The sequence below is a fragment of the Symphalangus syndactylus genome, chromosome 12 (genome assembly GCF_028878055.3).
Source record: "Symphalangus syndactylus isolate Jambi chromosome 12, NHGRI_mSymSyn1-v2.1_pri, whole genome shotgun sequence".
In the NCBI taxonomy this organism is placed as follows: domain Eukaryota; kingdom Metazoa; phylum Chordata; class Mammalia; order Primates; family Hylobatidae; genus Symphalangus; species Symphalangus syndactylus.
In genome coordinates, this window is record NC_072441.2 from 56203848 (window position 1) to 56348026 (window position 144179).

Sequence of the window (144179 nt, forward strand, 5' to 3'; positions counted from 1 at the left end):
GTGCTCTCTCAATACCAGGAGGAGAAGAATAACTCTAATCATCAAAAACAAGGAATCAACATCACAATGAGTTTGCATAAAACCATCAGGTTGGTACAAAAGTAATTGTGGGTTTTGCCATTAAAAAATAATGGCCATGATTAAAAGTAATGGTGAAAACTGCAATTACTTTTGCATCAACCTAAGATAAACCAGCCCTTATCTTCCATTAGATCACTCATATGTTTCCTAATCACTTCCTCAAAATTTACTGCACCTTCTTTCCTTTGTTAAAAAGGTAGATAAAAGGTAGATAACCACCTTGGTGTAACCACTTCTTTGAGTTTTACTTCTTTTCTGTGAACTCCCATGCATGCAAATATTAATAAAAATTGTGTGGCTTTTCTTCTATTAACCTGTCTTTTGTCAGTTTAGTTCCCTGGAAGCCTAGGAGGGGAAAGGAAGAGTTTTTCTTCTTTAGCAAATTAAAGATGGACCTACTTCAAACTGATATAGAAAGATGAGGTACAAGTACTGAAGAAGCCTCAGCAAAAATAAATATGTTAATTAATTAATTAATTAATTTTTTTTTAGAGATAGGGTCTCACTCTGTTGCCCAGGCTGGAGTGCAGTGGCATGATTATAGCTCACTGCAGCCTTAAACTCCTGGGCTTGAGCAATCCTCCTGCCTCTGCCTCTTGAATACCTGGCACACACCACCATGCCTGGCTAATTTTTAGTATTGACAAGGTCTCGTTGTGTCACCCAGGTTAGTCTCAAACTTCTGACCTCAAGCAATCCTCCCACTTCAGTCTCTCAAAGGGAGCCACTGAACTCAGCCTGAATATGTTAAGTTTCATGAAACAGAAATGTCTCAGAAGATTTTCTGAGGTAAATCTCCATAATCAGTGCCTTCTGTGTGATCCTGCAAAAATCACAGGGTTGTTCTAAGTCTCAAGTTTCTCTTGGTAAAATTAGTTTAATAATAGCATACTGGTACACTCAGAGAATTATCCTGAAAATATATATGAAAGCACTTGACAAGTAAAATATAAAGAATATGAGGCTAAGAATAAGAATTTGGGGATCTAGACCTATCTCCTCAACTAACTGGAATTAGTCTTTTTTTTATTTTTTTGTTTTTAACTTTTTATTGTGGAAATATTCAAATATATACAAATGCAAAGAGAATAGTATAAAGAACTCCCATATACTCATCAATCAGCACCAAAAATTGTATTTTAGGGTACTTTTCCCTCCTACACTTTATTACAAAAATTTCAAGCATAGAAAAGTTGAAAGATTGTCCAGTAGAAACCTATATACTATACACACCTCCTATATTCTCCCATTAATGTTTACTCTGTCTGACTTAATCTGTATCTGACCATCCATTTGTCCCTCTCTCCATCCATCGATTTGCTTTGTATTAATATATCCATTTCAAAGTAAATTGCAGACAGAAGTACACTTCCCCTTAAGTACTCCTGCATGCATATGAATGACTAGAGTTCAATATTTGTTTACAGTTCTCTTTGTGTTTTTGAGGTGAAATTTATATACAATGAAATGCACAAATTTAAAATATATGTTCTATGAATTCTGCCAAATGTATAGGTTTGCATGACTCCCAGCCATTGTTCTAACATCTTTAAAATATTTTTAATTGGTTGGAGACCTTCAAAACAAATTCTTTTCATGGATTTATTGTATTTTAGAGTTGGAGTTTTTTGGTAAGGTTTTCTCTTTTTCAATTTGTATCTCTGAAGGGCAGAAATACCAATTATATATTATAGGCTACCCATCTATACACATCCTCAGCCTTCTTAGTCTTTTGAATGAAAGCTAATTTTTTTTTTTTTTTTTTTTTGAGTTGCAGTTTCACTCTGTCACCCAGGCTGGAATGCAGTGGCGTGATCTCTGCTCACTGCAACCTCTGCCTCCTGGGTTCAAGCGATTCTGTCATCTCTGCCTCCCAAGTATCTGAGATTACAGGCACGAGCCACGATGCCCAGATAATTTTTGTATTTTTTGGTAGAGATGGGGTTTGAGCATGTTGGCCAGGCTGGTCTCGAACCCCTGACCTCAAGTGATTCACCCTCCTTGGCCTCCCAAAGTATTGGGATTACAGGCATGAACCACTGTACCTGGCCATCTTTTTGGTTGATGGTGTTCACTATAATAGCCTAAGCTAGATTACTTTAAATTAATAAATAATTTAAAAAATTGGGGGTTTTAAGAAATTTTCGAAATTATATGTTATTATTTTTCATCATTAAAGATAATGGCAAAGATTTAAATTCAATCTATAAACTTTAATATCCATATATTACTAAAATCTAGCTACATCAAAGAATACTGAATATTTTGTGATGTTAAATTTACATTACATAAGCTGTTTTGAAATTGGTTTCTACTATATCTGCATCTGGTTCTCAATGCCTACTAAAATCAAGTTTCTTTTTATATATTATTGATGTCCCTTATAGGCCACTAAGTTTTTGGGAGTTGTAACATGATTCTGAGGAGGTGTAGATTGAAGTTAGGGAGTACTGACCATGTGAGAATAGAACAACAACCTCCTCTTTGAGGATGACTTTTTTTTTTTTTTCACGAGCTATCATTCAGAATATTTTTTGTCAAGATAAAAAATCATTATTAAAATGGCATTTTATTCTATGTTATGCACTGTGCTAGATACATGACATATATTTTGATTGACTATAAAAACTCAGGTGTGTTATCTCCTTAAAATGTGTGTTGGGAGGATTGTATAGTATTAAAAATAGAGACGGAAATACTGAGAACACAGTTCAGTGAACTATAATGAAAGGATGGGGCAGAAAATCAACACTGATTTCTAGAAGAAAAAATTCCCAATTATGCTTCAGTGGAAGAAATAGTTGTCAGGAATAATATGATGCCCCTAATTACAAAAGGTCATTAAGAAGGGAGATTACATCAATATCTGTTTACATTAAAAAGTGTTGGTATAATACAAAAACAATCCCAAGTTTAGATGATAAGTGATAATTCATCACTGTGTTTAGGAATCATAAGAGTGAGGCTTCTGATAATGCTCTACTGAATTATATTTTGTTCACAATTGAGTTAAATATTTTAAACTCAATTTATAAATCAAATTCACTTATCGAATATTTTTTATTCAGATAATGAGTTAACTCGTTGAGGATAAAAATGTCAAACCTAAATTGGTTATTCTAATAATTTCATTGATATTTTACCATGTATTACCATGTATTCATAGCTTTCTGTTTATTATAACATTGAAAATAAGATAAATGAATCAAACGATAAGCAATAACTCCAGGGTAAAAGAAATGTGTTATTCTTATACTCTTCTCTCAGTAAAAAGGTGGTTTTTGCAAACTTCTCCCAGGAAATAGGTCACTAAAATGCTTAAATTTTCTTTCTCCTTTCTTCTTTCCTAGTTCACATAATATTTTTGAACCAAAATAAAAGGAAACATTCTCAAAAAATTAACAAATTGAATTACCGTATGATCTGGCAATCTTACTTCTGGGTATGTAAAATAATTGAAATTAGTATCTCAAGGAGATAGTAGCACTCCCATGTACATTGCAACACTATTAACCATAGCCAAAATGTGGAAACAACCTAAATGTTCATTGACAGGTAAATGAATAAAGAAAATATATCATGCAATGGAATATTATCTGAGCTTATTTTTATTCTCTGTTCTCTTCCATGATTTTCCATCTGCTGTGTTTCCTCTCCACTGGAGAGGACTTGATAAATCAGCAGCATGTATTCATTTCTTTACTTCGATTGAAAGATTTTAAAATCTTGAAACTTGAGTGTGGAAGAGACTCACATTATCCAGTACAATTTCCAGGAGCATTTTCAAATCCCCTCTTTCAATATATATGATAATTTGTCATCCAACCATCAGTTATACTCTATTTACATGGTACTTTAATTTTCAATATTTTTTGTTCTTTCAAGATTAATTTTTAAAGCAGTTTTAGATTTAAAGTAAAATTGAGCAAAAGGTACAACTATTTCACTATTGTGAAATGTAAAGAACTGGTCTTTTAAGATTTTTTCAGATTTAGCATTTCAGCAGACCAAGAGATACCACTTGGACTTGTGACTGCCCTCCCCTAGGAAGTAACTCAGTTGTGTGAAGACAGTTCTGATACCCCTGTGATTTCATCCCTGACCCAACCAACCTGCATTTCTCATTCCCTAGCCCGTTGCCCACCAAATCACTCTTAAAAAACCTAGCCTTCAAATTCTTGGAGAGGAGGATTTGATAACCATCTCCTGTTCTCCTTGCTTACCTGACCCTGTATACTCTCCCTGCTGCAACACCTGCTATTCTCAGTGTATAGGATTTTTTCAGGGTAGCAGGCAAGAGGAGCCTGGTTGAACAATTACACATCTTGGGTAAATACCTAGGAGCACAATGTTTTGTCATATAGTAACTGTATATCTAACTTTTTAGAAAATTACCAAAATGTCTTCAAAGTAGTTGTACCATGTTATATTCCCACCAGAAATCTATGGTAGGCTTAGTTGCTTCACATCCTCCTCTGAATCTGGTGTTGACAGTTTACTATTCCAATAGATGTGGAATATAGCTTATTGTGTTTTTAATTTCCATTTCCCTAGCAACAAATACTGCTGAGTACATTTTTCTCTGCTTACTTACCACCAGCATATATTCTTTGATAAAATGTCTGTTTAAATTTTTTGTCTATTTATTAAACTGGTGTTTTAATTTAAAAAATTTTGATTTTTAAGTTGTCTTTATATATTCTAGATATAAATTAACACAAAATATGTTTTTTTTGCCAATATTTTACCCCAGTCTGTTGCATGTATTTTCATTCTTTTAACCAATTTTTTGATGACAGGATTTTTTTTAATATTCAGAAAATTTGATTTAACTTTTATAATGAACAATGTTTTTAGTGTAATAAATGTAGGAATCCTTTCCTAACCTAAGGTCATAAGGATTTTCTTCTATGTTTTCTGCTAGAAATTTTCAAGTTCTCTGTTTTACATGGAGATCTACGGCACATCTTTTTTTTTTTTTTTTTGAGATGGAGTCTTGCTCTGTCACCCAGGTTGGAGTGCAGTGGCACGATCTTGGCTCACTGCAACCTCCACCTCCTAAGTTTAAGCAATTCTCCTGTCTCAGCCTCCCGAGTAACTGGGACTACAGGCACCCGCCACCATGCTCAGCTAATTTTTGTATTTTTACCAGAGATGGGGTTTCAACATATTGGTCAGGCTGCTCTCTAACTCCCAACCTCAGGCCCGCCTTGGCCTACCAAAGTGCTGGGATTACAGGCGTGAGCCACTGTGCCCCGTTTATGGCATAGTTTAAGTGAATTTTTGTATATAGTGCAAGTTATGGATTAAGGTTCATTTCTGAAAGCACTTGTAGGGAAGGGGAAAACTTTTTCTCTACCCTCTTAGATTCTGTAGCTGAGTCCTATTAATTAAACTGATAAAACATAGATTAACAGGAGAAAAAGCATACAAATTTTATTTGACTTAATATTTTTACATGCATGGGGTGTTCATAGAAAAGAAGTGAAAACCCAAAAGGGGGATAAATTGGTGATCAATGAAAAGAGCTATCAAAGGAAGAGCAGTTGTATATGAAGACAGGACTAGACAAAGAAAAGGGCCTTGGCTCCTCAGGTTAGTAAACTGTAAAGATGACTAGGAAACATATGATACATAACGGTTGTTTAACAAGATTGCTGCTTTCCTGTTAATGAAGAGGGTAACACATTTACAAATGGAAATTCAACTCAACTTTACCAAGAGAAAATTATTCCACATTTTTAGGAAAAAAGAAGAAGGGCAGTGAGTTCTTCCTATGTCTACTGCTTCTCAATTGCCTTTGGCTCAAAATAATCCTTAAGCCAAAGTGGCATATTTTAGGGTAGGCATTTTCCAATCTTCTTCACATCTTTAAACACAATCTTGAAACTGTTTTTCTTTAGTGCTGAATGTATGAGTCTATTATTTTTTTAAATATGGGATTTATGAATTTTTTAATAAGGTTATATATAATATACACAAATAAAAATGTACATTCTAGGCAATTACAAATACACATAACAAAAAATCAAAACATAAGATAAAAATAATCCATTATTTGATTAGAGAATAACCATTGTGAGTATTTTGTTTTGTCCTCTCATGAAATTTTTTTTTAGAGTACTAAGTCATATACTAATTCTTTATAAATATTATGGTCTGCATCCCATACAGTGTTTTAACCTGCCTTTTCACCCAACAATATATTATGAATGTATTTCAATAACTAATGTTCTTACTACCGTCATTATTAATTATTTACAAAATGTCTAGCAAAAGTATTCACTCTTTTATGATTCCATATCATATGGAATATACTTATTTTTCTTACTTAATTTCATTTTATCCAGTAATATAATTATTTATTTACATATTTGATTCTAAGATTATATCTAAGCTCTTTGAAAACAAGGTGCAAATTTTCAACTTTATATCTCACAGTGCTCAGCTGAAAAAATTATCAATTGTGACTTAAACTCAAAGGGTGGAATTAAAGATTATCTTCTTTTAACCCTGTGCTAAAGTCTCACTAGAGCCTTATTCTTAAAGAATAAAGATCACAAGGAAGTTTGTTATTAAAACACCAAAGAAAAGTGGATTTTTGTCCTGCATTCCAAATTAGACTTTCTTAATCTAGTCCAATGTTTATAGAAAACTGAACTAACCTCAGAAAATTTAAATAATTTATCCAGGCTATTTGAATGGTTATTAATCTAACATTAATTAGAATTAATGAAGAATAGCAATAATTGTGTGCAAATTCTTTTCTTAATGTACACATTTTTTCTAGTGAAGGTTTACACACACACACACAGACACACACACAAACACACAATCTAAAAACTCAAAATGCTTAATCACTAATCAGTGTTATCCTTAAAATTTTATAATTAAAAGGTTAGCCTATTGATTAAGAGATTCTATGCTGTAGAAATATTTGTTGTTTTTGTTTCCTTGTTTCTTTTTTTTCCTCAAATGTTTCATGTTGATAAAGAATGTCTCTGGATAGAAGCAAATAATATCAAATCTTGCCATTTTTATTTTAAGTTTGATAATATTTTCTGAACTGCTTATTCCATGGAACTGTTTGTTTAATGTACAAATTGTGTGTGTATACTTATATTTCTTAGTTAATTTTATTTTACTCAGTAATATAATTATTTATTCACAAATTTGATTCTTAGATTAAATTGTAAGCTCTTTGAAAACAAAGACTATACTTTTAGTTTGTGGTGGAATAAGCAGTTTAGATAATTTTAAATAATTGGCTGAAAAACATACTTAATGATTAAATATTACATGCAAATATCTAATTATGTCTCTATGCTCCTCTGAAAGGAAATATGTCTTCCTGTGCTTGCATGAGTTCTCGAATTACTCCGGAATCCTATTGATGCAAAAGGATTTGTCTGGCATCTCTTGTGACTAAGATTACATCAGGTTATCTGTGGCACAAAGGACTGGATCCTGCAAAAATTCCTTTATGTCTTATCATTTTAAAGCACTTTGGTCTGTGCAGAAATATATATTATGTAACAATGATTTCATTAAAGGTAGAATATAAATATAAACTGTAAAATTCAATGTTTCCAGAGACTTTGAACTAGGTTACCTGAATACTTAAATTTTGAATTACTTAAAATTATCTTTTTATTTCAGTTACATGAGTATAATAGAGAAATATAGCACTTGTGGTTAATCATGTTATTATGAAAGTCCTCAGAAATTATCTAGGTCAATACTCTTTAACCACCAGGGGAGTCATAAATTTCTTTGAGTATCTGAAGAAATGATGAAACCTAATATTTATATTAAGTAACCATAAAATTTTTTTTATTATACGCCAACAAGCTAGTTACTTAGGTAAAGGCTTGATCTCTGCACCTCAAATTCCTCACCAATAAAATGAGATAATTGAATTAAATAAAATTTAGTGTCCTATTCTTTTGAATAATTCATGCTTATAAATAATATAGTTCATACATTGATAAAATATCAGAAAATCTAAAATTGTAATACCAATGAAGCAAATTTACAAAAAATAATGTGTAAGAACTAGAAAATAAATACATTCCCAATTTACAACTGTCAAATCACTATATTGACCTTTGAAAAACAGTTAAAAAGAAAACCTTCATATTCAAGGAATTTCAAATCTAATAAGCAAAGCATTGCACAAACATATAAAAATTAATATAAAGGTGCAAGAATTAAAGATATTTAAGAACAATTACACAACTAACAACAAGCATTCCTTACCTGATAAGGAACTAAAATTTTGTTGGTGCTATGGTTTGGGATAATGACAGTTTTACCATGGGTTAAAAACAAAGATGAATGTTTACGGGAATGCTAGGTGGTACGAAAAACATAAATAGAAATAATATTTTATGAAAAGTTAAGCATTTGAAGATGGATGTTGTCAGAAGTGATCTTAAAGGCTCCACCTCGCATTATAATTCAGTTTTCCTATCCCTCTCAGGTCCCGTAGCTGCTTTTAAGGTAGAGGAAAATTTGAAAATTGCTTGGAATTCAGAGCCTCACTTCAATGCAATTCCACCTCCAAATGTTCTAGGACTTAGAACTAAGGACTAAGTCTAGACTTAGACATGTTTAGGTTCCAATACAGGTATTGTTCTTTGGAAGGAGTCCTAACGATCATTTTTTTTTAGTTTTTCCAAAGTTGTAATATTAGAAGTAGGAATTATATTTTTTGGTTGATTTACTTTTAACATGTGTGGAAGTGGGATAATTTTTTATTGATTTAATTTTCTTGATTAATTTGTGAGTTCAAATACCAAATGGCAAATTTTATTATATTCTTATGGCTAGGCCTTTAATATTAAAATGCTGAAATTTATCTGAGCCTGTGCCCCTGGAAAACAACTATGGTTGAGAAACCTTGTGACATGGTTTGGCTGTGTCCCCACCCAAATCTCATCTTGAATTGTCACTCCCATAATCCCCGTGTATCATGGGAGGGACCTGGTGGTACATAATTGAATCATGGGGGTGGTTTCCCCCATGCTATTCTCGTGATAGTGAATAAGTTCTCTTGAGGTCTGATGGTTTTATCAGGGGCTTCCCATTTTGCTTGACTCACATTCTTCTCCTTCCTGTTGCCATGTGAAGAAGGACATGTTTGCTTCCCCTTCTGCCATAATTGTAAGTTTCCTGAGGCCTCCCCACTCCTGTGAAACTGTGAGTCAATTAAACCTTTCCTTTATAAGGTATTTCTTCATAGCAGCATGAGAATGGACTAATGCACCTTGCCACCATTTCGTGTCCCAAGAAATAAGTTATTGCAAAGAACCAAGTTTCTCTATTTGATTTAGATAATACTTGCAAATGACTGGCTTATTTACCTATAAAAAAAGCCATACACAGACACTTGATATTCTTGTTCTGTGTCATATATTATTGGCTGAATTCTTTGTTCATCCTGATAAATCTGGACAAAATGTCCTCTAACTGTAACTAGCCCAAGTTTCATGCAAATTTCTCTCCTTCCTCCACACTGAACTTTAGCCTCTTTGGTTGTTGTTTTTGTTTTTAATTGCATATATTTAAGGTGTACAATATGACATTTTGATATACATATACATAAAAGAATCCAAGTAGCTTAAATAATCTTGAGAAAGGAAAAATTGGAGGCATCACGCTTCCTGACTTCAAATTATATTACAAAGCTACATTAATCAAAACAATACCAAATTAGGATAAAAATAGACACACAGACAAGTGGAACAAGATACAGAGCCCAGAAATACATCCAAGTATATATTGTCAACTAATATTCAACAGAGCCACTAACAACACACAACAGAGTAAAGATAGTCTCTTCAGTAAATGGTGTTGGAAAAACTGAATGTCCACATTAAAGAATGAAATTTGCCCACTCTTAATTTTAAGGAGGCATCGGGAGCTTCAGCAGCCTTTGGAGTGTAGGAAAAAACCCCATTTTTTGCTGGCCATCCTATTACACCATCTCCTCCTCCTATTCCCCTAAACCATGTTTTTCCAGCGTTACTTTCTTTACCTTTTCTGTCTACCCCTCGAGATATTTACAAATCTTGCTATCCGATCATTCTCCCCATTACAATAGTTTATCTTTATTGTAATCATCTTTTGGTATAAATTTCTCCTGACCTAAATCCAGACTCATTTAAAAAAAATACATATAATGTTTTCTGTCCATTTTACTAGATTTTCTAAATCAAATGAATTTTATGTTTAACAGGTAAAGATATTCATTATGGCTTTTACATTTTGAAGAAGAAACACCATAATAATATTTTGGTGTCATGAACAAGGCGACTTAATCTGAACTTAGAAGCAAGGGTAGGATTGAGGTGACCAAAATAGATTTAATGTTAACTCAGCTTGACTGAACTTTAAATAGGTTCCTTTCTGACTCTACACCCTGACCTCCCTTTTCATAGAGCATTTTCTTTAGAAAACTTGATTTATAAATTCTGTTTCTGCCCCTTTGAACTAATATAAATTTATTTTAAGTCCTTTGCCCATATTAAAACCCAGGAATGTCTTCCTCAAGGACCCAGAGGCCATCTCTTATACATTTCTTCCCTCTTATGGGACATACCAGTATGTTATTGAATAGCTCAGTTTCAGATATGTGATTTTTTTTTTTGATGGAGTCTCATACTTTCGCCCAGGCTGGAGTGCGGTAGCACAATCTTGGCTCACTGCAAGCTCCACCTCCCGGGTTCACGCTGTTCTCCTGCCTCAGCCTCCTTAGTAGCTGGGACCACAGACGCCCACCATCAGGCCCAGCTAAATTTTTGTATTTTTAGTAGAGACAAGGGTGAATTTTTAAGACTTTATGTCTGCTTTGTTGTGAAATAAAATGTGCTCCACTAACCATCTTCAATACCAAATAAGGCTACTTTCGAATTATTCTCAACTGTTACATCACAAAGAGTTATAACAAAAAGCAGGCCTAGATTATCTATTTCAGTGATACAATGACCCTTTTGCCCCAAACTTATATTCCTACCATTTATTTTATAAGTGCTCTCAGATTCAGTGCATTCAAATACATTTATATTTTCCCTGACAATACAGGTGACCCCAAATGACTCTATCTGTATTTCTGAGAGGGTTTTTCAATCTTCACTAGATTTTATATTATCTTCAGGGAGACTTTTTATTGATATGTGCAGGTACAGTAATACAAATGGGATTGCTCTTTTCTAAACCTTTGAAACATGTAGCCAACAAATATACATAATAGCAAAATTGCAGGCATGGCTGCATCTTACAGAAACACACATTTTTTCAAATAAATTACACTGCTATATATGGTTGTTCTTATGGGTTATAGTCCCCTTGAATGATCATCGTTTCTACATTGAAATATTTGCTCTGAGCTTATATTTGTTGAAGAATGAATTTCTGCAGTTACTTTTGTCTCTTTAAGAAGTAGTAGAGTCGTCCAGAGAAATAGAAATGTAGAGTTACATCTATTAGAAATCAGTGTGATATAATTGAAAGAACATCATGGGTTGTACAATTCTAGGTACAAAATTCAACTCTGACAATAGCTATGTGACTTTCAGCAAATCAGCCTGATGTTCAGGTTCTTTATCTTTAAAATAGCTTTTATTTTATTTGAGTTACTGAGGAATATCTCAGAGTTTCTACAAGAGATAAGTGATATGGCCTTTAGAGAACTAACTACAGAGTCTGCCCCCAAAGAACCTCTTTTCTTCTCCCTCCATATTTCTTTAAAAGAAACTTTTAACTCTGATGCTAAAGAATCCTGATTTGCAAACAGAATTAGACTGGTGTTTTCTCAATGACTGGCTCTGAGGATATCTTTAATAAAAGACTGAACTTAAGGGCCTAAGCTAGCTACAGCCTGTGGTTCAGAATGCTCTGTTGTATTATGTAAGTTAAAATAGCCAAATAGCTGCCGGAACAAGTTAATAATGAAATTTCAGTAGTTAAAGAAAATAGAAATTTATTCATCACCCTGGGAAAGTCAATGGAAGCTCTGCTCTGTGCAGCCATCCATGACTCAGGCTAATGGAGTGTCTCATCATATTCAATCTGTGGCTTCTAAGCTCACACAAGTGATCAATATCCAGCCAGTAGATGGGAAAGATAAAGTGTGTGAATGACAGAGTTAAAGGTTTATTCAGCCTGGAAGTGTTCATCATAACATATGCCATACACCTCTGCCCCACTCAGAAGCAAAGGTGGATGGGAAATATAGTCACATCATGGAAGCCATTGCCAACGAACAACTTTACTCCATGGAAAAGGAACATAAATCACTGATAGAGCACTACATACTTATTACCCACCTAAAAGTATTGAAAATTGTTGCAGAAAACCTTCGTGTACCCTATTATGTAGGAGTGACTGAATAGTATCTTTGATTGAAACTCATCCTAGTCTAAGAGAACAGTGAGGAGCATTATATTGGTCAAAGAGGAATAATTATTATTAAAGGAAAGAGTGATTTTGAGTCTAGCTTGTTACAAACTATTTGTTAAATTTTACCTCCATCATTCAAACCCGAAAAAATTAAAACCCATGGATGGGTTCATTGAAGAGAGAGCCGTAATTGCAGCAGTAAATGAATAAATCAAATACACAGATGTATAAATACATGCAATATCATGAAATACTCATGTGAGTCCAAGAGCACCAAACAAACCTACTTTGTAAAACAAAATTGCCAATTAAATGGATGTTTGCTAATCTAATTTATAAGTAGGTACCTTTGTGCCTTTCATAATTTTGATTTATTTAATAAGAAACTAAATAGCTTAAGTAACTGAATTGCCTAAGGCAAATGGCTATTTGTAGGTATGCTTATAATATACTGTACTTATATTTACAATTTTTATTGTTTATATTTTGTCTTTAGCAAACAGCAATTCCTTGATCTCAACAAGAGAGCTAGAAGCCATATGTCAACTATTGGTCCTTCTAAAATCCTAGCTCTGATCTCTGACTTGATCTTAAACACATATATCCATCTCTTTGCTGGGCATCTTCATTAGACGTTTTACTGGTATCCCAAACTCAACATATGCTATTTCCAGCACAGTGAAACTACAAACTGTGCCATGCTGCACTCCACACAGTCTCTCAACCCTCAATCCCAATAATCCATTCATCTTCTATAAGGTCTCAGGAAACTGTGGAAGGATAGAATATGCACCTTAAAGTCTGCCACTTTGGCATAAGAATTATTTTGAGCTAAAGGGAGCTGATGAACAGCAGACTCAAGAAGGGTGCTCTGACTACCCCCTTTCTTGCTGAAAGCGAGAAATAAAACTCCTCTTTGAAAGATGCCCTCCCTCTGCCAAGAGGAAAATAATACTACCACCAGAATGGGAAAGTCAAGGCTGAGAGAAATCTGTACAAGCAAATATTGTTAAAATAACCTTTATCTTCCTTTAGCCTTCCCATATATTTTAGGTACTTTTACAATTATTAATCTTTGTTCATCCTAGTACATAAGCACATAGGCCAAAGTGCTTTTTAGATCTTCTTTTTTCCTGTGAAGGCTCTCATTTACATGTAAATATTAAAATTGTGTGTTTTTTCCTGTTAGTTTGTTTTATGTTGATTTAATTCTCAAGCCCAGCCAGAGACCCTAAGAGGCTAGAAGAAAAGTTTTGCCTTTCCAACACTGTTTCTTCCTCTTTACTCATACTGTTGTTATCCCATATCAAAATATTATTATCTTTAAAATTAACTAATATGTATGGTGTTTTTTTCTGCTTTCCACTCTCGCCCTCTCTAAATCAGTGTTCATTGTTGTCCAAATCGTGTCAAAGATATCTGAACCAATTGGATTAATGCAACTGTATTAATCTGATTATGCCATATTCTGCTGTTTTTGTTAAACCTGTTCATTGATCTTCATTGTTTGTAGTATGAAGTTCAACCTTTCTAGCAAGCCAAACAATGATTTACATTTTCAAGCCTCTGTTTATCTTTTCAAACTTATCTTTAGGTAATTAGTAGTATGAACAATTATAATAGTTATCATCTACCAAAATCACATTTTCCTCAGTCCGTATTTCCAGCAGTGAACGATCTTTTATGGGAGAAAATTTTATAGTGTAATTATTAATATCAGTAAAATTGAGAAGATGATATTTATTCAAGAAAGTGTATCACATAGGCAATCATAGTCTAAGAGAATGGTTCAATGAAATAATAGACACTAGTGAAAATTATGGATATAATTTGATTTCATTTATATTTTGAACAGTGGATGGGAAAAAATAAGAGAAAAATATTATAATTAAGCAAATTTGATGTACAAAAGAGTGTGTATCAATGAATAGCACCGAAAATGGCAAACTCTGAAATTCAGGAATTAATAACTGTGTGCCTTCACTAATTTAAATGATGCCCCTATTTCCAATAGAAACATAAGCAGTGGTCTTCCTGCATTTGTAGGAAAAAAAGTGGCCTTAATTTCTAATGAACTTTCTCCCTGAAATGACCTCATTGCTACATCTACATGCAAGCAAGTGAAGCCAGGTGTTACCAAATTGACTTTTAATAGATATGCAATGATCTGAGCTTCACCAGTCATTGGCCATATGCATCTATATTTGTGATGCTGAACTTCCATGTGTGTATCTTTAATTTTAAAGATGACATTTACAAAAAAAAATTTGGCAAGATTGCTGGACAAACCTAGTAAAATAATATTTGTCAAAACTTTGAAATGTTTTACAGCATGGTAGACGTTAGTATCATCAGTATGATGAAGTCATTATTCCTATCACAAAAGTATTTAATTGCCTCTTAAAATAGAGAAATACAATATGTTATGTTGTGACATTATGGAAAAACTTAATGTTACCGCCAGTCTTTTCTCACTGTGACATGTCAGCCATTTGCCATAGTAGACATTGTAGTATAAAAAGTAGAGTCAAGTTATTTCTTTGAGTGCACTAGCATAGTGAGTTTTCCAAAATATTTCCAGATAGCCTTTGCCAACCATGGATAATATCTTTTAAGAGAAAAAGCAGTAAAACAAATATAGAGATAACAGATTACAGACATAATTTTAATGGAGAAATAAAAAGTAGAACATCTTGGCTACCTATAACAATTGGCAGATTGTTATTGCTTGACTTGGAAATTATTGAATCAATTTACAACTCAGGCTGTATTTCCAAGGACAGTAGAAATCTGTAGGGATTTTTAAAAAATCTGCAGTAAATTATGCTTATTCTACGAAAATTTAATTGGAGGTTTTTGTCTAAAATCTATTGGAGTTTTGCCAGTTTGTCATTAGGTTTTATCCCGATTTAAAAGCCATCCTAAAATGTAATGCTACCATCCACTGTAAGATACAGAGTAGCACTCTAAATCTAGAAAATTAAGGCAAATAACAAAGATTTCAAGAATATTTTTCAGATTTTAACAACTTTGTAAATTTTTTTAAATAGTTAACAAACTGGTATTTAGAACACTATTCATTAGTTCATTTTTTATTACAACCCACTCTCGAGATTCATCCTACTCCAAACAAAATATCATTATACATTGCTGATACATGTCTCATCTATATATTGTGTTTTGCATGTAACTCTTTGTATGATTGCCATTACAGGATGAACTTGAGATGGTGTGCAATACATCCCAGGTACAAGGCCATCTATTTCTTATATAAGAAAACAGGAAATTTTTCTAAGTTTATTGCAAGAATCATGAATCTCCAGCATGGAATATCACAATACTTCAGGATGGGCCCAAGAATCTGCAGTTCAGATAGTTTCCTCTGAACTTTTCTGCATCCCCATGGAGATTTAATCTTTCTTTATTCCATATTTCCCCTGCCCTTTATGTATGCAATGTCAACTGTACTGCCCTTATATAAATATGGCTTTTCTAGTGGACTATGAGATATTTGAGGGAAAAAGCCATTTTATTAATATAGGACAATTTGAAGAATAGCCAACACAGAGTATGATACAAAGAATGCTTGGTGAAAGGTAGAATTAACTTACACAAATATAAATGTTCAAAGAATGACTAGAAATTTGAGGGTAACAGTACCAAAATATTGCAGAAATTGTAATGAGAATAGTATATTTATGATATTGTAGGCAAAACCCACTATATTCTATTAGAAAATCTATGTTGGGAAAATAGTGGAAAATATGCTTGGAATGATAAGCAGTGTTAGATAAGATTGGGAAGAGCTTTGAATGCAAATTTGAAGAATTTTAACTTCAACCTATGCAGAAAGAAACTATTAATATTTATTGAAGGGAAAATAATAGCTGGAAAATAATATTACAAAAAAATCCAATATGGCAAAATACATATAGCATGGTAGTGTGGGTTTAATTGGATAGTAAAGAAAACTGTTAGAAGCCATTGTCATACCCAGGAATAAAGGGATGACAGAATAGTAATATTATCAACTCTGGTGTTGTTTATTCCATATGTACAGTTATATTTAGAGATAAAGTATGTCTGTAAACTTTACATGTACAAAATATATTTTGAAGAGGTAAATCAGTTGCAGAAACAATTTAAAATTGTTTTTAAATTAATCATCTTTTCTGTTTGAAAACTTACTTTAATATAATAGCATTTAGATCATGGCTACAAAATTTTATTCTAATATATTTTCAAAACTTTTGGGGCCAAAAGTATATATATCATAAGAGCACATGAAATAAAATACTATCAACTTTTAAAGAATGAAAAGAAGAAAAATTCTGGTTAATTTGCAAACTTAAAAAGCAATACATGAAGGTTCTTGAAGGACTGGAAATATTAAACAGTAACATTAGGATTATTTTCACTATTTGCCTTATATACAATAATTATGAAAACATGAAAAAAACTTGTTAAAGTATGTTATTTAAGGAGAGAAAAAGGTAATAATCACTCATAGATTTGGGAAGTTGACAGTAAAGTAAAAAATAAAGTTTTCATTTACTTTTTTAAAGTTGATGGATTTGAATATCATGCAATTTTTTATTTTAGAAAGAATAAGAATACTTTCAGAGTGGATAGAGGGGCTGTCTGCTTTGTTCATATCCCAAGAGTTATAAAGTGCATAGATAAATGTGTGAAAGAAGTTACAGTTCACGAAGAGACTAAAGATGTAAATTAAAAATAGGTAGGTAAGTTCTATGACACCCCTCCACTCTAGAGGAGATGAGAACAGATAGTTGCAGAAGCAAATGCATGAGTTTTAATAAGGGAAATAAACTTTTCTTTCTTTTATATGAAAGGAATTGAGGCTTTTTTTTTTTTTTTTTGACAGAGTTTCCCTCTTGTTGTCCAGGCTGCAGTGCAACGGCGCAATCTCAGCTCACTGCAACCTCCACCTCCTGGGTTCAAGCGATTCTCCTGCCTCACTTCCGGAGTAGCTGGGATTACAGGCGCCTGCTACCATGCCCAGCTAATTTTTGTATTTTCAGTAGGGACAGGGTTTCACCATGTTGCCCAGGCTGTTCTCGAACTCCTGACCTCAGGTGATCCACCAGCCTCAGGCTCCCAAAGTGCTAGGATTAGAGGTGTGAGCCACTGCATCCAGCCTAAGGCACTCTTAATAGCATTGGATGTGTTATACTGAAATAATTAAATAAGTAATTGTACTCATGCGTTGCTTAATGATGAGCGCTATATTCAGAGAAATACGTTTTTATGCAATTTTGTCACTGTGCAAATATCATGGATTGTACTTAACACTTAGATAGTGTACCCTACTACACACCTGGGCTGTATGGTATAACTGTTCCTAGGCTACAAACTTGTATAGCATGTTACTGTACTAAATAATGTAGGCAATTTCAACACAATGGCAAGTGTTTGTGTATCTAAACATATCTAAACATTAAAAAAGCTACAGCAAAAATATGTTACAAAAGATAAAAAATGGAACACCTGTATAGGTCACTTAACATAAATGGAGCTTGCAAGACTGAAAGTTGCTCTGGGTGAATCAACTTATTAGTCAAGTTATCCAGAGAGATGCAACCAATAGAATATATGCATATATAAAAGTGCATTTATTAGGGAGAATTGGCTCGTAAAATTACAAGTCAAATTCCTATGATAGGTCATCTGCAAGCTAGGGAAAGAGAAAAGACTGGAGTGGCTCAGTCTGAGTCCAAAAGCCTCAAAACCAAGGAAGTAAACGATGCAGCCCTCAGTCTGAAGCTGAAGGCCTGAGAGCCCTTGGGATGCTGCTGGTGCAAGTCCCAGAGCCCAAAGGCTGAAGAACCTGAAGTCTGATGTTCAAGGGCAGGAGAAACAGAAGCAAAGTGTCCAGCAAGAGAAGAGAGAGAACGAGTGGGAAGACTCAGTAAGCTGCTTCTCCCACTTCTGCCTGTTTTTTTTCTACCCGTGCTGGCAACTGATTGGATAGTGCCCACCAATCTAGGGGGTGAGTCTTCTTCCTGTCCCAGTCCGCTGAATCAAATGTCAGTCTCCTAGGGCAGCACCCTCATAGACAAACTCAGAAACAATGTTTCACCAGCCATCTAGGTATCCCTCAACCCAGTCAAGCTGACACCGAATATTAACCATCACAATCAGGAATTGAGTGGGGAATGAACGCGAAGGCTTGGGACATCACTTTACACTACTATAGACTTTATAAAAACTGTACACTTAGGCTACACTAAATTTATTAAAAAATTAAATAATTTTGCTACATCTTATAATGGCTACAATGTCACTAAACAATGGAAAGTTTTCAGTTCCGTTATAATATAGGACCACTGTCATTAATATATGGTGCCTGACTGTATATGACAACAAAATATGTGACAGACCAAGAGAAAAGATAAGAGTTACACAGAAGTACTTGTTTGAAAACATTTCAGACATGGAGAAAGTATCCTGATTTGAAATGTTGGGTGTGGAACAGATTCAAATGTGTTGTAATATTAACTGACTTAATTGGAAGGAATCTGGAATTGAGGTCAAAGAGTTAAGAGGCCAACAAATTAATGGTATGGCATCATAGATCAAATTACAGAAAATTATAATTCCTGTGGGCAACTATTCTTTTACCTTTTTAAGCTATTTTGGTAAATAGGATATTTTATCACAGCTAAAAATTACCTTAAATATTACTTGGCCATACATACAAATCAGATTGGCCTCTTATTTATAGACATTTTCAGAGGTCAGAGGGTACAAATTTCCTGCCAAGATGGGCATAACTCATGGTCTAGGGATATAGAATTCCCTGACTGAAGAAGGACAGAGACAACCTCCTAAGAATTTAAGTTTTTAATGGTAGAAGAGATACGCAGATTGAGTGGTATACAACACTAAAAAATCTGACAACATACTCGAGAGAGAAAGGCTTTGAATACCTGTTGATAAAGTCAGTTTTGTCATCCAGATTTGGTCTCTTCATTGGGATTTTTATCCCAACTGGAATAATTATTATTCATTGAACCAGAATATCCATAATTAATATTTAATAAATATTTATAGTAAAAATTTTATATTACCATTCCTTTTACCAAAGGAATTGAGATTATAATACTTAAATAATCAAATAGAAACTGAAGAAAAACATGCAAAGGTTTATGTAGAAGAAAACTAGCATTTATTACTACATTTTAACAATATCTGATTTTAAGGCTCTTCATTTTTTTGCACATTACTTAAAAAGATTCTGGAAGTTTATTTATCATCATTTAAAAATATTTTTATTGGTTTTAAAATGACAGATATCATTCATTGAAAGCAACGTGTATCCTTAGGTTGCACTGTATGATGGTTGCCTTTAAAATAATGTATTTCTTGAAAAGTATGTATATATGAGAAACGTAGATAGAGATGTACATGTACATGTATTTGTCAGTTTTTCTGTTTATCTGTCAAGAAATTCATGCCATAATGTTTCACTACAATAAGAAGAGTAGAAATAAAATCAATTTTTGGAGTTTTCAACATGGAAGTGGTTTCATTAGGTGAAAGCATACCATACTGAATGGGGGACTATTGACACACAGATTCCTGGTTAGCACAAAGACATTTATGAATGGTTGGAACAGAAATTCTTTCAGGTGAACACACTGAACTAAATTTTCAACTAGAAAAGTATTTACCTGTGCAGAAGCTCTTTAGTTTAACTAGATCTCACTTCTCAATTTTTGCTTTTGTTGCAATTGCTTTTGGCATCTTTGCCATGAAATTTTTACCAGTGCCTTTGTCCTAAATAGTATTACCTAGGTTGTCTTTGAGGGTTCTTATAGTTGTGAGTTTTACATTTAACTGTTTAATCCATCTTGAATTAATTTTTGGACATCGTGTAAGGAGGGGGTCCAGCTGTAACCTTCTGCATATGGCTAGCCAGTTATCCCACGTCATTTATTGAATAGGGAGTCCTTTCCCCATTGCTTTTTTTTTTTTTGGAAATTTTGTCAAAGACCAGATAATTGTAGATGTGTGATCTTATTTCTGCATTCTCTCTTCTGTCTGTTGGCCTACGTGTCTGTTTTTGTACCACTACCATGCTGTTTTGGTTACTTTAGCCCTGTAGTATAGTTTGAAGTTGGATAGTGTAATGCCTCCAGCTTTGTTCTGTTTGCTTAGGATTGCCTTGGCTATTTGGGCTCTTTTTTGGTTCTGCATGAATTTTAAAATAGGATTTTCTAGTTCTGTGAAGAATCAGTGGTAGTTTAATAGGAACAGCAGTAAATCTATACAATGCTTTGGGCATTATGGCCATTTTAATAATATTGAATCTTCCTATCCATGAGCTTGGAATGTGTTCTCATTTGTTTTGTACTTCTCCTTTATAAGTCATTTACCTCCCTAACTGTATTCCTAGATATTTTATTCTTTGTGAAGCAATTGTGAATTGTATTTCGTTCCTGATTTGACTCGGAGCTTGCTTGTTCTTGGTGTATAGTAATGTCAGCTAGCGGTGTTTGCACGTTGATTTCGTATCCTGAGACTGCTTAAGTTGTTTATCAGCTTAAGAAGCTTTTGGACTGAGACTATGGGGTTTTCTATATACAAGATCATGTCATCTGCAAACAGGGATATTTTGACTTTCTGTCTTCCTAGTTGGATGCCCTTTATTTGTTCAGAGTAAACAACCTGCAGAATGGGAGAAATTTTCTGCAAACTATGTATCAAACAAAGGTATAAGGTCCAGCATCTATAAAGAACTTACACAAAGTTACAGGAATAAAAGCAAACAACCTTGTTAAAAAGTGGGCAAAGGAGATGAAGAGAAACTTTTTAAAAAAGACATACATGAGGCCAACAATAATATGAAAAAAAGCTCAACAACGTCACTGATCATTAAAGAAACACAAGTCAAAACCACAATGACACACCATCTCACACCACTCACATTGGCTACTACTAAAATATCAAAAAATAACAGATGCTGGAGAGGCTGTAGAGTAAAGGGAACACTTCTTTTGGTGAGAATGTAAATCAGCTCAGCTATTGTGGAAGACAGTGTGGTGATTCCTCAAAGACCTAGAGACAGAAATACCATTTACACCAGCAGTCTCATTACTGGCTATATACTCAAAGGAATAGAAATCATTCTACTATAAAGACACATGCACACGTATGTTCACTGCAGTATTATTCACAATAATAAAGACATGGAATCAACCTAAATGCTCACCAATGATAGACTGTATAAAGAAAATGTGGTATATATACACTGTGGAATACTATGGATCCATGAAAAGAATGAGATCAAGTTCTTTGCAGGGACCTAGAGGGAGGTGGAGGTTATTATTCTTGACAAAGTAACACAGGAACAGAAAACCAAATACATGTTCTCACTTATAAGTGGGAGCTAAATGATGAGAACACATAGACACATAGAGGGGAACAATACACGCTGGGGCCTACTGGAGGGTCAAAGGTGGGAGAAGGGAGAAAATCCGGAAAAATAACTAATGGGCACTAAGCATAATACCTGGGTAATGAAATAATCTGTACAATAAATTCCTGTTATACAAGTTTACCTATGTAACAAACTGCACATGTATCCCTTAACTTAAAAGTTAAAAAAAGAAGAAAAGTATTGAGCCTGTGTCATGCAATCTGAAGAATACAAGTTATGAGTGAAAGATCTGCAACTGTAAGAGACTGAATTATCCAGGAGTCAGAATTTGGGGCATATAAAATAAGTACTAAATGAAACTCTGCAAGACATAGAGGAGTGGTTAAATGACAGGATAAAGAAAATAAAAGCCTCAAATCAGGAAGTCAAATAGATGAAGAAAAAGTTAGTTATTTAGAGATATGATGTAAGTTTTGGTCTTTGAGATAAGGGCCAAGAGCATCTCTATCCGAAGTACGGATTAGTGATTGAAACAATAGATTCTGAAGTGAGACATTCAGAGTTTGAATTCTGACTCCTGGGTGACTTAATTAACTTCTCTGTCATGCCTCAAGGGGTTGCTGAGAGAATTAAATAAAATAATTTGTGCATATTAAATATTTTTAAATATCTATTATTACTATTATTGTTAACTGCCTCATCTTGTTTTTAATAGGCAATCTCTTGGTGGAGCTCAGATAAAGAGTAAGACTTTTTAACTGTAACCTTTCTCAAAGTAACTGACTTCATAATATTTCTCCCTATTTCTTTTCACACAGTTTTCTTCCTGAAGAAATGGAAAGAGCACTGGACTAGAAAACTAAATGAAAGCTTGCCCTCTAAACTATCTGAATGACTAACCTTGAACTTGAAGGCTGTGATTCTTTGATTACATTTGAGACAGAAAAAATTGACCCAAGTCTCAGATTCTTATAGGTTAATCTCTTCTGGAAAGTTTCTCAAATAAATAAGACAGATAATTGCTTTTCAAAGATCTCTGCTATATTTTTCCTGTTAGTAACATTTAAACTACATATCGCTGGTGGCAGCTAAATGAGAAAAACACTGAAAATATATGGTATTAAGACAGTCATTGGTCTAAGAACCTCATTTATCTGAAACCACATTATCTGAAAATGTCTGCAAAAATGAATTATGCATTTATCTAAAAACAACAACAAAAAATACTTTTGTCACACTACGGCCTACAATTCTTAAGATAATCTTCCATAGTATTTTTTTCTGTGTGACTATGGAGATCAATAACATCAGAAAATAGAAGAGTTTGGCATGCAAATTAATTTTTAAAACTAATATGGATGAAATAATTATATGGGTATAATTATATGATATTGCATTCTTTCTATATGGAGTGACATTTGATGAAATGAGTGCTACAGTAATTAAATTTGTCAGCACTGTCAAAAACAAGAGTAAATAACTGAATTTGGCAGTGTTTGGCTGTATTTTTTTGGATAGCCACCTTTAAGCTTACTTTATTTTTTCCTTTTTCCTTTCTTCCTCTCTCCCCTTCCTCTCTCTCTCTCTTTCTTTTTGTTGATTTCCAACCACAAATCTCACTTGCAATTTCTACTTAAATTAGATCTAATGTACAATTACATTAATTGTCCAAGTTTACATGGATTGGATTGGAGTCTTTTGGAAATAATGTGTTATGCTCAAAAGAAGCTATAAAAATTTAAATTCCTGTGAAGAAAAATCAAATCAGGTTTTCTTTATTAACACCCTTCAATCTGCAGCATCTTGATAGCTGTCTATCTTTGTATCTCCATAGCATTGTTTCTACCTATCATTTTGGAATATATTGTAAAGCCTTCTAAAATGACCACAGATGCCACAAGTTATAAGATGATTATTTTACTTGGATCTATATGTTCTAAACACTAAGTATGTAATCTCATAATTTTTGCTTATTTAATGAAAATATAGTCAGCTAATGTATTTGTGAATTTCCAGTACAACTCAAAATTTGGGAAAAGCTATTTCAAACTGTTCAGTGAAATACATAATTAATAGCTCTTATTTATTGGCAAATTATATGAGTAAGAAATAGCAGAATAATGAGTACAAAAGCATACCTGATAAGCTAACCACAGCTACCCACCTCCCAGCTGGCACTGATTTTTATAGCACCTATTCCAGGGAAAATAAAATGAGATTTGGGTCAATAAGCTTCCTGCATTATTTGGAGGCATATATGATAAAGGGACACACGTGCCTTCTCTTTAAAATAGTTTTATTACAGAATATTTTCCAATGTGTGAGTTTTAGAAATGAAGTAATGAGATGCTAGTATGAGATGATAATTTTGCCTGCTGAAATAGAGATGGAAATTACTGTTAAGAGCAAGGAAAAGCAAGGGAATTGCTGCTTCTGAAGTTACCTTTTGCCTTATGTTTTTCTAGAAGCATAATTAATGTAAAGGTGAAGAAGAAAACAGATATGACTTAAAAAGCAATTGTCCTTGCTCTGAGCAAGCTTAACCTGTTCCATCTCAGTTCTTCCAATCTCCAGTCTTTCACCAGAAGAGATGCTACAATTTGAAATATTAGAGTTGCCACTGAGAAAGGATTCTATATAAAAAAGTCATTGATTAAATCCACAAATTGGCTGGGCATGGTGGCTCATGCCTGTAATTCCAGCACTTTGGGAGGCCAAGGTGGGTGGATCATATTAAGTCAGAAGTTTGAGACTAGCCTGGCTAACATGGTGAAACCCGTCTCTACTAAAAATACAAAAATTAGCCAGGTGTCGTGGTGCACATCTGTATTTCCAGCCACTTGGGAGGCTGAGGCACAAAAATCACTTGAACTCATGAGGCAGAGGTTGCAGGTAGCTGAGACTGTGCCACTGCACTCCAGCTTGGGGGAGAGTGACATCCTGTCTGAAAAAAAAAAAAAAAAATTCCACAAATCTACTTATATAGCCAAGGATCTCTCTCACACATGCCATTGGTAAGTCACGCCTCCTGAGGTTCACACTCATTCGGTCTTTCTCTTTTAAACAATTTTATCCCTTCCCTTGTGGGTTCAATAATACCCTCTGGAGCCAAATGTCCCTATTTCTCAGTGGTTTTTACATAAGAATCAATGAATTGAGATGGATTGATTCTCTAGTGCAATAGCATCATTGTTGTTCCTTTGCATCTATCAGGATCACCACAGAAAATAACAGACACAATAGAGGAAAAGTAGTCCTGTAGTAAAGCTAACCAAGATTTGCCATAATATAGCTTTAAAATACTAAAAGAGGCCAGGAGCAGTGGCTCACAATTGTAATCCCAGCACTTTGGTAGACCTAGGCATGAGGATGCTTGAGTCCAGGAGTTTGAGACCAGCCTGGGCAACACTGTGAAACCCCATCTCCCCCAAAAATGAAAAAAAATAGCTGGGCATAGTGGCACACACCTGTTGTCCCAGTGACTTGAGAGGCTGAGGTAGGAGGATTGCTCGAGCCTGGGAAATCGAGGCTGCAATGAGCTGTAATTGCACCACTTCACTTCAGCCTGGGTGACAAAGTGAGGCTATCACAAATAAATAAATAAATACTAAAAGATCCAGCTGATGCACAAGCAACTGAATTGTCTTCTGAAACAGAATTCTGCACTTTTTAAAAGGAAGCAATGACATTTAGATCATCAACAATGTAATATTTATAAGGTCCAGTATCCAATAAAAGTACTAGATATCCAAAGAAGTAAAATAATGTAAATCATAACTGCAAGAAAAAATCAGTCAATAAAAATTGACACAGAAATGATTATGATGAAATCAGTAGAAACTGCTTATGCTAGAGAATGTAAAAGTAAACATAGACAAAATGAGCTGAGTTAAAAATAGGATAAAAAGAATAAATGAAATTCCAAGAGCTGAAAAAGACCGCATCATAACAACAAACTGAAGATGAGTGAAAATGAAGACATAGCAATAGAAACAATATAAAATAGAGATAAAAATATCTTAAAACAACAAATACGCTCTAATTGACCTGTAAGACTATATCAAGTGCAGTAATATATATATATAATGGAACAGCAAAATAAGAGTATTGTAGAAATATTTGAGGAAATAATTATCAAATGTTTTCCAGTTTTTATCAAAATTATACATTCACAGTTCCAAGAAACAAACAAAAAAAAAAGAAAAAGAAAAGGAAAAGAAACTTTGAGCAAGAGAAACAAAATCAAAGCCCTAACAAGTATACCAAAATCAAATTATTCAAAACCAATAATAGGCAACATTTAAAGCAATAAGAATTTTTAAAGAGAAGAAATGTAAGGCATAATGTAATACAGATACAGACTTCTTGTTAAAAACAATACAAACAAGACAACAATAGAATGAAATTTTAAAATTGAGGAAAGAAAAAAATAATCAGCCTACAGTTCTATATATAGATAAAAAATTTTTTAAAAAAAGGAAAAACTTTTTTTTGGGAAAAGCAAAAGTTATGGGAATTTACCCCACTGCAAACTATAAAAAAATTAAAGCAATTTAAAAAAAACTGAAACAAAGAATAAATCAAATGGAAACATGAATTTACATTAAAAAAGGACAACAAATGATAAAAATGAAAAATATATATTATTCAAATTATTTAAACAATTGAATGTTTAAAACAAAAGTGATAATGAACTATTGTGAAGAATATAACACAAATAGTTGTAAAGTGTATGACGACAACAACAAGACAAAAGATGAGAGAAGGTAAGTGAATGTATACTTTTGTATATTTTTCACAGTATAGATAAAGTGCGATATCATTGTGTAAAAGTCAATTTTGATAGGCTAGACATAAATATTTTAAACCTAGGTTAAGTACACTCACACACACGCACACAAATAAGGTCTAACTAATAATTAAATATAGGACATGAAATGTAATTAGATTCAATTAAAAATATTCAATTTATCTGAATATAGAAGGTAGTAAATGGGAATAAAACAGGAGAAATAAAATATGGGAGAAAGGGAAATAAATAGCAATACTGTAGATACATCTAAAATACATTGATAGTAAATACACATGATTATTCCAAATAAAACACATATTTTCAGAATGAATAAAAGCATAAGACAAAACCAAATGCTTCCTATAAGAAATACCCTTTAAATAAAAAGACTCAGGTAGATGGAAAGTGAAAAGATGAAAAATATGTATTAGACAAATACTAATCATAAGCAAGCTGGAGTGGTAATTATGATAGCAGACAGAATAGATTTCAGAACAAAAAAGATTATCAGAAATAAAGATGGACTTTTTAATGAAAAAAATAACCTATGTATAAAGAAAACATAAAAATACTAAATGTTTATGTACCAACAAATTCAAAATACATGAAACAAAAAGTGATAGAACTCACAAATGACAGTTTGGTTTGAATTTCAACACTCTTCTCAGAAAATGAGATCATGGGTAGACAGAAAATCAGTATGATACAGAAGAATTGAACACTGCATTCAACAAACTTAACCTATTCGACATATATATAAGACTCTACTCCACAGTGACACTTCTATGTTATTTTCAAGTACATGTGGCACATTCACAAAGATGGGACATAAAACGACTCTCAATAAAGTTTAAAACATTAACATCATATAGAATATATGTTCTAACTGAAATGGAACTAAATTACAAATAAGCAAAATAAAACAATTGGAAAATCCACAAATATTTGAAAATTAGCAATACATTAATGGGACATTATCTCTATTCTCTCTAAATTGATTTAGACATTCAACACAAGCCCAATCAAAAGCTGATTGGAATTTTGTTTTTGGTAGAAATTGGAAAGTCAATTTTAAAATTTATTTGGAAATGGAAATGATCTAGAACAGCCAAAAACAATTTTAAATACTATTTAATAGTTAATTTTCAGCTACTTTAACTTGTACAGTGTGGTACTGGTGTAAGGGTAGACATATAAAGAAATGTACAGATCAATGAAATAAACTAGAGCATCAAAAAATAATGATGTGTGTTTCTGCATGTGTGTGTGTGTGTGTGTGTGTGTGTGGTTTTCACAGTGCCAAGGAAATTCAAATAAAATAATGATATTTTCTTTAAATGATGATGACAAAACTGGATATCCATATAAGAAAATGAACCTCAAAATGATCAACTTCACACCATATACGAAGATTATTTTGAAATGAATATTATACCTAAATAAAAAGTTCAAGCTATAGGCTTTCTAGAAGAAAATATAAAGGCAAATTATTGCCATATTGGTTTTATCAGGGATTTTTCAGATCAGAATTAAGCAAAATTCAAAATAAAAAATGAATGAGAATATCAACATTGAAAAATTTGTAATCCCCAAAGATAACATTAAAATGTGTAGACAATCACAGACTGGAAGAAAATATTTTCCAATTTAATATTTTCATTTTCATTTTCTATTTGACAAATACTTAGTATCCAAAATATGCAAAGACCTTATAATTTAATAATAAGAGAAACTGACCATTAAAAGTTTGGCAAAAAGTTTGAACAGATATTTAAAAAAAGAAGATAGCCAAAAGTAGGTGAAAAACAGTCAGCATCATGAGTTTTCAGGAAAATAAAACTGAAAATCACAATTAGATACTGTTAAACATCCACGATACTGAGTGCTGGGAAGTATGTACAGGAGTTGAAACTCGCATACATTGTTGATGAAACCGTAAAATGGTAAACCATTTGGGAAAACAATTTGGCAGTTCTTATAAGGTTAAAAATACATTTAATATATGACTCAGGAGACATTTACCACATAAATTTACTATATTTATTTAATTACAAAGTCAGACAAAATATTTGTGTAAGTCTTATAGTAGCCATATTCATAAAAACCCTAGGCTGGAAACAATTTGGATGTTCATCAACAAATGAATGCATAAACAGATTGTTTCATATCTGTACAATGAAATACTAAAAGGAGCCAATTATGTACACACAGAAAAAAAGATGAATTTCTGATATAGTCTGATGAACAAAAGAAAGCCAGACCCAAAAGAGTCCAGTGTCTGTTAAAACATGCCTGCAAAATCTTTGACACTTCTATCACAAGATTAGAGTCAAATTTTAGCCATCTGCCAGCCTCAACTACCAGACAAGAGAGGAAGAGAACACTCAGATGATTCCAGATTCCAGACGATTTTCAAGTCTTCCCAGATGTGGTCAAATAGAGCTCTGCCCAAATTCGTTAGTGACATAAATAATTGTTATTGTTGTATGTTATTGACATTTGAGATGGCTTGTTATGCAAAAATATATATCAGAATGTATGTTTCCACTTACGTGAATTCTAGAAAAGTTTGCAAGGACAGTTGTGAGCAAACTCAAGGAATTACCTTAAGATGTTAGAAATATTCTATATCTTGATTATGATTGTGGTTATATAGTTCTATAGATTTGTCCAAATACTAATTTTAAAAATATCTCTGATCTTAAATTCAGATATATATTTTTATACTGGTTTCTGGCTTTTCAACCTGGTGTCTCACTCAGTTTTTTCTCACTTGCTTACCTGTTCATGAGACATTCATTCCTATGCCTTCTTAATCTTTGGAATATAAATGAATGAATGAGCAAGTAAATAAACTCTTGCACAAACAAGTACTTCTATTCACAACTGGAATCAATTTCAGACCCAATTTCTGGCATAATTTATTTTACAGAGGAAATATTTCTATCACTATCACTGGCACTTTTGTACCAGATGTTCTTTGGCTTTGGCCAGGGCATGCCTTTGTCTTTATGCTACCATACGTGTTTCTGTATTCTCTATTAGTCATAATTTTAGGATGGCCACTCAACATAGTTTGCTTGAGCCTGAAGACTTTTCCTGGACATAGGACTTCTAATTTTAAAACCTGAAATTTCTAGGAAGACTGGGACATTTGTTCACCTTAATTTGTTCAAATTGGAAGTTGACTATTCATAGCTGTGGTTCTGGATTCCTTGTCTCAGGTCTTTCCAGAAATTGTATCTGATTATATTTTATTTCCTATTCCTGACTAATGATTGTAGTTCTCATTCTTAAAGTTACACTTTCTCCACATAGTTTGTAGTTACCATTTTATGCTACTTACCATTTTCTAAGACATTGTCTTACCACCCCTTGTCACTCATTCATTTCCAATTCTGACTTAGGAAACGTCACGTCCTGTTCAAACTGGCTATGAGACTCTTAAACCTGGTACCACCATTGAAGCTGGTCATCCTATATTGAATGAAAACTGAGCCATTTCAAACTCTGGATCCATTTGTCTGCCTCTGTGTCAGTTCCTGCTATCACAAATATCAATATTCTGTCCACACCCTGTTACTTGGTCTGTTCTGATCTTCCCAACCACCTTCACCCTAATATCTCCCAGATCTGCTTGACAACTCCATGACTGGTTTCACCTGGCTCTCGTCTTCCCTACCACATTTTTTTAGCGTAGCTTCAATGTAATAAAACAATGTTACCCTTGTTCTTTCCACTCCAGTACACATCCTTCAAGAGCGTATGTTTCTGGACTGTACTGCCCAGTGTATCTGGACTCTTCTGGGGGTGAGATGCTGCTTTTTTTTTTCTCCAAATATCTCTATTGTTCCTGATGCTACCGACACGCAGATTGCTACCCAGAATATATGTCCTCCTTTTCTTCCCTCCCTCAATGCAGCTTATCATATGCATCTCAAATCAATACATATGTTTCAGTGTAAAAATAACATCTTTCAGAATAGCTTCTGAATTTAAAAAGTTAGCTATTTTATAGCAAAGTCAATTTATAAATCAGGGTATAATTAAAATTTAAAGATGTATCAGTAGTTATTTATTGAATACTTACTATGTGGCAGGCATAGTTGTTAATGTATACACATATATATGTGTATGCATATACACACATATATACACATACATACATACATACATATATACATATATACATATATACATATATACATATATACATATATACATATATACACATATATACATATATACATATATACATATATACACATATATACATATACACATATATACACATATACACATATACGCATATATACATATGTACATATATACATATATACACATATACACATATATACATATATACATATATATACACATATATCTATGAGGCCACTTGAGCCCTACAAATGTTAAGTACATTTCTAATGTTTCACAGCAGTTAGTGAAATAAAGTAAATTTAAAATCAACGCAATCTAACTCGAAAGTCCCTGCTATCAAATATTTTTAAACACTACACTTTTCCACCTCATAGATAATTTACACGAATGGAGATTTCGAGTAAAGAAATCTGACACAGGTTTTGACTAAAGTAACTTACTGAAAGGAAGGAAAAAGTAAATTTTATCCAAAGTTTAAGTTTTCCACAAGCTGGTAGTGGGGCCAGAATGCAAACTCAAATTCCATGCCCTTTCCGTGCTTTATTTACCCCAACTATAAAAAGGAGATTATAAGAGAATTTTCCTAATAAGGTAATGTTGAAATCTTTGAGAGATAATGTGTGTATGTGCATATACATACACACATATATGTACACATATATATGTATGTATATATACATATATATCTATGAGAGATAATGTACGTACGTGCATATATATACACATATATGTATGTATATATATATACGTATATGTATGTATATACATATGTGTGTATGTGTGTGTCTATATACATGTATGAAGTAAATAAAGAATAAGGATTTAATAGAAAGGACATGGAATTTGAGTTTGCGTTCTGGCTCTACTACCAACTTGTGAAAATTAAACTTTGGATAAGATTTATTTTTTCCTTCCTTTCAGTAACTTACTTTAGTCAAAACCTGTGCCAGTTTTCTTTACTCGAAAGCTCCATTTGTGTAAATTATCTATGAGGTGGAAAGTGTAATATTTAAAAATATTTGATAGCAGGGACTTCAGAGTTAGATTGCATTGATTTTAAATTCATGTTATTTCACTAACTGCTATGAAACATTAGGAAAGTACTTAACATTTGTAGGGTTCAAGTTGTCTCATCAATTAAACAGAATTGAATTGAGAAATTCTTATGAGGACTAAATAAATATTTACACACACACATATATATATACACACACATAATATATATATATATGCATGTGGTGTGTGTCTGTGTGTGTGTGTTCATGTGTGTGTGTGTGAATACCACTATTATTCCAAATTCCCAACCAGTGCATAAGAACTAGTAGAATTTTAATAATAAGCTATATGTAGCTTGGCCAATTGACTGTACACTACTTATTTTGAAATGTTTTTGAAAAGCATTTAAATTGCTCACTATAAACAAAAAATCTTACAAGTAAACCAAATTATTATTAATTTTAGAAGATATTTCTTACAGAACTCATTTTAATTTTTGTTTTGAAATTATATTAAACTTATTATGTGTAAGAAACAGTAAGCGACGTGATAATTACACAAATGATTCATACATAATCCCTAAATTCTATTAACCTAAATAATAGAACATTCCTTATCATCTTACTTTTTACCAGGTATAGACCTTAAAATTAATAATACTTTAAATTGAAATACAGAGAGATTAAGTAATTTTCACAAGTTCACATGACAATTAGGGATAAAATGACTTCAAATTCAGGCAATTTAATTTCAAGGTTCACTGCTTCCCAGCCCACCTTCAAGTATCTCAAGGCCTAATTTTGATTTGCACTGTTCTATATATAATATAATATTCATTTTTAAAATAGACACAGTCTCATGGCATTGACATGTCATGGGATTTATTCACGTTGTGTTCTAATTGAACAAACAACCGATATTCTAAAATGAAAGGCCTTTATTTTGTTGTTGTCAAAGAAAATTCAGAAATCATTTCAGAGTCTTAATTTGCAGCTGTGATATAATCCACTAAGGGTGATTCAATGTGTTGGATCTAAGTGATATCCCAATAACCATGGAGACATGGTTAAAATCTCACATTCGGATTTCCCAGTGATCAAAGGGGACAGTGTTATCTGACCTAAACCTCTTGTGTCTTGGCAGCCTAGAGGCTTGTCCTTGGGAATTTAAAAATATAACATTAAATTAATTTTCTATCTCTACCCCACTAATAACTCATACATGTTTAATGAACTCATGGACACAGGAAGGGGAACATCACATTCCGGGGACTCTTGTGGGGTGGGGGGAGGGGGGAGGGACAGCATTAGGAGATATACCTAATGCTAAATGACGAGTTAATGGGTGCAGGAAATCAACATGGCACATGGATACATATGTAACAAACCTGCACATTGTGCACATGTACCCTAAAACCTAAAGTATAATAAATAAATAAATAAATAAATAAATAAATAAATAAAAATGTTTTCTTGTATACTTAAGACATTTTATTAAAATTAAATTTAGTAGAAGTAAATTTATTTTATAATTCACCTGACCTTCTCCTATAATACCACTGACTGTGTTTTCAATTATAAGCCATTACCTAAGAAACCATCATCTTTGTTAGCAGAGGATTTATTGAAACTTCAAAAAAATTGAAAATTGCTATTACAAAGATTTAAAATTCTAAATATTGTTTCTTCATTGTCTATTTCTCTAATTCTGAAATGTAGTCAGATTTTAATGATACTATAGAATCATTTAAGGTGGCAGAAATAATTTAATCATAATCTAGAATCTATAGGACACATGTAGACATAACCTTAGTCCTGAAATCAAAATCTTATGTGGCTTCAATGACAAGAATGTACATAAATCTGCCTATATTGTAGATTGGAAAGAAGGAATAATATTCACAATTAGGTAAGTAAAGAAGCAACTTTTCAAATGATGCTTTTGAGCTTTGAAAACATAAATCTCAAAGCATCACACAGTAAAAAGAAGAATATGGCCGGGTGTGGTGGCTCACGCCAGTAATCCCAGGACTCTGGGAGGCCGAGGCGGGTGGATCACCTGAGGTCAAGAGTTTGAGACCAGCCTGGCCAACGTGGCGAAACTCTGTCTCTACTAAAAAATACAAAAATTAGCTGGGCGTGGTGGCAGGTGCCTGTAATCCCTAGCTGGGAGGCTGAGGCAGGAGAATCGCTTGAACTCGGGAGGCGGAGGTTTCAGTGAGCCGAGATTGTGCCATTGCACTCTAGCCTGGGAGACAGAGCAAGACTCCACCTCAAAAAAAAAAAAAAGTATGTATTTTGATGTGCTGCATTTTACCTGTTAATAATGAAAAAGAATGCTGAGGTTGCTTAGTGTATTATTTCAATAGTATAGTTACGGGTTTGGGACAAAGAAGGATGAACTCATTTAGATACTCTGTTTAGAGGAAAGGTTAAGTTATTTTAGCAAAGGTCATGGTAATATTGAGAGCCTTAAAAAGAAAAAACGAAAAAATGTGTTGAATTTGTTAAATTATTAAGTATGGTATTTTATATTCTGACTTAAAGCCAGGTAAAAAGATGTGGCTGTGGTAGTACAGGAGTATATTTTAAAACCAGTCAGGAGTCTAGGGAATGATAAAATTTGCTTGGCTAAGAGATCCGACTTAAGAGAAATAGAGGTCACTGTCAGGCAGATGTTTTAATTAATTAACAACCATTTTATATAAGAAAGGACTCCAGACTTTAGAATATATGTGCTTAGACTTCTTTCGGGAATTCCACACTTTCCCTACTGTACAGCAAATCAGTCACAAAATTCTAATAACACTATCTTTGCAATATAGTTTGAGTTTTATCTTTAAATCCTATTAGCTTCTTTAAGTCCTTCTAAAATATTCTGAACCACAGAAAGTAATATGAGGAATATTAAATACTTAAGATAGGTGAGTAGCTTTATTAGAGACTATTTACTTTGTCATATCAGTACACAATGCTTCAACAACCTTCTTATAATGAGAGCTAACCTCCCTATAGTAGAAGTTTAACCCAATTTCAACAGTGTTTTTTTTCCAATCAAGGGCTTGTACAGTTTCTTTTCAAGAAAAATGTGACGTAATATGATCCACTAGCTCTTTCTCATAATATAATTCTGGAGATGCCATAGAAAGTTTGGCGATATTTGGGGGAGAATTTTATACTGGTGATCCATTTATCTTTCTTGCACTGCCATTGGCAGATCATTACCTAACCACCCACCAATAAAAGACGGGGGTGGGGAGGGAGAGAGAGAGAGAGGGAGAGAGACTGTTCTGGGCAAGCAGAACAGCAGCACTAATCAGCTGGAATCAGAGATCAGATAACAAGTAGATTCCACAACAAGTCTCTCCCTTAGCCCTCCATTCACAGTTTGTCTGCTTGGTGATTACAAACACACATTATCATTCTTAGATAAAAGCAATATCCAATGAGGAGGAATAGAAGATTCCTAAACTCAGTGTGGGAGATACAATCCAATCGTGACCTAAGGTTTACCACCACCCCTCCCCCTTCCCCTACACATTGCAAACACCATCCTAGAAGACTATGGGTTCACAGAAAACATAAGAAAATATCCAAGGAGCACATAAAAGGCTATATTATGAATCTGACAAAAATTCTGGAACAGATAAAGTAGAATGCATAGTCCATATACTAAGTAGTAAAGTTATATCAAGTTGCTCAATTTTTTTAACTTTTTTCTAATTATTTTTTTCTTATCAGGTTTTATTAAGAAATAACTTACGTAAGTTAAAATTTATCAATTTTATATTTACAAATTGATAAGTTTTGGCAAATGTACGCAGTGAGGAGCCACCAACAAAATCAAGATAGAAAACATTTCCATCAACCTGAAAATATTCCTTCTTGTTACTTTGTAGTGAATCTCCTTTCCTCACCCAGCCCTTGTCAACCACTGATCTGATTCTGTCCCTGTAGTTTTGCTTTTCTAGACATCATATTTTAAAACAAACTCTATTCATTTTCTGTCTGACCTCTATCATCACGTAGCATAATGCTATTATTATATTCATTGATATTGTTGCATAAATCAGTTGTATGGCTTGCTGAATAGTATCTCACCATATGAACATACCACAATTTATCTGTTCATCATTTGATATACATTTAATTCTAACTTAAATTTCTAACTGTTCATTGCTAGCCTATAACAAAACATTTAATTTTAATATATTCACCTTTTATTCTGAGACCTAGCTAAACTCATATAATTGTTCTGGTGACTTTTTGGGTTAGTATTTTAGGTTTTTCTATAGACAATTCATGTAGTCAATACATGAAGACAACTTTGTTTCTTTTTCCTTTCAATTCTATAAAAAATCTATTGTTCTTTTCTTTGCTATATTGCAATTTCTAGTGTAATAGTGTCATATAAACTATGTATTTGCCCTATTACACTGCCATATCATACTTGTTTAGTACAAGTTGAATGAAAGTGGCAAGTTGTATACGTTCTTGAATTGTTTGTGATTTTATAAAGAAATCATTATCATTTACAGTAAAGAATAATGTTAAATGCAGGTTTCTGATATTCCCTTTACCAGTTTCAAGTTCCCTTCTATTCCCAGTGTAACGAGGATTATGCAGAATGAATGTTACATTTTGTCAAATGGCTTTTTTTCCATCTGTTGAGGTAGTCATTGATTTTTTTTTTTTTAGTCTGTGACTATGGTGAATTACATTAATTGTTTTCTGAAGTTTGAACCATTCCAATTCCTTTACTATGCAGCACTTAGTTATGAAGTAGCACCCATTTTATACATACATGTGATTAATTTCCTAATATTTTATTAAACAGTTTTGGTCTATGTTCATGAAGGCTACTGGCCTGCAGTCTTCTTTTACTTTTAATATAGCAGATTGCTGTTTTGCTTTGTTTTGTTTCTTTATTTTTTTCAAAAATGTGATCTCACTATGTTGTCCAGCCTGGCCTCAAGAGATTCCTCTGCCTCAGCCTCCACAGTAGCTAGGAGTAGAGGCATAAGCCACTGTGTGCCCAGCTCAGATCTTGTTAGTAAGGCCATGCTGTCCTCATAAGTATAGGTTGAGATGTATTTCTTCCATATATATATATATATATATATATATATATATGAGGAGTTTTATATATATATATATGTATGAAGATATATATATATGTATGAGGAGTTATATATATAGTATGAAGATATATATATATATATATATATATATATATATATATATATATATATATATATATATCTCAGGAGGCTTTATGTAATCCTTTTCTAAAGATTGATAGATATTGAGCTACTTACCCAACAAGATTTACTAAAAGTGTTTTTAAGCTGCTTTATCTGCGAAAAACTGTCAAGTTGAATGATTTCCTTGCTGTCAGTGAATCTCTTCTTCTTTACATTGATAATTAAGCTTTTATTCTTTATTGTCTCTGTAAAGTACTTCATGGTCAACTGCACATCTTTTGTTAACCCATACCAAAAGCATTGGTTATGGTTTTGGGTCTCTGTCTCCAAGACATGTATTGACAAACATAAATACTAGGTTGAAAGAATTTTCTTTATATTTATAATTTGATATTTTTATATGAGATTTTTTCATCATTCAGAATAATGACAAAGAATTGATTGACAAATACTGCATGCATTACAAAAATTTGTTTCACAGCATTTCTATGTCATTAATTTTAATGTTTTGCCACTATAGATTAGTATAGCACAGTATCTTAAAATATCCAAACTTGGTTAATTACAAACATGTTCAAAGAATATTATGTAGTGAAAAATTCCTTCTACATTTTTATTCTTTTTCCCAATGGTAAGCCCTGCAGCCTTTTCTGTAAACTTTTCCAGCTTTGGGTAAGGTAATTTTTATTACGAGTCATGTGGCATCTTAATGTGTGGAACAATTTTTGCCAGAAAATAGGATTTCTACAGAATAATGCTAAGAAAAAACAAAAAGAGCATTTAAAAATATGTTGAAACTGCTATAAGTCTACATTTTAAGAAAGGTAGAAATCTAGTTCAATTCTCAAGTTAATGTTTTAAACAACTAACAAAGATTAATTTAGGATAGTAATCGAGAATCTGTCATCATGACTAAAAGTAGAAATAAACTGGCAAAGTAAAAAACCTATTATTGTACCTTTAATAATTCAGATATTCATTTCCATATACCTTGGTTCTTTCCATAATTCTAATACCCCAAAAGAATTGTGTAGAGTGCCTTATATTTTATCGGACTAGCAAATATCCTTAGCAAAAATCACAGATAATTAGCAATGTCCGTTCTTATTCAACAAAGAGAGTTTACTTCCATAAAGTTACTTGAGATGTATTGTTCAGTAAGTCAACTACATTCACAGCATGCAAAAAAGGTAGACTTTAATACTGATAAATTAGCAGAATGCATTGCTCTTAATCCTAATAAACCAAGGTAAAAGTAAGAGTGATCATCCTGTATTCTGTTTCGTTGCCAGGCAGCAGTTAAAGCTTTAGCACTCCAGAATCCTCATAAACAGGCTAGGACATTTGCAAAAAAAAAAAAAAAAGCAGACAAACAGCCAAACAATGTAAAGATGTAAAGATATGAACAATATGTACATTCATATGTATTTACTCAATGACAGGCAAAGTCAAGCCAACAAAGTAACAAAATGTATCATAGTTACCTTTACAGATAATAATACAATATGTAGAATTTGTTTTTAAAACTTCACAAGGATTGAGGAAGGTCTCTGTTTTTCATTAATTATATAAATAATGGATACAATTCTCCATTTGAACTACCTGAAACTACCAACCAACAGAATATATGAGCTTTCCTCCACATTAATATTATATAACTGTGAAGGTATTCCTCTCTATACATATTTAAGCAATATAGTACCTCTTAACAATATAACATACTTGAATCATTGGAGTTCTTGAAAGAAGTATATTCATTTTTAATGTATATGATATATAAAATACATAGATCATTGCATTATTTCCACTTTAAAGAGAGTTCACCATTGTAAGTGGTTTCTCTACCATATTATAGAGAGAGACAGTGTGGATTTGACTCTAGTTTTTTTAACTAGAGTTTTTTTAACTCCCAGTCTAATATTTTTACCATTATACCTCCATTTTGAGAGGAAAATAAGTCGTGAAAACATTCTATGAGCCATTTGCCAAAATGCACACACTGAGTAAAAAGTTCATAGTGTGACGTAAACTTACTTTAGGAATCCATGCTCTTACATCCAAATGAGTTTCTTAATATTTAACTGTGGCAGAAATAAACTTTATATACAGCTAAATTCTTCTTAAATGACGTATTGACACAGAACACTCCCAACATATCCTCAACGCTCTCCAGTGTATGGTAAAGGGACTTCAAAAATTATGCAGCAAGGCCAGGCTTGGTGGCTCATGCCTGTAATATCAGCACTTTGAGAAGCCAAGGTGGGATGATTGCTTGAGGCCAAGAGTTAGAGATTAGCCTGAGCAATATAGCAAGTCCTCCTCTCTACAAAAAATTAAAAAGATTAGCCAGATGTGGTGGCACGTACCTGTGGTCCTGGCTACTCGTGAGACTGAGGTGTGAGGATCTCCTGAGCCCAAGAGGTGAAGAATGAAGTGAGCTATGACTGTGCCACTGCACTCCAGCCTGGATGACAGAGTGAGGCCTTGTCTCTAAAAAAATAAGGGAATGAATGAAAGAGTAAGTAAATATCTTTAAAAATTATTTAACAGGGAAAAAATCACAATTCAAGGAAATGATTCTTATAGGTTACATGCTTTATGAGTTTGCTTTCAAATACATTAATAGACTTTGTAAACTAAGTAGAACTTTATTTATTTAAAATTCTTTTTCAAGTATTATTTAGGATAGATATAAACGTTCTTTTAAACTTACAAAGTTTCGGCATGGCTTATTTATACATTCTCTCTAAATTCTGAATTAAATTCAAAAATGACACCATGGAGATATGAATATGTCTATAGGATTATGCTTTACTGTAGAATCATATAATTAGTTATCTGGGATGGACTTGAGTATGTTTGTTCATGCCCTCTGTATTTGTGCAAAAGTATAGATTCTTTAATTGCATTATTCTCTCCTAATTTTTTCTCTACCATTACATCCTCTGTTTCCTTTTCTGATTCTTCCTTCTCTATCTTTCCCACATTTTTGAAAGGCTCCTCCTCAACTCTCCTTATCATACCTTGGCATTCTCATTCAGTGACATAATTTTCACTACTATTTATTTGTTGGTTATTACAAAACTATGTATTCCAGCCTAGAACTTCATCCCTGAATGTTAGACTCACATCACCTGTAAAACATATTTGCCAGATGCCTCACAAAATCTCAAACTCTATTTGTCTCAAATTATTTTATTTCCTTTCTGACCAAACCACTTCTTTGTATTTTCTTTCAAGCTCGAAGTCCGACTTCCAAATCAATTCCTCCCATATACATTCACAAACAACATATGTGCTGTTGATTTTATCAGCTTAATACCTCAAGTCATTTGACCTTTCTCTCTGAAAAATCTTTACTTTTCCATTTTCATTGTTTTCTCTTCTTTTTTGGTCATTCATTTAGTTTAAGCCTGCTTTGCAAATTCTGATTGCTTTCAGAAATTGAGAATTAACAAACATAACTCCGGTGGATATTGTATTCCTCCTAAGGGATAAAGAGAAGAGAGAGGACAGTCATGTTACATTAATTGAATTCTCTTCATAGGGAAGGGATATAAAAAAATGAAAAAAATTGTTTTTTCATGTTCTGAATTGTAAGTTTCAGAACTTATCATTATGATATAGGATACGTAATGTTATAATGTGTATACAAATCTTCATTTTAGTGATTTTAGTGTGAACTGCATTCTTTTTATAGCACTGTCAGATGTTCATCAACCTTATACCACCAAGAGTGGCCTAAATCTCAAAATTAAACATTTTTCATCAGAATTATTAACTTGGAAAATAAGACTTTTTTTCAAAATTTGTTATGTTTCAAAGAAAGCTTACATTATAAACAAAAAGAGTGCTTTTGATATAATTGGGAGAGTAATAGAACATTTTATTTTATTCAGTCCATGAATCGCTGAAATAAAGAAAAGGGAAATGTTTGCCAAGTACATTTGCTTTGTGAAAACTACAGTAACGTTACTTTTCCAGAGTAATTTGATATTATAAAGAATGTATCATTAGAAATGATATAAAAATCAATACTTTAGTGGTAACTGTGGATGTGTTACACTCAGCAAGATAGCAATTTCCATTGTCAAAAATAAATATAAAAATAAAGTTGTTTTGTGAGAACAAAAAATTATCTCAATAACTGCTTAAAATTATTATTTTTTTGTTCATTCAATCAATGTGTATTGAGCCCATCTTTTATGACAGGTACTAAGACTGATGCTTGGGATTGCAAAATAAGTAATCATTGTTTCTTATCTGTGAAAAATTCTGTTTATATTATGTAGTTTATTAAGTATATTGTGACATCTTAATTAATTTAGGAAATGTTAAAATGCAATTGCATTAAAATTTGTAGTTGTGATAACGGTAAAAGTAAATTAAAGACATATAAGTATTTATTTTATGGAGGTAGAAATAATTATAAATAATATTGTGTAAAGGCAAAAAGTTGAGATAATATGAAGGGAAAATGTTCAGACATTCATCGGAAGACAAGTCTACCTAGAAAAATAACTACTGGACCTTCAACATTATTCTAAAGTCAGATTTCATGTCTATGTATCCACTAGAATATGGAATTTCTAACCAAAGGCATATTGGAGTCTAACTAATAGATATATTTTATAAAGATCAGATAAAGAGATTGCCATGTTTTTGAATGTCTGTGTCCCCTACCAAATTCATATTGAAACTGAATCCCCAGTGCAATAGTAATAAGAGTTAGGGCCTTGAGGAGGTCATAAGGGCTCCTTCCTCATCAATGAGATTAAGGTCCTTATAAAAGAGGCTTCATACAGTGTTTGACTCTTTTCTCCCTTTTGCACTTCTACCATGTGAAGACACAGTGTCCTCCCCCCATACCCCCTACAGATGACACAGCAACAAGGTGCCACCTTGGAAGCACAGACCAGGCCTTCACCAGACACCGAACCTGATAGTACCTTGACCTTGAACTTTTCAGCCTCCAGAACTGTTTTTTATAAACTACCCATTCTATGGTATTTTTTATTATAGCAGCACAAACAAAACTAAGAGGGCATAGAACAGAAAACCAACCAAAGATAATAATTGAGAAGCCATTTTTAAAAATCCCATTTTCACGGCTTTTACTAGTATAATGATAGTAAGTGCAAAATATTTAAGGCATCCTTGATCTCTATTATAATCCTCAGCTGTTTCAGATTAAGGATGTTGTATCGTATTCCTATTTTACTCCATGTGGGGAGAGTCATCTTGAGCTTAGACACCAAACATAAATAATTTTGTTGCCTTCTGTATTTCCGTAGTGTCTTGAAATGCACAGAACATAGCACTCAGAAGAACGAGAGTGATTAGTAAGTAAAATGACAGAAAGCATTTTGTAGAATAAATAGAAGGTAAAAAATCTCTGTAGAAATCAGTGGACAAAGATTTGTTGCAATTACATAGAGCTTGGTGCTTAAAGCAGCTATTGACAAACGTCAAATTCAAACACTTAGCATCATGTAAATATAGTCATTAAAATGTCCTATTATTCAAAAATGTAGTCTTAGAGGGAGCAATCAATAATAAGACACAGACAAGAAGATTGCTAAAACCAAGGAGAAATAGCAAAGGAAGTTTTGCGATAAAGAAAACTATGGGAGTGCATAGTTGAATAGTGTATTTTAGTTTTGTCCTTGTAATTTGTTTTACTTATTCATTCAAAAAATATTAGTTAATGACAATTATGTTGAAATTGGAAACTAAGCCAAATACCATCTTGAAGAAAATGTCAATAGAGTAGAAACCAAATAAAATACACATTAAAAGACTTGTAAATAAATCAAATAATTATACAAATACATAGTAACACACTATGATTGAACTGTGAAACAAAAGTACAGGTATTATGACAGAAGATTACAGAGGATCTAATTTTTGGAGGGTCCTAAAAAATGTCAATAAGAGGAAACAATGAGGCAAAGATAAGTATTATTTGGTGGGAGTGTATAGGGGACTATATTGAAACTTGGGAAATAGAGTGCCAGTTTATAAAAATCTTAATAGTCATGTAAATTATTGGATACTTCTTTTTCCCAAATATAATAAATATCCCCTTAGAGATTTTTAGCAGAAAACTGCCATGTTCAAATTCATGTCTTACATTAGTTATTACTTCTAGTTGGAGAATGAATTAGATGGAAGCAAGAGTGAAGTAGATAGAGCAATTCAAGACTGCACATATATGAGATGATGGTAACTTTTAAAATTTAATGGCAGTGGTGTAGAACCGAAGTGGATGAAATAAGATTTTTCTCTAGTAGAGTGACAAGGATTTGTGATGGATTTGTGAGGAAAGAGAAGAAAAACTTGAGAATGACTTCTGGCTCTCTAGATTGAGCAAGCAAGGATGTTTTTGACAGTTATTGTAGTTAGGAACAAAGAAAAAGCATTTTGGAGTAGGGAGAGTTGTTGAAGATTGATCACAATGGTCTGACACTTTATTTAAATTACAAGGAAAACAATCAATATAGTAATATTCAGTAGGTGGTAAGGTGCACATGCTTGGCAAGATGTGCCAATGTATAAAGAATTGTAGGAATTGATGATGGATAGTAAAGAGGCTCAAGACTAAACACAGAGAAAGTTCCATAAACTTGGGTAAGAAAGAGATCAAAAAAGATCTAGTAAGGCCCAATCTAAGAATCAGGATGAAAACCAGGAAAGTATGATTTCACAGAAAGAAACACTTCTTATATATTTTCTTAAATGTATCAGCAACATTTGACACAGTTACCTATTCTTTCCTGAAAGGACCTTTACAAAGGTAGGAGGAGATAGGATTAAGCCTACATGTTGGAGGTGCTGGTCTTTAAGAGAATGAAGCACTAATTGTTTGATAGTAGGCAAAATGAATGTGTGCTAATAGATGAGTGAGTGTAGACTCAGAAGTGAGAAGATAAATCATGGAGTAGCATATGTTTTGCCTGTCAGACATCCATCCAGCAATGAAACTCTTTTGAGGAGTGACTTGTTTCCCACGGGGAAATTAAATAGGGCCGTACACCTTCTCTCTGACATTAGGGACATGTAACTATATTTTGTATGGTAATTTCATTACCATACACCCCTGGCTATATTAATGATCCACATCTATAAAAGCCATGATATTTTACCGGTTTTAAAGAAAAATGTACAATTTACCCACCAAGTTTGGCAGCAATCCATGGCCAGTCAAACTTTCTGTTCCAATATCCAGTCACTGTTACTTCCCATTTGCTTTCTTGCCTTCCCTTCTGATTTGCTACAGTAGCTACAGTAGCTCCTTCATGCTACAGTAGCTCAAAGTCTGGACACAAGGTCCTTTTGTCTCGGGCATCTCTAATCTTCTTCCATGGGGAAGGAGATCAGGATTTGGCAAATCTCACCTATCACCCTAGACTATGAGGTCTCAGGAGGCCAGCATCTTCAAAAATCTAACAACAAATCAATCCAGAGGAAAATAACTGTAGACCCATTCATCAAAGTTTTAACTGTGTTAATTGCAGTTTTCAAAAGCCATTAATCAGAGTCTAAGATTCAAGGTCTGTGGCTGTTCATTAGTGGAGAAATACATTAAACATGTATTTGATATAAACAACCTAGAATTACTTTCTCTTCTATTCACTTGCTACTTAATACAAACAAGCATGGTGATTTGAATTCAGTGCTGTCAATATATAGAAATTAATAAATACATCGTTTTCTATAAATCCATCATTTAATTTGCACAAAAATCTATGAGAAAAGTTTTGCTTATTATCCTCTTTTATAGATTAGCAAATTGAGGAACTGAAGAGTTAAGTCAGTTGGCCAAAGAGTGGTTTTAAACTTGATGCACCCCAAGGCAGCAACCTGATACATCAGCATATGTTCAGATATTAGAATACTAGCACTAAGTTCTTGTATATTGAGCATAAAATAATGAGGTAGCTGTATTTAGTAAATCATCGGTTTTTACCAGATAATAGTCCTTCACCAGGTGCAATTTGAAAAAAAAGACCTTTATCTCTGCATCATCAATTATTGATGGCCACCAGGAGGGTGCTTATATTTGAATTATAGCATGTCAGATTTATTTTCTAAGTTGTAGAAAACTGTACATTTTAATTAAGTTTAAAGTGCCCACCAGGAATAATAATATTATATGAGACATGACCAATAGCGTGTTAAGAAACATGGCATTCAGCCATAGTGTCCACTTTTATAGCTACTTGAGAAAAAAAGGTTGAACAGCATTATGTTGTAATATATTTCTCATTGGGTTATAGATTAATCTCATTTTTGCATATGCCTTTTAAAATTATAACGGGCCGTAGGATGGATGTACCTACTACAAACATATTTAGATTAAGTGAATAAGAATATTACATAATTAGTGATAATGAATCTCACTAATGATGATGATTTTATTTGAAGCTAATAGTTTAACAGAACAAATTTTGCGTAATTTTGTTTGCTTAGTTCAATTTTCTAACTCAAATATGTGTATGTTCTGAGTTCCATTCACATGTTAAGGAAATAAATGTTGAAAATGTGTTATGCACAGATGTTATAATATCAGGGTTTAAGAATTTAGGTTCTCCTGACTCCAGAAGATGAAAATACTTTCCTTTTCTAAGTAAATTCTGTGGGACATTTGAAACACTCTTAGAATTTTGGACAGAGAAATCAGACCATTTGAAACAATGAATTTTGAATTATTCAGTTATCACTTAGTGGCTTTTTCATTTAATCATTTGTTTCTGGTTATTTGTTTATTGATTCAATCAATAAATCATCACTGAAACAAACAGAAACTAGGTACGCTGCCTTTGCCCTGAATAAAGTTAGCTGTTTGTTTTGTTTTGTTTTGAGAGGGTGGTGTAAACCAGATATCTAAATTAAATATTTTCAATCAAATAAGATAAGTACTTATATATGTAAATACTAAAAAAAAGGGATGATTCAAAGAAAGAAAAATCAACTCCATCTTGAACCTTGGAAGTTCAAAGGAGGTATCATAGGGTCAATATCTGAGTATTAAATAATGAACAGGAGTTCAGCACTCAGTCAAGTATGAGTGTACCACAGCATGCAAATAATTGTAGGACATCTCACAAATAGTTCAATTTAGTTTTAAAAATATGTATTAAATGATTTAATTTACACATATTTATTGAATTATAATTATCAGAGAATTCAGAGAAAAAAAGTTCTTACCTTTAACAAATTCAATCTAGAAAGTTGACCAAATGAGTAAACACATAATTTAAAATAATGTGGAAAATTTACAGACTTAGGAGTATGCATAACATAAAGATATACTACTGAAGAAAGAATAATAAATTATTCATATGGCAGGGGCAACAGAAGATTACTGAAGGATAAAGATGGATCTCCCCTATAGCAAGGAGAGGGTGTTCCAGAAAAGTAAGTAGGAAAATTACCCAGAATAGAAACAGACGGGCATGTACAGATGATGAATCATCCCAAATTGCAGGAACATAATGTTTAAGGGAAAGGTAGAGAAAGACAAAGAGAATATGGTATAAAGATATAAGTGCTTACTAAGGAACTTTGAATCACTAGCAATCGGGAGTCTCTAAATTTGAATGTGACCAACAAGGATTATGCAAGATTATTCACTGGAATGCCCATAGAAAAATGGATTCTGATTATTTTTATCTCGTCTTATTTTCTATTTTGTATATGTTTTATAACTTCTACAACATAGGAAGCCATGTATATAATTTATAAAGAAGTGAACATGAATATCTTGAGAGGAGGTGAAGACCATGCTTATAGATGGTGGAGAGCCACACAAAAGAGAAAGGTGATAAAGTCAGATATTTGCTTCAGAAAGATGATAAACAATTAAGGACAGCGACTATAAATCATGCTGCTATAAAGACACATGCACATGTATGTTTATTGCGGTACTATTCACAATAGCAAAGACTTGGAGCCAACCCAAATGTCCAACAACGATAGACTGGATTAAGAAAATGTGGCACATATACAACATGGAATACTGTGCAGCCATAAAAAATGATGAGTTCATGTCCTTTGTAGGGACATGGATAAAACTGGAAAACATTCTCAGTAAACTATCGCAAGGACAAAAAAACAAACACCGCATGTTCTCAGTCATAGGTGGGAATTGAACAATGAGAACTCATGGACACAGGAAGGGGAACATCACACTCCGGGGACTGTTGTGGGGTGGGGGGAGGGGGGAGGGACAGCATTGGGAGATATACCTAATGCTAGATGATGAGTTGATGGGTGCAGCAGACCAACATGGCACATGGATACATATGTAACAAACCTGCACATTGTGCACATGTACCCTAAAACCTAAAGTATAATAACAACAACAACAAAAAAGGACAGCGAAAGATAGATTGGTTAGCAGACTAGTAGAATAATGCAGGAGGTCTAGTAAGGGCTTAAAATAATTTGGTTTTAATAGAGTTAGAAACAAAGCATCAGAACCTAGACACAAATAAAAGAAAAATGTAACACTCCTTGGTTGATTGGATACCTAGCTCATTTGTTGACCAAATATTAGGGGTTAGATATCATGCTGCATGCTTCAAATGCCTTACTTAATCCTCATAGCAATGATTGGGTTGTCATTCTTATTTTACTTATGAGAGAAAAACAAAGCTTAAGGAAGTTTAAAAATTAATAAAAAGGTACATGTGGGAAGAAAGTAAAGTTAGTAAGCCTCAGGGAGACACTGATAACCACTTGCCTCTGAAAAAAAAATTAGGATGGGGGATGGGGTGGAGAAGTAGAAAATTGGTTGAGAGGACAGGAGTTAGAGAGAAATGATGATTTATCCAAAGATTTTAATTTGATATTTCAAAGATGATAGTTGTAGTAATGAAGTACATTCTCCAATTGATAAAAATTTTCACCTATGACAGTGATTTCAAATGCACTGAACAATCCAGAATGCTTTAAAAATTCTATTAATTGTAACTTACCAGCAATTATAAATTCTATATTGATTGTGTCATATAGAACTGTAAAACAATCAAGATCTTCATCAGACATCAATAATTTTTCAGCAACAGTTGAAGAGTCTGAATGAAAAATCTACATTGCGAAGCACAATATCAATTAAATCAAATATTTAGAACACAAAACGACAATTATACTATAAATTCAAATTTGAGGGGAACTTTAAGAATTAATTATAAATTTAAATTAATGAAAATATACCATAGTCTTCCAGACTAATCCGATGTTATTTTCCAGAAGAATGCTTCAGCTTTTCTAATTGTTGAACAAGATTTGGCAGAATAATGGAGTTATTTCTATTTACTCATTATCCTAGATTTGTTCCTTTAGCATTCATGAAAAATTATTTAAAAGTATTCTGTGGTTAAGAAGACCACCCTAATAAATTCAGCAATCACTGTCTTTTTTTTCTTCCTCAAGTAGGTATAATTTTCAAGTTAGGTAACACTCTAGAGATGCTACCGGTGGCATTTCTTAAAGAAGTGAGTTAATGCTATTCAGAGACCTAAAAATCACCTTCCTCCTGATTATTTTGGAGCTTTTGGGCTCTTTGATGTTTCTATCTTCTTTGAAGGGGATGGCTGCTGCGGGACAGAGATATGCAGATGTGGCAAGCCTGAAGGACTCAAATCACACTCAAGGGAAGCTGAACAAGATAGCTTTCTTTCAAAATGTTTTGTGGTTTTTGATGAGATTTTAGGAAACACCCACAGTATTGATTGAGGCAAAGATATAGAACTGCAGAATCCTATAGTTGCTGTATATGTGCTCTGAAAAAGAAAAAAAAAAGCCTATTTAGTTTTTTAGAGATCACTAGCAGTTAGGGTAAACTCTGACAAATAAATGCAACCACAAACACACACACACCACACACACACACACACACACACATACATACTTCCTACATGTGTATGCACCTCACTGCTCATTCTATACATAAGGGCAGAAGAAATTTAATGAACCCTATGTTTCACCCAATGATATGTTTATCCCAGAGGATGAAGATTACAGAGGATAAGAAAGGTCATTATCTTTCTTGTTTCATATATATTAAAGGAAAAATTGAATTCCATTAAGCATAGTGTGGGCACATTTTATCGTAACAGCAACAATGTTCATATTTATAATTCTCTATTTGTTCTTAGTTAATGCTTCCTAGTTAGAACGATATAGTACAGGCCAGGCGTGGTGGCTCACACTTGTAATGCCAGCACTTTAGGAGGCAAATGCCGACTGATACCTGAGGTCACGAGTTCAAGACCAGCCTAGCCAATATGGTCAAAAACTGTCTGTGCTAAAAATATAAAAATTATCCAGGTGGGGTGGTGTGCGCCTATAGTCTCAGCTACTAGGTAGGCTGACACAGGAGAATTGCTTGAACCCGGAAGGTGGAGGTTACAATGAGCCGAGATCTTGCCACTGCACTCCAGCCTGGGCGACAGAACGAAACTGTCTCAAAAAAACAAACAAACAAAAAACAAAACAAAACAAAAACATATAGTCCAATTTTTTTTCCTTTAAACTAATAGGTTATGTTTATTCGTGGAAAATTATCAATTTGCATTCTTCTTTACACTCTTTTGGAATATTATTTTACTTGATTAAATATTCAGTAATTTGAAAATTGTCCTGAACTCACCAATAGTAAGTAATTCCTATTAGGGTAGTAAAATTATAAATAATAAACATTTGTTTTTTAACTCATATATAAAATAGTTTATGTTATTTGTAAATTAGAATTATCTTTAAAGTTTTGGTGTTTGTTGTGTTATGATTAGTTGTTGAAATATTGTTAATACTGAGAATAAATAGGTCAAAATGGTCCAATTCAATTAGTGCCCGGCTAATTTTTTGTATTTTTTTTTTAGTAGAGACGGGGTTTCACCGTGTTAGCCGGGATGGTCTCGATCTCCTGACCTCGTGATCCGCCCACGTCGGCCTCCCAAAGTGCTCTGGTGAGAACTGTATGAAACAAATATTCGCAAGTCTTATAAATTGCTTTAATGTATGTCTTCTTCTGCATTTGTAACATTTGTAAGGAAAACAAGACAGTGTCATATTTCTGTGTTTGTGCACAAACGTTGTGACTGTATCCTTTAGTCCTCCTCTTAGAAGCAGTAGATTTAAACAATTTTATTGAATCAAATTCAAAAGACACTTTCTGGAGCTGATAAAAAGAACAGTAGAGAAGCTGTAAAATAAGCAAGATAAGGCAAAAATTTTTATGGGATGGTGATCATAATGTTGTGCAAGACTGCATCACAGGCATTACACCAATTTCTCCTCTGGCACATTCGGTGAGCTGTGATCTGCCTTGTTGCTTCAAAATGCTATTTTCTTAGTGAGGCTATAGCACTAGATTGGCCACTAAATTTGACAGAAAACATTCCTCAATAGGCCCTGTCTCTCACACTTGTTTTTTCAGAATATATTCTGTAGCATATCCAGTCAGAAATTATGCAAAATCTTGCAAAGTATAGAGTGGTTGGTTTGGTTTTTGATGCCTTAGACAGAAAAATATTGATTGAAATAGTTCAGTAGCATCAACCCAATCCAGAAATCTACCTCCACCTGTATTTATGAGGATTTCTCAAGTTTTTTATGAAAAGATCAGAGTCATCGTTGTGAATTATCAAATCAATATAACAGTAGGAAGGGATTTTATATGTAAAGGGTGTTTTCAGTGCAACTTTATACACTGTCTAAAAATAACTGTAAGATGTACACAGCACAACTCTAATTTAAATATTTAGTTTCTTCTCTCAGAATGGCTTCTAATCCGATCTGTTCTGGATGTCTCTCATCCTATGCTCTCTTTCTTATTCCACTTCGGTTTCAACTGGCAAAACCCTGATAACGTTTTATTTAAGTCATGATGATTTTTGAGAGATTTTAACATGTTTCCGTGGAGGCATTTCCCCCTCAAACAACCTCTAAAAGGCTGGCTACCTCCCTCTTTTATTGTTACATGCTTTCAGTCTAGGGTTCTTGGGATAAAAGACACAGAAAACAGCTTTAGCAAGCTTAAGGAGTTGCTCCCAGAAGCAACAGAAACTGTGAAAGGCATTTTATTGCTCTCATTTTCTGACTTGGCTTGAAGAAAAACCAGATCCTGATTAGACTCCAAGAAACAAACAAAAAACGTAAACCAGAATTTTTGTGGGGAAGATTATACTCTGACCTACCTATCAATGAAAGTCTCACCTTAACTATTTAGCCTACTAGATGCAGGACTCTTTCTAGCTTGCCTAGATTGTGGATGCTCTTGAGATTTTCACTATCCCATCCAGTGGCAATAGAAGTAAGAAAGACAAACATGAATTTCATGTCAGGCCTTGCAGAGAAGAAAGTTGATTGTTTAAATATACATTTTGCATTTTAAAACTCCAGTTCGATGGGTGTTTTGTTGAGTAACTGGAGAAGCTGTGCTCATTTAAAGAGTGTCATGGGTGTCTATGCGATAGGCTGTATATAAGACCCCTTTACCTCCAAGTATAACTTTGTTTGTTCAAATGCTCTCAGATATAAAGCTGTCTTCATCAACTTTAACCCCTGTGAAATGATTTCAGCTAGCTTCCTTTCTCCATTTCCAATCATACATATCGTTATTTACTGAATGTGTCTGGCAACCTGTTAATGTCACAAGCATGAAAAAAATAAGTAATGATATCTAGCTACAATGAAATCAGAATTTAATTATGTAAATAAACATAAAAATAATTTTATGTCACTGTGGCTATCTCAGTGATAACGGTCTCATCTTATTTATGTTTAGCCAATTCACAGAAGCGCTTTGTATCCCGTTCGTTATTAAATAAATATATTTAATTAAAAATACAGCTTCACGACTACTGAAATAGAAATACATATTCAGCATTATTGGAGCATTGAAGAGGAACCAATGAATTGCCTATGAGTTTCAGGATAGTTTTCACATTTAAATTGAGAGATGAAGAGACATGTAAAACAATAATTCTACACATGGGGAAATAATGAAACACTGGGTTGAGAGCACAGGTGTGTCCTAAGTTACTAGATCAAATGACACTTCAAGGCAGCAATTTTGACATTATGCCATAAACATGTTACCTATCAGATAACATGAGAAGGATCTTGGCCAGCTGGTAAGCCAATTCTTAACTAATGAAAGATGACCTAGTGATCTCTGATACTCAACAATTGATTAGATTTTTGATATATTGCAGTGGGTAAGAGAAAATTGAGTGGAGATGCTTAGAATAAAATGCTATCGTTGTTATTTTGTAGCAAGTTGAGTAGAAAATTAACCACTTTATCTGTGGTTTGACATTTTTAAAAGTTAGGTTTTGAAAATATTTAATACGTACTTGTTCTTATCCACAGTTTATAATAATACACCTAAACCCTTAATAAATTCATGTTAAGCTATAATGTTTCAGCCCCTTTGTTGAATATGATTTCTAAAAGTTAAGGAAAATGTTAAGGAAAAATGATTTTTTTTTAAATTAAGCCTTATAAACATGGATTATGGGTATCCTAAATCTCAGGGTAAAAATTCGCCTTAGTAACAAAAAATACTACTAAAATGTTATTAATTTATAATAGTTAATATATAATTTATAATAACATAATAATAATAATTTGAAGGTTTATAAAATCCTTAAAATACCTTATTTTTAGGGTTTAGTTTACCAGCTCGAGCTAGCAAAAGGAGATTGCATAAAAAAAAGCCATTATTATCCGTAAGGGAAAACATTAAACGGAAGAGGACAGTAGAAAAATAAGGTTTTAACCAATTTGTGTCTAAAATTGTTTAGAGGTACCCATTACATTCAATTTTAACTACAAGTAAAATTTACAGTAGCTATTTCTTGAATAGATAAATATCCCACTCAAAACAATATAAGAAGACTAAGTGTGTATCAAAAACCATTGAGAAGTCATGCCTCTCAAGGCACTCGTCTTACTGGATGCAATTTTAATTCAACCACCTTGTTGGAATGACAGTTATATAGCTCACAATAGGTTTGAAATTATGTAAATTATGTAACTGGTAGGCACATTTATGAGATTCTTACTTCCTAAGCAATTTTAGAATTATGCAGACTGATTGGTGGTAATTGTTATATGCCACGGGGTTGCACAAAAGCCCCTGGTTAATTTGTAGGACAACACTGGGAGTGCATGGGGTGAACAGTGGGCCTGGCAGCACTAATAGTTGCTTATGATGGGAGTGCACAGGTAGTTGCTAGGGAAATGCTAGATGGAACAATACGCTTTTTCATTTATTTGTTTAGTGCCATTCTACTTTTTTTTTCAGAAAACACATAAAATAGTGTAAACACATGCATTTACATCAGAAGGCTTTCTAAAAATAAAAGAATAATCAAGAGAAAATACGAATATTTTAAAGAATTAGAAGTTAGATCAGGAAAATTAATGTTAGTCCATGGCCATGTTATGGCATAAATTTGGCTCTGAGTTTTTGGCAGTCAGTGCAAAGAAGACTATGTTTACTTATGTGTTGCAACATTTTCATAATATTTCAATGCTATTTTTATCAAGAGTAGTAAAAACATTCCTTATACTAGTACTTTATATGCATATTTCTCATATGAGAAAAACACTGTGAAATGTAGTGAAGATTCTCAAAATCCTTAGTTTCAATAAAAGAGGTTAATCAATAAAGGTATATCAGTAGATTGCTTACATAGATGGTCTGATACCAGTGTTTAAGAAAGCACCATCTAAAATTGTTGGTAGATAATTAAATAGCACATAGTTTAGAGAATATGCCCAATTCACTACAAAGTTTTACTAGCCATATAGTCACTAAAGGGAAATATGCTTTGTCACTATATTTTTGCTTTAATTTTAAAAATAGCAGCTATGGAAAATAAACTGAGTTATGATTCAATTTCCATCATAAAAATATTGTATGGGACTCAAATAAATGCATATGCAAATATTGTTGATCTTACTCTAATAGATTAGCAACATTAATTTTTCTATGCACTGTGCAAACCCACATATCTTCCACCCAAGAGGCCAAAATTTTTCCATGTAAGTGTTTAGATCATTATTTGTGCATTCATTCATTCATTCATTTTATAAATGTTTCTGAGTGTTTGCTAATGACAGTCACTGTTCTTAGTGCTTGGAATATAACCATAGACAAAACAGATAAATTTCTCGACCCCTATGGATCTTACATTCTAGCAAGGGGAAATAGTCAATAAACAATAAGTAAAATAATTATAAGCATGAGAACATTTTTTATGAATGCTATGAGGAAAAAAAACAGAAAAAGTATGTCAGGCCATTCTTGCATTGCTCTAAAGAAATACCTGAAACTGAGTAATTTATAAAGAAAAGAAGCTTAATTGGCTCAATAGATATCTTTTACTATTTAAAGAAGTCTATTAAATACAATAGTGGTAAACTCATCTCATCCTATTTACCCTCACTAAAATACAAGGCAAGAAATCAACATTATATATAAATATATATCTATAAATCACTGTGAAGCTAGCCCCTGGGACTATTCCTAAAATATTTTTCTAAATTGGATAGAGCTATAAATTGTTAACTTTATTCTGCTGCATCTTGGTGGAGGCAGGTAGAGGATAACATTGTACTTAAGAAATCATATTTAACACAAAATTCAAAATAATACATGGATATTATCTGTGGTTAGAGAACAATGAAAGACAAATTTGTGTATTCAGCATTTCCATTGTGAAATCATCTATGAAGTAATAGCAAAAGTGACCAGAAAATTGAGAATAATAAAAGGACTAAATTGAAGCATTTCATGATACAAGGACAAGACTGACTACTGTAAATGATGTAAACAATTCATTATTATTAATAGAAATTCAAAGAATACATCACTCAGAGGTCTTTCATATAAAATCTTAAAAGTACTCTATAACAAGTAAGAGACTATACCCTCAGGTATTTTGGGATTTGACATGTGTATATTAAACATAATTTTATGATGTAATTCTATTTGCAGGTAAGTTAAGATGGAAAAGCAACTTTGCTTATGTAATTTAAATATTATATAATTGTATACCAAACAAAAATAATTCATTATTTGGAATTATACTGAAAGTATTTGGTGCTTAGAAGCTTTTTATAGTGAGGTCATCACCCCTACTAGGTTAAGACAATAAGCTGTTCTATCTCCAATTTTATTGATATATTACTTTCATAAACTGAGCTTTAATATTAATAGACCTGGGAATAATAGTTGTATATCTATATTTTATCCAATTAAAAAGTCTATTGTAAAATAAAATTTAAAATGAGATACCAATTTCATATAGCAGGCTGAAACAGTATTTTTAAATGCAATAACTAGTGAAAGGGAGAAAAAATAGGTGCTGTCAGACACTTTTGGTTGAAAGGTAAGTGATATAGTTTAGATGTTTGTCCCCTCCAAATCCCACATTGAAAAGTGATCCTTGGTGTTGAAGGTGGGGCCTGTTGGGAGTTGTTTGGGTGATGGGGGAGGATACCTCACGAATGGCTTGGTATCATCCCTAGAGTAAAGAGTTCTCACTCTATTAGTTCACATGAGAGCTGGTTGTTAAAAAGAGTGTGGCACCTCCCGTTTCTCTCTTGCTATCCCTCTTACCATGTGACATACTGGCTCCCCTTGCCTCCCACCATGAGTAAGTGCTTCCTGAGGCCCTCCCCTGGGGCAGATGCTGGCACCATGCTTCTTGTACAGCCTGCAGAACTGAAAGTAAAATAAACCTCTTTTATTTATAAATTACAGTCTCAAATATTTATTTATAGTAATGTAGACTAATACATTAAGCTCATATAACTATTATAGAGAAAAATTTGGTAATATGTACCTAAAGAATTAGGAATAAATAAGATTGAATATATCAAAAAATTATTTGAAGGAAAACATTAAGTTGAACAAAACTATATAAGACACGATACTGATAGAGGTGTTTTCTTGCGTGTGTTATTTAAAAACACGAAGTCAATCTAAACTTCAAAAAGCTAGTTAAACAAGAAATGCCATATTTATATACTAGGATTAAAAAATGACATAATATTGTAAGATAATATTTAGTGTTGTGAAATTCTTTTGAAAATAAAAGATAAGTAAGAGTGTGCAATTAGAATAAAGAAGAAAAATTGATTTATCTTAAAGAGATTCTCATTAAAAAATTAATAAAACTTACTAGCTGTGACCATTGTCATCATCACCATCAATGTAATAAAACTCAGCAACCTAGGCAAAAAAACCATCGTTCTTAACCTGATGAAGGGTATTTAAAAAATAACAGCTACAGGAAAAATCATAATTAATGGTCAAATGTTGTAAGCTTTCCTCTGTCTTAAGGAAATAATACAATAATGACAAATTTTGCACTTCTTTTTATTATTACATTGATCATTCTAGCCAGGAAAAGAAGGAAAAAAAAAAGGTGGGTAATTTGAGAAAGAACATCAAAAAGACCTACATTAAATGAGAGATATACAATATTAATGAATTGAAGTGACTGGTATTTTAAAGATGACACTCTCTAAATTGACCAATAGATTTGTTTCACTATTGCTCAAAATTCCAACTTTTTTTCAGGGAAAATTACTATATATATATATATATATATATATATATATATATATATACATACATATGGTGTCAAAAGTAGGAAAAATAATCCTGAATAAGGGCAAATTAGGAATTTTTTTCAACCACATATCAAGACTATCATAATATAGTAATTAATATAGCATAATATTATTTAAAATAGTGGCAAACAGAACACACTAAAGAGTCCAGAAAAGGGTCTCACATACATGGATTATTGCTTATACCTAAGGTACAACTCTAGAATTAGAAAGGACATACTTTTAAAACATGAGGAAACAATTGAATAAAATGGGAAAAAGACATCTTAATCCCTGCCTCACATCTATTTAAATGATTACCAAAACAAGCTTCTAAACAAGAATATGAAATAATATGTTTATGATATGGAAAAAAAGGTTTCCTCTACAAGTAATTAAAACCATGCATTATAAAGTAAATAAAGGTTAAACTACATTATATTAAAACCATAGACTACCCACCAATAATAGAAACAAGAGAATAAAAGAGAAAGGAGGAGATATTGGTAATGCATGTAACTACCAAGCTCTCAAATCTAGAACATAAAGCAAACTCAAAGACATAATAAACAACCAAATAGAAAAACACACAATGGACTTTAACAAGCACTCTACACAAAAGAGGATAACCTAGTATGTTTTAAAAATTCACGAAGACTTTTTAAAATTTATTTGCATATTTAAAGTTTACACACATCATGACTTTAATGTAAAAAAAAATAATAATAAGCCGTTCACAGCTCTGAGACACATGGTCTGTTCTGTATCCCAAGCAAGTCCCTAAATGGAGGTAGAGCGTGTGTTCCTATTTTACATACTCTCATATGAGAGATAAGTGGTTTAGGAGGATTAGAAACCCAACCAGGCCTACTGGGGTGCTGGATAGACACAGAGCATTTCTAAGGGAATGCCACAAGAGAAAAATTACAAGTCTACATAAAAATTTTTATTTTAACACTTAGAATCAATATTAATTCCAACAGCTTTACCAGGCTTGGCCAATCCAATAAGTTACACACTCAGGTACTTGGAAGGTTATTGCACAGCTCCTTAACTGAGCAAGTCAGGGTAAAGTTTTCCAGCAAGGAGTAAATTAAAATAGAAATGTGATCAACTCTACTCACCAAAGAATTGCTAAAATTCAAAAGAATAAAAACACCAAGTATCAAGGATACCATTAAGCAACTGGAAATCTCATTGCTACTGTTGTGAATTTAAAATTGTAAAAGTACTTTCAAATAATATTTGGCATTATTTCATGAAGTAAATAAATGTAAATCCTATGACCTAGAAATGCTAATTCTAAAAACATGCTCAATAGAAATATAAATATAGATGGTGATATGGTTTGGCTATGTCCCCACCCAAATCTCATATTAAATTCCCACGTGTTGTGGGACGGACCCAGTGGGAGGTGATTGAATCATAGGGGCAGGTTTTCTCATGCTGTCCTCATGATAGTAAATACGTCTCACAAGATCTGATGGTTTTACAAAGAAGATTTCCCCTGCACAAGTTCTTCCTCTCTGCCTGCCGCCATCCACATAAGATGTGACTTGTTCTTCCTTGCCTTCTGCAAAGATTGTGAGGCTTCCCCAGCCATGTGGAACTCTAAGTCCAATTAAACCTCTTTCTTTTGTAAATTGCCTAGTCTTGATTATGTCTTTATCAGCAATGTGAAAACAGACTAAGACTTATGGACTAAGATATATGTATAGAATCCTCATAGCAGCTTTAGTTTAATTGCTAAAAATCTACAAACAACCAAATAATTCATGTATGCTATAACATATAAACTGTTTTATTTATATAATGAAATATTCTGAAGCAATGAAAATATACAAACTTCTGCTGCATGAAACAATGTGGATGAATCTTACAAACACAATGTTAAGCAAAAAACAGAAACACAAAATACTACATGCCATGCGATTCTACTTATGTAAAGTTTAAAAATAGGCAAAATTAATCTGATACATTAGCAACTTGAATGGGTTAGGTTTTGGGGAAGGGAGAGAAGTGATTAGGACAGCTCATTGGGGAGTTTTCTGGCATTAATTTCATATTTATTGCTCTGGATGCAGATGAACAGTTGTGTTAATTTAGTAATAATTAATCAAACTTTTATATTTTAATTTGTATGACTTTCTGTATTAATACTTTAATAAAAATATTTATTTATAAAACAATATTCAAAGTTGTTTTCCATGACTCAGACTACATTCATGCTTAAAATCACAAGGTATGAAAATTTGCAGAAAGTAAATATTCAGCAACAGGTGAAATGTTTTGTTTGCCTGTTAACTTACTTGAAATGCTGGTAGACACTTGTTTTTATTTAAATAGCAACAGCAAAAAAAAAAAAAAAAAGTGTTTTTAACCATTAAACCCTAACAAAGGGTTTACAGATACAATATGCTCTCCTTCATGTAGATCTTGCCCTGATTTGTTTTAAGATAAACAGGGAATACTGATAGTTGATAAAACCTATTTGTTTTTCATGAGGAGGAACATCCTCTTATCTATCTATGAAAACATATGTATTATTAAAATTACGTTTATATTATCATAGAATTGGGGAAAAATCCTAAAATGTATTCTTAAAGGCATCTTTGTACTAGATTTATGGTCTGTTTGCAGACATGGCCACTATGCATGGTAGGGGGATAACGACTGGCCAATAGAAAAGTAAGACTTTTTTACATTCCATGTGTAATTGAGGTCATGCAGTATTTTTCTTTCTGTGTTTGGCTTATTGCACTTAGCTAATGTTCTCTAAGTTAATTCATGTTGTTGCAAATGGCAATATATTCTTTTAAGACTGAATAATATTCCAGTGTGTATACGTACCACACTTTTTAAAATCCATTTATCCTTTGGTGGACACCTAATGTTTCTATACCTTGACTATTGTGAATAATGCTGCAATAAACATGGGAGTGCAGATATCTCTCAAAGGTGCTGATTATATTTTCTTTGGGTATAGACTCAGTAGAGAGATTGCTCGGTCATATGGTAGGTCTGTTTATAATTTTTTGTTAAACCTTCATATTGTTTTCCATGGTGGCTGCATCATTCACATATATGTATACACACACACTACATGTACATATACATATACATATGCATACACATATACATATACATATACATATACATGTACATCAGAACATCATGTTGTACAACTTAAATACAATAAAAATGAACAAATATGTTTAAAAATAAAAGTAAGGCAACCAAGAACTGTGTCTGAAGCTAGAAATAAAATTAGCATTCAGAGGAGTGAACTAAATTTAGGTTTTACTGAGGCAGTCTTAGGTCTTTGAGAATGAGCTCCTGTGGGAAGTAGTGACAAGAACCAGACAATGATCAGTATCTCTACCCTTGATGTGGATCACTGTGAGCCTTTTACAAGGAGAACAGAGTATGACAGAGAATCAGGAAAACAATGCAAAAAGATAGTAGTGAAATTAAGAAGCTACAGATCTGTAGATAATGAGGATAGACATTTTGTGTAAATCATATCAATCTACAGATTTAAGAAAGTATGTCTACTGTCGCTGCTTTCTTTAGTCAAGTGAACCAAGGACTGGGAGTATCTGAAATATTAGGTTAAAGGCTTTCAAATCCTGGAGAGAAGTTGGGCATTTAGTAAAGTATTAATCTAATCTTTGTGATTAAGGCCTTAAACATATTAATTTTTAGAAAAATTATTTATTTTATTTTACTTTTCTTAAGCTCTTGAAGTATAAATAAATTGAGAGTAAGAACATGTTCTTTGCGATTCTTGCAACATTTCTTTGGTTAAATAGTTCCCAGAATATGAAAAAAGGGATGTTTTATTTTCTAATAGACCTTGAAATGAGAATATAATCATCCAACTTTTAAAAAAATCTATGGTTGTGGTAGCTCTCATTGGGACATTGCGTCTTAAAAGTATGGATTGTATTAGATTTTCTAATTGATTATTAATGATAAAAGCAAGCTGACTGAAAAGTAAATGCCACAGTGCCTTCATTTAAATTCTCTTAGAGTCAGAAATTTATCACTGATAATTTGGATTCTTTCTTATTACATGTGGAAATAGAATTATATCCACAAATTATGGGTTTCTACAACTTATATGTTTTTCCAACACATTAAAATGTATTTGGATATATTGGCTTGCTTTATTTTGTTTCTCAGTAAACAAGTCACTTTTTTCTTGGCATAGATTTATCATTTCTGAAAGTCACCCAGGTACTTAAGTAATAAGCTCAAAGCAGTTTTAAAAATGCAGCTAAACATAGACTATGACCTTTTAGATGGTGAAAAGACTTATTTTTGAGCCATATGGTCAGCCTCAGGCTTAAGACATTAAAATTGAGGCTGGAGGGAGTTCAAACGATGACACTGATTAGTGCATATGTCCCCACACTGGATGCACCAGAAGACATCAGGAAAATCTTTTATGACAACTTGTCTGTTGTCATTAATACAATCCATGGAAAAGAAAAGGAATCATTCTTGGGGATGTCAATGCCTGAGTTTGTTAGAACTACATTAATTTGCATGAAGTTATTTGAGACAAAATTTTAGGCAAGATTTAGAGAACTGAAGAACTGAACAATCCATAGTTTCAGGGGTGTTTCTGAATGGTTTATCCCAAATATACCTGAATTATTGCATTGCTCTCCCTTGATATTAAGTTTCAATTTCTGGGATGTTTTCATAAGGCAAAAATGAACAGAACCACTCAATCCTTGTCCTGGTATACATAATAAATTTCTAGATACTAATTCACTGAACTTACTCAATTGATCAATTTTTAGAAAGGTACATTTTCCCCAGATGTAAGACCATTTAATAATAGTCATTTTACCCTCTGATTCTCATATTGTAAGGCAGAATTCATCAAATTTTTCCTCAAAATACTGTTTGCTTTTTTCAAGCTGAAAAGCATGCTTATAAGATAGAGAATGGCCAATCAATGTGACAGCTTGTAAAATTTCATATTTACCATTTATTTTTCCATGATTTAGAGTTAGAATCATGATGCAAATTTCCTAACACTATTGCTTCACGTATTACCCCCAGGCTTGAAGCACTAGAACAGTCTCAAAGACAGACTGGCAGGAAGAAGAATATCAAATATACATCATATTTTCTGGTTGTAGTATGAAAACAAATGTCCTTAGGAAGGCTTCTATAGTTTCCTTATTTAACAGATCATATCACAGTAATAAAATATTTTTCAGGATACCATGTACTTTTTGTTTTATCCGTTATTATGTTTGTCAACATCCATCTTCAAAAGCAAGATAACGTGATTATTTCCAGATTATAAAAGAATTTTTGAAATGCACTTTGAAAACCTACTTTGTACAAGATGATTGCTTAATGTCAGGGAAGGTCTAGCCCTCCTCTTTACTGGTACAAGCCTGCTCTACAGGCAAGGCAGTTGGGTATGCTAACAATATCATGTCCAAAAGGGTATTATGACACTACAACTTAGCATTGATAATGTAATATTATGTTATATTGATGATGAATACCAATTAAGAAAATGGAATATAAAAAATATACAGAGTAGGCTTTTTTAAAGGGGAGAAATAAATCATAAAAGATACATGTTAACTTTTCAGAAGCATTGAATAATAGAAGGAAATGGATGAGAAGTAAAGTACATTAGATCAGTGATCTCGGGCAACGTTGTAAAAATGCAAATAAGATAATGAGTACTGCTCAAAATTTGTCTTCTTCCAACGACAATAGTTGGGTGAGCCAAGGCACAGTTTGAAGCTAGCTATGAGTTAGCTGAGAACATGTACTACTGCTGGTTTCTCAATTTAGGAGCTACTTACACAATTTTAAAGTGAAAAGCTATATATAAATAGTAATTAGAGGCAGGACTAAGGATAGTATAGCTAGTATTATCTTGGATGAAAGACCTAAGGAACTTTTAAAAGGGCATATGTAGCAGTGAGATCTTGGTTTTTACACAAAAAGATTTAACTGAGCCTGCATATCAAGATAGTTTTGAATATTTTACAGCTTTCGTGTTTTCCAATGAGTTAGTGATTGCCATTGTAAAATGATAAATCTATGGTAATCCATATTGCCTCATTTCTATCTCAGACCTACAAAACATACAAGGAAATCTTAAGGGTACCGTATTAAGTTGATATATACTAATGCTAATCTGCCCTCACTTTTTCCTAATATCCAAATCTATTTACTGGTCTCCCTCGGGTTATTCCAACCTCATAGAGTTCCCTTTGAGCTCACAATAAACTAGACTTAAATCTAGTCATGCTAAATTAATCAATATTTTTATAATAACCCAAAGTAGCTATAGTTGTACCAAGTGACTCTGCCTTTTGAACTAGAGAAGGACACTTGACCTAAATGATACATCAAGTGATGCCTGTGACTTTGCAGTTTAAATTTTCATGTCTCAGCTTAAACTAGTCTCTTGAATGGAAGAGGTATAAAACTCAGAAGCCATGGCATAGGCATCATCTATATTTCCAGAAGGCCAGTGAATAATCCCCCTACTTCCTCTGCTCAGCTTCTAACCAGTTGAGAGATGGATAAAAGAGACAGTTAAGTGGAAATCAAAATATAAATTGTTATACTTATAAAACTCTAGATTAGAGAACAAGACCTCGTCTTGGCACAACTATAGTATTTTCAACACGACAGACTGCTGCAAGAGGTTTTCTAATGCTTAACAGTACAGCACTGAAAACCAAAGATCTCTCCACGAAAACAGAGCCCTTTTACTTTACACAGGCATATCCTCATGCCTCTGACCAAAACTTTCAAACTCATCAAGGAGTCGTTGTCCCACACTTCTGTACTTACTATGGGTAAGTAATAAGAAAAAGTGCAAGAATATTACTCTAATCAGGTGTACTTCACCAGGAGGGATATGTCAGGAGTTGAGTACCGACTGGTTCATAGAAAAGAATGAATAAAGAGAATATTCATAAAATTAGTTGGTACCTAGATTCCTCAATGAAAACTGAATTAGTCTCCTTTTCTGCCTGCCTCATCTAATCAAACAGCCATCATTTTTTAAATTTTATTTTCTCTTTATTTAAATTCAAAATTGTGGATCTATTTTTAATATTGTTTTATCTTGTCCTTTCTAAACTAATCAGTAATCCTATCATACCTACTTTTACCAAAAGACACATTTCTCATTTCTTTTCTCTCCCCATTGCTACTTTCTCCATCACTTACAATCAAGTCAGCATTTTCAGAAGTATTCTGTGGAACATTGCACTTTTAGAGTTTCTTCAAAGAAATGAGGGCTTCCTGTGATTAAATATATTTTAGAAATGTCACATGCCTTGCCCCATTTTAGAGATTTAACATGCTCATTAGCAGAGATACCTTCCAATAAAGAAACCTATTTGACTTGTTTAATCCAAAATTCCCAGTCTTATCTCAACATAGCAACTTAAAATAAAAGCTCTTATAACCTCTAGAAACTAGTGTTTTGTGAAATGCACTTTGAGCAATGCTTTTCAAAGATATTTTAATGAGTTTTTAACTATCCTGGCCTCAAAGTCAGTCATGCCAAATTAATCAATACCTTTTGTGACATAAGTGCTATGTTTAAAAACATTCCATGCATTTTTACTGCCTCTTGGACAAAAATCAGTTCAAACTACTCAGGGTAATATATAAAGTCAAGTGCTATCTTTACCAGCCTTTTTTTCTTGAGAAAAAATTCTACTATTTCCCCAAAGAAAGTCTTCCTCATATTAAACTAAAGTTAAATATGTTATCTCACTCCTACAAAGGACAATTAATCTAAGTTCTCTAAGCCTCAGTTTCCTCAAATCCTACTTCATAACTGAAATGACATAGCAAGGATTTCCTGACTTATACTCCCTTATCTGAGCTCTGAAGCGCATTAACTGCTGTGAATTTATTCTACCCTGTCTTTATGTTTTGTTTTGTTCATTAGGCTCAGAGTAAATGTAATGTAGTGATTAAGAACCTGGGGTCCATATCTAAGCCAAGATCACTTAATAGACATGTGATTTAAAGCTAATTACTTATTCTCTATGTTCCTCTTTCCCTCATATGTACAATTCATATAAATAACTGGTCGGCAGGATTTTTACAAGAACTAAGTGAGCGTATATGTGGTAATAGAGGTTTTTAATATGTAGCTATTATGATTAATATTAGAGTGCAAATTCCTTTATATCAGTATCCAGTTATTATGTTTCTTTGTAGTGTCCCCATTTTACATACAAGAATTTTGCCTGTGGGAAGTATTGATGAAATAATTTATGAAAACAAAATAGACTTTCAAGGGGCCATAGGGGCCATAGAATTTAGAATGTTTATTTTATAAATTGGAAACTGATTAATTGAACATGTAATTTACTTACCTAGTATCACATAACTGGTTGGCAGTACATCCAGGAGTATGCGTCTGGGTCAAGACCTATAAGATCTAGCTATTAATTGATTTTACACAGAAAAAAAAAAAAACTGGCAAGCTCCAGCTGCCTGAATAGTTTATTTCAAAGTAAGCACCATTCATGAAGCATATGATGAAATGCAACAACGGTCCCCAAATTTTTCTCCTTCTGGTGTCCACATTCCTTTACTGTGTAACATTGTGTGGTCTCCCGTACTCACCTATGCCTTGACCATATGACTTGCTTTTAACACTTGTGAATGGCATTTTTCCTCTTTTCAAGCTCTTGCAACTCCCTGAGAAATATGTAAAAATGTTCAGACTAGGCTTTTGAGATATGAGACACTGCAAAAAGCAGAAATGAGATGCCTCAGACCCTCAGACCAACCAGCCCCAAGCCAACCTGTCAGCTGACCACAGGCTGGCGAGTGAGTCAAGCCAAGTTTAGCAGAAGTCTTCATCATCTGAGTCCAGCCTAAATTGCAAAACCACAGAATCGCGAGGTAAATAAAAGGTGGTTTTAAGCTACTAAGTTTTTGGGTGGTGTATTACACAGAAACAAAAAATGAACCAATAAAATTAATTTGTAGATTCATTATTAATTAAATGTTATATGAAAAAAGGCAAATATTAAGCCCCCTCACTTCATACCCTCTCATGCACAAGAAGACAGTACTTACTTTTCTCTAAACAAAACAATTATTCAATTAATAAGAAGTATCATAGACTCTGATATCATAAAAATTTTGATACGTTTGTCCTTAACACTTGTCAGTTCTGTAGCTGTTATGTCAGAATGACTTTTCTCTTTTAGAGGCTAGGTTTCTTTGTTGATGTTCTTTGGTCACAGCTAGCTTTTCAGCTTAGCAATTGATCCTCACACATCCTATTCTTCGAAGAATGTATTCTGTGACATAAAATACACTTTTGACAATGCTCACGAACAAATAAAAGTGGTAATTAAAAGGCAACTAGAATATTTAAATAAGATGATTATATGTTGTAACACTGTACTTAGATGTCAAAGAAAAAAGTTAGTATTTTTCCCTCCTTATAAGTGATGTAAAATTTCTTACACCCACATTATTGCCTAAAGTAACAGGTTGGTGCAAAAGTAAATGCTGTTTTTGTCACTACTTTCAATAGCAAAACCCAATTACTTTTGCATCAACAGAATAGCAGAAAACCATCACTAGTTTACACAGACATTAGATGCACTTTCATAGTGTTCTTGGTAGCAGAGGCAAAGCAATTTGATATGGAACATACGGGTGATTATTTGATTTTTCCATTTTACTAAGCTGTCCATGAAATGCTGAGAAACACTTCATTGGAATTGGTGTGGTGTTGATAAATGTTTACCAGTATTTCTTAATTTCAGTATTTAAATTATTCTTAAAGTACACATGTCACAAGTGGTGTATAATCCATATTTTGTATACTGTTACAAACGCATATATATTTGGAAAATAAATATTTCTTTTTTATTAATTTTGGACACTTTATGCTTTCTCCATAATATTTGTTAAACTATACATAAACATGTACAGTGATACTTTTGTAATTAAACTTTTATCTGATTATACTATGGATCCAATGAAAGTACAGAATTTGTCTTTGATGGTGGGTGGAGTTTGTGAAATCATGCTAAGAAGCTCTGTCAGCCCCGCAGCAGCTAAAGCATTGGTAATAGAGATTGATGCACCAAGATAGACAGAAAAATAAATAGGCAAAAAATTAAAGAGGGAGTGATTTTTAGCTTATAAGTAAACAGTTGAAAACAAAATATATGCATATACCGGAGATAAACTATACAACAGATTTCAATTATACAAGCAGTCATGATGTAGAAAGGTACAGTAAGCAAAGCAAATGGGTAAACAAACTTCAGAGAAGCATGGTGGGACCAAGCAATTCTCCAGTAAAGAACACTCAGGCAAGGTCAACAAATGAATATGTATGACATATTAGTGGCAAGATGGTGTTGATTCAGAGGCAACTGTTGTCTATTTTAAAACTTGTATTTTATATTACTTTAAATTATACGTTTCTTCAGGAATAGAACCTAATCTTCAAGTTGTAGCTATTATAGAATAATTATTGGATATGATCCTGTAAATTTGGGCTATATTTGGGCTTATGGAACAGAATATGAAATAGAAATAGAGAAGTAAATTAACAAGAATATTTTGTCATCCAGTCATTACTTCTTTGTGAAGAGCCCATGATGTACAGGGTCATAACCTCATTGACTGTGGCAGAAGTCTATTGTAGACAATCTATAACAGGACATGAATAAGTTAGACATAGTAATAAACTTTTAAACTTCTTTTTTAGCTTTCAAAGCTTATGTAGTTATTTTACATACTTAGCTCATTATTTCCCCATATATAATTATAAACATTATGTTGCTATTAATAAATTAATTTTTCTGGTTTTGTAGACCTATTCAATATTGACCACTAAACATTTTAATTAATATTTCTTGGTTCATAAATTGCATATGAACAACTATTAACCTTGTAACATTTTTTCACCATTTGTGGAAACCAAGAACCTAAATGCTAATAGATTCATTCTACTCTCACAAGCTGAGAAAGGATTCTGAATGTAAAGTTGAGTATTTAAATTATTTTTGAAGTACATACGTCATAAGTGGTACATAATCCATAATGGGCTAAGCATGTAAAATAACTACTATACAACATTATTTTACACCTCCCCTCTCAATCTCTCTCTCTCTCTTTCTATATATAAGCAATAAGGATTCTTGGATAAACTTTAAAAAAATATATTTAGTCTTTGACCCTCCTTCTTGATACAGAGCTCCTAAGAACTTGTAATTTCCTAAATGATAGGAACATCTGACACAGAGCTCCTAAATCTACTGGAATTTATTGGGCAATAGAAGCATCCTTTGTTCCAATGAAACAACTCATAGTGGGCTCCTGGATGGGGACTGGTCATCAGAAAGACCAACCCAGGAGTAGAAGCTTGGAAATTTTAGCCCCATTCTCCATTCTCTGAAGAGGGGAGAGGGGCTAGAAATGGAGTCAATTAATTATGTTTATGCAATTAAGCCTCTATACAAATTCCTGAACTATAAGGCTTGGGGAGCTTCCAGGTTGGCAAATGCCAGGAGAGTGACATACTCCAACTCCATGAGGACAGAAGCTCCTACACTCAGGCTCCTTCCAGACCTCCTCCTATTCATTTGGCTGTTGAACTATAGCATTTATCATACCCTGTTAATACAATAAGCATTAACAAATGTGTTTTCTGAATTCTGTGAGCCATTCTACCAAATTAATAGAACCTGAGGAGAGGGTCTTGAGAACCCTGATTTATAGCTGGCAGTTAGAAGAGTAGATAGCCACCTACTACTTATGATTGGCATCTGAAGTGGGGGGCAATCTTGTAGAACTGAGCTTAACCTGTGGGATCGATCTGAATCTAATTTCAAGTAGTAGTGTCAGAATTGATTTGAATTATAGGATACCCAGTTAGCATCTTCTGAAGAATTGCTTAGTATGTGGCAGAAACTCCCTACCCATCTGCTATGAGAAGTGAAATGTTCTTTCTTGTACCGAATATTGAGTGGTGTGTGAAAGCAAAAATATAACAGTAAAAAATAAATCTCATACAGCCAAAAGAAGACAAGAGAAAGAAATTAAATCATATTGATTCAATATTTGCTTCCCTATATTGACTGAAAGTCTTAAAAAAGATATTTGGTTATGTCATCAGGATAGTACACTGGCAAACACAAAGTTAAATAAAACCATATCGGATGGTAGAGAATGTAGTCAGCATGGTGATTGGTTAACCAGAACACCCAAATTCAAGGAAAATGATGAATCCCCACCTAGTATAAAAATTAATTTGAAGGGTACAGAACACATCAGAGCTGTTTTAGTTTAGACTCATCTAAGTTCACTCACCTGAAATTTGAATGTCCTTATTTTTCCACCACAAAACTAAAGAGTTCTAATTGTAGGCCAAGGTTGATTGGTGGAATACACTTGGCAGCTGTTGATGTAACTATAAAATAGAATTAAGCTTAGTTTTTTCATCTTGCTAATGATGTATGTATGTGATGCCAAGTATTTAGCAATATTAGTTAATCAGGGAATCCATTGTGAATGATTAGAGATACATTACGTATGTAATTGTAATGCACACTCAGGGTTACCATTCCTTTTTTTCTCTAATGAGTTAATGTGTTTAAAGGGATGATGATGTTAAGCTACAGTTGTTTTAACTTTCAAAGAAAATAGCTTTTAATTAATATAATCACAGACTCTCCTTGAAAATCTTATTATCTTTTATGGGGAATGAAGGAACTATGTTTTGCCCTGCAATTAAATTTTCAATATAGTAATGACAAATGTGGTATAATAAATTACCAGGTGGTCATGTAAAAAGGCTTTGTTTTATTATAGCTGATTCAAAATTTGTTCACATGGGAGGAACAGGAGATGCAGTAGAAAAACAAACTTCCTTATACATTATGGACAAGCTAGAATATGACATTCAAAAGAGTGATAATTTGACTGTTTTACCCAAATAAACTACCTAACCATGAATGCCTAGAGAAAAAAGAGAGTATTTTACCTTCTTGCACTCAGTTCAAATAGGTAAAGACTGCATTACTCTGTAAATTGAATTGCATCTGATATATAAAGCTGGGGTTTTGGTTTTGTTTCATTTTGTTTGTTTGTTTTAGACGCAGAGGCTTACTCTGTCACCCAGGCTGTAAGGCAGTGGCGCCATCATTAGTTCACCGTAGCCTTGAACTCCTGGGCTTAAGTGATCCTTCCTACCTCAGCCTCCTGAGTAGCTGGGACTACAGGTGTGTGCCACCATGTGCCACCATGACCTTTTCATTTATTTTTTTGTAGAGACGAGATCTCACCTTGTTGCCTAGGCTGGTCACCAACTCCCGGGGTCAAGCAATCCTCCTTCTTTGGCCTCCCAGAGCGCTGGTATTACAGGCATAAGCCACAGTGCCTGGCCTATAAAACTGTTTTAGGGAAATACCTAAGCTTTTTAAAATTTTCTATATCATCAGTAAATCAGGTCATAGATATCTGTGAAGGTCTGACTTGCACTTAGTCTAGTCTGGTAATGTCAAACTTGTGAGTTTTTTTTTTATCTTTAGGATTACCTTTCAACAATCCTTTGCTGTAGAAAAGCTACCTGAAAAAAATAGAAATAAACATTATCTATCTTGTCTGAACAAGTGATTATTAATTAAGCAAAATGATATTTAAAACTGTTTTATAAATGATACGTCAAAGCCTTTGTATGGAAGGTAGATCTTATTTTCACAATGACCTTTCATTGAATTTTGATGCTACTTTTGTCAGAAAAGGACACACCAGGAGAATATTTTATCTTCATTACTTGTCTTCATTACCATCATCATGACAATCATCTAAAGCATTTTTCATCATCATGGTCTAAAAGCGTTTATACTCATTGCTCATCAGTATATACTGTTTAAGCATTGTTATAAAAACATAATAAAGTTGTTATTTCACTATCATCCATTCTAAGAGTTGAAATTCACATTTGGCTTCAAAGCGTAGTAAATTCGGATAGTAATCTTGAAAGGAAGCTGGAGAACAAAATATTAGATTATTAATATATACAAAAATGTTTTCACTCAGGCAATTTACCTGTTCATATAGGTATGAGTAAAATCAGTATTTCTACATTTTAATAATAACAGTCAGAGGAAACAATGTATTCTATCAAACTTTTAACATTTCTGGAAGTATGATTCATGTAATTGATAATTCTATCTAATCTAATTTCTGCCTGAAAAGTTATGCAGAAAATCATTGGTGATTTTATTTTTATAATTGTTTTATATTTTCCAAGGTATACAATAATTATATATATTGCATAATATATGTATAATGTATTTTCCATTATCTGTGAGATATGTTTATATTTTTATGTATGTATTTTTTATACATATGTATATATGTATATATTTTTTATGTATATATTTTTTAAAACAGTGTCTCCTCTGACAACTAAGCTGGAGCACAGTAGCACAATTGAAACTCACTGCAGCCTCAACCTCCCAGGTTCAAGCTATACTCCCACCTCGGCCTCCCAAGTACCTGGAACCATAGATATGTGCCACCAAGCCTGGCTAAATTTTTATTTTTTGTAGAGACAGGGGTCTCACTATGTTGCCCAGGATGATTTATTATAGTTTAACTGAAAATTCCAATAAAGCGATAAAATTCAGGAATTCTATACCTGAGAAAGCAAATATATTTGGCTTAATATGGTAATTATAGATGTACTACTCATATGCCTGAATGATATAAACCAGCCAGGCAAATATGGGTTATATAGGGTTACCAGGTTCTTTTTCTTTTTCTGTAAAGGCAATGATGCCAAAGGATAGCAAACATTATTCACTGTATCTATTAACTGGAGCCCAGAGTGGACTTAGAAAACCATGAATTCCCAGGGATGCAAAAAAGCAGAATGGTCATTCTCTGTCATATTGAACTCACTTCCTGGGAAGTATTTACATGATTGGAGGGATTTTTCATCATTCCTATAAGTGATAAAATCCCGCCTCACAATAGGAAGCCAGGATCTCAGAAACTATGGAAATTTGAAAGGTTAAGATCCACTCAGTTAATAAGCAAACAGAATTCCTCAATTATTTTTACTTTAGAAATTCAAGTCGGACAAGTTTTATAACAGCAACAAATTGTTAAATATTACTATATAGTTTGAAATAAAGAAGAAAAAATTGTGAGCTGAATAAGAGTTCTCAGAGGCATAAAGAGCCAACTCAGTGAAGCATTGAACAATGATCTATGGCAAACAACGAGATACTAATTAACATAGCTAGAAAAACAGAAGATTGTAGTAATCAAAACAAAAATAACAATTTACAGAATAAAATTTCCCAATGAATGGCCAGAATAAACAAGTAAATATAGGAGCATTATCAAATACAGCAATAAAGAAACATCGGAATATTCATAACTGTGTTTTAAATTGGCAGTCCAACAAGAAAATGATAGAGGTGCTGGAAAATAAAGAATTGCATACAAACATATATGACGCAAAATTATCAGCAAAAGATGTGATCATCAGATGCAACTCTATGGTAGACTGTTAATAGAAAAGTGAATTTTAAATTAGAAGCAGTTTTTAAATAAAAAAATGAGAGAAAAATTTTTATTATACTTTAAAGATACTAGAAAATACAATCAATAAAGTTCTTTGGCCAAGACTCAAATTTTATTCTGCTAATAAGTTGATTTTGAAATTTCTTTTGTGAGGGTCTTAATAAATCATCATAATTATGCAATATCAATAATTTTGACGATGCTTGTGTATCAAAGCATAAACATACACAATTTCAGAATTTAAGTTTGATAATGGATAAATTGCATTGCTATAGTTTCTCAAAAAATCAAGATGTTTTATATTTATTCAGAGAGAAGAGAGGTTTTAGAACTATAAAGCAAGTGTTTTGTGGTTAATATGCACACAATTTTAATTATTTATTCTAATTTTTAATGCAGATATTTTAAAATTTTCATCCAAAAGAATGCTTTACTTAAAAACAGTTTTTGTAAGATTAAAAAAGATGTTGGGCTCCTCACTTCTTCAACTAAAATACTTGTTTTTTTTTTTTTTTTTTTTCCAGAAATACCTGTATGGCATGCTGGGAATCGCATATTTATTGTATTACTTTGTCTTTTTCCTAATATTTATTTGAAACGAATATAAAGGAATAGAAGTAAAATTTGACTCATGGAATTTTCCAAAGAATTAAAGGCCCCCAAAATTTTATCAGTTTACGTGCTTAACAATTGACTTATTACTTATCAGTATTAATTATATACTTGAATGCTCAATTTAATGAGATATTCAGCTGCCCTTTAATTATGTAAGTAAAAGATATTTTCTGCCGGGTGCGGTGGCTCACTCTTGTAATCCCAGCACTTTGGGAGGCCGAGGTGGGCGGATCAGGAGATCGAGACCACGGTGAAACCCTGTCTCTACTAAAAATACACAAAATTAGCCGGGCGTGGTGGTGGGCGCCTGTAATCCCAGCTACTCGGAGAGGCTGAGGCAGGAGAATGGCGTGAACCCGGGAGGCGGAGCTTGCAGTGAGCCAAGATTGCGCCACCGCACTCCAGCCTGGGTGACAGAGCGAGACTCCGTCTCAAAAAAAAAAAAAAAAAAAAAAAAAAAAGATATTTTCATTTTAATTGAAAGCTATGAAAGGAATAGATGAAAATAATTTAAAATTGTTTTCTGATACAATATTTAATAAAATACATTATTCTTATAGCATTAGTCATCTTGAAAGGCCCTTGAGTATTCTTATTTTTTATTCTAACATGAATATATTAGACAGCTAGACATGAACAGGAGGGAAAGCATCTGAAAAAAGGAGGTCTGTAAATCTCACACCCCACAGACCATCCAAGACATGCATGCTAGATATGACCAGAGAAAGGGGGACGTACCTATGCAGAAAGAAACACCCTGAAACGCCTCGTAAGATGCGCTAATAATATTCACTTGGTAGTCAGACTATCAGAATGTAGCCAGCTCACGCTGATAAGAAGAGAAGAGGACAAAGGAGAAATTCCTAAGAGATACACAGGTGCAGTAAGTATAGATTTGAGCACTATTCAACCTTCCTGTGGTGGCAGTAATTAGCAGTGTAGCCATTAGACAGAATTCCTAACCAGTTTCATTCTCCTGCATGTGGCTAGCCAATTACCTCAGCAACATTTGTTGAAAAGGGTGTCCTTTCCCCATTTTATGTTTTTGTTTGCTTTGTCGAAAATCAGTTGGGTGTAAGTATTTGGGTTTATTTCTGGATTCTCTATTACGTTACATTGGTCTATGTGCCTATTCTTATACCAGTACCATGCTACTTTGGTGACTATGGCCTTAGAGTATAGTTTGAAATCAAGTAATGTGATACCTCCAGATTTGCTATTTTTGCTTAGTCTTGCTTTGGCTATGTGTGCTCTTTTTTGGTTCCATATGAATTTTAGACATTTTTTTTTTTAATTCTGTGAAGAGTGATGGTGGTATTTTGATAGGGATTGTACTGAATTTGTAGATTGCTTTTGGCAGTATGGTCATTTTCACAATATTGATTTTACCCATCTATGAGCATGGGATGCGTTTCCACTTGTTTGTGTCGTCTATGATTTCTTTCAGTAGTCTTTTATGAAGCTGAATCTTCATTTCTCACCTTATGCAACAGACAACTTAATGGATGAAGGACTTAAATCTAAGACCTGAAACTATAAATATTTTGGAAGATAACATTGGAAAAACCCTTCTAGACATTGGCACAGGCAAGGATTTCATGACCAATAACCCAAAAGCAAATGCAATTAAAACAAAGATAAATAGCTGGGACTTAATTCAGCTAAAGAGCTTTTGCATGGCAAAAGGAACAGTCAGCAGAGTAAACAGATAATCAACAGAGTGGGAGAAAATTTTCACGATCTATACATCCAACAAAGGACTAATATCCAGAATCTACAACGAACTCAAGCAAGTCAGTAAGAAGGAAATAAACGATTCCATCAAAAACTGGGCTAAGGACATGAATAGACAATTCTCAAAAGAAGATACACAAATGGCCAACAAACATATGAAAAAATACTCAACATCACTGATGATCAGGGAAATGCAAATCAAAACCACAATGGGATACCACCTTACTCCTGCAAGAATGGCTATAATCAAAAAAATAAAAAAATAACAGATGTTGGCATGGATGTGGTGATCAGGGAACACTTCTACACTACTGGTGAGAATGTAAATTAGTACAGACACTATGGAAAACAGTGTGGTTATTCTCCACAACAGTGTGGAGATTCCTTAAAAATCTAAAAGTAGAACTACTATTTGACCCAGCAATCCCACTACTGGGTATCTTCCCAGAGGAAAAGAAGTCATTATACAAAAAAGATATTTACACATGCATGTTTATAGCAGCACAGTTTGCAATTGCAAAATCATGGAACCAACCCAAATGCTCATCAATCAACGAGTGGATAAGAAACCTGTGATATATATACATATATATCATATATATCATAGTTTTCTTATATATATCATATATATCACATATATATGACATATATGTATCATATATATCACATATATGTGATATATATGTATCATATATATCACATATATGTGATATATGTATCATATATATCACATATATATGATACATATATACACACACACACATACACAATGGAATATTATTCAGCTTTAAAAAGGAATTAACAGCATTTGCAGCGACCTGGATGAGATTGGAGACTATTATTCTTAGTGAAGTAACTCAGGAATGGAAAGCCAAACACTGTATGTTCTCACTGATATGTGGGAGCTAAGCTATGAGGATGCAAAGGCATAAGAATGATACAGTGGAATTCGGGGACTTGGGGGAAAGGTCAGGGGGATAAAAGACTACAAGTAGTGTGCAGTGTATACTGCTCGGGTGATGGGTGCACCAAATCTCACAAAGCACCACTAAAGAACTTACTCATATAACCAATACCACCTGTACCCCAATAGCCTATGGAAAAAAAAGATAGAATTCATATTCAAAACTGTACCCACATGTGCGCATCAACTGACTTTCAGGGAGAATCTCACAACCCTAAGATAGGAACTAGGTGAGGGAAAAGGTGGAGACTTAAGGCAGGAGAGGGAAAACTAGACAAATAAAAAACGCGGTCACTTAAGACAGAGGCGGAAACTTCAAGAAAAAATCTGACATCATAAAAACCCAATGCAGAACTCTCAGAGCTGCTGCTGGCTCATTTCAGCAGCCCACCCGGCCTCATCTTTCAGAATGTACTATCTCTCCAAATAAGCTTTTTACTCCTTATTTCTTTTCAATAAAGCTCTCTCTCAGAGCTGTTGCTGGCTCATGTCAGCAGCCCACCCTGCCTCACTTCAGCAGCCCACCCTGTCTCATCCCTGCCTGTCCCTCCAAATAAGCTTTTTAATCTTATTTTCTTTTCAATACACCTCTCTATTTCATCTTTATTCATAGTTGTTTTAAATTCCTGGTCTGATAATTCCAACATTCCTGCCATATTTGATTCTGTTTTTGAAGTTTGCTCTGTTTTCAAACTGTCTCTTTTATTTTGATTTTGCTTTTTAGTATTGCTTGTAAATTTTTTTAACAGTTTGACATGATTTATTGGGTTAAAGGAATTGCTATCAGTAGATCTTTAATAATGTGGTAGTAAGATGTGATAGTTAGATGTGGAGAAAGGAGAAGCATTTTACAATCCTGTGAATAGTTCTCAGTTTTATTGAGCCTATACCACTGGACTGTGAACTTCACATGTAAATCTCATTTTTTTCTCCCTTCAATGGGACAAGATAGCTAGAGTGGACTGGATTTGGATATTTCCTTTTCTCCACATGCTGGAGACAAGTGGAGTTGAATATTTTCTTTCCCTTCATGTTAGACTTTGATAAAACCTCAGCAGTTTAAGGTCTGGTTAAACAGCTTCTACTGAGGTCAGACCTTCTTAAGAAGAACAGAATGCTCTGTCATGTTTCAAAATGATTTCTTTTCTTCTCCCCTTCTAGAAACAGCAGGGGATATTTTTTCAATATTAATTGTGAGAATCTGGTCTGTTGATAAGACTCACAAAAGTGTGGATGTTCAAAATATCTGGGTCACCTTTGAATTTTTATCTCTCAGGTTTGTTTTTGCTAAGCCTCCAGCAATTAATCCATCATAGTTCAGGTTTTCTTACCTCAATGCTGGTTCACCATGTTGCTTTTGCTTGTGGGTTTCCGCTCCAGCAAGCTGCAGTTCTCTGCATTCACCTGTTGGGCTCTCCAATATTAGTAGCAGCAGATAGCTCTGTGACTCCACCTTTTTGTTGGATCTAAGAAGAGTTTTTATTTTATTTTATTATTTAATTTTATTTTATTATTTATTTTATTTTATTTTATTTTTTGAGACGGAGTTTCTCTCTTGTTGCCGAGGCTGGAGTGCAATGGCGGGCTCTCCGCTCGTCTTAACCTCTGCCTCCTGGTTTCAAGCGATTCTCCTGCCTCAGCTTCCCAAGTAACCGGGATTACAGGCATGCACCACCACGCCCAGCTAATTTTTCGTATTTTTAGTAGAGATAGGGTTTCTCCATGTTGGTTGGGCTGGTCTAGAACTCCCGACCTCAGGTGATCCACCTGCCTCAGCCTCCCAAAGTGCTGAAATTACAGGCGTGAGGCACCGCACCTGGCCAACATTTTTTGTTTGTTTGTTTGTTTGTTTTGTTTTCAGACGGAGTTTCACTCGTTGCCCAGGCTGGAGTGCAATGACGCGACCTCGGCTCACTGCAACTTGCACCTCTCAGGTTCAAGCGATTCTCCTGCCTCAGCCTCCCGAGTAGCTGGAATTACAGGCGTCCGCCATGAGGCTCAGCTAATTTTTTGTGTTTTTAGTAGACACAAGATTTCACTATGTTGGCCATGCTGCTCTCGAACCCCTGACCTCGTGATCTACCTGCCTCGGCCTCCCAAAGTGCTGGAATTACAGGCGTGAGCCACTGCGCCTGACCTGAGTTGTTAATTTTTAAGTGATTTGTCATTTTACCTGATGTAAAGATGGAGTGGTGACTTCTAGCTTTTTACATGCCAGACAGGAAATTGGAAGAGCACCATGCAAAAATTTTAAAACTTGAATTAGTGATACACTGGTAGCCTACTTTCTTTGTTTTTTACACTACCCTTTTCTTGATTAGCTTAATCATGGAGCCATTATGATCAGATGTACAATCTCCATCACATATATCAACAACTATAATACTTGCAGTTAATATTTATCTGTCCACTGAATAATTCAAACAATTTTACATAAAAGAAATCTAATGAAAATACAACTAAATGTCGGGAAACTACATAGATATGTGAGTAAATTTTGCTAAATTATGATGCCAATAATGTCAAGTCATAGATTTCACCTAGGAAGTATATATATATGCCTATGGAGATATTTCCATTTTAAAACATTACAGAGAGATACAAAAATATATTTTATTTTGCTATATAATTATACAAGAAAAAGAGAAGAAATCTAAAATATCTACTTTTTGCCGGTTGTTATTTTAGGTCCTCCTTATACTACTCTCTTTAAATTTTGACATATAATAGATTTCCATTTTTTATTTGTTTATGATACACTATAGTTTACTTTTCTAAATTAGTTTCATGAAAAATATATATGAGGTAGTGAGGAAATGAAGCACTATTTTCTCCATCTCACATACTTAATTTCTGACAGTTTTTTATTATGCTAGAACTGTCACAGGAAACAGGTCCTGATCCAGACCCCAATAGAGGGTTCTTGGATCTCGTACAAGAAGGAATTCAGGGCGAGTCCTCAGTGCAAAGTGAAAGCAAGTTTATTAAGAAAGTAAAGGAATAAAAGAATGGCTACTTCATAGAGCAGCCCTGAGGGCTGCTGATTGCCCCTTTTTATGGTTATTTCTCGGTGATATGCTAAACAAGGGGTGGATTTTTCATGCCTCCCCTTTTTATAGACCATATAAGTTAACTTCCTGAGGTTGCCACGGCATTTGTAAACTGCCATGGCGCTGGTGAGAGTGTAGCAGTGAGGACGACCAGAAGTCACTCTCGTCGCCATTTTGGTTTTGGTGGAGTTTGGCAGGCTCCTTTACTTCAACCTGTTTTATCATAAAGGTCTTTATGACCTGTATTTGTGCTGACCTCCTATCTTATCCTGTGACTTAGAATGCCTTAACCATCTGGAAATGCAGCTCAGTAGGTTTCAGCTTCATTTTACCCAGTTCCTGTTTAAGATGGAATTGCTCTGGTTCACGTGCCTCTGACGGATCCTTAATCTAATACTATTCCTGTCATGTCCAAATTGGGAATGAATGACACGGTAAGTAATAAGCAAAGAGAAATAACAATCATTTGGATATATTATAGGAGAAAAAATAAATTCACAAATGTTAATTGCCTCTTTTATTCTTTTTGCTGAGATTACCAATGTTGTTTGCTGTATATATTTTCAACATTTTATTTAATGTTTTTGCATTACTTTTATAATATTTTATTTTTTGATTTAAATTTTAAAAAATTTGAAATCTTGCAAAATAAAAAAATTTTTAAAAATAAACCTCAAAATATATAAATCGCATACCTTCTTTTGAAGTAAATACTTGTTTGCAGAATACAAAGCAATATAATAACATTAAAAGGTTTTGGAAAATGGAGAAAAAATGGTTCAGAATTTTACCAATTTCACAATCATAGTTTTCATTTGGGTAAAGTCCAGGCTGATCATATATTTTTGCACTCGTGCATGCGTGTTTGTCTTTGTGTGTGGGGTGTGTAGTTATTATTTCCATTATAACTTTATAAGCTATTATTTTCATATAACATCATACTATCAGTTTTTGTTTTCATTTTTACCCTATATTCTCTTATTTTCCTAAAATCTATCTTCTTTTAAAAAATGGTGACCATTTAGGTCAAATGTTTCTTTTTTAAAACCCAAAGTAGTATCATTTTATTATATAACCAATAAACTATTGCATATAAAAAGGTGGGATATACTTTTGCAAAAGTTCCCAAACCCCTTGCTCTTGATCAAACAGTGCAAAGTTCTATCAAAGCTGCATATTTGATTCAGAAATGTACTTAGAAGTCTTCAGTAGACATGGGCCTCAGGTAAATTTTAGCTCTCCTGAACCATTGGCCAAAAAAGAGCTCACGCCTTTCTGCCAGCCACTAGCTCTCGGTTGTCTGGAACACAAGGTAAGAACGGGTGCCAGAGCCCATGAGTCACTGCAGCGGTGCTGTGCAGCGTGCATGTGCCTTTCAAAGTGTCTTTCTTTGATCTATCAGAGCACCAGAGGAGATTTCAGCAGGAGCTAGGCATCTGGTCAAGCTTGTCAGCTTTCTCTCAAACTCGATTACAAATGCCAGAGAGGGAAAAACAGATTCAAAAAGAAAATCTTCAGTGAAATAGTTAAATATCCTTTTATTTCCAGTTTCTGTGGGGCAGGTGGAGGCAGGTGTAGTAACTAGGTGTTGACTAAATAAAAAGAACAAGAGACAAGGGCTTTAAAAAGTTGAGATGGGCTGGGCCTGGTGGCTCATGCCTGTAATCCCAGCACTTTGTGAGGTCGAGGCAGGTGGATCACGAGGTCAGGAGATCGAGACCATCCTGGCCAACATGGAGAAACCCTCTCTCTACTAAAAATACAAAAATCATCTGGGCGTGGTGGTGCGTGCCTGTAAGTCCAGATACTCAGGAGGCTGAGGCAGGAGAGTCACTTGAACTAGGGAGTCAGAGCTTTCAGTGAGCCGAGATCGTGCCACTGCACTCCAGCCTGGCAAGAAAACTCAAATAAATAAATAAATAACTAAATAAATAAATAAATAAATAGTTGAGATGCATGCAGAGGCAAATTTCACCTTCCTTATTGATCCAGTCACTGATTTAAAACTCCTGTTGGACCGTCATCCAAGGATGCTGGCCTAAAGATAGCTATTCTCGAATGTTCCAGATAAATATGAGATAATGCCAACATAGATCCCAAAATCCACTATCTGTAATTAGTGTCAAGTTGTTATCCAGCTAAAGGATAACATCCAGCTGTTTTCCAGCTAAAGGAATTCATGCTCCAGGAATTCCAGAACAAAAGCAAAGGGTCTGGACTGGATGAAATACTCAACCTTAGGCAACTGAAAGTGATAGCTTATGGCTGTTGGATTTAGCGAATGAAATCCATGATCACAATCTTCATTGTGTCAGGTGCTCTCTATGCACTGATCATCCTTTAGCCACAGAACCTAGAATATTACCTGACGTTACCTGATAGGTACTAAGATGAATAAAGGAATGATTGATACTGACCCTGAGTTTTTTCCACAGCCTGTCGCTCAGCCCTCTGTTGTTTTTTGTTTATGATTATTATTGAACACTATTATAATTATTATAAGTTGTTTATTTTCTATTTGTATTTCATCTTGTTTAAGTATTTAATGGCCTTTGTCTACTTAACTTCATTTCTTTTCTTTTCTTTTTTTTTTTCTGAGACGGAGTTTCCCTCTTGTTGCCCAGGCTGGAGTGCAATGGTGTGATCTCGGCTCACTGCACCTTCTGCCTCCCGGGTTCAAGCCATTCTCCTGCCTCAGCCTCTGGAATAGCTGGGATTACAGGCACACACCACCATGTCTGGCTAATTTTTGTATTTTTAGTAGGGACAGGGTTTAATCACGTTGGCCAGGCTGGTCTCAAGCTCCTGACTTCAGATGATCCACCCGCCTTGGCCTCCCAAAGTGCTGGGATTAAAGGCATGAGCCACTGCGCCTGGCCTGCTGAACCTCATTTCTTAGGGAAAAACAATGTAAACTCTTTATTTAATTTTAACTCAATATTCACACCATTTAGTTTTTTAAAATTAATTGTAATAAGGGTGATGTTCTTTATTTTTTTATGTGATACACATTTGATTGCCTTTCTATCATTTCATAAATACATGCTGACTACTTAGGTAGAGATTGAGTCACCTCTTAAAGATTTTACCAGGTACATTAATCACAACTTGCTTTGTAACCTTCATTTTACTTCTTGTTTGTAACTGATTTTCATAACTTAAAATTCCAGTAGTGTTTTCTTCCAAGGTGCTTTTCTCTAAGGACATATAAAAATTGCCTACATGAAATATTTTGACATGTTATTTTGAAAACACAAGAGCTGAGAAATGGATTAATATTTACAGAATCATTCAGTTATATAAATTATGCTTAGTATAGTCTATTGTCAAAATAGATTTTTCTGCAATAAAAAAGATAAAAGTTGACTCGTTAAAGAAGATTTTTCCAGAAAATTTTACTTCACAGGATTTTAATGTTCACAAAATTTTAATGTTCAAATTGAACTCGATTTGGAGCACTTAGGGTGATATAAGACATTTAAAAAACAAAATATTTGTCTTAATATATAAGGGTTTTTATAATTTTCCTAGATATAGGTCAATATACTATATAGAAATGGAGTGTAGTCTTTCACTCATTGTTCCCAAATTTATTATCTTACAATTTTAAAATTTGACTTTTTCCCTTAATTTAGTGAGTTGCCAACAGTTCTAACTTGCATCTGTCTTCCCTCATTGTGGAGCTCTTGATCCCCTTATACTGCTCTATGTTTTCTTTATTTAGTCACACTTATCATTTCCTAATATTTAACAAAACTTATTTTATGTTTTATTCTTTACTGTCTTATTCTTCCTTTTAGAGTTGGTTATTTGAAGCCAGTGATGTGTGTATGTGTGCATGTGTGTAAGCATGGGTGTGTGTGTATTTGTGTTTTCACTAATTACTATATCCAGAGCACTTGGAGATCCTTCTGGAACTCAGAAACATATATTTAACAAATAAGTATTTGTTAAAAGAATTATTTTTAGACAGTGACTAAAGTCAAACTAGTAATCTTATCGGTTTTTATAGGATGAAATGTTTCAGTGTGATGGAAGGATCATTATAAATTTGTCACGTACAAAGCACAACTTAAGTTATATATCAAAACACCTTAGCTTTTTATTTATTTTTTTGTTACCATTTCAACAATTGCAATTTAAATCTCATTCAAGTTTGCAACACAATTCCACCTGTGGACCATGTTCCCAAATATGTGTGGTATGTATGAATAGAAAGGAAACTGGTAGTTGTGTTATATAACAAAATCAATATCTTAGGTAACTCATCAATCTCATTACTGGATATATACCCAAAAGAAAATAAACTGTTCTACTAAAAAGACACACGCACTTGTGTGTTCATTGCAACACTATTCATAATAGCAAGGAAATGGAATAAACCTAGGTGCCATACACACTATGGAATACTACACAGCCATAAAAAATGAATTCATGTCCATTGCAGCAACATGGATGCAACTAGAGGCCATAATCCTAAGCATACAGGCCATAATCCTAAGCATCCTCATCCCTATTACTTTTGCAAAACTGAGTTTATGCAGCAAATAAGGACAGACAAAAATAAATAAAATTTAAATATTTTTCTGTATAAAACATTCATTTAGTTTTATTGTTTCACTATGAATACAGATTTCTGTATTTTGGATGGCATATGTATCATTTATATCATAGAAAGAAATCATGATTTACAGAGTTTACAAGGTCATTCTGAAATCCAAAACTGAAAACTGTTACTTCTTATAGAATTTTTTCAATACTTTGAATGTATACATGTTATTTACAATTGATAGATACAGCTTACTAATAACTCCATATCAGAAATTAGTAGAGAACAAATGGTTTTTTAATAGATTTTTTCTTAAAAGTTGCATCATCTTTTTGTTAAGAGAATTGTAAGAGAGTTTTGGCATTATTTATTCAATCTATGTAAATCCATAGAAAAACATTAACATGCAGTGGGTGTTAAGAAAAACAACTTAAAGTAACTCTTGTCTTTAATCATATAGTCAATTTTATCCAATTAAAACAGTCATAAAAGGTGCCTAATGAACGTAGAAAAAAATGAAATAAAAATTACTTCCCCAAATAAAAAAGTTTACCTAGACTCTATATTTAGTTTATTTGTCAATAAATAAATAAATAAAAACCAACTTGCCCTGGGCTTTTCTGCCTTTTTTATAAGGAGGTGGTTTAGCTGTCTTAATGATATGCATTCATTTTTCTTACAAATTTATAGACAGAATAATGATGAGAATAGACTGTGGGTCATCATTTAATATCCCAGAATTGTTTATTCTTAACAAGAGAAAAAGAAAATGTAATTGAGAGGTGGGAGTCTGCACTTATGGTTATTTGTGAATCATTTCCGCTTGAACTTTCATCTGAAAAATTGTGCACTCTCTGAAAAATAAGCCAAAACCAAGACAAGAAATAAGAGGGCCTTAGTTTAGGAAATGAGGAAAAGGTCAAGAGAGGCAATAATGAAGGAATGATAGAGACAGAATTTTTAAAAAGTGCTATAGAAAAAAGTAGAAAATATATCACTCAGATGTACCAATGACATTAAGTTATACATCCCAGTATTGAATCCCCATGTGACTGATTCTTGTTCAGCCTACTTTGTCACTGACATTATGAAGCATTATATAAGAAATAACCACTATATAGCCTGGAACGTCCATTAAACATTTGTATTTTATAAAAATTTTGCCTGATCTTAATTAAATCTTGCATAAACACAAAACTCAAAACAAATGAAAAGAATGCTTGTCTGAGAATTTGTTTTAATCCATTCTTATGCCGCTAATAGACATACCTAAGACTGGATAACTTAAAGGAAAGAGATTTAATTGACTCACCATTCCACAGGGCTTGGGAGTTCTCAAGAAACTTACAATCATGACAGAAGGGGAGGAATATGTCCTTCTTGACATGATGGCTGCAAGGAGAGATAAATGATAGCTGAGTGAAGAGCTAAGCCCCTTATAAAACCATCAGATCTCATAAGAACTTACCATCATGAGAATAGCATGGGGGAAACTGCCCCCATGATTCAATCACCACCCACTGGGTTCCTCCCACGACACATAGGGATTACGAAACTAGAATTTGAGATGAGATTTGGGTGGGGACACAACCAAACCATATCATTCAATCTTGGCCCCTCCCAAATCTCATGTCCTCACATTTCAAAACACAATCATGCCCTTCTAACAGTCCTTCAACGTCTTAACCCATTCTAACATTAACTCAAAAGTCTAGAGTCCAAAGTCTCATCTGAGACAAGAAAAGTTCATTCCACCTATAAGCCTGTAAAATCAAAAGCAAGTTAGCTAATTCCTAGATACAATAGGGGTAAAGGCATTGGGTAAAGACATCCATTTCAAATGGGAGAAACTAGCAAAAACAAACGGGCTAACAGCCTGATGCAAATCTGAAATCCTGGGAGGTGGTAATTAAATCTTAAAGCTCCAAAACAATCTCCTTTGACTCCACGTCTCACTTTCAGGTCATGCTGATACAAGAGGTGGGCTATCTCAGCATTAGACAGCTCCACCCTTGTGGCTTTGCAGGGTACAGCCCCCCTCCCGGCTGCTTTCACAGACTGGCATTGAGTGTCTGTGGTTTTTGCAGCTACACAGTGCAAGCTGTTGGTGGATCTACCATTCTGGGGTCTAGAAGGTAGTGGCCCTCTTATCACAGCTTCACAAGGCAGTGCCCTAGTGGGGACTCTGTGTGGGGACTTCAACCTCACATTCTTCTTCCACACTTTCCTAGCAGAGGTTCTCCATGAGGGCTCTGCCCCTGCAGCAAACTTCTGCCTGGACATCCAGGTGTTTCCATACATCCTCTTAAACCAAGGCAGAGGTTCCCAAACCTCAATTCTTGACTTTTGTGCACCCTCAGGCCTAACACTACATGTAAGCCACCAAGGCTTGGGGCTTGCACCCTCTGAAACAAGGGCCTGAGCTGTACTTTGGCCCCTTCAAGTCACAGCTGGTGTTGAAGCGGCTAGGATGCAAGGCATCATCTCCAAAAGGTTGCATGGAGTAAGGGGACCTAGGCCTGGCTCAGGAAATTATTTTTCTCTCCTAGGCTTCCAGGCCTGTGATGGGAGGGGCTACTGTGAAGGTCTCTGATATGCCCTGGAAACATGTCAGATATATTTTTCCCATTTTATTGGTGAATAACATTTGGCTCCTTGTTACTTAAACAAATGTCTGCAGGCTGCTTGAATTTCTTCCCAGGAGATGAAGTTTTATTTCTATGGCATCATCAGGCTGCAAATTTTCCAAACTTTTATGCTCTCCTTCCTCTTGAATGCTCTGCCACTTAGAAATTTCTTCCACCAGATACTCTCGGCTATCTCTCTCAAGTTCAAAAATCCATGGATCTCTGGGGCAAAATCTTGTCAGTCTCATTGGATAGCAAGTGTAACATTTACTCCAGTTTCCAAGTTTCTCATCTCCATCTGAAACCACCTCAGCCTTGATTTCATTATCAGCATTTTGGTCAAAATCATTCAACAGATCTCTAAGAAATTCCAAACTTTCCCACATCCCCCCATCTCCTGAGCCCTCCATCCCCCCATCTTCTGAGCCCTCCAAGTCTCTAATGAGTTCCAAACTTTCCCCTATTTTTCTTCCTTCTTCTAAGCCCTCCAAAGTGTTCCAACCTCTGCCTGTTACCCAGTTCTAAAGTCACTTCCACATTTTCAGGTATCTTTACAGAAGCACCCCACTCTCTGTGGTATCAGATTACTGTATTAGTCCATTCCATGCTGCTAATAAAGACATATCCAAGACTGGGTAATTTATAAAGGAGAAAGGTTTGATTGACTCACAGTTCCGCAGGGCTGTGGAGGTCTCAGGAAACTTCTAATCATGGCAGATGGGGAAGCAAACATGTTCTTCTTCACATGGTGGCGGCAAGGAGAGAAAAATGAAAGCCAAGTGAAGGGAGAAGCCGCTTATATAAAGCCATCAGATCTCACGAAAACTTACTCACTATCTTGAGAATAGCATGGGGGAAATCACTCCTACGATTCAATTACCTCCCACTGGGTCCCTTCCACAACACATGGGGATTATGGGAATTACAATTCCAGATGAGATTTGGGTGGGGACACAGCCAAACCATATCAGTATTTCTCCTGATTTGAAAACAATTTGATCATTCATTATCTCATCAAAATTTTTTTGTAGCTTTAAAATGTTTTTGTAGCTTTTGCAGTAAACTATTTTAAATGTATTTTGGATTTCTTCTGAGTAGCATTACTTCTAGCTCATTTGCTATGTACTATTTTATCTGTAAATTATCTGCTAGAAAGTACACAAATTAAATTGTGGAGCCTTTTAGGATTGTCAGATCATTTCCTTCCCCACATATTACTTCTGGCTAAATTTAATGGTCTGCCACAATCCAAAGATAATGTTGAACACTTTACTAGAGAGGAAATTGAAATGTATGGCTCAATTTCAACAGACCAAATAGTGTAATTATTCAGTCACATATTCGAATGCTAGCTGCCTCTCAGATCCCTTTCTCTCTTCTTGCTTTAGAAAAATAGTTCATTTTGACAAACAATGCACTCAACTTACAGACAAAACTTTCCAGACTCTCTTGCAACGAAAAATGGCCACACTACTAAGCTTTGGATAAAGAGATATAATTAGGAATGTTGTATCAGGCTTCAGGAAAAATGTTTAATGGGAGGAGCATGAAGCTCTTGAGTAATGTCAAACCTTCTTAGATTATGAGTTTATCCTGAGGATAGGAGCTAGCCCTAGGTATCTGATAACTTTCTTGAGTTGCCACATTAGCGAGGGAATGATTACATTCAGAAATATTTTAAAAGAATAAAATCTCATATGTCTAAGCCATTGCAAAAAAATGTATATTTAAGTCACTGTTAATACAGTTCTGAGATTGCTACTCAGAGAACTTGAATTGATTGACTCCAGGAATACTTTACATATAAGGTATTTACTAGAAGAAAATAAGTGTTTTTATAGAACTAGTAGCTACTGATGTAGGCCATAATTCACTTTCCCAATTATATATGCAAAAATGTATTCCATTTGTGAGTATAAGGAAGTCAACTGACATTTTTAAGGAACTTGAAACATGATGTGTGTGACCTTTGATTCAAAGACCTCTCAACTCTATGTGCTATTTAAAAAGCATAAATCTATCTTTATTATACAACATGTGAAAAAGGAATAAAGACTTAAGACATTTCATTATTTATATATATTTTTAATTGATATAGAGTCTCACTCTGTCACCCATGCTGGAGTGTGCTGGCACGATCTCTGCTCAATGCAATCTCCACCTCCCAGTTTCAAGTGATTCTCCTGCCCCAGCCTCCGAGTAGATGGGATTACAGGCACGCACCACGATGATCAGCTAATGTTTGTAATATTTTTAGTAGAGATGGGGTTTTATCATGTTGGCCAGGCTGGTCTCAAACTCCTGACCTAAAGTGATCCGCTCGCCTTGGTCTCCCAAAGTGCTGGGATTACAGGTGTGGGCCACCATGCCCAGCCTCTTCTTTATTTATATCTAATGGAAAATTCACTGGGGAATGTCAATCATCAAGTCTTATTAAAAAGCTGTTTATACAAAGCCTGTTATCTCATTTGAACCTAAAGGCAATAGGGGAGTCATTTATTAATTTAGCTGCTTTACGTATGAAATTAAGGTCAGATTTCAAGCAGATACAAATAGAGTTCTTATGTTAAATTTAATTTCTTGAACTTTAAAAACAATTCTGAATACACTGAGGGATTTGTCATTAAGTGGATACTTTCTCTGTTGTTTGGTCCAAATTTATATTCCAATAATTAATTTTGTAGAGTAGAAAAAGTAGATTTGAGAGGGAAAAAATATAGTTTAGTCCTATATATTCTGAGTTCTTTGTGACTACATCCTGTTGAAGGTGATAAGGAGGCAATTGACTAAACAGATCTAAAGCCTGGAGTGAGGACAAAGACTACTGCAGAGATTTGCTAGTCATTAGCATATAGATGAGAATGGTTGCTGCTATACAATCTGGCTGCAAAGTTGAAAAAGCAATTGGCCAAGAATGGCACCATGGAGTTGTAAGATGAGGATATGTCCATAAAGGAATATCTGAATGGGTAAGAAAGAACAAGGAGAGTTGGGTCACCTAAGGCAAGAGAGAAGAACCTTTCTAGAAAGGCAGTTGAACCTTTCTAGTTGGCAGTTTTAAACATGCCAGGAAAATCAAGTAGCACAAGGGCCAAGAAAAATCTACTGGTTCTGAGAAAATAGAAGCTGTAGGGAAAACATATTTTGTTTGAAGAAAGATGAATATTCAAGAGGGTTGACGGTTGAATGGAAGACAAAAAAGTAGAGATATGTGATTGATTCTGTCTCTTTGGAGTAATGTCACTTTTAATTTTTTATCTCTAATTCTTATAATTAATATTTCTTGTTCTACTAACTACTACCTTCAGGGTAATAAAGTAGTTATATCCACACATTTTGACCTCTCCTTTACTATGAAATGACTACTTGTACATTTTCATCATTTAGCTGGAAACTGTCTTTGAGTTTTTGATTGAAATGTGCATTGTCCTATCATACTCTATTTAGATTCCCCTTTACAAATGAAAGACTTATTTCCTCCACCTACTAGAAGTGTTGCAAGTAGACAGCAGACAGTTTTTAGCTGTAGAACTCCTACCTGGATTGCCTGGCTGAAGAGAGCCACCTGATCTAAAGTGATTTCTTCCTGGGACATCCAGCATTAAATGACTAATCATCAAAGGATATAGAGGCTAGGCTTGTTCACCTGAGTCAGGGCAACTTTGAAGGATGATCCCCGTTTCTGATCTCCTCATATAATCAGTGGAGGCTTCTTTTCAGATGGTGTTACAGGTCAATCCTCCTTCCCCCACCCCCAACACCCTTCCACAAGAGTTAACTCTAGGTTTCTTCCCCAATAAACCAACAATATGCTAATCATGACAGAGACGGCTTCCTAAAAAAGAAGTCAAACTGCAAAAATATTCTTTATCAGATTATTTGCTTATCATTTATTTATAGTTTCTTAAATAAATCTCTTATTTTTTTATTTTATCATATAAGCTCCTTGATGATTCTTGAACTATAATAGCAGACTGAAGCTAGACTCAGCTTTCTGTCAAGGAGAAGTTCTGAGGTTGTGAATTTTCACATGAAATCAATAGGAATTGATGAAAGGGACTCAATATTTGCCTCCTACCACTCATAGGCTTAAGATGTACATATTTCTGACACATGGGAATTTTCTATTTCCTTTTTCATGACAAGTATATATTTAATTTATTTCAATAATATTTCATTCTGTATTTTTATATTAGGACACAAGATTCTTCATTATTTCAGTTGACCCTGTTTCTGAAACCAGAAGTCCCAAATACTATTACATTCCTCCCCAGTCTATTTTCTATGCAAGAACACACACACACACACACACACACACACACACATCAATAGATTATCTATATGAAAATATTTTTCTGTATGATTGTAATTTTTATTAATACTATTTTGAATAGCTATAGAACATCTCTTTGCCTCAGGACAAATTCCCTAGAAGCAGATCCTGTGGCAGGATATGTGTGCAAGTGATTTATTAAAGCCGTGCTCCCAGAGGAAATTGGTGAAAAGTGAAATACATAATATTGTTTGACCTGCCCAATGCAAGAGAGTTGGGTTTTCAAATTCACTTACAAGTCAGTCACTGATTAAGGGCCACACAGAGGGACATAAGCTCTCAAACTCCTAAATACTGCCAGCTCTCAGTAGTAAAAGAACATTCCCCTGAAGAAAGTTACAAATGCAAGCCTACAAAGAAAGCACACAGAAGTAGGGACTATGGCTTATAGAAGCAATAAAAGGATCTGAGTGCATCTGGCACCAATAATGTCTGCTCTACTTATTTTATTATCGTATCAATCTCTATATAAAGTACATTATCAAATATATACAGAAATACTAAGATAGAGCTCATATTTTCTCACTAAAGAGACTTTTAGAGATCTTCAGATGAACATGAGAATTAAGGATTCTTATCTGAAGGATACAAATTGCAAAACTGTAATGGTAAATTTAACAACATTATCATGTTCTATAAATATGATTCCTTGTCTCTCCTAAAAGATGGAAGTAAGGTGGAGGTAAGATGAAATACAGAATATTATGAGAATGAGATTACAGCAGTTATATATACATATATACATAAGAATTTCAGGTCTTGTATGTAAACAGTGCTGAAGGAGGATAGGATGAGCACTGTGGTTGCTTTGACTTCTCTGGAGACTTGTATAAAAGTGAAGATAGAAACATCAGAAAGAAAATGGTAGGTTGATTGATCTATGACTGATCAGTGGTATGCAGGCTTTGCTCAGAGTTCAAAAGCAAGGGTGAGTAGTTACATTGATATCACTGCTGAGGTAATTAAAGTCCATATCCAACTGCCCAAGTAATTGAAATTGCAGAATGAGATTCTTGATTTCTCATCACTGAAAGAAACCAACAGTTATTTATGTTGCTGCATAGTACTTTTTATTTATCCAGAATTTTAAACTAATACGGTTATCATTACACACACACACACATATACACACTAACTTGATACTTTAATGAAGTTTAAAATAACAAATAATATTGGAACATTACCCTTGGAATTTGTGATTTATGATTGTTCTGGGAAAATGTTTTAAATAATTATTTCTTTATTTATTTTGTATTGAAAAAGATGACTACTTAGATCTTTATTCAGTGTCTTCTAATACAGACTAATGAAAGATCTGGCATGGGATCTGGCCAGCAGCCCACAATGCAACAGGGCTCTCTCTTTGTTCCCAGGCAGATCGGCAGGTTGAGAAATAATAGACACACACAAGATAGTGAAAGCTGGGTCTAGAGGGGTCACCACTTTCTGGTCCCATGGTGCCACCAATGCACTGGATATACCAGTATTTATTATTAAGTTGAGTGAGGGCAGGGGTAGATTAGTGAGGGATTTAGGGTCATTTGATTATAAGGTGAGATGATCACATGGGGATGAAGTAATTCTTTAACATAACATCTGTATGCAGTAGTACAGTATACAGAGATAATAATTTACAATATAGTGTGTGCATCAGTAATTTTTAACAGAACCTTGAAACAGAAACACAGTCTTTCCATAACCTATGATTAGCAGGATATTAATCAGTAGTAACAGTTGCAGTAAAAGCTGGTTACAAACAATCCATTGAAATAGGACAGGAAGCTAGACAACAAGTTAGACCAGAAATTCTCAGAAGGGAGCATGCCTTAACCCTAAAAGGCCTAGAAGAGCCGTGGCAAGATGAGGGCATTTATAGCCCTATCTTATCCATATGGACAGGAGCCCCTCACGCGTCTGTTTATAGGCTCTCCACAAGGGTCACATTCCTTTCCCAGAGCTATGAACATCTGCTTTTCTGGGATAGGAATGTTGGTGATGTGAAACCTGCCTGACTGCACGTCCATTCATAGGCTCTCTACAGGGAGAAGCACATCATGCACTGTTGGCTCATTCTGGCAGTCCAACCTGGCATTGTCTTTACACAACCATGCATGCAGTTTTGTATTTACAATAATCAGGAGCATTTCATCTTTTATTCCATAGCAATAGTTTCAGGGGTCTCCCTACAAAATATAAAATATTTTCCTATACAATTGAAAATAGTGATGTAATCTAAATTGAGTTGAACCTATTAAATGTCCTAAATAGCACATGTTTCAAAGAAAAATTGTAACTTTAGTCTTTTCTTTCATAGAAATATGTGTTTTTGCAAATAGGTTAAATACAATAGAACATTAAAATTCTTATCTTATTTGCCAATCCCTAGCTTCCTGAGAATCGGCTCCTAAATAACAAGAAACAAAACAGATCATTCCTTTTAAAATTATGTAAGCTTTAAAATAATATTCATGTTTTAAAGCAATACAATTAAGAAAATTCTGACTTGCTTTTTAAGAATAAACTCCTACCAAAACCCTCATTCCAAGGTCTCTCAAAATTGCATTATATTAAATTGTAAATCATATTTAAACTCTTAAGAAATCTCAGAATAGATTTTATCTGAATCTTTGAGGTAATTTCATAAAGCTGCAGTGCCCCCTGGTTGCAATTTTATTCACCATTTCTGGCCAGCCTCTGTCTGATACCACTCTATGAAATATTCTTAAGCCTGCATATCAAAGAGGCTTCTAGAAATCAAACATGTTACATTGAAATGAACCAATCTGGGATGTAAGTGTTTTAAAACTTGGCAATAGTCTAACCATTGTAACATTATAGCTGGAAATTGGTAATTTATTGCATTCTTATTTTTACTTTTTTTTGTTTTTTTTGTTTGTTTGTTTTTGTATTGAAGTTAGTTGGCTTTAAGTTTTGGGTTTCATCTGAAAAGTAGTGTTTCCCCATTAGTTATAATTTCCATACTGAAGAATATGGATTATCATAAATTTTAGACACAATGAAAATGCTAACAATTTTCAGAATAATTCAAGTTTTTTTGTTTGTTTTTTTTTTTTTTACTTTGAACATCTGTCTATATCCCTAGAAAACAAGAAAGATAAATATCACAAGTAAGGACTGATGATAAGAGAAAAGTTACCACTTTTTTAAAGTTGCATATTAACAATTGTATTGCTAACACAAATAATAAAATAATATAACTGATTAAGTAATATTATTAATTAAACAACTAGAAAGCACACCCTTAATATGAATAAATTAATTGACAGAATTTAAAATTAATAGGGTTAACCATAAAGGTTATTGGAAAATGTGTTAATAAATCAAAATTTTCCACAAAGAGAGAATAAAAATATCAGATAAGTTATAGCATTCAGTTTTCATATTAAACAAAGTAGTCCATTTATTAACATCTCAAATATGAAACATAAGGTAAGGATAATTTCAGTAAACCTTAAGAAAACAAAAAAACGAAGGATCCAGTCAATGTTAAAACTATTTTCTCTGTTATCTCAAAAATAGATTAGTTTTAAAAACAGAATTCAATCAATGACAGGCAAAATGGACTGTGGATCACTGTGTCAGGGACACCTACTTGAAACTTGAAATGTTCCTTTATGAAAGTATGCATCTAATTAAATCAATATTAATGATATATTTTATTTTTATTATAAATCATAAAAAAATGTGCCAAGGTTGTGAAAACAACTCACTATTCAACACCATTTTTTTAGGTCCTTAGTAACTTTAATATTAGTTTCAAAAAAAATTATACAAAGAATATTTACCACTAAAAAAGTTGCCACACTTTCAGTTAAAAAAACAAGCAAACCAAAATCCTAGTTAATAGGCTATTTTTTAATTTAATAAATTATACTACAGAGGCTAGTAAATCCTTTATTGAAAAACCTAAAACTAATCAAAACTCACCTTGAAGACACTGATTAGGAATATTAATGATAACACCAAACTTATGTTATAGTTTAGGAGATACAAAGTAAAAAATTCTGAAGTGAAATTATTAAATACAAATGAAATGCTTCACTAAAAATCTACATACCGTGTATAGTTTAAAGAAGGTTAAATTAAATTTTATAAACAAATTTCACTATGTGCATTTAGAAGATTAAAAAAGAAAGCTTCCTACTTGAAGCATCAATTAATTAATATTCAAACTCTATTCCTGAATGCTGTATTTTCCTCCAGGGTTTCCTTAGGATGAAAAGGCAGTTGTTACACAAAAATGCTAACAAAGTGTTATGATAAACCCATCTGTGGGAATTCCTCAGTTGCTAGTACAAGAACAATTAGAAGAGCTCATGTGAGCAGCTCTGCATCATTTCTTGGCTTCGACAAGTAGCAATGCGTACAACATTTCAACAATATCCTCAGAGGGAGTAATTTCAGAAACAACTGGGAAATACTCACCAAAGATGAAAGTCTGGCAGGAAAGTATTCCAACTCAGGAACTTGCTGCTCATAATTTGGGGCATGAAACATTTTTAGGAATTGTTTAACACTATAGCATCAATAAACCTTTAAAAAAGAGGAATGAGTAATGCCTTCATCATGACATTTATTGTTTCCAATTAATGTATTCTTCTTGTTTAAATCATAAGTTATTTATTTTGAAATACATACATAGAATAAGAGAAGAAAAAATGTAAGTTTTTTTTTTGTAAAAATCCAACTCAAGTTGTGAAACAGACTGTAAAGCATAGTGGTATGGTTAGAAACAAAAGATGATGGAAGTATAAGGGAATAAATGAAGCGAAAAAGAATGCTTTTTATTAATCTGAATTATTCTGCTGATTTTTTAAACTATCAATAGATTTGCTCATAAACTCCTGCCCCAAATGTCTCTGTTCCAGAATTTGCAACTTAACTAACATCAGGAAAATCATCATCATGATCATAAGGTGAAAATAATTTCATTTCACAGTGTGCAGTAATATATTTCATAGAAGATGAAGTACAGGGTCAGTTTTATATATTATCATGAAGAGAAAGATTCATAGACTCATAGAATTTTAGATTGAAGGTCAAAGTCAGCATTAATGAGTAAGACTGGGGGTGTTAAAATGAGCTCTGAAGTGACCAAGAATATTATGCTTGCCAATTTTTTCTATCTCAGTTTTTAAAAACAATCTGATGATAAAGCCAACCTGTCAACTAGTATCCCATAAACGTCAAGGTCAGTAGATAATACTAATTCACCTGAGCCCATCTATTTAGGTCAAGAGCATGCTCAACTCTCTTGATGCATAATAACTCAGACCTCTTAGTCAATAACCAGTATTCTAGATAAGGAAATAGAAAAATTATAAAAGTTATTATCTTTCCATGATATGTTTTGTGTGACTGGCTTCCTGAAATGTTCTATTTGAAACGGTATATTTGTTTTTCATTTGAAAGTTCATTTACACAAAATTGCATCCACTATTTGTAATTTTCATTTTAATGATAACCTCTTCTATATTTATGTATTTCTCTTTGTCCTTTGTACCATCTCTCTCTGAACTTTTTTGACAGTGGATTAAGGTAGCCCACATTCTTGTTAACAGCAATAAGTGCTAAAGACACCTGAGGGCAGCTTTAAATGAAGATAGATTACCTGAAGAAAATGCAGTGACTATATACTCTGTAAAGAGGAAGACTGTCCTAATGCTTCAAATTGAAGTGAGAGAAAACTTAGATAATTCCTCTGCAATCCAGCCAAGGTAGAACTGACTGACTCACCTTAGTGTTTGCTTAGAGTACTATATTATTATCATTTCAGTTAAGATAACATTCTTAAAGATTCGCTGAATCAAATATCTCTAAATGGCACTCATGCCTGTAAAATGTAATTTTATCTCTGGATATTAACTTAGTTTAATTTATTTTCCATAGCGTGTGGTCAGTAAAGGAAATATGTGTATTGCAATTTAGGTTTATAAGTACTTTAAATCAAATTCAATCTCACAAAACTATTATAAGAACATACCAGTCAGATGGTGAATAGTTCACACAATTATTTTCAGTATCATCTGATATTTCAGTATCTTCATTAAATCAAATGGAATTTTAGTTTATCATATATTCATCAGTTTTACTATTTAAACAATAAAAATTCAAACCTTTAATTAAAGAGCACAGAAGAAAAAACAACATGACTTTGGCTTAGGTTAGGGGTTCTGTTTTTGTGTTCAGAAATTTATTCTGGGGCTCCACTGTAAAATGCAAGAGCTAGGCAGTGGTCTTTTCAATCTGTGGGGCAAAAAATTAAGAGCATTTAGCAACTGTTTAGCTGATATCTGGGCAGAGGAGTGGGAAGAATTTTCTATGGAGATTATCACCTTTCCAAATACTTAATATATAGCACAACACTACAGAAAAAGGAAAATCATGACACTAAAAATACTGATGTTTTGCTTTATTTTGTAGTGAGCTTTGCTGTGACTAACACTGCCAACTCAAAGGTAGAATAATTGATCAATATACGTTAACCAGTTTTGGAAATCTGTAATGTCACACATTATTATAATAGCTAATGCTAATTATTTTTAAAAGCTTGGTTTTGGAGAGATGCCATTATATTCTAGGAAGATATGAATAATTAATTTTGCCCACTTATGTTTCAAAGTTTATTTTAGATTACTTAGTTACAGGTAAATATTATTGTATATCTCATTTTACTTGTTAAATATGATGGCTTTTTCAATGGTGAAGAAAATAGTCAACAGTCAATTGTGTTTCTTAGGGAAGAATAAGTTTAGGAGATGAATCAGATTGCTCTGCAGGTAGAAAAACAAGGTGTACTCATAAAGTTAAGATGCAAAGGTGTATATAAAAAGTTTAAAGAAAATTAGGAAAGGAGATAACACTAGTTAGAAGTTCTTAAGGATATTGTTGAGGAGGGTGAGAGGGACTAAATTTTACTCAAAGTTTTAAAATAATTTTTCAGAGTGCAATTTCTAAATGTGGGTTAAATGGACTAGACTGCATTATATACAGTTCATCTGTCAATGGGCTAAAAATTCTGAAGCTATTTTATGTATATTCTAAAATTAAGAAAGCAAATAAGTACTTTTTGGATATGAGAGCCAGGATTCTCAACATTATAGAAGAGAATTGCAAATGTGGAAAGGAAAAAACAGGTTAGAATTAATATGATCCAGTTGGATATAAATTAGAGGGATCATATGAACTTATGGTTAGCTATATAATATCCCATTCTAATAAAAGAGAAGACGATAAATGGTTGAAAGATGATCCTAGAATATTGTGGTGGCAAAAAATTAAAAAGTGCTCAAAAAGTGAAAAATGATGAAAACATGTCAAAAGGGCAGGAAAGCCAGCTTGAAGAGGATCCCATTGCACCCACAAAATTATTTTTGTTGCTCAAATCTGGTGAATATGAGCAACAATAATAATTATAGTGACATATTATAATCCATAGAATAGGATTAGTGTGTATTAATTTGTAATCAATCTACAAATAAATGGATATGGAGAATGTTTTGTAGAAAACATGATTAAAATAAAACAAAATATTATTTGGAGGCCACAAAAGCAGTAATTGTTCAGACAACAATCATCAATGGATGCTACTATTAATGATATAATGATATAAGAATGATAAAAATAGAGTATTTGCATAGTTTTTAAGTATCTTCCTGCAAGATGCTTATTAGTAATTTTACATTGGAGACAGAAGATAGACACCAAGTTAAGGAAGTCATCACATTTAATATTACCAGTAATGGAGCAACACAGTGCACCTTCTGACATGCTGTGGTTGAAAGAACACTGCAACATTCTGTGGTCCTCCTGGCAAATATGCCTAACCTGAATCTCATTACAAAGAAAATCAGACAAATCAGAATTATGGGGAAATCTACAAAATAATTGCCCTGAACTCTTCAAAAGTGTAAGGTCACAAAGAAATGTAGGGATAATATTCTAGATTAAATGAGACTAAAGAGACAAGACAACTAAAGCAGTATGTGGTCTTGGATTGGATCACAGAATAATTGGTGGCATTTTAATGAGGCTTGTTGGTTACATAATAGTAATATGTCACTGTTAATTTTCTGAAATTTTGTAATTTTGCTGAGATTATGTAATACTGTGTTCTGGGATTTTTTTTAGGAAATTACACTGAAGTATGTAGTGTTAAATGTCTTTGCAACTTACTCCTGAAATTAAAAAAAAAAAAAATTGATGTCCACAGAGTTAGAGAATGAGTGATTAAACCAGTGTGGTGCCCTTAGCAAATCTAGGTGAACAGAATTTGTGCATGATTTCTGTTATTTTTATAAGTCAAAATTAGTTTTTAAAGTAAATTCCAATCTTGGAAGAGTGGACTGGATTGGATCATATTCTCTTGGCCGAGTGAGGGAGTAGCAGGAAAGGCCTGGATTGACAGTCTCCTCAGTGTCACAGAAATGGGGGAGTAATCTCTGATGGAACACACAAGGGCATTTATCAAGGAGTCAGGCAAGTGATATCTGTCAGGTCAAAGAGCAGATGTCCCCCACAGAGAGAGTTTCTTCATTTTAGTTATTCGATAAATATTTGCAAGATAAAGTTGTAGACAAGATAAATAAATAAAAAAATAAATAAATAAATAAATAAATGTATTTATAGACCACATATATATAGTTGTAGTTTATTTTTTAAAAAGTTATAAAGAGTACTGATTTTAGAGTTTTTATGTAAATTTAGTTTAAATTAAGATAAAGATTTTTTAGCTGTGACAGAAAACTGAGTTTGACATAGGGCTGTTCAAACATTTTTATTGTGATTTTTGTGTCGAGAATAAAGGTGTGGCTACCGCAGTTCTTGCTGACAAAGTTTCAGTTGAGATAGCTAATATCTTTGATGACATAAACTTAAAAGGATTAGAAGATTGAACTATTGGACAAAAAATAAAAAGGCTATGATAATAGAGATAAATGTAATTATTGTTTTTAGGTTCAAAATACATATTAAATAAGTACAGAGACAAGGATACCCAAAAGATACTGATAAAAAGAGACTGAGAGAAGGAGAAGAGTTTTGAAGAGGCTAAATATCCACATGGCTTCCTTTAAAATCCCTGCCCAAGATACAATCTATTTCTCTTTCTCTTATGTATATCCATGACCTCCTGCATGACTGAAATAGCTCAAGAGAAGACTAAGGCCCGTCTGATTTACAGACGCCTGATTTATTGACCTTAGCCTTTCTACCCACTTCATGGAAACAGGGTGTTTCAGAATAGGTCTGTTTGCAACTGAGCTCAGTAGAGGCAAACATATCTTGCAGGTCTACTTTCTCTTCACCTTTCATGGACTGATGATTTAAGAGCTTCTATCACACCAGCTGTCAAAGCAGGGGTATATATATTTGGATGAACATAATAAAATAGAAAAAAGTTTATATAATTTATTTTCTTCCCATATTATTTCTTTACCTTAGCCCAGCATCTCCAAGGCCCACAAATATTTCTGAAGCAAGCAAGGGTGAATGTGAGGTAAACATCACAGAAAGTACCCTCCAGACATTAGTTTTTAGAAATTATTGATGAGCAGATTCAGCTCTCATCAGGAACATTGGGATGATTAAGAAACACCCCTCTCCACAACCCAATCAGATGGAGTGAGGTATCTCTCAGAAGAGTGAAAGCATAAGCCTATGAATGTGACCTTCAAACTAAAGTCAGAAACAAATGTCTTTGTGAACCTCATCTCTAAACTCATCTTTTGGTTCTGAACTCTACTGCTTAGCATTAAAAGAGTTAATGGGTACAGCACACCAACATGGCACATGTATACATATGTAACAAACCTGCATGTTGTGCCCATGTACCCTAGAACTTAAAGTATAATAATAAAAAATAAATAAATAAAATAAAATAAAATAGTGCCTGAATAAATCTGACAACATATTGATTAGAACTATGTATACTCATCTTAGTAACTAAAGACTCACATTTCTTAAAGTCACATACTTCTAATGAAAACAATCAGATTATGTATTTTTCATCTAGGAGGTGTAATAGCATCTTCATGGGAGAGTACAAACTAACATGACACTCCACAAGTTTCTTAAAATAAAAGATGAGGTAAATAAAAGATTATGTGGCTTGAAAATAAGCAATGACTGCAGAACTTTCGAGCTGAAACTGGATATTCAATAAAATTCAATGTAACTGAATTTCCATATTTCTCTGGTTGGATCTTCACATGTGCACCCAATGATGTGATGAAAATGATATGCACACACTCACACACACACACACAGTGTTAGTATCAGATAATTCCATACAAAGGAAATCTTTGCCTTATGACACTAAAAGCAGACATCTAACCTGCTGCACCAGGCCTCTTTAAAGGCAGAAAATTCTGCTCCAGGCTACAGCTACTGGAAGTAGTCCCAAGGTTCCTGCTAATAGCAGATTTTAGCAGAAAGCCTCTATTGGCATATTTTAACCATTTGGGAATTATGTTAGTATTTCTTCTTATATTTTTTTCTTCAATGTCGATTTTAACAGATGAAACTTATATTAATACACATACACACATATATGTGCATGTATCTATATATGTGTGTGTGTTATAGGTGTGTATGTATGAGGATGTGTATATATACATGTGTGTGTGTGTGTATATATATGTATATACATACATACACACACACACACGCACACACAAAGTCTCATCCTGCCAGGCAGTGTCTTTTTCCAACCTAGTGTTTATTTGATATTCAAATTAGATGAAAAGGAGGGGAGAAGTCTCTCTAACTCCCTAGCCCATATGGACCAGAGTATGTATTTCTATTTTGTGGAGGTGGAGATCTGTTAGACCCCAAGCATTCTGGCAAACATTCACTGATCTCCAAACCTGCGAGCATCCTGGTAAATGATTATTAGTTGTTATTTTAAACTTTTTCTCTGCTAAATCATAGGTCATATTGTTTTATATTTCCTTAAATATTGATATAATTCATCCTCATCTTTTCTTAGTTCTCCTTGTTTCCAAATTCAGTTAGAACCACAGATTCTCACAGCCTCCTTCTCCCTCTCTCACTAGTGAAATGTTAAAAGTGGGAGAATATGAGTCACTAAAAGTAAACATTTAAGAGCTTGGCAAATCAATTTTCTATTTTTTTCGCAAAGTTATGTTTCACCTGGAATATTACTTACAGATAATAGCACTGTGGAGCTCTTCCGTTGAAAATCAATAGTGCAACACATTTGGTGACCATCTACATTACTCCTACCAAACATCAACAGAGATGGAACATGGGGCATTGTAGGAAGATATTTTCCTAAATGAAAAAAAATGGGACAGAAGATAATTAATGCCAATGCAATCATTCTGTTTTCTGCTGTAAGCTTGTCAGGTTCCTAAAAGTTTATTTCTCTAAATATTCAGATTCTCTGATTCAGTTTAAAGGTACAAAGGCAATTGATATTGCAGATTGCTATTCAATAAATAAGTTGAAAATGTATCACCTGACCACTTAAAGGCATTAACATTTTCTAAAAATTTAAGAAATAAATGCCAAATTTTGACCAAAGAGAGTTCATATTTAAAAGCATAATTTTTACACATCTCAATCTTTGAAACCCATTTTTGTACCTTGGGAGCTAATTATTGGAAATAAAATGAATGTGTATAAGAAAACAGATATTATTTTAATCAGATTCAATACAAAAGCCTACTCAAACCCATTAAAAATTGTTCCAACCCAAGAAAATACATCTAGAAAATGATGTAAGCAAAATTATGGTGAGAAAGAGTTATTTCTGGAATTATGTAACAATATGTTCTTGTTTTGCTTGTAAATAAAAGATACCATAGCACAGTTGATGCTTGTTTAAACTTTGCACACAAATATGCAAGATGCCAACTGGATTCAATTTATCCTGTCCTAATTTGAATTAACTTGACGGGTCTTTTGACACATGCTGAACAGACTCATTGTTGCTTATTTGGGTGCACTGAATCAGTGAACAGCACAATCAGAATCCAGGCAGATGTTCATAGTTTATTTGATTGCCTGGAGCCTAAGGTTGGAAAAGAAGAAGGAGAATCATTTTGCTGATTTACTTTTGTTAGTATCTGTCAAGTCACAGTCTGCATTACAAATACAACTGTTAAAATAGGCAGACACTGCTAAAGAGTTGTGAAGAATCGATAGGAATGCTAATTATAATTTTTTATCTTTTGACACATTTGAACTTTTATAGTTCCTGTAATCAGGTTTTGGCAGGGTTAAAATTGCCACAACACATTTGTCTTCTTCTTCCCTTATTTTTTCAATATTATAATCTGTTTTAAGGTTGGTATTAATTTATTATGATCCGTTTCAAGAATACAGAAAGCTGTAGGGTAATAAAAAGACAATAAAAAGCTACCACCCTTACTGTCCTCTTTGTTAAATTTTGTATTATGTATTATTTACTCTGTTATTTTTTAAAAAACTGGAATATTACAGATTCCATTGAATCCTCCAGTGAATGAGTGGGAGAGATAAACAGAGGTTAATAAATTCCAAAAATTCTTTAAATTATTGTTACACAATTACATGTGTTCTCAAGAGTAGAATTGGGTACATCAGTTAGAAAAATTTAACAACCGATCATATCAAAAGAGTAAAAGAAATCTGGAGTTAAGTAGCTCAGAGGTCGTAAAGTGACTTCTTAAAATTGTCAGGGATCCATTTTGTCACATTTCTAGTTTGTTTACGTTTTCTATTCTATGATTTTGTGTTCTGCATGTCTTGTGTATTTTTGTATTGGATAGTCCATTACTTTATTTCAAATTGGCATGCAAAAATTCTTTACACATTTAGGATACCAAACTTTTGTTGGTTTAATCTGTTGAAAATATCTTTTTACAGCCAATCACTTGTTTTTCACATGTAAGTCCTTGCTGAAGAGACTTTTTTTACTTTTAATGTCATAGATCTTAATAATTATTTTCTTTTACTGCTGTGTTTTTCAGTCCTTCTTTAAACAAAAATATTTTTGGCCAAAAAATATTTCCAAATCAGAGGTTTTATATATTTTCTTCTAAATGTTTCAAAGTTTGTTTTTCATCATTATAGTTCTTTGTACACTGAGAATTGATACTATGTATAAGATGTGATTTCAATTTTTCTTTGAATAGAAATAATAAATTATCTTATCACAATTTTGTCACTATTTCTCTTAACATAATCTTTTTGCCTTCCTTTCTATCCTTCTCTCCTCAATTTCTTATTAGACATATATGAGGTCTTCTCATTATTTTTGTACGTATCTATTACTTTTATAATTTTTTCCTCTCATTTTACCTCTCTCTTCTTTAGTCTGTGTAATATTATTCTATGAAAATACCCAAGAAACCAACAACCAGATTAACATGTAGAACAGTACTAGCACCCAGGAAGCTCCCTACTTCCCATTCTCAATTCACCTCCACCTCCCACTGAGTAATCACTACGCTTAGTTCTATCATGAGTGGTGAACTTTATATCAATTGATATGCACTTTTTTATGGCTTGACGTATTTGAGATGAGTGAGATTCATCCATGTTTCTGCATGTAGCAACAAGTTGTTTACTTGTTTTCAAATATTCCATTAATGAGTGTACCAAATTTATTTATTAATTCTACAACATATGCCCTCCCTACAAGTTTGAGAATATTACACTGCTGCTATGAACATTCTTGTACATACATTTTAGTGTACATAGGTATGTATTTCTGGTAGTTATATATCTAGGATGGGAATTGTGAAATATTAGCATATCAATTAAAACAATCTTCCAAACTAGTTTTACTAATTTACAATTCTATCAACAGTATATTACTCTTAACTAACAATTGATATTGTGGAGTTTTTAAGATTATATAAGCTATTGTAAGGAGTATTCAAAAGTATCTTATACTTTTAATTTTCATTTCATTAATACTAAAAAAAATTTGTCACCTTTTCATATAATGGGTTATCTGCATATCTATTAAAATGCCTGTTTAAAATCTATAAAGAGGGCCGGGTGTGGTGACTCATGCCTGTAATCTCAGCACTTTCGGAGGCCGAGGCAGGTGGATCACCTAAGGCCAGGCGTTTGAGACCAACCTGGCCAACTTGGTGAAACTTCATCTCCACTAAAAAATACAAAAATTAGCCAGATGTGGTGGCGGGTGACTGTAATCCCACCTACTTGGGAGGCTGAGTCAGGAGAATCGCTTGAACCCGGGAGGTGGAGGTTGCAGTGAGCTGAGATTGCTCCATTGCGCTCCAGCCTGGAGCCTGGACAACAAGCGTGAAACTCTGTCTCATAAAACAAACAAACAAACAAAATCTACAAAGAAATCAAATTTGAGCTCTCTGTTTTTTTCCTTATTAGTTTAGAAGAGACATGTATATCTTCTGAATGAGTAGTGTGTCAGATATTGCAAATATCTTCTCCCCACTCTGAGATGTGCCTTTTAATTTCTTAATAATATCTTTATTAGGCAAACTTTCTTATTTCTTAATAAAGTCCAATTTATCAATATTCTTGCTAATGGTTTGAGCCTTTTACCATGTTTAAGAAATTTTTGCTTGCTCCAAGCCTATGGAGATATTCTCTAATGTTATATTTTAAGAGGCAGAGTTCATTTTTATTTAAATATTGAGGCAAGGACCCGGATTCAATGTTTCCAATACAGTCATTCCTCAGTACTTGTAGGGGATTGGTTCCAGGAATCCCCACAGATACTAAAATCCAAAGATGCTCAAGTCCTTATATAAAATGGGTTAGTGTTTACATATAACCTACGCACATCCTCCCATATACTTTAAATCATCTCTAGATTATTTATGATAATCTCATATTAGATTATAATATCAAATACAACGTCAATGCTATATAAATAGTTGTTATACTATATTATTTTTTAATTTGTATTGTTTTTATTGTTTTATTTGTATTTTTATTGTTTTTATCCCAAATATTTTTTATTAGCTGTTAGCTGAATTCTCAGGTTCAAAACGTCCAGATATGGAGGGTAGACTACACTGTAGTCAGTTGATCTGGTGCTATGTATTAAAAAGACTACTCTTTTTCCCCTGAATTGTAGTGACTTCTTTCATAAATCAAGTAATTGTATATGTGTGAATCTGTTCCTGTACTCTGTACACTATTCTATTAATCTATTTGCCTACCCTTGTACAGCACCACAAGATGTTTACAGGCTCATGATGGGAAAACCACTCAACTGGCTCTCATCAAATTACTGAATGTGTCCAGCTTTAACAATACAATCCATTAGGTTTCACTGGACCACCCTGGTTGGGGCAGTGAGACCTTGGGGAAGGGGATGGTCAAGGGTGTTAACTAGTGGCTGGCAGGAGGAGAAAGCTGGCAGTCAGTGGGCTTTGTGTGTGTGTGCATTTCAAGTTACAGAGTAGGTCTATGTGGGGGCATCTGAGGATCTGCACCTGCCCCAGCAGTATTCTCATGATAAAGATGGCACAGACTTCAACAGCAAATTAAAAGCCATCATGACAAGTAGAAAAGGTATGATATTTTAGTACCTATAATGACACTTTTTCCTTCTTTTTGAACATGGAATCTTGCATTTTCATTTTGAGCTGGACTCCATGAATTATATACTCTGCCCTGGTCTTTAACAGACATACAATTCATTTGTATCAATTTTAATGAAAACAAATTGTCAATCTATTTTTTAAAATATTGACGTATTAACAATTGCCAATATGCCAATTATGCTTTTAATATCTTTATGGCATATAGTGGTGTCATATTTTATTTCTTTTTTTTAATAATTTAAGTTCAAGGGTACATGTGCACAATGTGCAGGTTAGTTACATATGTATTCATGTGCCATGTTGGAGTGCTGCACCCATTAACTTGTCATTTAACATTAGGTATATCTCCTAATGCTGTCCCTCCCCACTCCCTCCACCCCACAACAGGCCCCGGTGTGTGATGTTCCCCTTCCTGTGTCCATGTGTTCTCATTGTTCAATACCCACCTATGAGTGAGAACACGCAGTGTTTGGTTTTTTTGTTCTTGGGATAGTTTTCTGAGAATGATGGTTTCCACTTTCATCCATGTCCCTACAAAGGACATGAACTCATCATTTTTTATGGCTGCACAGTATTCCATGGTGTATATGTGCACATTTTCTTAATCCAGTCTATCATTGTTGGAAATTTGGCTTGGTTCCAAGTCTTTGCTATTGTGAATAGTGCCACAATAAACATACGTCTGCATGTGTCTTTATAGCAGCATGATTTATAATCTTTTGGGTATATACCCAGCAATGGGATTGCTGGGTAAAACGGTATTTCCAGCTCTAGATCCCTGAGGAATCACCACACTGACATCCACAATGGTTGAACTAGTTTACAGTCCCACCAACAGTGTAAAAGTGTTCCTATTTCTCCACATCCTCTCCAGCACCTGCTGTTTCCTGACTTTTTAATGATCGCCATTCTAATTGGTGTGAGATGGTATCTCATTGTGGTTTTGATTTGCATTTCTCTGATGGCCAGTGATGATGAGCATTTTTTCATGTGTCTTTTGGCTGCATAAATGTCTTCTTCTGAGAAGTGTCTGTTCATATCCTTTGCTCACTTTTTGATGGGGTTGTTTGTTTTTTTCCTGTATATTTGTTTGAGTTCATTGTAGATTCTGGATATTAGCCATTTGCCAGATGAGAAGATTGCAAAAATTTTCTCCAATTCTGTAGGTTGCCTTCTCACTGTGATGGTAGTTTCTTTTGCTGTGCAGAAGCTCTTTAGTTTAATTAGATCCCATTTGTCAATTTTGGCTTTTGTTGCCATTGCTTTTGGTGTTTTAGACATGAAGTCCTTGCCCATGCCTATGTCCTGAATTGTATTGCCTAGGTTTTCGTCTACAGTTTTTATGGTTTTAGGTCTAACAATTAGGTTTTTAATTCATCTTGAATTAATTTTTGTATAAGGTGTAAGGAAGGGATCCAGTTTCAGCTTTCTACATATGGCTAGCCAGTTTTCCCAGCACCATTTATTAAATAGGGAATCCTTTCCCCATTTCTTGTTTTTGTCAGGTTTGTCAAAGATCAGATGGTTGTAGATATGCAGTATTATTTCTTAGGGCTCTGTTTTGTTCCATTGGTCTATATCTCTGTTTTGGTAGCAGTATCATGCTGTTTTGGTTATTGCAGCCTTGTAATAGTTTGAAGTCAGGTAGTGTGATGCCTCCAGCTTTGTTATTTTGGCTTAGGATTGACTTAGCAATGTGCGCTCTTTTTTGGTTCTATATGAACTTTAGTTTTTTCCAATTCTGTGAAAAAAGTCATTGGTAGCTTGATGAGGATGGCATTAAATCTGTAAATTACCTTGGGCAGTATGGCCATTTTCATGATATTGATTCTTCCTATCCATGAGCATGGAATGTTCTTTCATTTGTTTGTATCCTCTTTTATTTCATTGAGCAGTGGTTTGTAGTTCTCCTTGAAGAGGTCCTTCACATCCCTTGTAAGTTGGATTTCTAGGTATTTTATTCTCTTTGAAGCAATTGTGAATGGGAGTTCACTCATGATTTGGCTCTCTGTCTGTTATTGGTGTGTAAGAATGTTTGTGATTTTTGCACATTGATTTTGTATCCTGAGACTTTGCTGATGTTTCCTATCAGCTTAAGGAGATTTTGGACTGAGACGATGGGGTTTTCTAGATATACAATCATGTCATCTGCAAACAGGGACAATTTGACTTCCTCTTTTCCTAATTGAATACCCTTTATTTCCTTCTCCTGCCTGATTGCCCTGGCCAGAACTTCCAACACTATGTTGAATAGGAATGGTGAGAGAGGGCATCCCTGTCTTGTGCCAGTTTTCAAAGGGAATGCTTCATTTTTGCCCATTCAGTATGCTATTGGCTGTGGGTTTGTCATAGATAGCTCTTATTGTTTTGAGATATGTCCCATCAGTACCTAATTTATTGAGAGTTTTTAGGATGAAGCGTTGTTGAATTTTGTCAAAGGCCTTTTCTGCATCTATTGAGATAATCACATGGTTTTTGTCATTGGTTCTGTTTATATGCTGGATTATGTTTTTTGATTTGCGTATGTTGAACTAGCCTTGCATCCCAGGGATGAAGCCCACTTGATCATGTTGGATAAGAGTTTTGACGTGCTGCTGGATTCAGTTTGTCAGTATTTTATTGAGGATTTTTGCATCGATGTTCATCAGGGATATTGGTCTAAAATTCTCTTTTTTTGTTGTGTCTCTGCCAGGCTTTGGTATCAGGATGATGCTGGCCTCATAAAATGAGTTAGGGAGGATTCCCTTTTTTTCTATTGATTGGAATACTTTCAGAAGGAATGGTTCCAGCTCTTTCTTGTACCTCTGGTAGAATTCGGCTGTGAATCCGTCTGGTCTTGCACTTTTTTTGGTTGGTAAGCTATTAATTATTGGCTCAATTTCAGAGCCTGTTATTGGTCTATTCAGAGATTCAACTTCTTCCTGGTTTAGTCTTGGGAGGGTGTAATGTCGAGGAATTTATCCATTTCTTCTAGATTTTCTATTTTATTTGCATAGAGGTGTTTATAGTATTCTCTGATGGTAGTTTGTATTTCTGTGGGATCAGTGGTGATATCCCCTTTATCATTTTTTATTGCATCTATTTGATTCTTCTCTTTTTTTCTTCTTTATTAGTCTTGCCAGCATTCTATCAATCTTGTTGATCTTTTCAAAAAACCAGCTCCTGGATTCATTGATTTTTTGAAGGGTTTTTTGTGTCTCTATTTCCTTCAGTTCTGCTCTGATCTTAGTTATTTCATCTTCTGCTAGCTTTTGAATGTGTTTGCTCTTGCTTCTCTAGTTCTTTTAATTGTGATGTTAGGGTGTCAATTTTAGATCTTTCCTGCTTTCTCTTGTGGACATTTAGTGCTATAAATTTCCCTCTACACACTGCTTTGAATGTATCCCAGAGATTCTGGTATGTTGTCTTTGTTTACATTGGTTCAAAGAACATCTTTATTTCTGCCTTCATTTCGTTATTTACCCAGTAGTCATTCAGGAGCAGGTTGTTCAGTTTCCATGTAGTTGAGCGGTTTTGAGTGAGTTTCTTAATCCTGAGTTGTAGTTTGATTGCACTGTGGTCTGACAGACAGTTTGTTATAATTTCTTTTCTTTTGCATTTGCTGAGGAGTGCTTTACTTCCAACTATGTGGTCAATTTTGGAAGAAGTGCAGTGTGATGCTGAGAAGAATGTATATTCTGTTGATTTGGGGTGGAGAGTTCTGTAGATGTCTATTAGGTCAAGACCCATCAGTGTGCTGCATTCAGGAAACCCATCTCTCATGCAGAGACACACATAGGCTCAATATAAAGGGATGGAGGAAGATCTACCAAGCAAATGGAAAACAAAAAAAGGCATGGGTTGCAATCCTAGTCTCTGATAAAACAAACTTTAAGCCAACAAAGATGATAAGAGACAAAGAAGGCCATTACATAATGGTAAAGGGATCAATTCAACAAGAAGGGCTAACTATCCTAAATATATATGCACCCAATACAGGAGCACCCAGATTCATAAAGCAAGTCCTTAGAGACCTAGAAAGAGACTTAGACTCCCACACAATAATAATGGGATACTTTAACACCCCACTGTCAACATTAGACAGATCAATGAGACAGAATGTTAACAAGTGTATCCAGGAATTGAACTCAACTCTGCACCAAGCGGACCTGATATTTTATTTCTTATATTTTTTTCTCATCCGATCTTCAAGGCTTATTTGAATTAATTTTATTGTTCCTTTCAAAGTACAATTATAGTGATTTCAAATTACTGAGATGATTCTGAGACATGATATCATAGCTGCTACTTATTAAAAATGTACTCATGGTACTTGGTCATGTTTATAAACACAAATCATTTTAAGTGTTTTAGTAACAAAGGAAAAGATAGTTTTAGAACCCCCCCATTATACACTTAGACCAATAATTTAGATTTTATTACATGAGGATAATGAATTGATGTAAGTATGATTTTGCCTGGAACTTGACAGACCTTTTAGTTACCACTTGGCATGTCTCTCAATCAACATTTTTATTCCAACACTTTTTCATATTGGTAAATCTCAGCAACTAATCTCATTATCTCTCTGCTTGTGCTTCTTATTTCAATCTCATTCTTTTTTATTCCAATTTCAAAATTATGTGAGTAAAGATCATTTGGGCTTCATAAAAACAGACTAATATTGTTCAGAATCCTCAGCTTTAGGGTGCATAGACTGCCTCTTATGTATCAGCTGGCTTGAGTCAAATGCCCACTTCTAATCCAATCAGTTGTGATGCATAGGTCATTATAAGGAATGCAGCAGCCATCTGAAGAATTAACTGACACTGGAACATTGCATGTAAATGAATTTCTTTGTGAGGATATGAGTGCTACTCAATGTTATCAATTTGGTAATATATATTCTTAAATCTGGATATAAGCAACAGGAAGATGTATAAAAAATATGTAAATAGAAGGTACAATGGTATAGATAGCATCAAGGAAATTCATTAGTGCTTATCCATTAACAATTCCCAATAAGATGTTGCAATTGATAGTCACAAATAATCCTATCAATAACTTACAAGATTTTATGGTGATTTTTTTCCCCATAACCAAAGCCTATTCCAATTTTTCTTTTCATTCTTGGGAATCAACACCCTGATTACAGTTTACTTCTCAGCCGTTTGACAGTCAGAAGATAATATCCTTGATAGCAGACACAGCTAATACAGCCTTTGAAAATGTATGTTCATCTACCCAACTAAATTGTTTTTTGAGATAGATCATACACACAAAAACACATAAAATCATGTATAAATTATAAAAGTAATTATCAAGCAAATACCTGTGTAACAGTCATGCACAATAAGAAACAGATATTGCCAACACCTCAAGAGACTCCTTTCTGCCCATCCCTAATCAGTGTTTCCTCTTATTTCTCTAGAAGTAAATGCTCTCCTGACTTTTGAATAAACATCGTATAGGTTTCTATTATTGTTTTACTGTTTAGCTGCATCTTTGAACAATATCCCTTATGTCTCTTTGTAAGATATGTCTATATACATATAGTTCATATATACATCAAAAATATATAAAGTTATAGTAGTGTATTTACTCCTTTAATTTTTTTTACTATGGTAAATAGCTTGTGTTTAGGATGAATCCACAATGTGTGAAGGTGTTTTTAGTTCATTCCATTAATTTTTATTATTTTCTAGCATTTTTATTTGTTATATTAATATTCAAATTAGCTATACCAATTTTATATTACCACCAGCAGAGTATGAATGTTTCACATCTTTGCCAATACTTGGTACCATCAGACACTCAAATGTTTATTTTATAAAGTTATTAGTCAAGTTACTGTATTGTATTGTTGCTTCAATTTCATGTTCCTGAAAATATTTCTCCTATTATCAGTCCTACACAAGTCAGTATGAGGTTTCTCTCCATATGGTGATTAAGAAGTTCAAGTGGCTAAGTTATCCTCTAGGTCTTATCATTTTTTTGTACCTGGTCTGCAAAAAAAAAAAAAAAAAAAAAAAAAAGAATATGTGCTGAAACTACCATACTTTCCAAAATTTAGGTCATAAGTGACATGCATTAATTTTGCTCATATTCCTTAGCTGAGACATGTTCAGAGCCACACCTAAATGCAGAAAAGTTGGAGAATATAACCTGTGTGCCAGAAGGAAGACTAAATAGATTTTATGTGACTGGATAGCAATTTTGCTATAATTATCTCAAAACTATTTATTATAAAAAGTTTGTTCTTTACCAGTGGTTAGCACTGCCTCTTCAGAATTATATAAAATACTCATAGATGCACAGGTCTGTCTCAGCATTCTTTCTTATGTTCAATTTGTATTTTTCTCTATGCCTTGAGCCAAATTACATTATGCTATATATTATACTAAAATTATGGTGTAATAGCTACTAGGAGAAATTCTCCTATTAATAATTATGAATATATTCAGTAAGTTTTCCTATTCATTAATACAGTGCTGCATAAACTTACATAATTTATATAATTTTGGGTAGATATTGCTAATATATGTGTACAAGATAGGTTGAGATTTACTACAAAATCAGTATCAGAAAATATCAAAATAATAAAAATAATAGGGTTGTTGGTGTGGTGTTTCATTAACATTTAGGTCAAATATCTAACTATATTCAAATCTCTGTCTCTTTGTTCTTTGAGAGAGCTCTTCACACTATTAATTGTCTTTTAAAAAAAAATCTGTTAAGTCTGCTGCTACAAGACCAACAGTCCAATAACAGAACAATACACTGAGACAGCAGGGTGTATTTGTCTATTAGTCTTTTCTTACATTGCTATAAACATATTACTGGAGACTGGGTAATTTATAAAGGAATAAGGTTTATCGAAGATGAGATTTGGGTGGGGGCACAGACAAACCACATCAGCAGGGTTTGAAGCAGAGTAAGAGTTTAACCATCCCAGGATGGCCATGCAAGGAGACCCTCAAAATCATCTCCCCAAGGAGTTCTGGGCTGGGGCTTTTAAGGAGATCCTGGATGGTGGGGAGCTGGAAAATTGGGATTTTTGTTGTTGATTGGTCAGTTTAAGGAGGATGAAATCATCAGGAGGTGGAAACCAGTTTTTTTTTGTTTTGTTTTGTTTTGTTTTTTTATTTTTTGGTGAATCAGTTCACGGGGTTTTTGTTTGCTTTTTGTTTTTTTGTTTGTTTGTTTGTTTGAGATGGAGTCTCACTCTGTCTCACAGACTGGAATCCAGTGGAGCCATCTTAGCTCACTGCAACCTCTGCCTCCTGCATTCAAGCGATTCTCCTGCCTCAGCCTCCAGAGTAGCTGGGATTACAGGTGCATGCCACCATGCCCAGCTACCTTTTGTATTTTTAATAGAGAGGGGTTTCACCTTGTTGGCCAGGCTGGTCTCGAACTCCTAACCTCAAGTGATCTGTCTGCCTCGGCCTTCCAAAGTGTTGGGATTACAGGCGTGAGCCACCACGCTGGCCCCCAAGAGCAGGTGATGTCAGTAGTTTCCCTGATATGCAAGACCTAAAAGAATATCTCAAATGGAAAACTTAATGTGTCATAATGTTCAAGTCGTTATCTCTAAGAGCAGTTAAGGGGAACTATAATCTTCTGACAGTGTGTATGTGATTCAGGGGCAATAGGTAGCAAACAGCTATGAGGAAGCAGGTCAGAGAGCAAGATGACCCAATGATTAATGCTGAATGTGCTGAAAGCTTGGTTTATTTTTGTTTCTCCCACTCTCCTTTTTCCTAATTAATTTTATACAGTTTACAGGAATGATTTTACTTCTCTTATATTTTAAGATAATTGAATTAAGTGAAATTTCATAGAAATATATAGTATACCTTGGATTTTTCATTTATTTTGATTTGCTTTTTTTAAAAAATGGAATATTTAATTAATTTACTTTTGCTATAATGACAAATGTATTTATATTCTGTGTTATTTCTGTTATTTCTTCTGATCTATTTTATATTTGTTTTTCTCCCTTCTCTTGGGCTATTTTTCCTCAATTCTGTCTTTTTTCCTCTCTACTAACATGGAAGTTACATATTATATTTTTATTTCTTAGGATTATCCAAGAAATTAACAAATCTCACTCATCTAACAATAAAAATTGTTCTACTCTTTTTGAAAATGTTTTCATCAGGTTTTGATATCAAGGTTATTCTGGCCTCAACAAGCATGTTGGCAAGTATAATTTTTCCTATGTTTTCTTAAAGCCTTAGTGTAGTAGTTTCTTAAATGTTTAATAGTATTCAGCACCTAAAAATATCTGGTTCTTGAGGTTTTGTTTGTTTTTATTTTTAAGGTAAGTTTCAACAAAATTTTTAAAATAAGTAACTAGATATGGGGCTATTTGGGTTTTTATGTCTGCATTTGTAAAGTGTTTTTTGAAAAATTTGTTGTTTTCATAAGTTGGTAAATTCATATTACACAATTGCTCATTGTATTCCCTTGAAGTCTTTTGAATTTCTGCAAAATATTTAATAATAATTCCATTAATTTTTAATATTGATAATTTCCCTTTTTATTTTGCTAGTGTTTTAAAATTTGTATTAACCTATTCAAAGAAACAAATTTTGAAATTGTTCATTTCTCTCAATTTTGTCTATTTTCTGTTTAGTTGATTCACACCATTATCTTTATTATGTCCTTCCTTCTACTTATTTTGGGTTAAATTATCTCTTCTCAAAGTAGAAACTTAGATAATTAATTTCAGTGAATTTTCTTTTCTAATCTAGGTATTTAAAACTACAAATTTCCCTACATATCATGTATTCCTGGAATAAACTCTACTTAGTAATAATGTATTATCCATTTTAAATATCATTAGATTTAACCTGTTAATATATTTTAGTACTAATCTGTTTTCATGATAGACACAGACCCCTAGTGTTTTTTCTTTGTAATATCTTGTGAGTTTTTTTTTAACTTAAAGCTTCAACAATTTTAAGAGGATATTATGAGCAAATTTGTTCTACTAAATTTGATAATTCAAAAAAATAAGTAAATTTATTGATAAATACATTCTACAAAAACTGACCTAAGAAAATAATCAAAATCTCCACAAGCTTAATCCTATCAGAGGAAATAAATAGAAGATTGCAATCCTTCCAACAAATAGGATATGTAAGTAATGTATTCTAAACATTACATAATCATAACAATGTTATACTTTAGTTGCTATTCATGGAACTTCATGTGATCCCTTAAGTTTATTGTTGACTAGAAAATGTTGTTCAAAAGTAAAAATAACATAATTTTTTCCATAGCACTAAATCAAAATTTGTTCATTTCTCCCTTTTAAAAAATATTTCCATAGGTTTTTAGGTAACATGTAGTATTCGGTTACATGAGTTAGATTTTGGTGCACCCAAAACCCTAGCAGCATACACTGAACCCAATTTGTAGTCTTTTATTCCTCACCCTCTTCCCACTTTTGCCCCTGGATCTCCAAAATCCATTGTATCATTCTTATGCCTTTGCATCCTCATAGCTTAGCTCCCACTTATAAGTGAGAACATATAATGTTTGGTTTTCCATTCCTGAGTCACTTCACTTAGAATAATAAGCTCCAGTCCTATCCAGATTGCTGTGAATGCCGTTAACTCATTTCTTTTTATGGCTGAGTAGTATTCCATCACACACATATACCACAGTTTCTTTATCCACTCATTGATTGATGGGCATTTGGGCTGGTTCCACATTTTTGCAATTTCGAATTGTGCTGCTATAAAAATGCATTTGCAAGTACCTTTTTCATATAATGACTTATTTTCCCCTGGGTAGATACCCAGTAGTGGGACTGCTGGATCAAATGTTAGTTCTCCTTTTAGTTCTTTAAGGAATCTCCACACTCTTTTCCACAGTGGATGTACTAGTTTACATTTCCACCAGCAGTGTAGAAGTGTTCCCTTTTCACCACATCCATGACAACGTCTATTTTTTTTTTATTGTTTTGATTATGGCCATTCTTGTGAGAGTAAGGTGGTATTGCATTGTGGTTTTGATTTGCATTTCCCTGATCATTAGTGAAGTTGAACATTTTTTCATGTTTGTTGGCCATTTGTATATATATTCTTTTGAGAATTGTCTATTCATGTCCTTAGCCCACTTTTTGATGAGATTGTTTCTTTTTCTCTTGTTAATTTGTTTTAGTTTATTGTAGATTCTGGATATTAGTTCTTTGTTGGATGTATAGATTGTGAAGATTTTTTCCCACTCTGTGGATTGTCTGTTTACTCTGCTGACAGTTCCTTTTGCCAGGCAAAATCATTTTAGTTTAATGAAGTACCACATATTTATCTTTGTTTTTATTTCATTTGCTTTGGGTTTGTGATCATAAAATCTTTGCCTAAGGCAATGTCGAGAAGTGTTTTTCCAATATCATCTTCTAGAATTGTTGTAGTTTCAGGTCTTAGATGTAAGCCCTCGATCCATCTTGAGTTGATTTTTGTATAAGATTAGAGATGAGGACCCAGTTTCTTTCCCTTACATATGGTCTGCGAATTATCCCAGCACCATTTGTTGAAAATGGTCTCCTTTCACCATTTTATGTTTTTGTTTGCTTGGTTGAAGATCAGTTGGTGGTAAATATTTGGGTTTATTTCTGGGTTCTCTACTCTGTTCCATTGGTCTGCCTATTTTTATACCAGTACCACGCTGTTTTGGTGACTATAGCCTTATAGTATAGTTTGAAATCAGCTAATGTGATGACTCCAAATTTATTCTTTTTACTTAGCCTTACATTGGCTATCGGATTCTTTTTTTATTCCATGTGAATTTTAGGATTTTTTTTTTCTAGTTCAGTGAAGAATAATGGTGTTTCGATGGGAATTGCACTGAAATTGTAGATTGCTCTTGGCACTATAATCATTTTTCACAATATTGATTCTACCAATCTGTGAGCATGGGATGTGTTTCTATTTGTTTGTGTCATCTATGATTTATTTCAGAAGTGTTATGTAGTTTTCCTTGTAGAGATCTTTCACCTCCTTGGTTAGGTATATTCCTAAGTGTTTTATTTTATTTTTTTGCAGCTATTGTAAAAGGGGTTTTGTTCTTGATTTGATTATCAGGTTGGTCGCTATTGGTATATAGCAGATCTACCGATCTGTGTACATTAATTTTGTATCTGGAAACTTTGCGGAATTCGCTTATCAGTTCTAGGAGCTTTTTGGAGGAATTTTTAGGATTTTCCAGGTACACGATCATATCATCAGCAAACAGTGACAGTGTGACTTCTTTTTTATTGATTCACCTTTATTTCTTTCTATTTTGTTTTGTATTTTTCTGAGAGTCACCCTTATGACTTAGACTTCACTTAAAGGGTATTTTTAGTCCTGTGTAGAACTGGAACCTAGAATGCACTAGCATTCTAGAAGTTTCGTATATCATTGTTTATGTACCTCAAAAACTGAGAAGAGGAGTAAAAGGAAGAAGTCCTCCCCTCCAATAGTCCAGCAGTGTATGTAGTGTTGTTCTTTCCAAATTGGAAATATTAAGTGATAAAGTATTTTTTAAATACATGATTACACCAATTTTCCATATATATGCTGGAATCCTTAGCATATGATTTCAAGAAAGACTTATGCCTCTATAACTCTTTTTGTAGCTTTTACCATAATAGTTATAACTAATGTGTAACATCAAATCTCAGCTGCTTCTACAAAGTATACTTGTGTACACAGTAATTACAAATTAAACTAAACCTACCAAATGAGCACATGAAAAACTCATTATGTACTTAATTTTGCAAATGCCAGTTAATCATTTTTCCCTAAAACTAGGCAATATCTGTTGCTAAAAAATCAAAACAGGGAATTTAAAATATGGAGTTATATACTTTGCAACAAGTAGAATTTCTAATTGTGATTGCCTAACATTTAGAAAAAGGTTATAGTCATTCGAAGTAATTGTTTTCTGTCTCTTCATATCTTGGATGTCATCAGAAGATTTTAACTCTGTTTGCACTATTATCACTGTATTGCAAATACAATTTTATGCCACATAACAATTCAGCCAATGACAGACTTCATATGTGACAGCTGTCCCATAAGATCATAATACTGTATTTTTACTGCACTTTTGTGTTCAGATACAAAAATGCTTACCATTGTTTTACAATTGTCTACTGGATTCAGTAAAATAACATACTGTACAGGTTTGCAGCCTAAAGGAATAGGCCATATTATATAGTTTAGGTGTGTAATAGTCTATGCCATCTAAGATTTTATAAGTATACACAATGGTGAAATTAATGCTTTTTTTCAAAAAGTATCTACGTTGTTAAGCCACGCATGACTATACTAGATTACCTAATTATCACCTCAATAAACTATATCAAACTCCATTAAGTTAGAGACCACTTTTTTTGCTCATAATTAGGCGATCCTATCTTCCACCATTGGTTTGTTCAGTACTGACAAAAAGTGTTATGGAATGAACTGCATCCCTTTAAAATATAATGTTTAAGCTCTAATCTCTAACACCTCAAAATGTGACTGTCTTTTGCAATAGGGCCTTCAAAGAGGTGATTAATTCAAAATGAGGTTATTAAGGTGGGCCCAAATCCAATCTAATTGATGTCTTTATTAAAAAAAAAAGAAATTTAAGTACACAGAGAGATAACAGGGATGTGGACAGACAGAGGAATGACTATGTAAGGGCACAGAGAGAAGGTGGTCATCTACAAGCCAACAGAAGAAGTCTCAGAAGAAACCAAACCTGTGGACACTGATTTCAGATACTGAGGCCTTGAGTTAAGCCTCCAGAACTATGAGAAAACAAGTTTAGGTTGTTTAAGCCACCTAGTCTGTAGTACTTTATTATGACAACCCTAGCAAACTAATACAGTGAGTTCTAAGTAAGAGTGTTGTATGAATGGGCAGTTGCAGACACAAAAGGAGCTAGTGAATAGTGTCTTGAAAGCTTAGGAACCCTTGTCCAGCCAGTGAAATGGACCAAAGGCATTGAAGAGAGAGAAAACTGCTTTCAAAGGCAGTTAGATTTTATTCCCTTATTCAACAAATACTTAATTAACCTATTGTGCAGTCTAGGCTGCTGTGATACAATGAGGCGCAAAAACATATATGGCTCCAGCCCTCATACAACTTATAAGTTATGAAGAAAGGCATTTAGGAAAACATTAGGAAATAAATAATTGCAAAACTGTGTTCCTGTAAGCTGAAATAAATGTAGAAAGCAAAATAAATAAATGCATATAACAGAGAATTAATGCCTTCTCCTCAGTTGAGTTTTTAAAAAATTCTATTTTGTCTCTACTACTGACTTATTATTTCTTACTTTAAAAAATTTATTGGTTGTCCTAGGATTTAAAATATGCATCTTTAATAAGTCACTCTTCACTTATAAATAATATTATACTATTGATTTGTAGAGTAAACTGCTCAGAACTGAATATACCAATTATTCCCTTCCATCCTTGTGGCACCATGGTCATATATTTTACTTTAACAGATGCTTTAAATATATATTACACTGTGGGCTGGGCATGGTGGCTCATGCCTGTAATTCCAGCACTTTGTGAGACTGAGGAGAGCAGATCGCCTGAGGTCAGGAGTTCAAGAACAGCCTGGACAACATCGTGAAACACTGTCTCTGCTAAAAATACAAAAATTAATCAGGTGTGGTGACATTTGCCTATAATCCCAGCTACTCTGGAGGCTGAGGCAGGAGAATTGCTTGAACCTGGGAGGCAGAGGTTGCAGTGAGTTGAGATCATATCACTACACCCAAGCCTGGGCAACAGAATGAGACTTCATCTGAAAAAATTATATATATATATATAACATTATGTTTATATATTATATCATATATGTTACAAAATCTCAATATTTTGCTTTTTAGTTATTTTATACCCTGGAGTTGTAGCATGCCTATAGTCTCAGCTACTCAGGAGGCAGAGCCCAGGAATTTGAAGCTGTAGTGAGCTGATTACACAGCTGTATTCCAGCCTAGGCAACAGAGCTATAGCCTATCTCATAAAGTACAATAAAATAAAATAGGTATTTTAGAGCAATTAAATTTTAAAAGAAACTGGATTTTATGCTTGTCTTTATTTACTTTATGTCCATCAATTTTTCTTCTTTCTTGTATATCCAATTTTCTGTCTGGCATCATCTTCTTTCTGCCTGAAGAAATTCCCTAATGCCTCTTGTAGTGCAGGTCTACTGGCTAGCAAATCATCACAGGTTATGTGTGTGTGTAAGTAGCTATTTCTCCTTCACTTTGAAAACTAAGGGATATAGAATGTTTTCTGCAGGTTTCTTTGTTTTTGTTTTGTTTTGTTTCAGTGCTTCAAAGACACCAAACTACTGTGTCCTGGTTTGCATAATTTCAGATGAGATTTCTGTTGCAATTCTTCTCTTTGATGATCTCAATGATTTGTATCTTTTTTTGTAGCTACCTGTACATTTTTATCATTTTCATTTATTTTCAACAGTTTGAATATGATAGGCCTATGTGTATGTCTAATATCTTTCACTAGTTTTGGAAAAATTGTGGCCATTATTCTCTTAAATATTTCTTCTCCCTATTCTTCCTCTCTTTATTTTCTGGAATTCCAAGAATACATTTATTAGACCATTTGATATTGTCCCACTGCCTTTGGATCCTCTGTTCTATTTTCTCACTTTTTTAAAAAAACCTATCTTCAAGCTCACTGAATCTTTAAATTGTTCTGTTGAGTTTACAAAAGAGCCTGTTGAAGTCATTTCTGATATTTGTCACTACTTTTTATTTGTTTCTAGCATTCTCATTTGTGTCTTTCTTATATATTCCATTTCCCTGCTAAAATTAGTCATCTAAAATTGCACAGTCCACTTTTTCTATTAGGACCCTTATTATATGTATTATACGTATTTTAACGTTCTACTTAGAGCTTTCCAACATCAGTGTCATATACCTGCTTGGTTCTGTTGATTATTTCTATGTCTTGGCACAAACACCTGGCAGTGTTTTTTGTATTTCTTGTTTTTTATGAATCTTGTAATGTTTTACTGAAGGAAGCCTGACATCTCATATATGACAGTAGAAACAGAATTAAATAACTTACTTGTGGGACTTGTGGGAGGTGAGTTAGAAATAATCACCATGCCTCTCCTTCTGATAGATCTTCTGCTAGTGTGAGGCCAGGAGTTGCACTTGGTTAGGATTATTTTGTTGCTATTGTTACTCTCAGCACAGCAGAGCTATCAAATTCCTCTAGTGATAACTTGTATACACGTTAAGGGATGGTTTTATCATCTCTGCATCACTCTTAGCTTTAGACCCTTGCTATGTGCCTTAGAAAGGTTTATTCTCCAGAGTTTTGATCTTATACTGGTCTTCTTCTAAGAGTTTTGTTCTGTTACCTGATACTCGTTAATTTTTAATCTGGTGGCAGAGTGTAGAAGGGACATTCTCTGCTGTTCTTATTAAGCCTCGGTCATAAGTAGACACTGTGTCCCTTGGTCTCACTAGTTTGGCCTGCTCAGTGTCTTTACCTGCACTCCAACTGTAGCACTGATCCACCTTATATTCCTCCTTCACCCATAGGGGTTCCTTCACCAGTTTTCACCAATGCCATAAATGTCACAATGTTCACTGTGTTCTCCCATAGTTAATTCTGTAGAGCAAGCAGTGAAGAAGTATCTGAATGCCTCCTCTCACACTGTTGAAGCTTTGGTCTTTGGATTTGGAAACATCTCTTGTTGCACACTCATGTTGTGTTGTGGGCCATTCTTGTTTCTGTTGCTATTTTCAGATCCCCCCCTTCAATAAACTGCTATCCTGCTGCCCGTCATTTCTTTGCTGCTTCTCTGGTATTGAATTCCACCTACTGTTTTTCCAACTCAAGTAGAAGATTCCTTTTCTAATGATATTATCTCAGTTGGAAAAAAATCCAATTTTTAGGACATGAATTATTGTTAATAAATGTGATTTATATTTGATTTATATTTATCACATCAGACATCAGGCTCTGTTTTATTCTACTCTCATGTGCACAGTTACAAGCCTCAATTTTGTCAATAATTTTAACATCTGCAGCTACCTGTATGTTGCAAAAAAAAAAAAAGTATTTTTAAATTACGACTTTGACTCTCAAGATATTGACATCTGAGATTGCTCCCCCCCTTTTTTAAATTTGAAGTCTAACCCATCTGTTCTTTGACTGGCTCCAGAGTTTGCAGAACATGATGATACCCTAGTACTTTGAAAATGAAGGAAAAGAATCTTACTCTTCCTCCCACCAAAATCATTTTTCTCTATTAGTTAAAACATCTGGTGTAATAGAGTCATCAAATACTTAATAAACAAATTGAAAATTTTGTCTAAAACTCTCCTCTAACTGCCTCTGTTTGAAGTACACTCTATTTTAATTCATGCCTGTTTTCTACATTGCAATATTTTTTCCTTAAAGTCATTGCTCATTGTTGTATCACTAGCCATTTTACTGTTTTACAGTATCCTTATGTTTACAGATATTACCTTAATGTTTCACAAGCCAATTTTTCCAAATCAGAGTATTAGAAAACTTTAAAAGGAAAAATTTAAAATAATAAAAATTATGTCATATAATAAAATTTTAAATTCATTCCAAAAGTTTGTATAAAACAACTTTTATGTGACTTACATTACAAGTGGTCCTGTTCCTTATACAAACTCATATAAAAGCCCAATCAGATTTAGCACGTTACAATTCTGCAAACACTTCATTTGGTGTAAAACGTCAAAATTTGAATGAAATGAAATATGGTTGGCTGACAACCTTCAATTTTGCATCTTTGTAATGGAAGGATCACCATATAGATAAAAGACTATGCTTATTCATAAAAAGATTAGTTATTAGAAAACAACCACATTTAACAAAATTGTTTTTCCCTACTCCATTTTAAAAGACTTTTTGTATACTATAATTTTCTCCGTTATGCAACATATCTCCATCATCTTATTAAAAATATTTACATATATACAGTTTCTCAAACAGTAAATATAGCCAATTTCAATTGTAAATCCATAAAATCATCTTTTTGTTAGAAAATGTGGAAGGTAGTCTATTTGGATCTCAGTAATTCAGAAGCCTCAGGAGCTGTGATCTTGTGATGAAAATATGAATGAAAAATTGATTTCAATGCTTTTAATATTTTTTGGGTTTTTAATTGATATATCATAGTTGTACATATTTTTGGATATATGTGACATTTTGATACATGTGTAAAATATATAATGAGAAAACTGAGGGTTGAGATATCCATCATCTCAAATATTTATCTTTCCTTTGTGTTGGGAATATTACAATTTTTCTCTTCTAGCTATTTTGAAATGTGCAGTAAAGAATTTTTAACTATAATTTTATTACTATACTATCAAATACTAAAATTCATTTTTTCTATTAAACGGTTTTTTTAATGTCCAGTAATCATTTTTTCTTTTAGCATTAAGGGAAAACTGCTTGATAATCATTGTTCAGATATTGTTCACATTATATTCACCTGCCAATATTTTCTTCTCCACTTTAGTGGATCACTACTCTTTCTTAACAAATCATCTATTGCTATTTTATGCTATAAAAGAAAAGTGATTTAAAATAAGCCATTTTATGCAAATACTTTAATTTATCAGCCTGAATTCTCAGCAATTGAATTTGTAAGATGACTCATCCTAGATATATGGCTTATCTCATTATCACAAACTGAGCAGCTTAAATTAACATACATTTACTACCTCACAATGCCAGTGGTTCAGAAATCTAAGCATAACTTAACTAGATCTTCTGCTTAGGGTCTCATGTGCTGCAATTAAGGTGATAAGTAGACTGCATCCTTATCTGAAGGACTGACTGGGGAAGACTCTACTTTCGAGTTCATTCAAATTGGAAGAATTCATTTCCTTGCAGTTCTATGAGTGTAGTCCCCTCTCATAAGCAGTTCACTACATACTTGTTTGCCTCTTAAAGGGCAACAGAAGAATCTCTTGCTTGCCAGTCTGCTAAAATGAAATTTTATATAATATAAGGTAATCATGGGAGACACATCTTACCATCTTTGTCATATAAAGTGTCCAATCAAGTGAGTGAACAATTTTGCCATATTGTAACATTTACAAGCAAAACAGAGGCTGCTCCCCCACACACACAAAGGATGGGATTACACTAACATAACACCATGGGTGAAAGTAAAGGGGACTCAGAATTCTCACTGCCATATTTCTCTATTGTTCCATAAATTTATTCTATATAGGTCAGATCCAACTACCAATTTTTAGGATAAATATAAAAAATATATTATCTTATATTGCACTAGTAGAAAAGCTATGCTTCCAGCTTAAATAACCCATGAAATTTCTAAATTCACATTTTGCCCCATTTTATCTCAGTACAGGTTCATAAATTATGAAGCCTAAAGGCTAAAGCCTTTCCCTATAAGAAAATAAGTTTAGCAAGGCTATTTTTTTTTTTTAAGTTCTAACTTTTAAACTTTCACTTATAGCAAGTCTCTTTCTTGGCCAATTTTCCATAAGAGTTTAATGAAGAAAAAACTTTTACAACAGAATCCCCTCCATTACTGAAAATGGCATTTATTTGATTCCCCTTGGTTTAAAGTACCTAGAGAGGAATTCTTTCCAGTGATTTCTGTTATCTTTGAAGTCCCAGCTACTTGGAGAGGCTGAGGCAGGAGAATGACGTGAACCCAGGAGGCGGAGCTTGCAATGAGCCGAGATCGCGCCACTGCACTCCAGCCTGGGCGACAGAGCACGACTCCATCTCAAAAAAATAAAAAGAAGTCATTTTGCTTTCCTAATTTCTCTTTTATTCTCTTTACTCTATCCACACTGAATCTCTCAACTGAGGAAGAGAAGCAGAACCCAGGTCATCTTCCAGGGATTTTTTACCTTAATGATTGTACATTCTTGGCTAATATATTTAACTATCAGCATTTTCTTATGTCATAATATGTAAGATTGGTTGTGGTAATCAAGAGAGGGGTCTGCCTCCAATCTCTATCACCCCAGTAAGACTTACAATCACTCTGCCCACTAACAGCAGAGCAAAACAAGGATTTTGTTTGATTTTTGTTTTGATTTGTTTTGTTTTTTGAGATGGAGTCTCGTTCCGTTGCCCAGGCTAGAGTGCAGTGGCGCCATCTCGGCTCACTGCAAGCTCCGCCTCCAGAGTTCACGCCATTCTCCTGCCTCAGCCTCCCGAGTAGCTGGGACTACAGGTGCCTGCCACCACACCTGGCTAATTTTTTGTATTTTTAGTAGAGATGGGGTTTCACTGTGTTAGCCAGGATGGTCTCGATTTCCTGACTTCATGATCCACCCACCTCAGCGTCCCAAAGTGCTGGGATTACAGGCATGAGCCACCGCACCTGGCCAAATAGGGCCTTTCTTCTTCCTCCCTTTGTAGGATTCCTATGGGTTTGGCAAAGATCTCACTCTATTTACTATATTATCTTCACTTTCATTCTGCTGCCAGAATGCCCTGGGAAACAATGACCGAGTGACAGACAGGTAAAAGTGGAGCTCCTTGGTTAGTTCTAATTATCTCAATATTTTTACTATAAATTTGACAACATGCTCTCTCAACACTGTTTCATCCCAGATTTCCAGCTCCAGACCTTTAAACAAGATCTTACAGAAACACTCTGCCCTTCTAGTATCCCAACTTGTGAGCTGTTTTCTCTTTTCCACAGATAAATATTTTCTGCACTTCTAACTAAAATGCTTATGTTAAAATTCCTTCCAGAAAAAGTGAAATCTTTTCTTCCAATGTCAGGAAGTTTTTCAGGAAGTCACAAGCACACAAGCATATTGAAAAAGTAAGAAAGAGAGATTGAGTGACATCTGACATGAAGAGAAAAGTGGTAGTTCTGGGGGTTAACTGAGTTTCAAAAATATATTGTATGGTAAGTTTATGTAAATATTTATGATACTCAGAACAAAATTACACAGGATTTGTGGAGCCAGAGTTAAAGAACGTGGATTGCAAAGGGGCAAAAAAAAATTGTTTGAGATGATAGACATGTTCTATATCTTGATTGGGGTGGTGGTTACATAGGTTTATTTATCTCAATCTCATCAAGCTTTACATTTAAATTGAATAATTTTATTGTTTGCATATTGTACCTAACCAAAATTGATTAAGCAATATTATTTATAGTTTGTAGTTATTATCTATGCTTGTAAACAATGTACACCCATATGTACAAGGAACTTAGGAAGAGACATAGGAAGAGAGGATATGAATATTTCTGTATAGCTTTTCATTTCTCTGTTGCATGAAGTGATAGTAATATGTGTTAAATCTGGAATACACAAGTATCTTATTTTCTGTATTATGTTTTTTATCAAAAATTTGAAATTTTAATTTTAAAATTTTTTATTGTACTAGAAATGTAGATACGTATACAGCTGTAGGAAAATATAAAGTGAAAGCCTGCATACCCTTTAACTAGTTTTCCCAAATAGTATCAGTTTGGAAAAACATAGCTCAACATTACAAGCAGGATATTAACATTAAAGCAATCTAGATACATAACATTTCCATCACCACTAGGGTCAGTCATGTTTCTCTTTCATAGGCACATACAATTTCTTCCCACTCTCATTCCTTACTTAATTCTTGGCAATCACTAATCTATATTATGTCATTACAAGGCTGATATATAAATGGAAACATATAGTGTATAAACTCTGAAACTGATTTTTTTTCACTCAGCATAATTCTCTGAATATTTATCCAGGTTGTTTTGTTTATCATAATAGTATTCCAGGGTGTGGAAGTACTACAGTTTGTTTAAACATTTACCCATTGAAGGACATCTGAGTTGTTTGCAGTGTTTGCCTATTAGGAAAACATCTTCTATAAACATTAGTCTTCAGGTTTTTGTGTGAAAACAAGCCTTAAGTATTCTGGAATAAACACCTAGGTGTGCAATTTCTGGGTTTTATGGTAGTTGCATGTTTAATTTTTGTTCGAGAAACTGACAAACTGTTTTCCAGAGTGACTGTGCAATTTTACCTTCACACCAATAATGTATGAGTCATTCAGTTACTGTGATTTCTTACCAGTATTTGGTGATGTTATTTTATTTTATTTTTCATTTTGATGAGTATGTAGTAATAGCTCATTATGGTATGTATTTGCATTTCACCAATGGCTAACAGTGTTGAACATAGTATAAGTGCTGATTTTCACATGCATAACATCTGCAGTGGAATATCTCTTCATGTATTTTGCCATTTTTGAATTGGATTGTTCATTTTATCACTATTGAGTTTTGAGAGTGCTTTATGTATCCTAGATACTAGTCTTTGTTGAACATGTGACTTGTCTTTTTATTCTCCCACTTTGTGACTTGTCTTTTCATTCTCTTTATGAGATTTTTCACAGATCAAAGGTTTTTAACTTTTATAAAATATACTTGTTCTTTTTTTATTTTTAAAAATTGTTTAATTATGGCTACATAATAGTTGTATATATTTATGGGACACATGTACAATTTTGATAGGATATGTAATGATCAATTCAAAGTAATTAGGGCCAGGTGTGGTGCTCATGCCTATAATCTTAGCACTTTGGGAGACGGAGGCAGGCAGATCACTTGAGCCCAGGAATTCGAGACCAGCCTGGGCAATATGGCAAAAGCCCATCTCTACAAAATATGTAAAAATTAACCAGGTGTCATGGTGTTCATCTATAGTCCCAGCTGCTTGGGAGGCTGAGAGATGGGAGGATCACTTACAACCTGAAGGCCAAGGCTGTAGTGAGCCAAGTCTCACCACTGTACCCCAGGCTGGGCAATAGAGTGAGACTCTGTCCCAAAAAACAAACAAAAAAATCAGAGTAATGGGAATATACACATTTCAAGCATTTATCTTTTTTGTATTAGAATATTCCAATTTCACCATTTTAGTTATTTTGAAATATACAAAATTATTTTTAACAATAGTCACCTTATTCTGCTACCAATATTGTTAGCTAGTAAATTATTGTTAATGTTGGATACAATGAGTTCTAGATTTCTCTTCAAAGAATCAGTATGTCAGTATGTTCAGTTCTTTGTCCTCTATTTTAAAGTTTAACTTCCTCATAGTTTCAGTAAACAGGCAGTTTTAATCAGTAGTTCACATGTGTTCCCCGGGCATCTCCTCCATCCTGACTCATCCCGGTCATCTGTTTTGAACTGAGCCACCCCTGGTCACCTGCTCTGACCTAAGTCACCTTTAGTTACCTGTTCCTAACCGTCCATCCTGCCAAACTATTCACCACACCACTCTGGCTCATACCCCTGTCCTCTTTAAAATATCCAATTGGAATTACCTTAGACTGTGTGGTCCAACCCTAGATAATAAGGAAACGACCCCATGATGCAGGAATATGAACCGCTTCCCCTCCTTTGTTCAGGTGTGCTCTCACCATTACTCCATTCGTGAGTCACACCCTTCTATAGAAGTAAAAATTGCCGGGAGGGGGTTCCAAGATGGCTGAATAGGAACAGCTCCAGTCTAAAGTTCCCAGCATGAGTGACACAGAAGACAGGTGATTTCTGCATTTCCAACTGAGGTACCGGGTTCATTTCACTAGGTCTTATCAGACAGTGGGTGCAGGATGGTGGGTGCAGTGCACTGAGTGTGAGCCGAAGCAGGGTGAGGCATTGCCTCACCTGGGAAGTGCAAGGGGTCAGGGAATTCCCTTTCATAGCCAAGCAAATCCGTGACAGACAGCACTTGGAAAATCGGGTCACTCCCACCCTAATATTACACTTTTCCAGTGGTCTTAGCAAATGGCACACCAGGAGATTATATCCTGCACCTGGCTTGGATGGTCCCAATGGAGCCTCACTCATTGCTAGAACAGCAGTCTGAGATCGAACTGCAAGGCTGCAGTGAGGCTGGGAGAGGAGCGCCCACCATTGCTGAGGCTTGAGTAGGTAAACAAAGTGGGCAGGAAGCTCGAACTGGGTGGAGCCCACCGCAGCTCAAGGAGGCCTGCCTGCCTCTGTAGACACCACCTCTGGAGGCAGGGTATAGCCAAACAAAAGGCAGCAGAAACCTCTGCAGACTTAAATGTCACTGTCTGACAGCTTTGAAGAGAGTAGTGGTTCTCCCAGCATGGAGTTTGAGATCTGAGAACAGAAAGACTGCCTCCTCAAGTGGGTCCCTGACCCCTGAGTAGCCTAACTGGGAGGCACCCCCCCAGTAGGTGCAGACTGACACCTCATATAGCCGGGTACCCCTCTGAGATGAAACCTCCAGAGGAACGATCAGACAGCAACATTTGCTGTTCAGCAATATTCACTGTTCTGCAGCCTCCAGTGCTGATACCCAGGCAAACAGGGTCTGGAATGCACCTCCAGCAAACTCCAACAGACCTGCAGCTGAGGGTCCTGACTGTTAGAAGGAAAACTAACATACAGAAAGGACATCCACACCAAAACCCATCTGTATGTCACCATCATCAAAGACCAAAGGTAGATAAAACCACAAAGATGGAGGAAAAACAGAACAGAAAAACTGAAAATTCTAAAAATCAGAGCGCCTCTCCTACTCCAAAGGAATGCAACTCCTCACCAGCAATGGAACAAAGCTGGATGGAGAATGACTTTGACAAGTTGAGAGAAGAAGGCTTCAGATGACCAAACTTCTCCGAGCTAAAGGAGGAAGTTTGAACCCATGGCAAAGAAGTTAAAAACCTTGAAAAAAGATGAGACGAATGGCTAACTAGAATAGCCAATGCAGAGAAGTCCTTAAGGGACCTGATGGAGCTGAAAAACATGACACAAGAACTATGTGATAAATGCACAAGCTTCAGTAGCCTATTCTATCAACTGGAAGAAAGGGTTTCAGTGATTGAAAATCAAATGAATGAAATGAAGTGAGAAGAGAAGTTTAGAGAAAAAAGAATGAAAAGAAATGAACAAAGCCTCCAAGAAATATAAGACTATGTGAAAAGACCAAATCTATGTCTGATTGGTGTACTGAAAGTGATAGGGAGAATGGAACCAAGTTGGAAAACACTCTGCAGGATATTATCCAGGAGAACTTCCCCAACCTAGCAAGTGAGGCAAACAATCAAATTCAGGAAATACAGAGAACACCACAAAAATACTCCTTGAGAAGAGCAACTCCAAGACACATAATTGTCAGATACACCAAAGTTGAAATGAAGGAAAAAATATTAAAGGCAGCCAGAGAGAAAGGTCAGGTTACTCACAAAGGGAAGCCCATCAGAATAACAGCTGATCTCTGGGCAGAAACTCTACAAGCCGGAAGAGAGTGGGGGCCAATATTCAATGTTCTTAAAGAAAAGAATTTTCAACCCAGAATTTCATATCCAGCCAAACTAAGCTTCACAAGTGAAGGATAAATGAAATACTTTACAGAGAAGCAAATGCTGAGACATTTTTGTCACCACCAGGCCTGCCCTACAAGAGCTCCTGAAGGAAGCACTAAGCATGAAAAGGAACAAGTGGTACCAGCCACTGCAAAAACATGCCAAATTGTAAAGACCATCAATGGTATGAAGAAACTGCATCAACTAATGAGCAAAATAACCAGCTAACATCATAATGACAGGATCAAATCCACACATAACAATATTAACCTTAAATATAAATGGGCTAAATGCTCCAATTAAAAGACACAGACTGGCAAATTGGATAAAGAGTCAAGACTCATCAGTGTGCTGTATTCAGGAAACCCATCTGATGTGCAGAGACACACACAGGCTCAAAATAAAGGGATGGAGGAAGATCTACCAAGCAAATGGAAATCAAAAAAAGGCAGGGGTTGCAATACTAATCTCTGATAAAACAGACTTTAAACCAACAAAGATCAAAAGAGACAAAGAAGGGCATTACATAATGGTAAAGGGATCAATTCAACAAGAAGAGCTAACTATCCTAAATACACATGCACCCACCACAGGAGCACCCAGATTCATAAAGCAAGTCCTGAGTGACCTACAAAGGGACTTAAACTCCCACACAATAATAATGGGAGACTTTAACACCCCATTGTCAACATTAGACAAATCAACAGGACAGAAAGTTAACAAGAATATCCAGGAATTGAATTCAGCTCTGCACCATGAAGACCTAATAGACATTTACAGAACTCTCCACCCCAAATCAACAGCATATACATTCTTCTCAGCACCACACTGCACTTATTCCAAAATTGACCACATAGATGGAAGTAAAGCACTCCTCAGCAAATGTAAAAGAAAAGAAATTATAACAAACTGTCTTTCAGACCACAGTGCAATCATGCAATCAAACTACAACTCAGGATTAAGAAACTCACTCAAAACCACTCAACAACAAGGAAGCTGAACAACCTGCTCCTGAATGAACACTGGGTAAATAACGAAATGAAGGCAGAAATAAAGCTGTTCTTTGAAACCAATGAGAACAAAGACAACATACCAGAATCTCTGGGACACATTTAAAGCAGTGTGTAGATGGAAATTTATAGCACTAAATGCCAAAAGAGAAATCAGGAAAGATCTAAAATTGACACTCTAACACCACAATTAAAAGAACTAGCGAAGCAAGAGCAAACACATTCAAAAGCTAGCAGAAGGCAAGAAATATCTAAGATCAGAGCAGAACTGAAGGAGATAGAGACATAAACCCTTCAAAAAAATCAATGAATCCAGGAGCTGGTTTTTTGAAAAGATCAACAAAATTCATAGAATGCTAGCAAGAGGAATAAAGAAGAAAAGAGAGAATCAAAAAGATGCAATAAAAAATGATAAAGGGCATATCACCACCGATCCCATAGAAATACAAACTACCATCAGAGAATGTTATAAACACCTCTATGCAAATAAAATAGAAAATCTAGAAGAAATGGATAAATTCCTCGACACATACACCCTCCCAAGACTAAACCAGGAAGAAGTTGAATCTCTGAATAGACCAATAACAGGCTCTGAAATTGAGCCAATAATTAATAGCTTACCAACCAAAAAAAGTCCAGGACCAGACATTCATAGCCGAATTCTACCAGAGGTAAAAGGAGAAGCTGGTACCATTCCTTCTGAAAGTATTCCAATCAATAGAAAAAGAGGGAAACCTCCCTAAGTCATTTTATGAGGCCAGCATCATCTTGATACCAAAGCCTGGCAGAGACACAACAAAAAAAGAGAATTTTAGACCATTATCCCTGATGAACATCGATGCAAAAAATCTCAATAAAATACTGGCAAACTGAATCCAGCAGCACATCAAAAATCTTATCTTTCATGATCTAGTGAGCTTCATCCCTGGGATGCAAGGCTGGTTCAACATACACAAATCAATAAACATAATCCATCATATAAACAGAACCAAAGACAAAAACCACATGATTATCTCAATAGATGCAAAAAAGGCCTTTGACAAAATTCAATAGCCCTTCATGCTAAAAACTCTCAATAAATTAAGTATTGATGGGACATATCTCAAAATAATAAGAGCTATTTATGAGAAACCCACAACAAATATGATACTGAATGGGCAAAAACTGGAAGCATTCCCTTTGAAAACTGGCACAAGACAGGGATGCCCTTTCTCACCATTCCTATACAACATAGTGTTTGAAGTTCTGGCCAGGGCAATCAGGAAGGAGAAGGAAATAAAAGGTATTCAATTAGGAAAAGAGGAAGTCAAATTGTCCCTGTTTGCAGATGACATGATTGTATATCTAGAAAACCCTATCATTTCAGCCCAAATTCTCCTTAAGCTGATGGGCAACTTCAACAAAGTCTCAGGATACAAAATCAATGTGCAAAAATCACAAGCATTCTTACACACCAGTAACAGACATACAGAGAGGTAAATCATGAGTGAACTTCCATTCACAATTGCTTCAAAGAGAATAAAATACCTAGAAATCCAACTTATAAGGGATGTGAAGGACCTCTTCAAAGAGAACTACAAACCACTGCTCAATGAAATAAAAGAGGATACAAACAAATGGAAGAACGCTCCATACTCATGGATAGGAAGAATCAATATCATGAAAATGGCCATACTGCCCAAGATAATTTATAGATTCAATACCATCCCCATCAAGCTACCAATGACTTTCTTCACAGAATTGGAAAAAAAGTACTTTAAAGTTCATATGGAACCAAAAAAGAGCCTGCATCGCCAAGTCAATCCTAAGCCAAAAGAACAAAGCTGGAGGCATCACACTACCTGACATCCAACTACACTACAAGGCTACAGCAATCAAAACAGCATGGTACTGATACCAAAATACAGATATAGACCAATGGAACAGAACAGAGCCCTCAGAAATAATACCACACATCTAAAACTATCTGATCTTTGAGAAACCTGACAAAAACAAGCAATGGGGAAAGGATTCCCCTTTAACAAATGTTGCTAGGAAAACAGACTAGCCATATGTAGAAAGCTGAAACTGGATGCCCTCCTTAAACCTTATACAAAAATTAATTCAAGATGGATTAAAGACTTAAGTGTTAGACCTCAAACCATAAAAACCCTAGAAGAAAACCTAGGCAATACCATTCAGGACATAGGCATGGGCAAGGACTTCATGTCTAAAACACCAAAAGCAATGACAACAAAAGCCAAAATTGACAAATGGGATCTAATTAAACTGAAGAGATTCTGCACAGCAAAAGAAACTACCATCACAGTGAACAGCCAACCTACAAAATGGGAGAACATTTTTGCAACCTACTCATCTGACAAATGGCTAATATTCAGAATCTACAAAGAACTCAAACAAATTTACAAAGAAAAAAACAAAACCCCATCAAAAAGTGGGCAAAGGATATGAACAGACACTTCTCAAAAGAAGACATTTATGCAACCAAAAGACACACGAAAAAATGCTCATCATCACTGGCCATCAGAGAAATGCAAATCAAAACCACAATGAGGTATCATCTCACACCAGTTAGAATGGCGATCATTAAAAAGTCAGGAAACAACAGGTGCTAGAGAGGATGTGGAAAAATAGGAACACTTTTACACTGTTGGTGGGACTATGAACTCGTTCAACCATTGTGGAAGACAGTGTGGCAATTCCTCAGGGATCTAGAACTAGAAATACCATTTGACCCAGCCATCCCATTACTGGGTATATACCCAAAGGAATATAAATTATGCTGCTATAAAAACACATGCACGTGTATGTTTATTGCAGCACTACTCACAATAACAAAGACTTGCAATCAACCCAAATTTCCAACAATGATAGACTGGATTAAGAAAATGTGGCACATATACACCATGGAATACTATGCAGCCATAAAAAGGATGAGTTCATGTCCTTTGTAGGGACATGGATGAAGCTGGAAACCATCATTCTCAGTAAACTATCACAAGGACAAAACCAAACTCTGCATGTTCTCACTCAACATCACACACCAGGGCTTGTGGTGGGGTGTGGGGAGGGAGGAGGAATAGCATTAGGAGATATACCTAATGTAAATGACAAGTTAATGGGTGCAGCACACCAACATGGCACACGTATGCATATGTAGCAAACCTGCATGTTGTGCACGTGTACACTAGAACTTAAAGTATAATAAAATATATATATTAAAAAAATTTAAAAAAGAAAATAAATACCAATAAAAAAGAAGTAAAAATTGCCTTGCTGAGAAAATTAATGTTTGAGTGCTATTTCTTTGCAGCACTGAAGAACAAGCATTTTATTTCTAACAATCAAGGAGCAAGCATTTTGTTTCTAAGATTACCAGTAATGACTAATTGTAGCCAGTAAGTTATTGTTAACTACAGTCACCTTATTGTGCTACCAAACCTAGATCTTATTTCTTCTATCTAATTGTATTTTTGTAGCCATTAAACATCCCATTTTAATCCCTTCTTCCCCATTAAACTTCCCAGCCTCTCGTAACCATCATTCTATTTCCATGAGTTTATTTAGCTTCCAAATATGAGTGAGTGCAGGCAATATTTGTTTTTATGTCTGGCTTACTCCACTTAACATAATGTCCTCCAGTACCATCTACGTTGTTGCACATGACAAGACAGGATTTAATTATTTTTAAAGCTAAAAATTATTCCTTTATGTATATATGTACCACCATTTATTTATCCATTCACCTATTAACAGGCTTTAGGTTGATTCAATATTTTGGGTATTGTGAACAGTGTAGCAATAAACATGGGAGTGCAGATATCTCTGTGGGTGGCAGAAGGCCTGTGGGTCATGACCAACCCAGCATTCTGCTGGAGGCTATATGATCAAACAGCAAACTGTTTATCATGAATGCAGGATGTGGGAAAACTCACGACTGCTCCTGCCGCCAGAAGGTATGCTGAGTGCAATCACTCCCTGGCACCATGCTCCTTGAGGTTATCTACTGGAACATCTGGAGACTACTGTTCAGAGAATGCAGTCATGCAAGCCTGCACCAAATCAAGCACTGACTGACAACCACCCCCTTCTCCCTATGTCCTTTGCTCAATAAATACAAAGGGTGCTAAAAGCTCAGGGCCCATGTTCACTGGAAGCAAGGAGCCCCCTGACCCCTTCTTCCAAACATACTCCTTTATCTTTATGTTTATTCCTGCATTCGTCCCCCTTTGTTCAGTCCAACAGGGATTGGGGCTGTTTCAAATTGGCACCTGAACAGGGACTTCTAGGACGTGAATGAAGAAGGTCTGCTGGAGCAGAGGAAGTGAAACTGACAAGATGAACGGGGACCTCGGGAGGGGTCTGCCAACAGCAGATATAAGGACAGTGCCCTAAAGAAGTACTGTTCAGTGCCCTAAAGAGGTACTGGGAATGATACAAGGTCAGTGCTGTAAAGAAGTACTGGGAACGAGAAGTTTTCTGAATCAGGATAACATGGGGCATAATTAGTCTGTTGAAGAAAAACGTGCAGTTGCTTAAAGTTCTGTTGAGACAGTCTGGAACTCAGGTTAATTTGCAGACACTAACTAAGCTTCTGCAGGAGGTTATTATGAATAACCCATGGTTTCCACAGACAGGCACTTTTGATGTGGAAAATTAGGACAGAGCAGGAGAAGGATTAAAATGGCCTCATCGGAAAGGTCTTAAAGTTGATCCTTCTGTTTTCTCCACTTGGAGTTTAGTTTGTACTGTCCTTCTGCCATTGTCTCCTTCTTATTCTGCTGGACAGCAGCAGTCATGTTCTAAGTCTAAAAATCTGAAAGAATCTGCTCTTCCACCCACAGCACCAATTGAAAAAAAAAAAAAATCAGAAAAGGGAGGATAAAAATTTGCCTATACCTCCCCCTCTAATAGCAGAAACATCTGTACCACCTCCTTCGGTAGCAAAAATAGAGACACCAATACAAAGAATTTTAGGCTCTGCTGCCATAGCTGGAGAGCCCTTAGAACCTTGTGCTTTTCCTATTTCCATAAGGCCTGATCCAAATAATCCACAGCAGTATACTTATAAACACACCCCATCAGAGTTTAAGTTATTGAAGGGATTAAAAGCTAGTATAGCTAATAGTGGAGTAAAGAGTCCATTCACTTTAGAATTGCTAGAATCTGTGTTTGGTGCTATGTGCCTTCTACCCTTTGATGTAAAACATTTGCTCAAACGTGTTTGTCTGCTAGTGCATATCTGACATGGAATTTAAATTGAAAAGAAATTTGTGCAGACCAGACTAGACAGAACTGTGTTGCTGGACAGGAAGACATTACAGAGGATATGCTGTTAGGTAATGGCCCTTATTCAGACCTAGAACATCAAATGACACTCCCAAACGCTGCTTATCAGCATTGTGCACAGGCTGCTAAATGTGTCCGGGCCACAATTCCAGAAGAGGGAGTTCCAGTACAATCCTTTGTATATATCATGCAAGGGTCATAGGAATCCTATGCACATTTTCTCACAAGATTACAAGAGGCAGTGAAGCTTCAGATTCCTCATACCACTCATGCAGAAATGCTAACCTTAACTTTAGCTTTTGAGAATGCAAATGTGGATTGTAAATGTGCACTGGCACCAATGAGGTGTACAAAAAATTTGGGAAATTTTCTCAGAGCTTGTCAGGATGTAGGAACTGAGCTTCAACACTCTGCAATGTTAGTGCAAGCAATGACTAATTTAGCAGTTGACAAATCTAAAAAGAGCCAAGGGTCAAATTCTAAAATGGGAAAATGTTATAACTGTGGAAAAACTGGACATTTAAAAAGGAATGCCACCAGATCTGAGGACGGCAAGGATTTTATAATGTAGTTCCTCCACACCACAGCAGAAAAAAATGCCAGGACTCTGTCCTCGCTGTAACAAAGGAAATCACTGGGCTAATCAACGCCGCTCAAAATTTCATCAAAATAGCACCCCCTTGTCAGGAAATGAGAAGGAGGCCTGGACTCAGGCCCCACAAACAGTGAGGGCATTCCCAGTCCAGGCCACACCCTGTTTCCGGATTGGGTCCCAGGAGAAACATTGATTCCCTCACTCCAGGAACACCAGGAAGTGCAGGATTAGATCTCCTAATCAAAGAAAGAATTACATTAGTTAGAGGAGACAAACCTACCAAAGTTCCCACTGGCATTTGGGGACCTTTATCAGCAGGACTAATTTTAGGTAAAAGCCCCTTAACTTGCAAGGCATTACTGTAGTCCCAGGAGTAGCTGACTCTGATTATGAAGGAGAAATTCATGTAGATTTAATATCACAAAATCTTTAAGTTTTTGAAGTGGAAGAATATATTGCTCAACTATTGCTTATTCCCTGCAAATTACACCCTTCTCCACGAAAGGAGAAATGAGGAAATAAAGGGTTTGGGGCACAACTACATGAGAAATCTATATATCCCAACTCATAGCCTCCAATAGACCCATCTGTGTAGTATGAATTAAAGGATGTGGAGAAATAGGAATGCTTTTACACTGTTGGTGGGACTGTTAACTAGTTCAACCATTGTGGAAGTCAATGTGGTGATTCCTCAGGGATCTAGACCTAGAAATACCATTTGATCCAGCAATCCCATTACTGAGTATATGCCCAAAGGATTATAAATCATGCTGCTATAAAGACACACGCATAGGCCAGGTGCGGTGGCTCATGCCTGTAATCCCAGCACTTTGGCAGGCCGAGGCGGGCGGATCATGATGTCAGAAGATCGAGACCATCCTGGCTAACACGGTGAAACCTCGTCTCTACTAAAAATACAAAAAGGAAAAAAAAACCTGGCATGGTGGTGGGCGACTGTAGTCCCAACTACTCAGGAGGCTGAGGCAGGAGAATGGCATGAACCCAGGAGGTGGAGCCTGCAGTGAGCCGAGATTGCACCACTGCACTCCAGCCTGGGCAACAGAGTGAGACTCCGTCTCAAAAAAAAAAAAAAAGACACATGCACACCTATGTTTATTGTGGCACTATTCACCATAGCAAAGACTTGAAACCAAGCCAAATTTCCAACAATGATAGACTGGATTAACAAAATGTGGCACAAATACACCATGGAATACTATGCAGCCATAAAAAATGATGAGTTCATGTCCTTTGTAGGGATATGGATGAAGCTGGAAACCATCATTCTCAGCAAACTTTCGCAAGGATAGAAAACCAAACACTGCACATTCTCACTCATAGGTGGGAATTGAACAATGAGAACACATGGACACAGGAAGGGGAACATCACACACTGGGGCCTGTTGTGGGGTGGAGGGAGGGGGGAGGGATAGCATTAGGAGATATATCTAATGTTAAATGACGAGTTGATGGGTGCAGCACACCAATATGGCACATGTATACATATGTAACTAACCTGCACGTTGTGCACATGTACCCTAAAACTTAAACTATAATGATAATAATAAAACATCTGTAGTTTAATAGCATTGTTCCTATGGTAGTTTCTTAGAGATAAATGCATTGGTTATGTAAGATGTTAACATAGAGGAAGCTGAATGAAGGGTATATGGAAACTCTCTGTATGATTTTTTTTCAAATCTTCTTGACGTGATCTTAAAATAAAAAAAAAAAGAATTAAAGGAAAGACATTTTATGGGCTTATGGACACAGGAGCTGATGTGTCAGTAATATCCTGTAAGGACTGGTCCCCCAGCATGGCCTCTCAGACTAACGTCCACATCCTTAGTGGGAGTAGGAGCAGATCAAAGTGTTCAACAGAGTGCTGAGATTTTACCTTGTCTTGGTCCAGATGGATAATCACGTACTTTCCAGCCTTATGTTGCAAATAAGGCTATCAATTTATGGGGTCGAGACTTTCTTACAGCATGGGATATGAGACCTACAAATATAAACTCTGATAACCCAGGATTTAAAATGTTGAAGATATGGGATATTAGAGTGGAAAAGTTTAGGAGAATTCCTACAAGGAAACTCTAACCTGGTATCAATACCTGGACAGACAGGTTAAACCATGCAAGGAGATTCTTCATTAAATTCCCAGTGGCAATTGAGCAAAGAGGCCAAAGCAGAGTTACAGCTTATACAGCAGATGTTTCAATAATGACATTCCTCATGGCTAGAGCCACACCAAACTTTGCTTTTGTTTGTTCTTCCTACCCCCCACACTCCAACAGGACTTCTAGGCCAATGCTTAGACAAATCTGTAACAGTAATAGAATGGCTCTTTCTACCTAATCAAACAGTCAAAACCTGGCAAGTCTATCTTTCTTTAATTACACAAATTGTGACAATAGATAGGCATAGGTCAAAGATGCTTACGGGATAGGATCCAGACAAAATTATTGTCCCCTTAGACACTCAGCAACAAGCCACAGCTTGGGAAATGTCAATTGCATGGCAAATCACTTTTGCAAACTTCGTGGGAATAATAGACAACCACTAACCCTCAGACAAAATTTTGCAGTTTTATAAAGTCCATTCTTTCATTCTTCTGTGATTACTCATCACAAGCCTATTTCAGGTGGCCAGACTTATTTTACTGATGGCTCTTCCAAAGGTCATACAGTTATTTATGGACCTAAACATACTCAAACAATAATGACTTCTGGGGTTTCAGCTCAGAGTTAATTGTAGTCATTCAGGTTTTACAGCTCACAGCTTCAGATCCTATCAACACTGTCTGTGATTCAGCTGATTTTTTTAAATGTAGCCAGTCACATAGAAACTGCTACAATTAAATGTACCCTAGAAACAGAACTGCTTGTTTCTAAGACTTCAACAAGCTATTCCCTCTTACACAGCTGCTTTTCATATTTCTCATATTCACTCTCACACACAACTTCCTGGACCACTATCTCTAGGTAATGATAGAGCAGATAAATTGATGGGATCTGTATTTCAGCAAGCTCAAGCCTCTCATGCGCTACTGCACCACAATACTTCTGCTCTTACTCGCATGTTTCACTTGTCTTGCAGACAAGCTAGGGCTATAATACAAGCCTCTCCTACTTGCCAGCATGTCCCTGGAGCCACACCTGTAGAAGGCTGTAACCCACAAGATTTGGCTCCAAATGAAACCTGGCAAATGGATATTACACATATTGCAGCCTTTGGCAAGCTTAGCTATGTTCATGTGGCTATGGACAGTTATTCTCATATGCTGCATGCTACATGCCAAACAGCTGAGACAGCTGGTCATGTACAGTGACATTGTCTGTCATCATTTGTTCATATGGGGATTCCTAAACAATTAAAAACTGACAATGGACCTGCTTATACTAGTCAGGTTTTTCAAAATTTCTTACAGCTTTGGGCTATAACCCATAAAACAGGACTTCCTTATAATCCTAGAGGACAAGGCATTTTAGAGCGGGCACATCAAACATTAAAACGTATGTTGAATAAACAGAAAGGAGGAATAGGAGACCATTTACCACCTCAAACAAAACTAAATTTAGCCTTATTTAATTTTTTTGACTCCTGATACGGATGGTAAGACTCCAGCAGAAAGACATTGGAAAGTGTTAGAGGAAAGGAAAAAGTTTATCCAAAAATGTTATGGAAATCCCCGGAAGAAGGATAATGGAAAGGTCCAGTGGATTTATTAACGTGGGGATGAGGGTATGCTTGTTTTTACAGGAGATGAACAAACCGTGTGGGTGCCCTCAAGGTTCATGCGACCATGGGAGACTGGAGGACAATGGGAGACTGGAGAAACCCCAGGTGGACAACCATGGGCCTAGTCCCTCTTGTACAAGCCATGAGCCAGCTGAGCCTGAGTGCAAAGACAGAGAGAAGGCCAATTGGAGTCACAATGACGTCAATCACCATAAGCTGGGGGCAACTCAAGAAAACCAACAGAAAGCTGAGAAACTATTGGAGCATCAAGGCCAGGCAAAAACCCTTGATTCCAAGTTCTTGGCCATGTTAGCCATAATGTCCTGTGCAGTATGTTTTCGCTGTGCAGAGGCAAAAGCATATTGGGGATATGTTCCCAATCCCCCAGTAGTACAAACTGTACTTTGGAGTGACACTCCCCGAGATATATCATGATCAGGGAGCATGGACTACAGGACCCCTAACTCCCCCTGAAATAGAAGAGTTAGACTCTCAGAACAATGTCATTAATTATACTGCCCCACAAGAAGGACTCCCCTTGACACTACAAAGATGTCACTCAACCATAGCTGTCTTTATAACTCAAGCTCAAGAATGGTTGAGTCGCTATGGAAAAGACATGTACCTATTAAGTCTTGGTTGTATTAATGTAATTGGTATGCTAACCAACCATTCCCAGTCCAATCACCCCAATTGTGCTGACTGTATGGAATGGATTCCCTTCGATACTTTCTGCCCTGCTTCGTGGAACCAGTGTCTTGGCCCACTGACTAGAAAACAATCTATGTTAACTGCAGACATTGTGGATTGGTGACCTAAAGGTCAACTATATGGAAAAGATGAAAATCAGAAATCACGGCACAAACTTCACTGGCATTAGTGGCAAACTTTTAATGCTGCTTCTTTATACTACACCGGGATCCAATCCCAGTCTGCTGCCCAGATTGCTTGGCAAGGAGCAGGCTTTAGCTCACCTCTTCCTCAGTGGCATTATCTAGAGAGGAAAGGACCAGTCCAAGAGACACTATGGAAGGCAGCACTCCTATTTATGAATGGCAGCATCTGGGTTGGGATACTATGCAATAATAGCAATAGTAAGCAACATTGTCTTAACCTTACATTTGTAAACAATACCACCGCTCAATTTATGATTTTTGTTTTTAATCCTTATGTCTTTTTGGCAGCTAAGAAGGACCAGCTCCAGGTAAACAATACCCAATTGAACTGTAAATCTTGCCAGTTATATCACTGCATTAATCATAGCACATTGCAAACACGTAATATCTCTACTTTAATAATTTTGGGCTGCAACCCTGGGCTATGGATTCCCATTTACCTGTCCAAGCCTTAGGCTGCCACCCCTGCTTTGCACTTCGTGAAACAACTTCTAACTCAGCTTTCTCATCACACCCGTAGAGCCTTAGGCATGATAATATTTGCTATTGTTTCCTTGGTCGCACTAATAACTTCTGTTGTGATGTCCTCTGTAGCTTTGCATAGTTCTGTTCAAATGGCTCAGTACATAGAGAACTGGACACATACAGCCAACAAAGTGTGGCTACTTCAGAATAAAATTAACACTGAGTTACAAACTGAAGTGGCTATGTTGAAATCCACAGTTCTAGGGTTAGGAGAACAAGTATAAATCTTACAATTGCAACAGCAATTCTGCTGTCATTTTAATCACACTCATATTTGTGTAACAAAATTAGAATATAACCAAAGTAAGTATCCATGTGACCTTTTGAAAGCCCATTTGCAGGGAGCTTTCACACCCAACATCACCTTTGATATTGGCAAATTACAAAACAGAATTCCTTATTTAAATAAGCAAACTCAAGAGTTTCAGCCTTCTTTAGAAGACTGGATAGAATTCCAGCAAGGCCTAGAGAGCCTTAATCCTTGGACCTACATAAAGCACCACATTAACATCTCATATGCAGTTCTTGGAATAATGTTGTTCTGCCTCTGTTTTCTGTTTGTAGTCTGTAAAATCAGATGGACTGCCAATCAGAAAATGAGAGCTGTCCAGCCTGGCCTTACATTCATTCAATTAATACCTAAATAGAAAGGGGGAAATGTAGGGAGCCAAAGGCCTGTGGGTCATGACTAACTCATCATTCCACTGGAGGCAATATGATCAAACAGCAAAATGTTAATCATTAATGCAGGGCATAGGCAAACTCATGGCTATTCCTGTCACCAGAAGGTATGCTGAGTGCAATCACTCCCTGGAGCCGTGTTCTTTGAGGTTATCTACTGGAACATCTGGAGACTACTGTTCAGAAAATGCAGCCATGCAAGCCCGCACTGAATCAAGCAGCTGTCTGACAACCACCCCCTTCTCCCCTTATCCTTTCCTCAATAAATATGAAGGGAGCTAAAAGCTCAGGGCCCTTGTTCACTAGAAGCAAGGAGCCCCCGACCTCTTCTTCCAAATATACTATTTTATCTTTATCTTTATTCCAGCATTCGTCCCTCTTTGTTCAGAGCAACAGGGATTGGGGCTGCATCATAGCTCTTTAATATACTGATTTTTTTTTCTTTTGGATATATACCAGCAGTGGGATTGCTGGATTATAAGGTAATTCTATTTTTAGCTTCTGGAGGAATCTGTTTACTGTTCTCTATAGTAAGATACATTCCTACCAACAGTATATAAAGGTTCCTCATTCTCCACATCTTCACCAGCATCTGTTATTACCTGTCTCTTAGATAAAATCCAGTTTAACTGGGGTGAGATGATATCTTATTGTAGTTTTGATTTGCATTACTCTGATGATTAGTAATGTTGAGGACTTTTTAATATACTAGTTGGTCACTTGTATATCTTCCCTTAATAAATGTTTATTCAAACCCACTTCAAATTATACTACAAAGCTATACTAGTCATAACAGCATGGTAGCATAAAAACAGACACATGAACAGAATAGAGAACCCAGAAATCTATGCATTTACCATTAACTTATTTTGTGACAAGAGAGCCAAGAAGGCCAGGTGCAGTGGCTGACACCTGTAATCACAGCACTTTGGAAGGCCAACGTGGGCAGATCACAAGCTTAGGAGTTTGAGACCAGCCTGACCTACATGGTGAAACCCTGTTTCTACTAAAAAAATACAAAAATGCTGGGCATTGTGGTACGTGCCTATAATCCCAGCTACTCAGGAGGCTGAGGCAGGAGAATAGCTTAAACTCAGGAGGTGAAGATTGCAGTGAGCCGAGATTGGACCATTGCATTCCAGTCTGGGTGACAGAGTGTGATGCTGTCAAAAAAAATGTCCAAGAAAATACACTGGGGAAAGGACAGTCTCTTCAAATTATTCTGGGAATACTGGCTATCCATATGCAGAAGAATGAAACTAGAATCCTATCTCATGCCATATACAAAGGTCAAAGCAAAATGAATAAAAGAGTTAAATCCAAGGATTGAAACTAAGAAAACACTACATGAAAACTTTGTAGAAACACCACAAGACATTGGTCTTTGTGAAGAG